The following is a 143,195-nucleotide window of genomic DNA, read 5'->3' as shown; positions in this document are numbered from 1 at the left end:
GCGCACTAGAGCACAGAAGTCAACGGGAGAGCTCTCGGGGGGGGGAGTGTCAATTTATCACGTCTAGACTAGACACAATAAATTGATCCCCACTGGATCGATCGCTGCCTGCCGAGCTGATGGGTAGTGTAGACATAGGCAGCATAAACCCATGCATCTGCACCAACAAGCCAGCTCTCATTGTAAAGTACATTCCAAATTGCCAAGGAGACACAGCTTGTTCTCCGTTCCGTGGGTCTGAATGCAAAATAACTCTGCCGGTTTTGATGGGAATCTCTGTGGATTTGCACTACTGTAAGTGAGAGAAGAATTTGTTTCCACATCGGGGAAGGGCATGGTTCAGTTGCTATATACGTAATATAAGCGGCCGGTATTGCCTCTGCTCTTGTTTTAGAACAGTTAATTTTGAGCTACTTTAAATAAAATACGGCATGGGATTGAATGGCAAAGCTGTGTAGCCCCTTAGCAGAAAGTGCTGCCCGTATGTTTATTTTAAGAGAGAGCAATCCGAGAAGAACTTTCAAGAGAATTCCCAAGAGGCATCAGCGGCTCCATTGGAGCATCCAGTTCCTCTGAACCAGGTCTCAGATTCCATGAATCCTGCTGCCTCCATATGTCTGTCTCCAGCCCAGCGAACAGGGCTCTGCAGTCTGCCATTGTGACAAACTGTAACTTCTTGAGACTCAAAGACTGGAAGTGCTGTTCTAGGCATAAGGAAACAGTGTTTCACAGAAGCCAGTTTCCAGGGCCTTCTCCCCACAAACTCTGTGATTATGTCATGTCTCCAGTGAGGTCAGTGTACATTTATCTAAAGGGAGTTTAAATCATGCTAGGGCTTCTTTCTCTTTTTCTCTCAGTACATTTCAAGGTCACCACCAGAAGCATACACTGAGGTTGCTTCACACCAGTGTTCCTTTCTTTGAGGGCCAGATCTCTCCCCCACCCTTCACACACCCACCCACCCCCATCTCTGGAAAGAAAGGAGCTTTTGTTCCATGCCTATAGCAAGTAGAGAGCTTTAGGAGTGTAAACAGAAATGGCAAATTGACTGAAATCTGAAGCCTCTCGTGCTTCTGAGGGGGCCAAAAGTAAACGACTGACTTCCAGACAGTCTTGAGAAGCCCTTGTTTTTTTTTAAAGAAGTCAACTGTTTGGCAACATTCTGTTAAAAATGTATATTTTCCCTCTAGAAACAATAAACTATGTTAGTAATGGGCAAAGCTGAGGTCTAGGTTGGCCGCACACTGAGAAATTTGGCTGATTTTCCACACCGCAACCCCATTATCTGAGTTGAGCTTTCTTGAATCTGCAAAGCTGGGCTGGAAATCTCACTTCCTGGTGAGATTTCTGGTGATTCCTGCTTCTGTTGGGACCAGAAGTACAGATGGAATAAGCATTCTTTGGGTATTTTGGCACTTCCTCCCTAGTTCCATCCAGAACTTGGAGAGTGCAAAAGGTGTAAGAAAGGCGGGGCAATGCCCTTTGCCACATTGCGTCAGTGCCTCTGCTCTCCCACTGCTGACCTGCAGAAGTAAGGGACTCATCTGGAGTTCCAAACTCGATTCCCCATTTGGCAAAGCATGACTGACCTGACCCAGCTTTAACCAATCTCATTAGAATTAAAAATCAACATCCTGAAGAGCGATTTGGCTGGAGATCTGGGCAGAAATAGCAATGCCCTTTCCTCTGCTGGAGAAATGAGCATGGGCCGTGCTTGTGTTTGAATCCTGCCTGGTCATGATTTGGGTTAACTCAGCTCCATCCTAATCTCCTGTTGGAAGAGGGAGGTTTCTCAAGCAGGTTATAATGAGAGGTGATTAAGGAGGGGGGCAGTGTTCAGCTCAGGACTAGGTTTAAATTAGGGATCAAAGAATGGCTTGGAGATACTAAATTCTCACCAGCAGTCCTTGCAATATGTGGCCAGCTTTGGCCATAACCAGTAAACACTAATAACAGGATATGGACTCATAGACTTTAAGGTCACAAGAGACCATCATGATCGTCTAATAGCATGAGAAGATGTCAGAAAATAAAGACAAAGGGCAAATAAATAGCATCCAGCTTCACCTCACAAAACCAAGCTACCAAAATCTAGAGTTAGCTGATTTCAAAGAAAGCAGAGGGAAAGAAAGCAGAAATCAGTCCAGCCCATTGACCTCCCCCACGCATCTGATACCAAACGACTCCATTGATTTATATTTCCTCCCATTTCCTTTCCAGCTCACAGACAGCAATTCCTCTGCACACATTCCTCTGCCCATCCTCATCCCCCTACCCCCAGACCTGCTGCAGGCGGTGTCCTGGCAGCAGTTATGCAGACTTTGCTGATTCATATGTCATCACCCTAAACATGCCTCTCCCGGAATGTTCAGTCCTTTGGGTCTTGGCACATTGCTGGCTATCTGCAGGGCCAAGTGCTTGTGCTGGCATGAAGTAGGGTACTGGGGCAAATGCTGTGGGAATGAGAATGGAAGACATCCCCCAACCTGACACACAACACCCACCCCCTCTTTTCTTGTATCGGCTGTCAGTGAATGTGATGAGGAGCGGGGAGGATAGCGAGACTAGAGGAGAGGTGAGGTGCAAAGTAGGAGCTCTTTAGCCCTTTAGGATGAATGCTGCGCAGATCCCACCAGTCTTGAGGGCCAGACTGAATGGAATCCTTTCACATCCACCTGACGGCAGAGGGATTGAATAGGCCCCGAAGCAGCACACAGTGACAGCCCTCTTACAGTGCACTTCTCACATGGCTCAGGAAACAAAATAAATATGTTCTTGCAAAGACATGGCAAAGAGGCTTTTAGTGATTAAACACCCCTACCCGGGCTCGGGTGGGGGAGTGGAGGTCTGGGAGCAGGATGCTGCTTTCTCTTTGGTTTCCACATCACACTGCTTTTTCACTGAACCCAACCTTGGGAGGGGAACATTTCCAGATATGCATTTCCCCAAGGGTAAATAGAGCAGATGCATCTCCTAGGTTTGTTCTGAAGCAAGAGGCAATTGAAGGATCTGGCAAAAAAGCAACCAGAGAGATGAGATTAAAGGAAACAAAAAGGGGTCAAGAGGGATGCAGTGAGCCTGTTTGGGTGGACCAGAGATGATGGCCTTTTCCCTTGGCTACAGTTGCTTAGGTTCAGTAAAGAGGGAGAAGGATTCTTGCCAAACTGGTTTGGTAGCAATTGCAACAGCAGAAAACACAGTTATAAGGACTTGTCATTTCACATTCATTGACATTCATTGACTCATTGACGGTTTGGAGTCACTGTCCTTGCACAGTTCCACGGATCTTCCCCTGAAGCACCCAGCATTCCTTAGAGATGGGGCTTCCTACTAAGCAGCTGATTGGTGTGCCCCAGTCTAGTAACTCCTTTCTCCTTGAATTCTTTTGGGGCTTTCCCACTGTACTCCAGCAGAATACTCTGCATTTACTACATAACAGAGCAGAGTTGTCCTATGTACTCTATATGGCAGTGTTTTACTGTGCTTATTGGTGTGATAGTCTGGTTGATGAAAATGGCATTGCACTGTGTGGAAATGGTTCTGCATAAATAGAAGTAACTCTGTTAATTTGTTTACTACCATTAAGGTTTGTGTTCCCACATGAAGATTATCATTGTTCTAGGGAGCAAGGAGATTCTAAAATTTCTGCCAGGCATTTGTGCAGGGAATACTGCAAAACTTAGCCTTTCTGCTGAACTCTCTCTTAGGAATGGGTTCCAGGGAGAGGAACCACAGAACATTTGTTCCTATCTAGCTTCACAGTACATAAGAACATAAGAACGGCTGTACTGGGTCAGACCAAAGGTCCATCCAGCCCAGTATCCTGTCTTGTGACAGTGTCCAACGCCAGGTGCACCAGAGGGAGTGAACCTAACAGGTAATGATCAAGTGATCTCACTCCTGCCATCCATCTCCACCCTCTGACAAACAGAGGCTAGGGACACCATTCCATACCCATCCTGGCTAATAGTCATTAATGGACTTAACCTCCATGAATTTATCGAGTTCTCTTTTAAACAGTGTTATAGTCCTGGCCTTCACAACCTCCTCAGGCAAGGAGTTCCACAGGTTGACTGTGTGCTGTGTGAAGAACAACTTCCTTTTATTTGTTTTAAACCTGCTGCCTATTAATTTCATTTGGTGGCCCCTAGTTCTTATATTATGGGAGAAAGTAAATAACTTTTCCTTATTCACTTTCTCCACACAGCTCATGATTTTACATACCTCAGTCATATCCCCCCTTTAGTCTCCTCTTTTCCAAGCTGAAAAATCCTAATCTCTTTAATCTCTCCTCATATGGGACCCATTCCAAACCCCTAACACTAGGGGTTGAAAGCACGAGCATCACTTCAGGTATCTGGTTAATAATATAAGCATTGCTGAAACCCCAAGAGACATTTCAGCAATGAAAAATGAACAGAACTGAAAGAAGAAGAGTGGTAGATTTGGGGGCAAATATGTAGAAGGCCACATCCAGGTTTTATGGAGTCACTGAAGAAAAAAAGATGTAATTGAATGAGTAAAGAATTATTAAACTGTTAAAGATCATGTCCGTCTGGCAAGCGATCCCTGATATTCTAAACCAGTAAGAAGAGTTGAAGTGAGAACTCCAGACTGGATGGAGCGAGTCTGTCTTTGGAAAGTAGAATAATGTGAAAACAGTGATGAGGCTTTGTGTGTCCTTCCATTAAAAATGCGGACTCCCTTCAAGATGGAGGAGGACAGGCAAACAAGCCCATGAACAAAGGAGAAAAGCAAGGAGAATAATGTCTTCATCTGAAGACTGTAAAGAGGCTAATGACAGCAAGACAGGTTGTGCCACAATAAAAGAATGTGGGGGTAGGACATTACCTAGAATGGAGACTAGTATGCCTAGCAAGGGAAATCAGTCATGTGGACTACTTCTCCTCTTCCTGGGAGCCTGTATATTATTTTGCTCCATATGTAATGGATACCAAAAGGCAATATAAAGATGTCAACCCCCACCCCTTTTTTTTTTTGCATCCAACTGATCCAAAACATTAAGACATGAGAGGAGAGCTTCAAAGAGTCACAGATTTTAAGACCAGAAGGAACAACTATGACCATCTAGTCTGACCTCCTGCGTAACACAGATTATAGAATGTCACCCAGTGATTCCTACAGTGGAAGGAATTGTTCTTCCCAACTAGGTAAGTAAAGATTATCAAGCCCACATTTTATGGTTGAACTAGAGCATATCTTCTAGAGCTAGGACCAGATTTTCAAAAGACCTCAGCACCCAATGTGAGACTTACGACCACATTTTCAAGAGCTCAGCTCCCACTGTGCTAAGCTCTTCTGAAAATATGGCTATGTATTTTGTTGCCTAAAATGGGACCTGAACTCTTTTGAAGACCTAGCCCTGATTATGGGTGCTGAAAATCAGGCCCCTTTTGTTTGCTTACCTTATAAAACCGGGCGGCATATTCCAAAGTCTGTTGGAAATCTGGGTGAAACCTCCATTCCACTCCTGTCTCCTTCTGCACTCGCTTTGCATGAGAATTTTCCATTTTTGGAGCCAGGCCTGGAGGAATAAGGCAACTGGTTAGTTCTGATAATAAGGGCTCTCTGATGCATTGGTTTGACAATGTCCCCAAAGTGCTTGAATTTGCTGAACAACGTATGAGTCACTGCTCACATTTTCGACCAGTTAATGAAACACAAATCCTCCAACTCTGGCAAAATATTGGCCTGGCTGTTTTTTCTTCCTTCTCAGCAGCCTTGCCTAGTATTTTTAGCAGCTCCAACCAATCTGGCATTTCATCCCCAGTGGCTCACATCCCAAGCCTCTGGTTCTAATTTCCTACCAGCGGAGCTGCTGAGACAGTGGAGGAAGTGGCAAGGCTACTTCATCCCACCGCCTGGCTGCCGAACAGTAAGGGGATGCATTTCAAACAACATCGTGCTTCCTTCGTTGCATTCAGGAATGGTTGCATCTTTTTCTGTTTTAGCATAAAATGAGCTCAATTATCTAGAAGAAAGAGAAATCCCTCCCAGCCTTCCAAGAAACGAGGAAAGACATAAGGAGAAAAGCTCAATTGTAAAATCAGAGGAGACAAATAGATTCAATTGATCTGATTTTTTGCCAGCTTATGACAAGAATAAGCTGGCAAAGTTGGGAGCAGTTAGTGCAAATCGGCTCTCCCTCAATAGGTCTGTCTCCAAGCTAGCCAGCCCAATGGGTTTGTGGTTTATTTGGCAAAGATCTGTGTCCCATTTATCACAGGCTGTCCATCTTCCATACAGCCCTTCCTAACAGGGATTAATTAGGCTTGATGTCAAAGAACTGGCTAATAACAGACTGTTCTCTCAAAGTAGGTGACTATATTAATCTATGTGGCTAAAATCCCCAATAATAATTTGCATGCGCAGTATATATAGCTGCCTGTTAAATACAGCAGTATTGTCAAGAGCTTGTTTACTCCCAGACCATTTGGGCTCAGATGTCTCTATGCTCTCAGCCTAAATGTGGTATAAAGTGAGAGACAAGGATCCAAAGAGCAGGGCAGAAGACAAATAATCGTGCTGGGCAGTTTTCATGAAAATAAAATCTAGGGCCACCTCAATTTAACAGCTCTGCATTTCTGATTTTGAACCCGGGCAATAAGAAAAGGAGGATGACCTCAGATTTCTATGGGAAATCTGGCTTAGGAGCACATTTAAGACTAAAATGACTAGGGAGGTGTTGTTCCTGGGGACAGATGAGAGATTTGATTGTAGGAATTCCTCCTTATTGGAAAAGACCCAGAGTCTGATGTATATAGAGTTTTCCAGTCCCGTGAAGCATGGAAAATTTAGTTGAGTAATGTTAGTAGGGGGATTAGCTTCTTTCTCAGTTTGTCTCTGAGCAGATCCTAATTTTATAGTTTCATTATTTGTAAACATTTCCCTAAGAACTTGGCTGAACAATTCTCAGACTGTGGATTTGTTTGCAAACTCTTTGTATTTATTAATTGTTATTCGCAGTTTGTTAATTGCATTGTGTCATTGGTCAGCTGAGTCACATGATATTTTTTTCTGACCCCTGATTGGATTACTGGAGAGAATAACAAATAACAATGGATAGCAAATAAAACCTTCCAGGTATAAGATTGCTAGGGCTAAAACTAGTGAGAATTTGGGGATTATCACTCATGAAAAATAGAACCCCACACCTCCAATGGATAGTATCAAATCAAACATGGAAGTCAGATTCACAAATAAATTCACTAATCTTTTTTTCATTCTTCAATAGCTCAGCTATTTGGTATCTTGGAAAAAGCAGATTTCCGGTGATCCGTCTTTTAGTTGGGACTGGGAAAGCTAATTTGCCTGAAAGTCTAAATTCTCCTTTAGTGCAGAGAAAAGCATACATCTCCTGCTAGAACAGCTCGTTTTTCATCCTACATTGTTTGCATTAGAGCTGTACAGAGAGAAGTAATTCCATTTCATAGAGGATTTTGATATCTTGAAATTTGGTTTTCTTTCAATTAGACAGGCTGCTGAGGAGCTGGGCAGGTGACTTGCTGGGAAACCAGGCAGATTTTGAAAGCTGCCTGGCAAGCAGGGTTCTGGAGGAACTTCATCAAAATTGAACCTTCTCTGTGGAACATTCTGAATTCATCACACTGGTAAATTCCAACAAACTGTTTTGTTGAAATTTTTCTGACCAGCTGTAATTCAGATTCATGAAATAAAAAAATGGATTCTGTGATGGTTTGAACCCCAGCCAAAGGTATCATATGTGTTTGATGTATTCATAAGATAATGTTTGTAGTGTCATTTCTGTGAAAGGAAGAATGGCCTAGTGGTCTGGAGCTCAAAAGAGCTGGATTTTGTTCCCAGTTCTGCTGCAGACTTTATTGTGTGACTTAGGCCAAGACTGTCAAAAATAGAGCCTAGAGTTAGGCTTCTAGATCTGCATTTAGTTTAGTAAACAAGTGGCCTGATTTTAATCCAGCAGCTCCCACTGAAATCAGCTGGTTGGATGACACTGGAATCACATGAAAAAGGGGTGGGTGGAAAGTGGGGGCACCAGATATCACTCAAGATCAGGGGAAGTGCATTGTGTATTGGAAATAATAACATGATAATGCAATTTGTGCATGTTTCAGACAGCCATCTAGAAAGAGGGTGGCTGTTGGACTGTTCCACTGTTGCTGCTGAAGAGGGAAGTGTTAAAAAAAACCTTTTTAAAATTAGAGGAGATTTTAATTATGATTTAATTATTTTTTTAACAAGAGAAGCCCTGAAACATTTGAGGATATACTGAACCCGTCTTTCCCATCTCAGACAGCGGCTCTCTAACCTCTCCACTCTATGGAACCCGGATAATCGCTTTCCACAGACATATATCATTAATGCTGTGTGTTTCTGTGTGCGTGCATGTGTGTGTGTGTTAACATTTTCTTCTTCCATGAACCAGGCCGTTGTTCCATACGGTATGTGGGACACATAGAGAGATTAAATGCTTTATATAAATACTGCTGGGAGGATGAAAAGGTGACAGAAGTGAATTCTCATCCTGAGAGTTCCTCAACTTCAGTCCCAGCGGCATCCTAAAGTGAATCTTTACCTGGTTTTCGTGTGCTCCCATCAGGGTTGTCAGCTCTCAATTACCTTAGTAACAGCCCATACTTTTTTATGCAGCTGGGAGTGCGTGTGTGTCCTGAAACACAGTATTGGTTGATACCAGGCCTAGGATATTGTTCAAAACTGGTTCACTGAACTGTTGTGACTTCTTCCTCGACATCGGCGGCTTTATAATATGTAGCATCTTTGTTGGCAGCAAAGAGCAAAAGATTTCCTCCACATTTTTGCAAATACTTCCCAGCCAATCACACAGGGATAATTTGTTTCACTTAAATTAAAAGGCCATTGACTTATTTTACAGGAAGCTGGGAGAGAAATGAAAATATTCATCTCTGAGAGTTTTATTTGAAAAATATTATCAAATTCACGCACTAAATTTCCTCAGAAAGATTATTTGACCAGCTCTACATGGAATAAATATGCAGGTAACAACATTGCAATTGCATGTGTAATTCATGCCAGGAATGGGGTCCTTTGTCTCCCTATAAAGTAGACCATGGGTAACTGGTTTATTATGAGTCTTCTGCTTCTCTGGGCTGCTCTAACTTGCACCATTGTGGCAGAAGGGGTTATTGAAGTGCTGTTGCACATGGAGAAGCTATGGATAACCAGCTAAGCTGGTTTTGCAGATGCTTTCCAACCTTGAACCAGCCCAAAACAGAGTCAGTCAGGATCCGGCCTTATATTTTCAAGCAACGATCATGCAAAGGTTCAGACACTGTGATACAAACATGGGATTCTGCGTCATGAATGAAGCATTGTGCTTGAGTGTCTCTAAGAAAATACCCCAATTCCATACATTTTCCTTTAGTTCCTCAAGGTGCAGATGGTTGCAGCTCAGGGAGACTACAAATCCCAGCTCCATCCTGATCTGAATGGCCTTGAGGCAAAATTGAATGATCCTGGATTACGGCTCTGTGGTTTACTAATAAAATTCCAGACCAGTACAGATGTTTCTTTGGTTTTATCCTAGCCCCATTTACTTGGCTTTTGGAGCCAGCACTTCTCATCGTGACACACTAATGCTTTTTGCATTAATGGCTGGAGTGTGTCAGACCCTGCCCACTCCAGGAGGTTAAACAGATTGTTTGTCTCAGCCAACATTACTGCAATGTGAAAGCATGAAAGAGAGAGAACAATCCTGAATGGTTCCCATTCTGCTTCTGTTAGCAGCCTATCCTGAGTCTGTAAAATTCAGGTTCCTCAGTGGGAAACCAGCTTGTTAATTAATTGAGTCAAATGATCGCATGATAGTGAGGTAGATCTCACTACAGAGCAGTCATGTTGTTTTGCTACATGGCCGCAGAATACAGTTTGAGAAGATGTGCTATTGTCAGCTCTCATAAGCTGAGCTGGGTTGGGGCTTGGCTGGGAGACCATTAAGGTCTACTTAGGAGCTGCCGGAAGTGGTACTTAAGATGAAGTATGGGATATTCTTTCACCCTGATTGAGTCACAAAGATGTGCTGGGAGGTGCTACATTCTGGAAAGTTTTGTCTTTCAGAGGAGATGGAAAAAGCTAAAATCCTGCCCATTTCCAAGTGAGCGATTAATTACAGTGCACCTACCTAAAATCCTACTGCAGTTTCATGTGGAGTAAGGGATTTATACTTGCCAGGGGCCAGCTATCTTGTGGGACAGTCACACTCAGAATTTTAATTTGTGTCTGAGAGTGAGAGACAGTGAGGGACAATGTGAGCTACTGTGGCACCTGGAGGACTTCTGTGATGAAGAGGACTCAATTAGGCAGAACAATAAGAAGCTTTCTTCTATCCCAGTGATTCCCAAACTTGGGACTCCGCTTGTTTAGGGAAAGCCCCTGGCGGGCCAGGCTGGTTTGTTTACCTGCTGCATCCACAGGTTCAGCCGATCGCGGCTCCCACTGGCTGCAGTTTGCTGCTCCAGGCCAATGGGAGCTGCTGGAAGCGGTGCGGGCCAAGGGACATACTGGCTGCTGCTTCCAGCGGCTCCCATTGGCCTGGAGCAGCGAACCGCGACCAGTGGGAGCCGCAATTGGCCGGACCTGTGGATGTGGCAGGTAAACAAACCAACCCGGCCCACCAGGGGCTTTCCCTACACAAGCGGCGTCCCAAGTTTGGGAAACACTGCTCTATCCTGTAGCTACTGCCTTGATCGTCTTCACTGCTGTTCCCATACTCCCTTCAGTGCTATCTATCTATCTATCTATCTATCTATCTATCTATCTATGCCTCCTGTCCTCTCTTCCCACCTGCTGATAAGTATTTGTTTGCTCTATCCCCACACTGGTTTCTTCCCAGCTCTCCTCCCAGTCAGTGTTTCCTTCCCTTTCTCCCCACTCTTTCTCCCTGGTGAGTACCTCTGTCTCATTTTCCTCCCATCCACAAGGGCCAAAGTGCCCAGAGCTGGGATTGGGGAGCTGGAGCCAAACTGGAGTTGCCAACCCTCCAGGATGGTCCTAGAGTCTCCAGGAATTAAACATTAATCTTTAATTAAAATGATGTTGTGATGAAACCTCCAGAAATACATCCAACCAAAATTGGCACCCCTAAGCGAAACACACAATGTTTATTCACATCATTTGTAATACATGTTGCTCCGGGGGATGCTGTACAAAAAAGCTCTGACTTTTAGAGCGGGTTAGGAAATGCCTTTTCCGCCTGCAAAAAAAAAAAATGTTGACGGAAAACAAAAAAAGTTTAATTTCTTTGAAAATTTTTGTTAAAAATAAACCCCAAAACCAAACCATTTTCAGCTTCACCTGAACTTTTTCAGTTTTGTGTTCCTGCTTTTAGCTTTCCAGTTTTTTGATGGCCTTCCCACACACACAATGAAAATGGACATTTCCTGTGCAAATCTCCATTTTGATAAAAAAAGCCATTGTTGGTTGAAAAATTGTTTTGAAGGAAAGTTTATGACCAGCTCTACTGACTTTTCCAGTTCATTTCCTGTCCTAAACTGCTGTGGTGTGTTGCAATGCATTCTCAAACAGGTCTTCTCATTCCCCCCAGAGATGACTGCATGAAGAGATTCCACTGTATATGGTATGAACAACAGGAACCTGTGGTATCCTTTGGAATGAAAGATGCTAGAGAGAAATAGCACAGCCTGGGTTCGCAGCTCTGCCACATACAAAACTCTCACTAAGTTATTCACACCCAGAGTTGTGAGGCAGCAGTTGCAGAGTGCATGATGGCTACTGTGTTTCCTAGTCCCTGTACTGCTGTCTGTATCGTGGATTACTAAGCTTGAGTATGAAAATCCTCGTGCAAAAATGCATTGTATTATTTTCTAATTGAAATCTCTAGTCAAAACAGTTTTCTACCCAGAAATGCCTGGAGGGCAACCAGGGATGTAGAGGAAGAGGCCTACCTGTCTGTCATTTATATTGCTTCTCTGTCTATCTACCATGTCTGTGTGCTGGTTTAGCTATCTGCGTCTCCCTGTTTACACGTACATTATATATCTCTAAATGACTGATGCTGTGGATTTCAGATGTTCCTTAAGGCACTGTGGGATGCCACCATAAGCCATGGCAATGCAATCACGCTCAGCCACATAGCATGTGTGTCCGTGAGTATCAGCTATGTTTGCAGGTTCCCTTCCTAACAAATGCATCAGTTCCTAATTGATGATTTCACTAATAACTCCTTGGCAGCCTTACAAATGGAAAGTATGGAGTGTGTATGACATGTTTGCCAAGCCTCGGGAAGGAAAAAAAGACAACCCAGCCTAAACCTTTCAGCACCCAGACCTGTTTACAGAATTTCCAAACCTTTTCAAACTTCCGGCTGTGCAGTTTGAGAGTGGCTTTCCATGCCTGCAAGATAACCAAATAACACAGCACACATCATTTGTTGATGGGCTGGGTCATCCCAATCTGGATTCAAGTTATCCAAGGTGAATCTCAGCTAAATGGGCTGGATCCCAAAGAGAGAACATCATCACTTACAGGTAGTATTTATATATTCCTAGTCCCTGTGGGTTTTTTTTTTTCCTCTCTGCACAGACTGCTCTTTCAAAAGGCCATTCAAGGGAACATTTACCAATGTGAATAGCAGGTCCAACTGGAGAGTTCTTTGCCAGCACCACACTTAAGGGCAAACAGAACAGAAATTTTCAGTAGAAGAAAGTCATTCTTGGCTCCTGTTAATATCTTCACTTCTTACACTTAGGAAAAATAAGTTCCACTGAGCTTGCTTTCTTTTTCTCTCTCTTTTTTTTTTTTTATACTGTTGTAATAAAATAGTCACAGTAGTAACTACTGACTAGATCCTCAGCTGGTGTAAACTGGCATAGCTCCTGTGAAATCTGTATACATGATAATTGCGGGGGAGAGCATGTGCTTCCTACAATCCCACTTACAGGCAAATGTGAAACTAACATACAGAGCCCTGGGTTTCTCTTCCTGAACTCCGGGCATGCCAGCTCTCATTATCTAGATGGGCACGCACGAGAACATGTGTTTATGCGGCTATCCATACGCTGAGATAAACCCAACTTCACTTCCTTCAGTGATTAGATAGGAAAACAAACACGTGCTTGTGCATTTATTTGAACATGAGCTGATGCCATTAGATGCATAAACTGTTACTGGAAACTCTCAGGCAGTAGCTGATCATGTGATCATTTGATTCTCATACCACACGGCAACCCAGGTGCAGGCTGTGCGTTTGTTTGAATGTGCCATCAGTTACAATGTCCTTTGTTTTTTCAATTATTTTTTAAGGCAGTGTTTCCCAAATTTGGGATTCTGCTTGTGTAGGGAAAGCCCCTGGTGGGCCGGGCTGGTTTGTTTACCTACCGCCTCCGCAAGACTGGGGATCGCGGCTCCCACTGGCCACGGTTCACTGCTCCAGGCCAATGGGAGCTGCAGGAAGCAGCTGTCAGTTCGTCTCTTGGCCCGTGCCGCTTCCAGCAGCTCCCATTGGCCTGGTGCAGCGAACCCGCGGCCACTGGGAGCTGCGATTGGCCGGACCTGCGGATGCAGCAGGTAAATAAACCAGCCCGGCCCGCCAAGGGCTTTCCCTACACAAGCAGTGTCCCAAGTTTGGGAAACACTGTTTTAAGGTATGAAAATTAATTGCAAATTGTTGGCTGGCTTGTAACCTTCGAGGGTCACAGTTGAGTTCCTTGCTCCAAGGGAAGTAGTCCTTTAGCTATTTCCCTCTATTTCTGTCTCTGCGCCAGCTCCTTTGCACTGGCCAGTGCATTGCAGGGGCATTGTAGAGGCAGAGTCTTGGCTCCGTCTACTCTCCAGGAGAAGAGTAGCAGCTCAATGGTGGTTGATCTGTCCAGCACACTGGCTCCAGTGATGGGGAGAGCCTCTGCGGGGGGTCAGGGAGCTCCTAAATGGGCACACACCGTTTGAGACCATATGAAAATGGGCCTATGGTGAGATTTTAATGATAAATAATAAGGAGGGTTATTGTAATCTTGGATTTTCTTACCTTTATGCATATCAAATCTCAGCCACAGCTCCATACATCTTTTGCATTGAATCTCTCTCCCTCGCTTTTCATTGGATATGTTTATACAGACAGACCATGACAGGTTGAGTTAGGAACATAGGAGAAGAGGAAAGAGAAGCTCCAGGGAACAAAACGTTAGCGTCAAGCTTCTGTAAGAGGAACACACATTCTGGAAAGTGAAATGAAAATTAAAACTCTTTAACAAAGCTGTGACAGCATCTGTTGATGCAGTGAAGTCAGGGATTTATCACAGGATAATGGTCTCCTGCTGCTACAGAAATGCCACAGGAAAGCCAAGATATTTAATTTCAGTGCAGGCGAGCTGAACCTTGTGCTGATGTTTTATCCCAATTACCTTATTTCCTTTTGCGTGAACGGCTGGTGGAGATTGCAGCTTTTTACCTGATGGATATTGGAGCAGGAGAGTGAGCATTGCCTATGGCCTCATGATGGAAAAATTGCCTTCTGTTTGGCTTGATGGAATAGACTTGCTGTGGATTTCAGCTTATCCAGCCATCTGTATTTCTGCAACATATAGTAATTATCCTTTTATATGTGCCTTACAGGTTAGATCCTGCACTGGAGTAAAGTAGCATAGCTCCTTTGGAATCCACAGCGATTCAACAACTTACACCGACTGAAGATCTGATCATTAATATGTAATTAAACACATTTAGGAATTGGAAGCATCTTCCCAGCTTCCTCATGATGCTAAGGTTTGCATTTCTCCTTAAAACACAAAGGAGTCAGAAGTTCCTGCCTCATTACCTGAATTGTAAATGAATAAGTCTGTATTTCTTTAAGTAAATTTCATGTTGGTGGAAGGTACTGGATTGACAGGCCTGGAGACAGGCCTTCATTGATCCACAGGCTGGTACAGCTTGGGCAGCAGCAGGGATGGTTTCCCCTACATTGACATCTGCCTCAAACCTGATCTGAAGAGACTACAACTAGTTCAAAGAAGAGTGGTCAGTGTCCTTGATCCATTCAGCCCTGGGACTTTCTTCTGAGTGAGCCAACAAGGGGGCCAATCAGTGCCGGTTGCTTTGGTGGTTCCAGCTCTGTAAACATTTCTTCACTAGGAACAGAACTGAGACTCCCCACAACTTATTTTAAATGAATACCATTATATGACCACCAAAATGGTAAAGACTTGTGGATGCTTCCAACCTGGTCCCATATCCTCCTAAGAAGGGAAAGTCCCCCTATCCTATTACTAGTGTTGGTCAAATAAGTAAAAACTGGTTCTAAAAGCACTGAGTCCTGTTCACTGTGAGTCAGGGCCATATTATTTTGTATTCACAACACTCCAACTGGGAACTTATGGAAATATCTGTGAATTCCGACAGTTTTGTACATTCTATCCCAAAGATTTATTTGGAAGGAAATCTGCACCAAAAGCATGTTACTCATGGGATTCTTACCAACAAGTTGGAAAATCATGATCAATTCATGGACAGTGCACCAACCAAAAAAACAACCAAAAAACAAAACAAAACAGAAGCTCGGTTCATAACAATTATTACTTGCAATGAATAGCTGGCCCAGCCCTGCCCTTCAGCAATGCCCCTAAGTACTTGTATTCTCCACTCTTTTTAAGAGGGCCCTTTTCATGAGTTCTCAGTGATTCATAAGAAAAAAGAAACACGAGATTCCTTCCACCCCTGCCTGATACAATGTCAATTTGTTTATTGAAATAAGAAAAAGTGACCAATGGGGACAAATGACGTGGAGGTGGGAAAGCTGAATAGAGAAGAGGAGTGAGTGTTATTTCCTAGCTTGACATTGCAAGTGAATGATGATCTTTGTGCCAAAGGTTCATTTCAGAGCTAAACTGAGCCCAGAAGTGGGGCCTGCTTTCTTGGCAATTTCCACTCTGATCTCTGTTTAGTTCTCAAATACATCTTTCAAGCAAAGAGCCACCAAGTATTTGCAAACCATTCTGCATGTCCCCCCAAAAACTTGTCCTGCATATGTTGGCAGATTGCAGCTGTCAGCACTCCATCCCTTGCACACACTCCCCCAGGAACAGAGACGGATAACTCTCCTCTTCTCCTCAGAGAGCTGCCCAATTTGGGGATCTTACAACTTTCTTCTTCCCTGCATTTGCTATGTGTATTTGCTTTGGCTGCCTGGTTCTGACCTGCTTTCCATTTCTAATTTTTGTATTCAGTTGCTTTACATACACTGATCAGCCCTGGCTAGGAGTGCACACAGCTACTCACTTGTTTCCCTAGCTGTAGTTACAGAACATATAGTGTTTGGAACCTGCAAAGGGGGGGGGGGGGGGGGAAATAGAAGAAAAGGTGGTTTATAGACCTAGGTAGAGAAGAAGATATGGCTAGTGAAGGATCTGAGTGATGGGAACACAGACCTTAGAGGCACTTGGAGTTGGGCTGGATTTCTTTTAAACAAACAGAAAGTTTTCCAATCAAAAGAACATCACATTAACAAAATGATTGCAGAAGCTGGCTGGGATGCACAACTACATGCTTTGGGGAGGGAGGGAGAGGAGGGTGGTTCTTTTTTTTAATCTGTGAGCCCTTTTTCCTTGTGTCTTGCCTTCGGCAAAATATCCTGTGGCCTGGACTTTGTCCACCCCAGTTTATTTCTACCGGTGATGTGCAGGTGAAATGGTGTTAGCATGCTCTGGGGAAATCAATCCGGGGCATGTTGGCTTTTTGCTGCTTGAAAGAGAATATGGACCCTCTTGTCGTGGCAGACAGTCACAGTTTGGTTCTAACTCTCCAAGGCTGGTTTGGCGCTTCGGCTGTTTCTCTTTCCCCAGGATCTCACGCTGGAGAATCTTTCATTTCATTTTTGTAACTCTGATTCAGTGCGTTGCTAAGCATCTGCGCCACACTTTGAACAAAGGGCTAGATTGGTTCTCGCAGGGCAGTAAGGGACCTGTTGCACCCCTTATTCCTGTTTACTTGTACAGCTGTACAAGAACTGTGATCAGGGCTCTGCTGACCTAGGCTTCCTGGAAGAGTTTACAATCTAAATGGGCATGACAGATAAAGATAGGGGGATCACAAAGGAGGAACCGAGGCTCAGAGACTTGCCCACACTCACACTGGGAATCTGGGGCAGCACAAGGAATTGAACCCAGAACTCCTGAGCTCTTGGTCAGCGTCTCAGCCACAAAGTCATCCTTCCTCTCATCTCTCCCTGGGGTACCTGCAGCAGCCTTAGCAGCTTTCCACTCTGGGCATGTGGGGAGTGTCAGGGCAATCTGCCTGATTCTCCCCTTCATGGGCAAGTGGGCTGGGAGGGGATGTAGTGAGGCTGGGTGAATGCAGAGACCAGGTTTTGTCCCAGAGTTGGCCTGGCACAATAAGGGGAATAAGCTGCACCCCAAAAAGGGTGAAATAACTTATTCATCTCCGGAGAAGAGGGGAGCCCAGGAGGAGGTGGGCCTCCCTGAAGTGGTGACGCTCATGCATCAGGTCTAATGGCTCAACCCTCTCAACTAACCAATTGGGTCAGTGCTAGTTAAAGGACTAAATAGGACCCCGCCTCTTCTTCCACAAAAGGCCCTGGGACCTGTCTCCATCACCCCTTCGGCACAAGCCTGTCAGACCAAGTGAGTTCCAGCTTCTCTGGAAACATCTCTAGCTCCTCAGACACTGAAACATCATCAGGGCAATGAGCCCCACAATCCAGGAGCATGCCCAGTTCCCATTATGGACAGTCATCTTGGATTATTACATTTTCCAGATAGTGACACTTTGATGCTGCCTCACAAATGCCCCATGCACATAGTAAGTCCCTAAGCTCTATAGAAGAGCTAGGTATTTTTATTATGATGATTCATTATTTATTACCGAAAGGCCTTTTGGAAATGGAACCAGAACCATCAGAGATGAGAAAACTCTATGATGTCCCATCTACTCCATGCTGCTGGGGAACTGCATGAGATTATTCTCTATACCCCACTTGCTGGTGCTTTGCTCACTCTCATTTAAAATATAGATGTATGTTATGTCACTGACATGGGACAGTGTCACAGTTGCCTTTGACAATTTAAAGAACTCTGCCATGTTTTGTGACTGCAGAGAAGCTGTGGCAAGGTCCAGCACTTAAGAGGTTAAGCTACAGCAAGAGGTTTGAAAGGCCTCAGTGGAATCCACAAACTTCTTCGGTCCCTCTGAAGCACTGGGTTTGTCCTGGAGCTGCTAAATTCCTTCCCTTGTCCATGGGGCTGTCAGCCATTGACATTTTTTTTTTTTATGAGCATGTTGGGCTCATTCCGCACTGCCCAGCCAGAAGAGAAAAATAAACATGAAATAAGCATGAGAGATCCTGACAGCTGGGGGTCCGCTAGGTTACAGGACGTGTGGGTATGTCTACACTGCAATTAAAAAGCTACGGCTGGCCTGTGCCAGCTGACTCGGGCTCACAGAGATCAGGCTAAGGGGCTGTTTAATTGTGGTGTAGACTTGGGTTTGGGCTGGACCCTGCAAGTTAGGAGGGTCCCAGAGCTTGGGCTGCAGCCTGATCCCAAACGTCTACACCACAATTAAACTGCCCCTTAGCGGGAGCCCAAGTCAGCTGGCATGGGCCAGCCGTGGGTGTCTAATTGCAGTGTGGACATATCTCAGGACATTCTTGGCTTTAGGTTAACTAACAGCGCTCACCTCATCAGGACTACAGCCTGTAGATGCTCCAAGGGGAACGGAAAAGTACTAGGGTTAGCTTAGCTAGGGTGACCAAATGTCCCAATTTTATAGGGACAGTCCCAATTTTGGGGTCTTTTTCTTTTATAGGCTTCTATTTCCCTCCACCCCCTGTCCCAATTTTTCACATTTGCTGTCTGGTCACCCTAGGGTTAGCTGTCCATTCTAGGCACCTCAGAGAAGGCTAGTGCTGTACATGGGTTCTCCATTGTGCCTATCCGCTGCCAGCCAGGGGTTTTTGCATAGGGTCCCACCCCAAACTTGCACTTCATTATTTAGAGAGGCCATGGGATGTGAATGGTGTTTACAGACATTTAGGAGAGCCAGGTGCCTGCCACAAAGGGGATTACAATAGGCACAGTATGAACCATTAAGGCTTACGTGTGAGCCCTTGGCATGCGGCTGTAGCTTTCTGTTCATATCGTGGTGTTATAACCTGAGTCCCAGATTTGGACCTTAGCATCCAAAATATGGGGGTTAGCATGAAAACCTCCAAGCTTAGTTACCAGCTTGGACTTGGTACTTGCTGCCACCACCCAAAAAATTAGAGTGTTTTGGGGCACTCTGGTCCCCCTGAAAAACCTTCCCTGGGGACCCCAAGACCCAAATCCCTTGAGTCTCAAAACAGAGGGAAATAATCCTTTTTCCCTTCCCCCCTCCAGGTGCTCCTGGAGAGATACACAGACACAAGCTCTGTGAATCCAAACAGAGTGATTCCCCCTCTCTGTTCCCAATCCTGGAAACAAAAAGTACTTTCCTATTCCCCCAGAGGGAATGCAAAATCAGGCTAGCAATCCAACACACAGATCTCCCTTTGATTTCTTCCTCCCACCAATTCCCTGGTGAGTACAGACTCAATTTCCCTGAAGTAAAGAAAAACTTCAACAGGTCTTAAAAGAAAGCTTTATATAAAAAGAAAGAAAAATACATACAAATGTTCTCTCTGTATTAAGATGATACAATACAGGGTCGATTGCTTAAAAGAATATTGAATAAACAGCCTTATTCAAAAAGAATACAAATTAAAGCACTCCAGCACTTATATTCATGCAAATACCAAAGAAAAGAAACCATAGAACTTACTATCTGATCTCTTTGTCCTTACACTTAGAAACAGAAGACTAGAAAGTAGAAACTACTTCTCCAAAGCTCAGAGAAAGCAGGAAGACAGACAAAAGACTCAGACACAAACTCCCTCCACCCAGAGTTGAAAAAATCCGGTTTCCTGATTGGTCCTCTGGTCAGGTGCTTCAGGTGGAAGAGACATTAACCCTTAGCTATCCGTTTATGACACGCCCCCCAAATTGCAGACAGTGGGGAAGCTCACTGGCGGCGATTTCCTTCTAGAACTTTAAAATAAACAGATTAATACAACACATGCACCTTTACATACCCCTAAGTATATAACTAACAGACTTCTACATTTTAAGAACACTTTTTAACTACTGAATTCTGGGAAACTCTGACGGGAGAGTGCATCAGCTACTTTGTTAGAAGCTCCTGTGATGTGCTGAATTTCAAAATCAAAATCTTGGAGAGCTAAACTCCAACGAAGAAGTTTCTTGTTGTTCCCCTTGGCAGTATGAAGCCACTTTAGTGCAGCATGGTCAGTTTGTAGTTGGAACCGCCGTCCCCAAACATATGGGCGTAGCTTTTCCAGGGCGTACACAATGGCATAGCATTCCTTTTCACTGACTGACCAGTGACTTTCCCTCTCAGACAGTTTCTTGCTGAGAAACACGACAGGATGGAAGTTGTGATCTGTTGCTTCCTGCATGAGCACTGCTCCTATACCACGCTCAGATGCATCCGTGGTTACTAGGAATGGCTTGTCAAAGTCCGGGGCTCTGAGCACAGGGTCAGACGTGAGCATCGCCTTAAGCTGGGTAAAGGCCTTTTGACACTCATCAGTCCACTTAACTGCATTTGGCTGGGTCTTTTTGGTCAGGTCGGTCAGTGGGGCAGCGATTTGGCTGTAGTGTGGTACAAATCGCCTGTAGTATCCGGCCAAGCCTAAGAAGGATTGGACCTGCTTCTTTGACTTTGGGACAGGCCACTTTTGGATAGCATCCACCTTGGCCTGTAGGGGGTTTATGGTTCCTCGACCCACCTGGTGCCCCAGGTAAGTCACTCTGTTTTGGCCTATTTGACACTTTTTGGCCTTAACAGTTAGTCCGGCCTGCCTGATGCGCTCAAAGACCTTTTCCAGGTGTAGTAGGTGTTCGGGCCAGGAGTCTGAAAAAATGGCCACATCATCGAGGTAGGCAACTGCAAATTATCCCAGTCCAGCTAGTAGACCATCTACCAGCCTCTGGAAGGTGGCGGGTGCATTTCGAAGGCCGAAAGGAAGGACATTGAATTCATACACCCCCGCATGGGTGACGAATGCTGACCTCTCCTTGGCAGGTTCATCTAGCGGTACTTGCCAGTACCCCTTGGTTAAGTCTATTGTAGAGATGAACTGGGCACGTCCCAACTTTTCCAATAGCTCATCGGTACGTGGCATTGGATAGTTGTCCGGACGAGTTACAGCATTTAGCTTACGGTAGTCCACGCAAAAGCGTATTTCCCCATCTGGTTTGGGTACCAGAACCACTGGAGATGCCCATGCACTGGTAGATGAGCGGATTATACCCATCTGTAGCATGTTCTGGATCTCCCGTTCTATAGCAGCTTGGGCATGAGGAGACACTCGGTAGGGTGGGGTTCTGATTGGGTGAGTATTACCTGTATCAATGGAGTGGTATGCCCGTTCAGTCCGTCCTGGGGTGGCTGAGAACAATGGGGCGAAGCTAGTGCACAGCTCCTTGATTTGTTGCCGCTGCAGACGTTCCAGGGTGGTTGAGAGGTTCACCTCTTCCACGCCACCGTCTTTTTTCCCTTCGTAGTAGACACCGTCAGGCCACTCAGCATCATCTCCCTGGACTGTAAACTGACAAACCTGTAAGTCTCTGGAATAGAAAGGCTTGAGAGAATTAACATGGTACACTTTAGGCTTTAGTGAGGAATTGGGAAATGCTATGAGGTAGTTTACAGCTCCCAGGCGCTCTTGGACCGTGAATGGCCCTTCCCATGATGCTTCCATCTTATGGGCCTGTTGCGCCTTCAAGACCATAACCTGGTTTCCTACCTTGAAGGAACGTTCTCTGGCATGTCTGTCATACCAGGCCTTTTGCTCTTTTTGAGCATCCTTTAGGTTCTCTCTAGCAAGGGCTAAAGAGTGTCGGAGGGTGCAATACAGGGTCGATTGCTTAAAAGAATATTGAATAAACAGCCTTATTCAAAAAGAATACAAATTAAAGCACTCCAGCACTTATATTCATGCAAATACCAAAGAAAAGAAACCATAGAACTTACTATCTGATCTCTTTGTCCTTACACTTAGAAACAGAAGACTAGAAAGTAGAAACTACTTCTCCAAAGCTCAGAGAAAGCAGGAAGACAGACAAAAGACTCAGACACAAACTCCCTCCACCCAGAGTTGAAAAAATCTTGTTTCCTGATTGGTCCTCTGGTCAGGTGCTTCAGGTGGAAGAGACATTAACCCTTAGCTATCTGTTTATGACACATGGGTATAGCAGGACTCTGGAATTGCCCAAGAGCTGTGCAGAGGAGCCAAGTGTCTCAGAAGAATAGGCCTGTGACCTTCTGAATAAGCAGAAATAACAGCCTCCTTGTAACCCTCCCTGTGCCATAGACAGGAGCTAGAGTGGAAATGAAACTAATCTAGGCCTATCAATGACTGCAACTGAAATGGGCCACTGACTGGCCCTGCCTCCCAGAGCTGCTCAAACTGGGAACCACAGAGCACCTAAAAGGTGTCAGCCTAGACCGTGGTCCCAGCTTTCTCAAACTGTAAACTTAGGCAGTCCCCGCCCCCCTGCAGTCCCATACCCCAGGCAGCTTCAGACCCTATCAACTCTACAGCCCAGCTGGCCCACAGACTTCCCCAACTTTTCTGTCCAGCCTGCCCCTGTAGTGATATATGCCTTGCCACATTTCCACCTAATAGCAGAGCTGTATTAAAGGGACAGGGGGGTACAGCTGGCTGAGTGAGCTGAAAGCTGCCAGTGCATGTTCCCACTGTGATTTATCAGTTGGATGGGATGATTCCGTGCCTCACAGGGACCCTGGGCGAATAATTTATGGCTGTCTCCAGCTGACTTACCTGAAGCACTTCCTCTCTGTCAATAGGCAAAGGAGTGAATCCAGGCAATGATATAAAACCCAAATGTTGTTTTTCTTGATTTATAAAAGGTATCCCTGGATCAGCAGCTCAGAGCAGCTCAGGGATGAGGAAAGGAGAGATCTTGGCCTTTCAGAGTATTTTCCCTTGTGAAAAAATGTGTGTATCAAACAGCTGAGTTTGAACATTTCAATAGAGTTTGTCACAGAATCATAGGACTGGAAGGGACCTGGAGAGGTCTCCTAGTCCAATCCCCTGCACTCAAGACAGGACCAAGCATTATCTAGACGAGGGGGTCTCAAACTGGAGGTTGTGACCCCTTAGGGAGTTGTGAGGTTGTTATGTGGGGGTCGTGAGCTGTCAGCCTCCACCCCCAAGCCCCACTTCAGCTCCAGCATTTATAATAGTGTTAAATATTTAAAAATGTGTTTTTAATTTATAAGGGAAGTCACACTCAGAGGCTTGCTGTGTGAAAGGGGTCACCAGTAAAAAAAAGTCTGAGAACTGTTGATCTAGACCATCCCTGACAGGTATCTGGGCAACCTACTCTTAAAAATCTCCAATGACAGAGATTCCACAACCTCCCTAAGCAATTGATTCTAGTGCTTAACCACCCTGACAATTAGGAAGTTTTTCCTAATGTCCAACCTAAACCTCCCGTGCTGCAATTTAAGCCCATTGCCTCTTGTCCTAGCCTCACAAGCTAAGAACAATTTTAATCCCTCCTCCTTGTAACAACCTTTTATGTACTTGAAAACTGTTAGCATGTCCCCGCTCAGTCTTCTCTTCTCCAGACTAAACAAACCCAGGTTTTTCAATCTTCCATCATAGGTCATGTTTTCTAGACCTTTTAATCATTTTTGTTGCTCTTCTCTGGACTTTCTCCAATTTGTCTGCTTGATGTTTGTTTTTTTTGCAACAGTGTTACACTGTTGACTCATATTTACCTTGTGATCCACTGTGACCCCTAGATCCCATTCCACAGTACTCTTTCCTAGGCAGGAAGCAGGGTCGGCTCCAGGCCACAGCGCGCCAAGCGCGTGCTTGGGGCGGCATGCCACGGGGGGCGCTCTGCCGGTTGCTGGGAGGGCGGCAGGTGGCTCCGGTGGAGCTGCCGCAGGCGTGGCTGCGGATGGTCCGCTGGTCCGCGGCTCCGGTGGACCTCCCGCAGACATGCCTGCGGGAGGTCCACCGGAGCCGCGGGACCAGCGAGCGGCAGAGCGCCCCCTGCGGCGTGCCACCGTGCTTGGGGCAGCGAAATTGCTACAGCCGGCCCTGGCAGGAAGGATTTTTACTATGGAGAGTTAGCAGTGGTCTCCAGAACTAATGCAAACTCCTGACCCTGGGTCTTTCAAACAGGCTGGAGAATAACGTTCCATGGAACAGACATCTCCCAGAGCCTGTTGAATTCTACCTATCCCTCAGCATAGGCCTTGCAAGAGAACTCAACTTTTTCACTGGACTGTGGAGGGGAGGGCCTAGAGGACTCCTTACCTGAAAACTACTGCTACTATCGCCATTGGTACAAGCCTAAGCAACCAGACCTGCCTAGTTCCCACTGGAATTAGTTATAATACACTCTAGTTCTGATCCTGCAAGCCCTCCACATGCAACTGCAGGCCCATACAGGGATGATTTATAGAAACATTGCACCGCTCCAAGAGCTAGTTGATTCTGATTGGCTGAAGCAGCGGCATGAGACTTCCAACAGTTCTGTGTGATTGCCTGGAACAGATGGGCAGTGGGTCATTGCACTTGCTGAGACACCTCCTGGTGTCAGGCAAACAAGATGACCAACACAGCACACACGCCCCAGAGCCACACAGATGCATGTATTTTCTCAAACCATTGATGTGTAAAGATAGGACAGTCCAGGTCATCTGGCTGTGAGCTCAATACAAATACACAGACGCAGAGAAGTTGCCTTGCTCAGACTCTGTAACCTTCCTATCCTTTGAACAATCTCTCCCAGCTCCTGCTGTCCAGCCCAATAACTAACTGTGAACACAAGTCTCTTTATAATTCTCCATAAACACAGGAGTCAGAGCTGCAGCTCCCATTTTCAGATAATCAGAATAGCCAGTGTGTCTGCACTAGCTCTTTGCCTTTTAACTCCATTTTAAAATATGCTCTGGATCTAGATCAACTTTCTCCGCTCAGGAGTTATGACCAGTTCACCTGCCTTGAAATGGGGTCTGCAGGTCCTTTGATAAAGGCATTGGGAGGTTGTCCAGTTCCAATGGAGTTTCTAGAAGTGCCTCTTTACTCTAATGAAACAATACTGCTTTGGAACATTTAGGTTTGTGAGTCTCTTGTGAATCAACATCACAGATATCCCTACAGCTTCCTTTATATGGGATATGCCATATCCCTTCTAACTGCCCTGCTCTGTGATGACAAGAGGGTATTGGGGACTATTTCTTCTTTCTCTATCAGTGTTATTATCATAGAATATCAGGGTTGGAAGGACGCTCTTTTCTAAATCAACCTCACCGTCCCTTTCTACAGAGTTAGCAATACAACCTGCACTTCAATAGCAAGCCTAATAATGAGAGGTTACTTAAAAGATGTAATAGTTAGCACATGGGGAAGTTGGAGGAAGGGAGGGGATTGATTGTTTAGAAGCTTGTCTCTGGCTTTTTCTATTGTTGTTGTCTGCAGCAGTACTGTAATTGAGGCTTCATTTCAAGCCAGATCACTTTCCAATAGAAATGGTCCCAGCTCAGGGATGGGGTTCAAGAGCGAAATGTTCATGTTATTTACCTTCAGATTTGCACATCGTGGGTGCTGCTAACTTCTTCCTGCATCAAGTCCCTCATACACTTAACACCCACTAGAAGCCAGAGGGCCAAACTTCATCTCCAGGGGTGTTACAATAAGACCTCAACACTTTTTAAAAAAATAGAAGTGCTAGGAGAAGATCATATCGTGATGGGTGTTCTGAGCCTGGTGAATCATTCCTGAGCCTGAGTGTTCTGAGTGCTCGGATGAGTCATTTGAGGTAATTCCCTGTGAGTCTTAAGGGTCCGGTGGCATCCAGTCCACAAGCAAGGGTCTAACCGGGCGATCACAAAGCAACTATATAGACTCATAATGAAAGCAGCCACTCCAGTCTGCTCAATGTTGCAACCTTGTTTGGGATGCTCCCTGGCCATTCTGACAGGCTATTCCTACACCAGCTCCAGGTCAAGCCATGGTCAGTTGCTCCACTGTCCTGACAAACATGCAGTGGGCTCTGGGGGGGGTCACATCCTTTATATGTGAGGTCACAACCTTAGGAGAGGAGCATCATGTTCACGTAGAGCTAGACTGTGACTTAAGTTATGATGAGTGGTGGGCAGGTTGCATTAGGGACAGAGCAGGAGGAAGAGTAGATTGTTGCTGGTCTATATTACTGGTAAATTACTATAGCCATGCTAGCCAGTGAGTAGAGTCATGTCTTCACCATTCCTCTATCTTAGGTACTTGTGTACTTGTGTGGGCCCCAACACCATGATACCTACATGTCTCACAAACTTTCATGGGTTTATCTCCACAATACCTGGAATAGATGGGAACCTGGGGCACAGAGAGATTAAATGATTTGGCCAAGGTCACATAGGGCATCTGTGGCAGAGGCAAGAATTGAAGATGGGTCCCATGTCAGCCCCTTAAAGACTGGGCCACCCTCCTTCACAGTTGCTTCTGGGAGGCAGTAATCCTCCTTCGCATTCAGAGCTAAGGTCCAGGTAGCCCATGTAGGTGGGATTTATCCTACCTGCACCAGAAGCACAGTGCAAGTTGCTATTTAGCCCATATTAACACCTTAGGTTTCACACAGGACTTTCCATTTGAAAGCCTGGACAGACAATAATCAACTCTTGACTCCTGCTGAAAGGCAGCAGGTGAGTCAGTGTTGTTATCCCTATTTTAGGGCTTGGGACACACTAGGGAGAGGTCACTTGGCCAGAGCTGGTGGCCAAACTGGGATTAGAACTCAAGAATTTCTAGTTCTCAGGCCTGTGCATGGAAACACTTTCCACTCATCAAACCTCTTCAGTCAGCTCCCAGAAGGCTACCTTGTCTCTGCACATCCTTCAGCTTAGTAATGGCTTGCTTAACATATTCAGGAGATGGAACGGGAAGGGGACCAGCAGGCAGTGGCCCTTCGCCTCCAGCCATATCCCAGAGCCATTGGTTTCACCCACTTGGGCTGTTCTGCCTGTGCCTTTTTCTGACTCTGTGGATGGTTATCCCTATAGCCTTCATTTGGACAAGCTTATAGCCCAACCCTGTGCATTGGCCAAACATGGGGCTGTTCTCAGGCCGGGCAATTTTTACAGCTTAATAACCACTCACTACAGCCCAGGATCTTTTGCTAGAGATCTGTAAAGGTTTCTTAAAAGCTGCAGGCAAAGGAGCCTAGCTAGTTTGGGGAAGGTGCTCGGCAGAAAATGGCTGCCCTGCCAGGTTGGTGAGCATGCAGCAAAGTGCAGGGGACGTGTCCGAGGGTTTCTAAACAAGAACCGATTGTGCGCAGAGAGCTGCAGGACTTCCAGTTCTTCCCCTAAAGTCAGTGTCCCGGAGTCACTGCTCCCTGCCAGATTCCTGTGGTCATCAGCTTCTTGGCACAGGCAGCCGAGACAAGATGTCCAGAGCTGTCTTTCCTCTCCTGAATCACAGAGTTAAGCAGATTGCTCACCAGTTTAACAAATTGCTTTAATTTAAACACAAGCATGTTTTTCATTTGGAGCCTGCAGCATAATCAGTACCACCACTGAACACGGGGCATACATTACCTCCCCTCCTCCTTGTTGAAAGAAGTCAGAGGCTAAATGCACCTCAGTGCTTGTCCACAGCATCTCCGCTCATCCCATACTATGCCTTTCCACCCAGCCTCACCAATACACCTCAGTTCTGACCTACAATACCCTGTTAATCCAGTCCTGGGTTCCCCCACACAACTCTGTAACACATCTTAGCCCTGATCTGGGACCACCCCCTGCTGTTGCAGCCCTGTGCACTGGGCCTCTTTTGGTTTTGTGATGTGTTTAAATGCTTATTGGTGACTTCAGCAGGGTCCCCCTGCTGTCTTTACCCCCTCTGGCTTGCAGGAGATGAGAATGAAAGTTGGCTGGAAAACCTTTCCAGGGAAGGAATGAAAGGCTCCGTGGCTGGAGTGTCATAATCCGTTTGCAACAGGCCCTTCATTGCCCCATTGGTCAAAAGTCACTGGGACGGTTGTATGTTCATGCAGTGTGTGACTGTGGGCCAAGACTAGCTCAGCACGGCTCCACTACGGGAGAGTGACTCCTTGACTGCAACTAGTGTGGCTGATGGAGGTGATAACTGTTTGAGACTGGCCCTATGTAGTCCCTAGAGAGGCAGATCCCAGATATGACCAACTAAGTGAGATTCCTTAGGAGGCATCTCTGGAGCTCACGACCAATAAAGCTGCAGCACATGGATCCTGAGGATCCAGGTGGAAGTCTTGGCTGCAATGGCATGTACGGTGTCTGCAGCAAATCCAGCTACTAGAGTGGGTTATGCTATTTGGTTAGTAGAGTTCTAGTGTCTTGACTCTGCTACTGTCACAGCCTGTACTGACACCTGGGCTGAGCAGCTGTTGGGGGCTCACAACCCATTGCAATACCAACACTTACTATTGCTGCTGCCACTGCCCCCACCACACAGACACAATCTGGGGGACTTATCGCAGGGCTGCTATCAAGCTCCCTCAAATAGAATTGTGTGCTGCTATCCCCTTTTCTTGTGAAGATGCAATAGCCTCAATGTGTAAGCCATCACTGATTTTTCCTAAAGTTTGTGGAGTATTGCTTGACTGCTCTCATAGACATAGACTCATAGACTTTAAGGCCAGAAGGCACCATCATGATCATGTAGTCTGACCTCCTCCACATTGCCTCTCCAGCCAGCCAAGCCTTTTGGGGTATGTCTACACTGCCATAAAACATCTGTGTGTGGCATGTGTCAGCTGACTCGGGCCTGCAGGGCTAGAAAATTACAGTGTAGACATTCAGTCTCAGGTCTGTGAATGTCTACACAGCAGTTCTATGGCCCCGCAGCCTGAGTCTCACAAGCCGAGTCAGCTGATATGGGCCAGACATGGGGATTTTATTGCAGTGTAGAGATACTCTTGGAGCCCTGGATACCCATGGCAGAAAGTCTCTAGATCCTTGGGAGATGCCCAGCCCAATTCCAGCTGCTGGAGCAGGGCTCATGGCACTAGGGCTGCCATAGGCTCCCTCCCACCCCCTGATTACAGTGAGGAAGCGCCTCGCTCAGCAACTAAAGTGGTTTCTGGCCTCAAGGAGGGGTAGCTCAACAGCATGAGAGGTAACCTGGGCTAGCAGACTAAGCACTGGACTGAATGAGAGAGAAGGCCGGGTAACACTGTTTACCTGGGTATTCGCTATTTTCTATACCTCTCTCATGCCCCTTCTTCATCTCCTGGGCTGCACTAAACAGTCCCATGATCAGTCTCTCGTGAGTTAACTTTTTGCCATGTTGAAAACTCACCATGTGATCCTACTCGGTGTGTTCAGTCACAGCTGCTTTCTAATCCTGTTTTTTAGACAGTGAGCTCTTTGGGTCATGGACTGTCATTTATTATATATCTGTATAGCACAAGGGGATCATCGGTTAATGCCTTCTATCACAACATAAATGTTAAATAATTATACTAACAATCCACATACTACTTCACCTCTCATTCCATGGTTACTTAGGCTACTTTGCCTCTTGTGAAAGCCTTTGCCAAAGGCTTTTTGAGAGCCCAAATACATATAACTGTCTTCCTTTATCCACTATTTTGTTGACACAAGCCAAGAATTCTAATAGATTAGAACCACACTTTACAGAATCCGTGCTGGTGTGCTCCCATCACACCATGTTCATTAAGATGTTTGATAATTCTAGCACTAATTGTCTTCTCAACCAATATACTTTTCCATCCATCTGTAGTTCTCAGGATCCATCTTTTCAAAGATAAGCCCATCATTTCCTGTTCTTCAGCGCTCTGGTGTAGTAACTGGTTTTCGGGATAGATTACATGCTTTTGTTGCAGTCCAGTCATTTCATTGTTAAGTTCCTCCAGCACTCTTGGGTGTAAACAATCCTGAGCTGGGGACTGGTCACTATTTAATTTACCAGTTTGATCCAGCACAACTTCTTTTGACACCTAAATCTGTGAGGCTGACATCTCTTTATTACTTGAAAAGATTAGGGCTGTGGTCAGTGTCTCCCCAACATCCTCTGAGGGGAAGACAGACGTCAAAGAAACCATTTAGCTTCTCTGCAGTGTCTTTCTCCTTCTTATTTGCCCCCTTTACCACCTGGTGGGGGTCCAGTGGATCCACCAATTCTCTCACGGGCTTCCTGCATCTGATGTACTGGAAAGAGTTTCATTTGGTACCTTTGGCTATTTGCTCTTCAAATTCCCTCTTAGCCCTACTGATTTCCATCTCGCATGTTTCTGGCTATAGTTTCTGTTCATTCACTTGTGCTGGATTTCTTTCTGAATAACTCTTGAACCTTGCCATTTAGCCACACTTATGGCATTTTTCCTTGCTTCCTTTTTCATTTAGGATTATGCATGGGAGACCCAGTTACAATGGCTGACTCAGATGGCATGTGCTGAGATCACGTTTAAGACGGGGCTTTTGCACTTGCAGGTGTCAATGGCCGAGGGTGATGCTCCCAGTCTCTAGTTGTGTAAGAAGGCTTGCTCCCAAGACATCCTGAATTTGGTCTCATTGTGGCTAGGGATCGCAGCACATACAGCCTTCTGCTGGGTGGGATGACCCAGCACTTGCTCCAGGTGCACACAGACACATGGATGGTAATTGAGATCAATATTCCAGCTGCATGATGTGTTTGGAAAGGATCCCCATGGAGCTGAGTGTTCAGGGTGGGAGTAGGGTATGTTTCGGGCCACCTTCTTTTAAAATCTCCCTTTCCCCCACTTGCTTGTGCCTTCTATTTCCTCTTGTGTGCTCTCTCCTGTTGCTGTGAGCTGCATAGATGCAGGCAAAAGCTTGCTGGATCTTTGGCTTTTTAAACCAGAGATATCCCAGTAGCTCATTCACTCACCTCAGCAGGGAAAGGATTAATGTCACAGACCAGCCACAATGCTAAGAGACGTGGAAAATTGGCTGGGAAGAGAGCAGTGTAATTCCAGCAGCTGTGGAAGCAGCAGAACGGAACTGCCCAGAGACAGACACGGGAAAGGAAAATCTCTGTAGTTCTGGCTGGCTGTGGTATCGGTCTCCCCCTTCCCTTCCCCATCTTTTGTTTCATACCTTTGGACAGCAGAAAGCCAGAGCGCTGCTGCTGCCAACTCCGCACCTTCTCCTCCAGACTTGAAAGCAAACAATGTGGCTTTAAGTCAGGAGAAGTGGGAATGGAGAGATGGCAGCTTCCTAAGTATGTGATGGTCTCACAGGGACACATGCAGTCCCTCTCTGCACTTCACCTCCATTGCCGCAGGCAGGATGAGATAGACTCCCGATTGTTTGGATATAATCATAGCAGTGGCATTTCCCAGACCTTATCACAAAGCACTGAGACGTGTCTATAGTAAAACCAAACCAAAGTGTTTTTAATGGGGCTTGAGATAGAGATTCAAATAAAAGCAACTATAAGGGTTTGGAAACATAAATTTACAGGTAAGAGAAAAACATAAAGCGCAATCAATGGCCTGTACATATTAACAGGTTACGTTCCTGTCTAATAAGATATTCCTCACCCAATGGTCAATCCTTGCAGTGCTTGTCCAGGTCAAAGAGCTTTCATGAGACACCCCTACTGGCAGAGTCTCCTCTGTAATGGGTAACAACTTGGACCATTTCTTCTGCTCTTACACAGTTACAGGCTATTAGCCTATTAGGCTATCATAGTCTCTTAGCTCAGAGGATCCCCTGTTCAGAGACCTTTCCTGGGGTTGGCTTGTCTTTGTAAATGCAAAGTCTCCACCTGGTCCAGACAGTAAACAAAGTGATGTCTCCACAGATGTCCATTGTTCTCAACCTCAAGGTTGACTGCGTTAGCCCCGAGACCCTGCCTCGCCTCAGGTGACACTTCAACTGTTTTGCCTAATATTCTACCTTTTACACATTGCTTAAACTGGTTCCCACACAAACATCTCTCAATAGCCATAACAATCAGCTAGTGCTTGGCTTTCGGCAGAAACCATGCACAACCCCCTTTGGTCAGCTTCAGCCACTTGTGTGGAAACTGGGAGCGCTTGGCAAGAGGGGTGGATGGAGGCTTTCGTCACTAGGAGGGATGAGTCACACCCCTAGTCTTGCCATCTCTTCCCGCTCTGGGAATGGTCTGTTCACCATGTGCTCCACATGTGACTGCCCTGGATGGAATTGCACAGCACTCCTGAGAGTCTGGGTGCAAGAAGCCAAATGATCCTCTCCAGCTCGGCTTAATCCAGGCACCTGATGTGGCTGCTGCTGTCCTGAACAGTTTCTTTCTTGCAGTTTGAATACTCTGAATTGTCTTCACCTATCATTCTGCAAGCAAGGTCCTTCTCCCAGTGACTAGTGTTAACACAGGTTTCCCCTGTTCTTTCCCTGAACATTTCCAGTCAAAGGCCTTTAATACAATCTCTCTGTGGCTGCTCTAATTACGTGTGAAATATTTTTCCCCCATAAACCAAAGAAAACAAATCAACACAGTAAGATCTTTTCTCTTGGGCTATTTGGCAGGCCTCGCAGTCTTCAAAAGGAGTTACCCAAGGTCCACACAACCCGGACTGTCTCTTTATAATTGTACTTTCAGGCTCCTGTAGAAAAACCCAACAAAGGAAGGAGCAAAACAGAGCACAAAGCCCTGAAAGGATATTTTATTTCTATTTTTCCACCTGGATATTGGCCAGCTACAGGACATGCTGTTTGCAGGGCAACAGAATATACACGCTGCTAGTCAGAGCTGTGCTGAGGGAGTGGGAGATTTATTTCTGGGTGGCAGGGGGTGGGAGTGCACCATTAATCAGATGGATTTAAAACATGGCTGACTGAATGCAGAGATTTTGCTCTGTTCTCAGGAGGGCTAGGATACATTTGCTTTGCATATCTTGTCTGGGGGAGAGGAGTTCTGAATATTTTGCTCATACAAGTAAAGGGCTATTCCTCTCTGTTAGTGCACCTCAGCAGCCTCCCATTCCAATCCTGTGAAACACACGGTCTTCAGCTGCAGCCCCACGCTCCCCACTATTCCAGTCCTGCTGCCCCGCCTCCTCCCAGGCACACATAGCTCTGCCAATAACCTTAGTTCCTCCCAGCATACAGTCCCAATCCTTTTCCAGTGTTGTCCCCTCCCTCTGACACAAAGCTCCGCTGATGCATCTTAGTCCTGATTTGCGGCAGCCCATTATGTCATCCAGCTCTCCCAATCCTGTCCCCCATACATTCCTCTGCCAGTGCCCTCTGTCCTGCAACAGCCCTTGCTAATTAAGTTCTGGGATTCCCCTGACATTGATAGTCATTCTTAAGTTTACAACTCCCCATCTTTAAAACGGTCAGTTGAACTTCAGTCTGGTCTCTCTTGCAGCCACTGCTGCTCCTACTCTGTGCCATGTTCCTGTCCCTTTCCATTGGTAACTTGAGAGAAGATAAGCTGGCCAGAGAAGGGGATTTAGAACTATTCTGTCATTCCCTCCATGCAGAGAGGGCATTTTCCATCTTGTATGGGCACCTAGCTCCAATACTAAACACCACTGGTTAATTTGCTAACATCACCTACCTAGCAGGCCTCTAATTATTTTTTAAACATATGGCAAATGATTCAGCAAATTCACATAAAGCATAAAACAAGCCAGCTGTATGCTATTCATGGCTCACTAGGGTATGATGCAATGTACTGCAGTCCAGATCTGTTCTAGCCTCGGTCTGCTTTAGGCAGGAGATGGATACTGCTAACAAAGAGATGTTCTATGTGCTACAGGGAGATCTGGCCTCTGCTAAAGCCCTGGTTAGGGCTGAGGCTGTGATGTTACTAGAACAAACCAGGCCTGTTATCCACCCCTCTGAGGCTGTAATGTCACTGTACCAAAGACCTAGCCTCTTACCCTCGCCCTCGCCCTAGCAGTAACATCACTGTCCCAAGGCCACGTCGCTTACTCAGCTCTCTGAGGCATGCATGAAATTTTTTTATTCCTGTCTGAGGAAGATCAAGGAGTGGTCATTTCCCGCCTTGGTACAGTGGGAGGCTGCACCAGCAGCCACACAGGGTGGGTCTGGGATGGGCCGTGCCGGTTGTAAGTGCAGCTCCCAGTGCCAAGCCCTGTCCTGAAGCAGCTGCCCCGGGCTCTGCACAAAGGTGCTTGTTTCTGAAAGTGCTGCAGCTGCCTGAGGCCCTTCCTACTTCACAAATATTGACACTGTGATCTCCGAGTCTCAGTCTAGAAACAACATTTTCAGGAAGCCATGGATCTGCAGAGGTTTTTTATTTAATTTAGTGGAGATAATCTGGATTTCAGGCCCTCCTCTCTCTGCTACGGAAGTTGCTTACATAGACCTGCTGAATCTGTGTGAAACTCCACCTCTGCCTCAGGGAATCCATAGAGGGCCCGCAGAAATGTCTTCCTAGCGGCAGGCTGCCCAAAGGCTATTCTGCACAGGCTGTATGAGGGCATTTCACAAGAAATACCAAGGCTGGGAGGGGTGGCCTGCTCTGGGGAGTTTTAAATGCAACTGGCACCATCTTCTTTTTATGGAGGAACACCAGTCAATGCGCCATCTTTGCTCAAGCTGAGGGGGGCATTGCATGCTGGAAGCATGCAAATTAGCCACCGTGCTCCTCAAAAGCTTTTCCAATGATATTTGTGTGTCTGACTCTAGTGGTAGTCAGAGGTGCAAGACCAAGGGCTTTTGGCAAGACAGGTACAGCCCAGCCAGGGACAGGGTAGCTTACCTCACCCTGCCTAACTGATATGCCTTAGCCCAGCCCTAGATGCACAGCTCTCCCTATAACCACCCTGAATGAGACTGCTACTTTTGTGGCATTATCTTTCCTGGGCCCAGCAGAGGATGCAGGGTGGAGCTAGGGGAGACACACACTGTCCCAATGCCAACAACAGTCCCCACAGGGCCAAAAAAACAGAAACCATCCATTGGAGTTCCTTCTCTCTGGGCAATGGTGGATGGAGAAACCCTTGTGAAGCATGCCATGAAGTTATGCTGTAAGGAATCAGAAGAAGACAGATGGTGTGGTGTGGTGGCACAGGGCCTCCACACAGACAGCCTTGTGACCCTGGCAGATCCCCAGAGAGCTACTCTTTCTGGGGACAGAATCTCCCGCTGATTCCATGTAGGAGGGAGACAGGGAGATTTCTCCTTCCCTGTTCTGCTGTGAGTTTTTCATTGAGGGCGGGGAGGTGTTAATCTGGCTCTCAGAATGTCCAGAGCTATGAGGCAAGGCAGATTACACCTTCCATCAGTTGGAGGAGGATGAAGGGATGTTATTATTAGTACCTTGAAGGACATTTCTTGACTTTTTGCATTAACGCCCCTGCTCCACCCGGCCCCACAATCCAAACACACACAAAAATCCTCTCCCTCTGCAAACAAAAACAACACATTCCATATGTTGTTTAAAAGCCTCTGGAAAACAAGGGGAAATCACTTAAGCCAGAGGATGAGGTTTCCTGGCAAATAAACTAAGAAGCAAGGGAAATACTAATAATAATTCCAACTGAGGGGGAAGCAACAAACTTTGCTAACTCACCTGCTAACCCTGGGGCTGTCTGGTCCATCAGCCACACTCATCAAAGGCCTTCGTGCAGCTTGTCTGGAAGTACCCTGCACCTCCCTCCCTCACTTTCAATCCATGAGCGCTGCAGCAGAGGAAAGGTTAATGGCTGAGAGTAGTGAGTCCACCAGTAAGTGCAGTTTTCATGGCCTCCAAAGCTGTAAGGACAAAGACTGTGACCTTGACGGTAGGAGACCAACTGGAGGGGTGTTCCTTCAAGCTCTGATGGGAACATGGAAAAGCCTTTGCCCTCCCTATTTCAGAACAGAATGTCTCTGTGCAGGAGTCACTCGTACCCACATCTTTAATGATTTAATTTAACTTTGTGAGTTAAAATGATGCTCGCATGAGAACTAGCTAAAAACGAACACAGCACAGGCAGGCAGTATGCAAACTCCCCCCTTTTGTCTCCTTCTCTACTCCCCTCCCCATCCCCAGACATGAGGAAAATGGGCCTTGGTGAGTAAGACCTAATCTATAACCTTCAAATTACTTTAGGTTCTGTAAACATTAATTTTTCTTTAGCTTTAGCTACTTTTTATGAGTAGAATTATGAATGACAAGAATTTAAGACAGCTCAGTTAAGAGGTGACCATTTCCTGGTTGAGCCAAAATTGTTAGTTCCCCTCAAAAAAACATTATTTTCAGAAATGCTGCGAGGATGAAATCTGGACGACTGTGCGTATGCATGAAGTAAGGAACAATAATTGTCATTAGAACTTGACCATCTGCACCCTTCCCAAAGAAGAGGAGCCAAAACCCCATCCATGGAGTCATCTCCTGTTGATCCCACGGTTTTCATATTTTTGGAGCACGACTGTTGCGGTCTGGTGACATATATTGTTACAGAACCGCCAGTAAGAGATGGGGCTTTCCAGACTGACCAAAGGTCAAGCTCACTCACCCTAAACCCAGATTGGATCATGTTATTGGCGTAGAAAACCTCTAACCCCCTGTTCACTTGAAAGATCTCTGAGAAGGTGCCATGGAGTGGAGCAAGCTAGAAGGGAAACCTACAATGTCCAGGTAAACTCAGAAGAAGATGTGATCCTCCCAGGCCACCAAAGCATCAAGAGCTTCATCTAGGAACAGGGCCAGCTCCAGGCACCAGCTCAGCAAGCAGATGCTTGGAGCAGCCAAGGGGAAGGGGCAGCAAGTCGGGCTTTTCGGCGGCAATTCGGTGGCGAGTCCCTCGGTCCCTCTTGGAGGGAAGGACCTGCCACTGAAATGCTGCCGAAGAAGAAAGCGGCAGTGGAGCTGCAGCCGATCACGATTGCGGCTCTTTTTTCCTTTTTCCTGCTGCTTGGGGTGGCAAAAACCCTGGAGCCGGCCCTGTCTAGGAAGGTGGAGACCAAGCCTACTGTAGGGAATGTCAGGCAACTGCCTGGGAAAGCCTGCCAGCCAGTCTTCGTTACTGCCTGGAGCTGACATCATTTGATCCCTGAGCTGCAGTCCTGGCTCTGCTGCTCTGCAAGATCATGCGAGCGGAAGAGTTAACTTTTTTCTTTTCAAATAACTTTTTCGCTTTTCCCCTTTTTGTGTTGTGGCAGGGACACCTACCACTCCTCACTTAAAGTCATCCCAGTTAACGTTGTTTTGTTGTTACATTGCTGATCAATTAGAGAACATGCTCTTTTAAAGTTGTGCAATGCTCCCTTACAACGTTGTTTGGCAGCTGCCTGCTTTGTCCACTGCTTGCAGGAAGAGGAGCCCATTGCAACTAGCTGGTAGGGGCTTGGAACCGGGGTAGATCGGCAGCCCCCCATCAGCTCCCCGCTCCCTTAAGTTCTCTGTGCTGCAGCTGCCCAGCAGGCTATCAATTGCCGGCAGTTTGGCTGTCCCTCTCCCCACTGCCATGTGCTACTCCTGCCCTCTGCCTTGGACCTCCTCACCCAGGAGCCTCCTGCTTACTGTACAAGTGGGGGTCAAGAGCGGGACTAATGTCAGGGGTCCCCCTCCCCCCTGCTCCTGCCCCCCATTTCTCCCTATTCTATGGAGATGGGATGAGACACGACAGGGCTCAGCATGGAAGGAGCTTGCTGCCCGCAGGGGCTGTCTCAACTTGCAGATCTACTTTAAAAGGCAATGTACTTAGAGTGGGGTCAGTGTACTTAAAGGGGCAATGCACACCTCTGTCTCACACACACACAGGTTGCGAGTCTCTGTCTCTATCTGCCATGCTGTCTCCCCTCCCTCCAGTTGTGCTGCCTTGTAGAGTGTGAGGCTATATTAACAATGTGTTAACTCTTGAGGGGTCAGCTCTTCTAGTTCATCATTTAGCAGCAAGTCATTCCCTGGGAAATATTCCTCCCTCTTCCACCCTCTGCCTTCATCATCTCAACCAAGCTTCACAATCATCATAGCTGTGAACACTATTAAATTGTGTGTTTAAAACTTATACTGTGTATATATACACAGGTGAAAAAAAATTCCCTGGAACCTTCCCCGTTTACATTAATTCTTATGGGGAAATTGGACTCGCTTAACATCATTGCACTTAAAGTCACATTTTTCAGGAACATAACTACAATGTTAAGCGAGGAGTTACTGTACTCCTGATTTTTTTCTCTAACACTTTTTAAAATGTGCGTGTATATGAAAGAAATAGGGTGATCCGATGTCCTGATTTTATAGGGACATTCCCGATATTTGGGGCTTTTTCTTATATAGGTGCCTGTTACCCCCCACTCCCATCCCAATTTTTCACACTTTCTATCTGGTCACCTTAGAAAGAAATAGTATGTGCATTTCCAAATTCTAAGTAGAGCCTATCTTACGTCACTTCATGTTACCTCAGGCTGTAAAAATGTGCCTGCACAAACATCTCTGCCCCAAAGGGGAAATTATGGATTGTTGTTCATCACGCTACAGCACAGTAGAGATAAATCAGTCAGGAAAAGAGTTGATCTAGAAGTCACCTAGTAAACGGCAACCTTGAAGGAGTCTGGGAATTGTTTCACAAGTCTGAGAAATAGACTACGCCTCCTTAGGTTTCCAGGGATAGTATGTGTAAGATTTGATCATGTGTTATGTTAACTTTAAGACTGAAGTCTTCATTGCGTTCATCCAACAACTAAGTTAATTGCTGATTTCATTCCATATTATGGTCAATTTGTCGATTTAGTGACTCAGTTCGAATTGTGATTTTGATCATTGTGCTGCTCCAGTCTTATTTAGTTTAATAAAAGGTATAATTAGCAAGAAATGTGTTTAACTTTGCCTTTTTGTTAATTTGTAAAAAATAAAAAATCCATAAAAACCACATACAGCTGGTATTTCTTTCAAAATTGCAACAAGGGTCACGGCACTCTCCCCAAGAGCAAAGGTCATTTAATAAAGTATCTAAGAGCTACTTAGCTCTGTCCCTAAATTAATACATATGTCCCTTTCACAGGCTTACAAATGCACCCTAATCCTGATCTACAGCACCTACTGCTATCCCAGATCTCGTCTTCCCCCACAGATATATCAATGCCCCTGGATCCTGACTTACAGCCCCCTCTGCTATTCCAGTCCTGGGCTCACACACAGCTCTGCCAATGCACCCCAATCCTGAGCTGCTGCCACCCCACCCCTGCTGTTCCAAATCTTTGTCCCCCACACAGTTCTGCTGATGAAGCTTTTTCCTGATCTGCCTTCTGCTATCCCAGTTCCGAGCCCTACCAGCATCCTCTAGTGCTGACCTGTAGCCCCCAGAGCTATACAAGTGTGGGGGCTAGCTGCGCAGCCTGGTAATCAGCACTTGTTACAAGGATTCCTCATACTGGACAAAGGAATCTGAGAAAGACCGTCAGACATATTTGGTTTTGTGACTATACAGGTTTTGAACCCAGCCTTCCCGAGGTGAAATGCTAAGGCGCTCTGTCATTTAGTCCTCCCCTCACTTCCCTGGTCACAAAGGGCACATACAATCCATGACTACACAGGAGCTGTAGAAAGCCCTGGACGTGACTGAACCCGGTTCCCATCTTAGGGGATTCTGTGCAGTGGTCCCCATGTGAAAGAAGTTGTTGGGTCTCAGTGCAGCTTGCCCCAGAAACCTCGTCACCGTGGCAGTAACTGGCCCCTTCACTGGTAATAATAGTAGAAAGGCCAAAGATTGGCTGAGCTACAGAGCAGGCGCACCCCCTTATCTCCAGAGAGGCTCACTCTAGGATAGGCAGTTTCGAGCTTCCCCAGGGTCAGGCCATTGGTGTTTCTATGGTGAGACCTCCTGGGGGCTTGACCCCATGTCACAGGCTCAGATAAGCTGACCCTTTCCCTCAGGACAGAGTTCACTAGTGAGAGAAACCCCTGGAGCAAAACCAACATGAATCAGAAGGTAAATCTCTCTGAAAAAAATCCCCTTGACAAACAGATTTCCCTGGAGTCAGCAAGTTCCCTTCACCTCTCTCTGCTGTACCTCTCCAGCGAGGGGGTGTGTGGCATGGTGACTGACCCTGTCTCAGAAATCCAGCACTGCACTTAGCCCTGAGTGCTTGTTGTAGGTAACCTCTGCAGCCAAGGGGAAAAGGTGCGAGGCCATAAATATCAAACCTGCCTCCCCTGACGTAATCTCTCGTCAGCTTCCAAGGTCAATAGCAAGCTGTTTGCACTGTGTTGGACTAGGAAGGGAATTCTGGGAGAAAAGCAAACAGAGGAGATGTCCTGTGTCCATACAAAAGGTGCTGTATTCCCCACACACTCCACCTTGGGCTGGGAGGAACATAAAATTAGCACTGTGTTCATTTGTTCATTGTATCAATACTGTGCTTTGTGCCGGCCCCTTTGCTTTCTTGCTGAGCTTTCAGGTTTCCATAGGAGAGACTGAAAGGAAGACTGAGGTGGGTTCTCAGCAGCAGCCTGCTGACAGGTTGAGACCAGGGCAAGCATGCAAAAAAGGAGGTCGCGCCAAACTGAAATGGGGCGTGAGAGAGAAATGCATACAAACAGAGGGATGTAGAGCTGACACCAGCCTAGGGAGAGACTTTGCCTGGCTATAGGGAGTGAGTCAGCCAGCCTTTCCAGAGGAAATGTCACTTCACCCTACACTCTCCAGAGAACAATTATCAGACTGTTTGAATGATACTGGTGGCATGAGTGAGCCATGCCACAGCGGCATAGTAATGCCAAGGGAGTCGTACCATGGCGGCATGCTAATGTCGTGGGTGGATACTCTCTGCTTGTTGCTTTGTAACATGGCTTCAGCTTTTATTAGGGATGAATTAAAACTGTATTGGGCCTGGATCCATCAGAACAACACACACCTTAACCAGATGCCCAAAGATCCAGTCACTGCCACCCTGACTCCTTCCCAGGAAGGCCTGAAATTGAGACACTGAGACAGACTAGGGGTGTATATGACAATGAGCTGTTTTCACTGTGCCTGCATCAGACAGGCAGCTGCCCTGCACTCGCTAAACCCCCAAAGTCCTGACCCAGCAAGCACTGGCCTGAGTATGTAACCTGGGACAGAGTCCCTGGGGAATGGTTCTCCAGGAGATTCTCTGGTTGTCCCAAAGGCTGGTCAGGAAGATGGAGGGAGATTATCATCAGAATATTATGGGCCTGGTCCACCTCCTATCTGGCCCCTGCCACAGAAACAGATGTTCAGCCAGCAGACACCATCTGGATATCTTATTCAATGCTCATTCAGGGACACACTGACCACAGGTCCCAGACCTCAGAGACTCATGGCTCCTGCGTTAATCTGCCGTGATGGAAAACAGCTCAGTCCAGGCTGGTGAGAAGCAAAATGAGCCTCTTTCAGTTTGACTCTTTGAGGCTGTCTGGAAAATGAAATGATGGGGGAGGTAGCAGACCCCAGCACCGCAGAGGCATTGAGTTTCCAATGTCTGGAGGTGTAAACTGCCATCCCTTTTCCCAGGACAGTATATTAACCCTATAAAGGAGGCCAATAGGGCCTTAGGAGAGCCCAAAGTCAGAGACATTGGGTTTGTTCTCAGATAACGAGATAATGGAAAGAAGAAGATGAAAGAGTCCCCTGCATGCAAATAATGGCACTAGTCGAGCAGCTCGTGCTGCCCAGTGCTGGATCCAGGACTGGAGGTGTCCTGTTCCAGATCCCTCTGGACAGACCTATTGAGCAATTGGAAGGACACTGACAAGATATGGAAAATGAAAAAATAGCTGCTGAACAAACCCCACTCTGTGAGCGTCGGCCCGCCAGGAGGCCTTGGCTTCTATTTTTATCGGCTGATGAATAAACCACCATATTGGGGCTGGGGGAGCAGAGGGGGCAGGGAAGCGAGCGCTGCTGTTTATGTCTGAAAGCGTAAGAGATGCCCAGTGTGAGCAGAGAGAAGGCAACTCATTCAGAGGCATCCAGGGGAGAGTTCCAGTGCTGCAGGTTGAATGGGTGCATTGTCCTGGAGCCGGAGGCTCTGGAAAGGCACCGTTTCCAACCAGGGGACCCAACGGGGCTGGGGGCGGATCACTTCCCAAAGGTGGGGGTGTGTTTCCCATTCATACAACCAGGGGAGCAAAGGCAGTTTGGGGGCATGGGAACTGGGGCTTCACCATCTACTTGTTTAAGCCCTAGGGGCAGCCCCATTTTCTTTGTTTATCTTCCATGCTTTCCAGGCTCCCTGTCGCGGTAATGTAGCTGCTGAGGGCTAGATTTGACTCTCTTGGGACCTGTTAAGGCCCCTCCTAAATGTTAACTCGAGGTATTTCTGCAGCTTCTCCCTCTAGCTCTCCATGGCCTGCATGGCAATCCTCTACTATCCAGAGCAAGCCATGAGACATACCCTCAGTTCCTGTCTCCAGGGACGTAGCCTGCTACTCTGCCCAGCCCCTGCTGCTCCCTGAGCCCTCCGCCTGGACGAGCAAGGCACTCCCAGATGAGTAGTCAAACCTGGCAATGAGCAGTGAGAGCCACAGCAGTACTGGGTAGGCCCCCAGATAAACCCTTTCTGTCTTGCTCGGCTGCCCCTATGTGGAACAGGGCAATAGACGTGTGAGCTGCGCTTTGTGAAATAGCTGAGGCAAAGTTTGAACAATGCCCCAGGCTCGCTACTGTTTGCCCCAAAGTGATTCTGTCTGGCAAGGCCTGTACCATGGCTGCCGTCATCGCGAGGTGCCAGTGCTGTACATGTGGTAAATTAGAGGATGCTGTGCCCATGCTGCCCATGTAGTGAGGGATGTGTTCACTGTGCAGCGAGAGGCGAGTGCCGCGACTGCCCACTTGAGAATGCACCAACGGGGCACTGGCAAGGAGTGAGGTTTAGTCCATTGTTTTACTAAAATGAGTGAAATGCCATTTACCAGTTTGACTTGGCATCCAGCAGACACTGGTCTCTGAATTACAAGGGCCTCAGCAACTAGAGGGACCCCAAAACCCATTGTATCCCGAGCCCCCCAAACTGCAAACAAAGAACGTGAGACTGCCTGTAAAGAGAGGCACTTTAAGGTGTCTTGTGTATTTGCTATGCAGCCCCTGTCACACACACATCTCAAAGCCCTTCACAAACATTCATTGGGAGATGGAGTGGAATGATTATTTCCATTTTACAGAGGGGGAAAACTGAGGCACAGGGAGGGGGCATGGGCTTTCAGTGAGATAGTAATACAAACAGAACTCAAGAGGCCTGATTCCCAGTCCTGCGCTCTGTCAACTAGGCAGCATGTGATTCATAATGTTAATTGCGCTCAGGATGTTGCCCATGAGTGTTGTGCAGATGTGACTTCACGAAACATTTAGCATCCTTACCCATGTGCCTTTATCCACGCCACCTTGTGCAGCCACACAGACTTAAAGCCATGTACCTGCTGATAAATAAGCCAATGCCACTAGTGAAATATTCCCAACTATGGAACTGATTCAAAAATACACCTTATCCCAGCCCTGGGAGTACATCCCATTTCCTCTCCTCCTCCAGCCTCTACCCCTTCCTCTCCCCCAGATAACAGTGGAGAAATGTGAATTACTCAATGGCCACATTTGTCAGGAACACCCATACACCTGTCTGGGGCTTGTGCTGGGGTCTAGTGTTTTCATGCTGGGAGTCACATTTGGGTTTTTTCAGAGTTCTTAGCTTGGTGTAATTTGAATCAATTTTTTAACGACAAACAAAAACCAAGAAGTTTGCAAAATGTTGAGAAACTGAGCAGGAAATACACAAAATCCCCAATACACCCCATATTAGTGACTCATTTCTATATGCAGTCAATGAGGTGACAGCCTTTAGCATGCAAAAGGATCATGGAATGTTCTGTTTTGGTGGCACTTGTTGTCTTCATGCTGCCGTAGGAGCTAAGGAGCTTTTCGCCTTTCCTTTCTAAATGATCTGCAGTATCATCTCCCCATGAACTATGGCTAGATGCTCAGATTCTCAGCTTTCAAGCAATGTTGCTGTGAACTGAGTTCAGAACTGGCAGTCAGACTGGACTTTTATTTCCTATCTGTATAAAAAGATGGCAGAGCTTTTTGTGTGACTACTACATTGTCCCTAAGCACCGGTGTCTGTCTCTGATTCGGAAAAATATACCACTTCTCCACTGCTAATGTGCCATTCTCATAAAGTGGCAATGGTTCCTGAGCCATTTTAGCAGGTCAAGGGGTTTTGTCTGCTTCTTCATGAGAAAGTTCTGGACCCACTGCTGGTCATATCCCAGGCCTGCATGATGATGTGATCCCAGCAATCTGTGCTTGTGGCCCAGCTCCAGAAACACCAGTCTATGCAGGTGGAATCTGTAGCTAAGACAACAACAGGCAAGAGCAGCATCAGAGGGGTCGCAGATGGCATGTCAGTGTCCTCCTCTGAGATGGGCATTCAGCAGTACAAAAGCTACAAATGAAATGTCCACTAGCATGTCCCAGATGCTCCACCTACATCCCAAAACAGGACTGACAGCATGAGGTAGAGATGCCGGACCGAGTCAAGATCCTTGTTGATGGCTGTGGCTGCTGGGAGCATTCAAACAAAAAATGGCTCAGCTGGATGTGTTTGAGGGCTAAAACCACCCTAAATACTTCTGGTCAGCTCCCACGTCACAAACAGACACGTTCTCCCACAACCCACTACAGCAGCTTCAGCTGGCAAGGATGCTAGGAACTGGTGTATACAATAGTACCCACCCAAAGAAGCTGAAGTTTTGACTCAGATGTGCACACTGCAGTATGGGTGCACCAACACAGTTGTGAAGCCCGGGTTCCCCTTGCAGTGTGGATGCTCAAGCATGGGCTTGGAAACATGAATCCACAAGCCCACAGACGGGGGCTTAGTGTTCTGTGTAGACATACCTAAATTGCTTAGAGAAGAGGGTGGGACTGGGAATCAGGATTCCTAGATTCCTTTCCTGGCTCTTCCACAGACTTCCTGTGTAACTTAGGGCAAGTCACTTCACCTCTGTGTGCCCATGGTTGGCCATTGGCACAATGGATATTATTTATATAGCATTCTCAGCACTTCGCAATTGGTGCCCAATAACTGTGTAGTAGTTGTTGGTTATTGATGAGATTCTATAAGATGTAATTAACGACTGTTTGCAGAGTACTTTGGGATCAGATGACAGACACTATAAAAGTACTTAGTAGGAGTTAAGTGAATAGCTAAAGCCTCAAACTCCTGGGTTTCCCAGGGCCTTTCAATGGTTTCTTGCTATGACCTGCTACAGAATCTTAAATACAGGAGTCCTCCATTCAGTCCCCTTCATACTGCGTAACCAATACACTCCATCCTCTGGTTAGCTTCCTTATTCAGCTACACTACAGTAAGTCTTTTAAAACTACTAATTAGTGTTTACCATGCAATAATTGTCCTACAAAAGGTAAATGAAGTGCACACTGGGGACTTTAAACAACGGGGCAACTGATTCTTCCAATAATTCGTCTGTTCTGACAAAAGGTGATGTTCTTAATGAGAAAGGTCAAAGCCGCCCCATGGCACAGGGACAGAATCCACCTCTGCCAACTGGCACAAGCCCAGAAGGGATGGAGTCCCTGGGATCCTCCTGTGTATTGGAGTAATAAAGGATGCAAGCAACAGGAGATACTAAGGATGCTCTCAAAAGAGCTGCCCCTTACTAACCCGGGGAGGACTGCGGGTGACAGTTTATAGGCCAGCTGGGATGTCTGTATGACTGACTTCCTGCTGAGAGATAAGACAGCAGCAGCACAAGGGGGCGTGTATGTAAGGAGGAGGATAGGGATTCCCTATAACAGCATGCAAGGTAGTCATTTCAGGACGGAAGGGCTTGTGTCTTGGCTGCACTAGGGTATACATTACAACTGTTGACTCTGGAGCTGGACAAATGTCACCATTTTTGTTGCATTGAATTCCAAGCAGAAATTTGCAGTTTCACACTGTTTGTTCTATCCTCCCACCCCACCCAATGTGATCCACCAGGGAGCAGCTCCCTCATTAAAAGAGAGAAGAGGGGGACTGGGGATAGGGCATTTTCAGGAGGAGCCTTTTACTCTGAAACTCCAATCCCTCCAACTTGGTCTGCCACTGCTCAGAGTAATTAGTCCTCTGGCTCCAGGGATGCTACAAAGGCCTGCTCCCCCTCTACCCCGTCTTCCCCCACGCCCAGATTAAGATAAAGGTGGGGGGAGGTTTATATGGGGTTGTTGTGGGAGCTATAATTACTATGAGTGAGGATTGGTTCAATGTAGCTCATTTTGGTCAGACAATTTGTTAAGTATCTTGAAGATTTTATTCCTTGTGTCTTGCATATTTTATGTTTTATAAAATTACCCAGAGTTCTGCCTCGAGGTGCTTTTGAGAAAGTGAAATTAATTCACATAACACAGGCACCAGGAGTCACCCAATGAAATTAATAGGCAGCAGGTTTAAAACAACAAAAGGAAGTACTACTTCACACAAGGCACAGTCAATCTGTGGAACTCATTGCCAGGGTGGGTTATGAAGGCCAAAACTATAACTGGGTTCAAGAAAGAATGAGATAATTTCATGGAGTATAATAGGTCCATCAATGGTATTAGTTAGGATGGTCGGGGATGCTCTGACTGCCAGATGCTGGGGCTGGATGACAGAGGATGAACCACTTGATAATTGCTTTGTTCTGTTCATTCCCTCTGAATCATTTGGCATTGGCCACTGTCAGAAGACAGGATCTTGGGCTAGATGGATCATTGGTCTGACCCAGTATGGCTGTTTTTACTCTATATGCATTTTTATTGTGTTCATTATTATTGTCGCAATCTTTTTTTCAATATGTACATTTTTCCACAGCAGTGGCTGTTTTGAGAAAGGTGACCGATCACCAGCTTTTACTTCAAAGCCATCTTCACTCCAAAATGGACTTTTTTTTTTTATTTTGGAACTGCAGTCCATTTGCAATCAAAATATCTGCACTCCCACTCCCAAGCAGAATTTTTCATGCAGATGGGCTCTTTTAAAAATTAATGATGGGGCTGTAAAAAAAAAAGTACTACCTATTTGAAATTGAAATACTTTGGCAATTTGTTACAAATATTTCACAAGCCTCTACATTGCTGCTTCCCCTGTTTAAAAAAACAACAACAGTCAGATGACCTTTCTTCCAGCTCCTCCTGAAGGAACATGGGGAGAGAATTGGTCATTTTTTTTTAAATGCCCCCAAAGTAGCTATTTTGCAATCACAGATTCTATGAAAATATGTTGCTGTTTTTCCACTAGTTTTTCCCATAGACAAGAAATTGGGATAGTTAGCAGATACTGACCAGTTTCTGTTCTTTTTCTGAAATTGCTAATGAAGCAAAGAGAAGAAGAAGAGAATTCCACTTTCCTAGCTGCTCAGTTCTAAAGTGGAATTTTCTTAACTCCTTTGGCTTCAGCCCACAAAACGATTAAATGGGCTTCCAAACCACAGGTGGCGCTAGAGGACAATCCAGGGTTCACAGCATTTTCATGGTAAAACCAAAAAATGCTGGTTAATTTCCCAGAAGATTATTTCTGTTATGGTGAGAAAGGGTTGAACTTTGTGCTGGGGTATGTGTGGAGTAGCGAGGAGGCCAAGGCTCAGATGTTTGAAATACACGAAGTCCTGGAGATCCAAAGCAGACTTTATGATCATTACTAGAGGGATCTAGCTTTATAGGATTCTGATTCCTGCTTTTTCATTCCATTTTTGAAATATTGAACGCTACCCATAACTGCTCACGTGAGTGTCACTCATAGGGCAAAGCATACACATTCAGTCTGAACTGACGGTTATCTTAGGTCAAGAAAGCTGAACAGTAGTGTGTCCATGAGAGACCAGCACATGTGTGTGCATGTATGTCTTTCCCTTGTTACAGGCTGTAGCAACTTGGAGAGTAATATGGTTGCCATCTCTGGGCTCGGTCCAATGCCCATTAGGTCAGTGGAAAGGCTCTCATCCTCCTGTCCATGGATGGTGGATCAGAGCCCTCGCAGACAGGCTGAGTTCTTAGGCATGTAAAGGCATAAGAGACAGAAAACAAAGGTGTAAGAAGTTTCAAGGTATGTCTCTGGAGCAGTGTTTCACAAACTTGTTCTGCCGCTTGTGTAGGGAAAGCCCCTGGCGGGCCGAGCCTGTTTGTTTACCTGCCGCGTCCGCAGGTTTGGCCGATTGCGGCTCCCACTGGCCACAATTCGCTGCTCCAGGCCAATGGGAGCTGCTGGAAGCAGCTCGGGCCTAGGGATGTACTGGCCACTGCTTTCTACAGCTCCCATTGGCCTGGAGCAGTGAACTGTGGCCAGTGGGAGCTGCAATCGGCCGAACTTGCAGACACGGCAGGTAAACAAACCGGTCCAGCCCGCCAGGGGCTTTCCCTACACGAGCAGTGTACCAAGTTTGGGAAACACTGCTCTAGAGCCATGCCATTTATACTGACTTCAGAGAGATCTCCTCCATTGCCCATTTGACCTCTAACATATTGGAACCTGGGAAAGAGTTTCTCTTTAAATTAAAATCTCGCTCTGACCTGATGAAGGAGATGGGGGAATGATTTAGCTCTATGCCCAGATGTGCCTCTGAGATATGATAAGTTTCTTCTGAGTAGGCAGATCGCCTACACAAGTGTGCCTCCCTGCTGTGTGGTCGGCAAACATTAGCTGTTAGGATGATGGATGCAAAGCCGTCAAGAAAAGGTGCGGATTCTGTGAAGTGATCTGTAAAGGCACCTGCACAACTACTAATGTGATATATGTCGTCATGTGCCAGCAATGACCCTCTGCCATGTACATTGGCCGAACTGGACAGTCTCTACATAAAAGAATAAATGGACACAAATCTGACATCAGGAATGGTAACATACAAAAGCCAGTAGGAGAACACTTCAATCTCTCAGGACATTCAATAACAGATTTAAAAGTCACCATCCTTCAACAACAAAATCTTCAGAAACAGACTTCAAAGAGAAACTGCAGAGTTACAATTCATTTGCAAACTTAACACCATTAATTTGGGCTTGAATAGGGACTGGAAGTGTCTGGCTCACTACAAAAGCAATTTTCCCTCTCTTGGTATTGAGACCTCCTCATCACTTATTGGGAGTGGACCACAACCACCCTGGCTAAATTGGCCTTGTCAACACTGGTTCTCTACTTGTAAGGTAACTCCCTTCACTTCATGTGCCACTTTATGCCTGTATCATGTGCCACTTTATGCCTGTATCTGTAATTTTCACTCCAGGCATCTGAAGAAGTGGATGTTTTACCCATGAAAGCTTATGCCCAAATAAATCTGTTAGTCTTTAAGGTGCCACTGAGCTTATGCCCAAATAAATCTGTTAGTCTTTAAGGTGCCACTGGACTCCACATTGTTTTTGTGAGGTGACTGTAGCCATAAGGTTTAAAAGTGAGATAGAAAGGAGGCAGATATGAAATGAAGGATGGGGTTAAAAAAAATTCAGGGAGAGAGGAAAAATGATTATAATCATAAACAGGAAGGCAAGGGAGAGAGTTGGGAAACAGAGAAGGAAATAGATATTAAACACCGTGTCAAAAGAGAGAGATAGAGAGAGAGAGACTGAGTGTGGAGGTGTGTGGCTTAGATACAAGGGAGTAAGTTGTCCATGGAACATGCCTAGGATATAAAACTTCACCAGTGGTCACAGTCAGGGCCAAGCTACTAAAAGCCACTGAGGAACTTTGGGGCTTCGGAGCCAGCAGGGAAAGAAGTTCCAAACAGATATAGTGGTAGAAGGTCGGCATTCTTTCTGGACATCTCCTCATTGAGGGTCTGGGTCATTCAAAGGCAGCTGGTAATGTAGTGCTGAGGAAGTGCAATCCACTAAACCGCCATGTAGGGGAGCAGTTTGAGAGCAACTTTGAGGATCTCATCCAGGGCCAGGGAAAGGTAACATCTTTGGCTAGAAGAGGGTGCACGAGACCTACCGACAAAGCATTGTTGATAGTAAGCTTGGAGAAGGATGTATGCCCTGTCCTTACAGCCAGGAGGGAAAGTGTGTGCCAACAGCTGTCACAAACAGAGCAAGGTGATTTCTTTTTCAGGGAATAGTAAATTTACCAAAAATTGTGGTTTGGGGGAGGCACTAAAACTCTTCATAAATTTGGATTGAATTTGCCAAATAGTTTCAGCTGAAAAAAAAAACCCTGAAAATAAAAATTTTTTGAAAAGTCCAAATGGTTTGTTTTGAAAATGTTGTTTCAAGTCGATATTTAACACATTTCACTGGCCCCGATGAAATTTTTTCAGTTATTCATTTCATCAAGAAAAATTTAAAAATTTAAAAAATCAGAATTGGTTTGAAACAAACAGAATTTTTTTCCTGATTTTCTGGGTCAGCTTCTGAACCAAAACATCAATTATTTGCTCAGCTGTAATCACGAGAGAGAAGGAAGATCGGTGGTTAAGGAAGGACTTTGGAATGAAGGGACTCAGAAGCTCCTTGACAGACAGGATGATTTCCATTGGTCTTGCACATGTGCCTGTTCTTATCACCCTGGCGATTCCTAGTCACACAGCCAGTCCTAAGGAGCTTTCTCTTGGGTTTGACTGACTGACTTTCACTCCTATGAGGTATGGCAGTGGGGAGATAGCTGCCTTTTACATGCATCTGATGAAGTGGGTATTGACCCACAAAAGCTCATGCTCCAAAACTTCTGGTAGTCTATAAGGTGCCACAGGACTCTTTGCTGCTTTTAAGAAAGGCAGCATCTGTTTGCTGAAGTCCTGTGTTTTTTCCACAGAGCAGGTGCTGCACAAGCCGTGGCATTAAACTGCAGTTCTTTGCTGTACAGATGACATTGTAGGGCTTCTTGTTTATCCTCGCAGAGTTTCCAGATGAAATGTGGACAGTGTAAAAGTGAAAAGATGTGTTTTTAAAGGTGCTATTCCAAATGGACAATATGGTGGTGGGACAATGAGAACCTTACAAATGATGGATAAACACTCCACCCAACCTTGAGGGCCCTCTGTTGGTGTGAGAAAGGTCAGGCTCCATAGCACAGTCAGTCCTTGGTTTTTCTGTTGAGGCTGCCACTAAGGTGTGTCGGTTGGGAGGTTTTCAGGTGGACACCCATCAACTAGATTGAATCCAGCTACTCTTTGCATATAGGCCACCCACAGCCATCCTAGAGTAACAGCTTTTGATCACTATTGGCCTACGCTGGATTGGATATGGTAACCTGGAGATGAAATCCTCTGCAATGTCCCACCAGCCATCCCCTCTGCCATCCAGTCTTTCTACCAGCCAAGGTTTAAATCTGCAAAAGCAAATGTATTCTAGCGGTTAAGAGACCAGCTTTGCTGCTACTGGAACTTGCCCACGGCCAGTAGAGTGAACACCCGGTGAAATGTTTCAAATCGCTGTGCCCTCAGCACTTCCCCATGTCATCAGACTAACTCAGGACTAAGGCTGCATTCATTTATTGGAACCTAGCTGAGGTTTTTTGGTCATTGCTTCATTCCCCACCATTTCCAAGCTCTTCCTGGCTTGGCGTTTTCTCCCACCTCATCTTCTATTCCACCCAGCCTTTAAACAGGCTTTTTTCGTTGACAGTATCTCGTTACCTCATCACTTTTAAGTGCTCATTGGTTGCTGAGGTTTTGGGGCCCTTTCTGTTCCTTAGTGCTGGAAATCCTCACCAGCTTTCCATCTCTAAATTCTTCCTTCCACTGCCTGTCCCCCTCTTCTTCCTACTTTCATCCACTCCCCTCACTAAGTCACACAGTCAAAGCCACACCAGAGTGCTCTAAACCTGTGGTTCTCAACCTATGGTCCGCAGACCCCTGGGGGTCTGCAGACTATGTCTAAGGGGTCTGTGGATAGTTTTTGTAACCATAGAACTGTGGTTTTCAACCTGAAGTCTGCAGACTATGTCTAAGATTTCCAAAGGAGTCCGTGTCTCCATTTGAAATTTTTTAGGAGTCCGCAAATGAGAAAAGATTGAGAACCACTGCTCTAAACTTTTTAACATTTTCTGCTAGTTCCGGGCTCTCCCCAATCTATGTTACTCCGAATAAATCTGTTAATTCCCAGTCAGACTGCAGTGATATCGACTGCATTGCAGGCATACTCGAACACTCTTTAATTAGCCGTCTCTTGTTTTATTTAGCATAAACTCCGCATATCTCTCTCTCTTCTCATTACCTATCCTATTCCTTCCTATCAACTTGTGGTCCCCAGTCTAGCTGGTTCCAAACTGGAGAGCTATATTTAATCTCTATCCCCTCCTCCCCATTTAGTTTTCTCCCTTTGCAGTTCTTTAAGTCATCTTTTCTTTTCTTTTTCTGCTTTTTTTCCTCTTTCCAAGAGGCTGGGCTTCCTTTCTGTCCTAGAGCCCTCCTATTTCCCCCTCTCCATGTGTTATTTCCCCTGGATGCCTGCCTACCTTTACTCTGAGAGTTTGAGGAGGATCCAATACACTTAGTAATCTGCCAGCTATTCCAGGAGGTATCTAAGGAGGCTGACAGGAGGAGTCTGAAGGTCTCTCTTACAGCCAGTGGCAGCTATGGTCTGATGTTGCAAACCGTCTCTCTTTTTTCATACTCACACATAGTACTCTTCAACCGTGCTGCTGCTCCTGCTGCCACTGTCTGAAAGAAACCTGACATACCACATAGGGAATTTTGATTTCTTCTGGGGGGACAAAAAAAAAAGGCTGGAAAACCCATCTGGAGGCTGTGAAGAAGACATACAGTAATAGCAAGAAGTGGCAAGCCCTTTCCTTATTAAACACAAAAAAGGAGAAAACCTAACTTCTCTGCCAGGTGTATGGGACTTAGATTCTTGAAACACTGCACTGAACTGTTAAAGGTAACGTATAGCACTTTCATCCATCATCTCTGCTTTGGTATTTTTTAACCTTTCTTTTTCTTTCCTCGGTGCCCTAAGGAAGCAGGGTACCGATATGTGGATTGGTTGTTTCCCTGGTGGGCAGGGGTTGGAGGATGTGAGGGCATTTGCTAACAGATCGATTCCAAACTTCTCTAATAAGTTCCACTCACGCACACGCACAGCTTCAGCAAGAGAAAAGTTTGCTTAGAACGTAAATGTTGTTCAAGGTTGCCAGGAGCACTTTCTGGATTTCAAACCTACAGCCAGAAGCAGCAATTATGTATTGAGTTTGTTGGTTCCCTTAGCAAAAAAAAAAAAAAAAAAGCTTAGTGTCTGGTTTTAAAGAAAGCTCTGCCAAGATCAACAGGTGGGAGTGGAGGAGGGGGTTAGTTCCCCCCCCCCAGCAACCCCCTAAACCCTGAATGTCTCTTTAAGACTGATTTCAGCTGACAGCCAAGCACCGAGGACAGTTCTCACACTGATGATGAGCAATGTGGGAAGGAGCTGCTGCTTCTTCTTTTCTTTAGAAATGTCCTGACCTGGGTTTGTGGTGGTGATGGTGATGGTGGTGGTGATGATGATGATGATGATGTTCTGTAGCGGGTAATGGGAATAACTTAGTTAAAGGACTCTTGAACCCTCCATAGGGGATGACTGGTACATCAGTTCATCTCAGTGATGGGAATAAAATGGGACTGGATCCTGAAGGTGTGACAGTGCACACTGCTCATGTTAGAGTCATGGCAGCTGGAACCTGTCGTGAAAGAGGCAGCAGAGATGCTAAGAGCCTCTCTAAGGACCTGCCTCTCTTTCTGAATGAATGCACAGAGTATGTTCTGAGCAATAGTCTGCAGGAAGTGCAGGCTTCGTGTATTCATTTCTCCCAAACAGCATCAGAATTTTTCTCCTTAAATCAGTTAATTGCTTTTAAAAGTTTTCATTTAAATCAGATGCCAAATAAAAATCTTTCTGCCAAGTGCTGCGGAAAGCCTACCCTGGTTTAACCCTTTCCTTCTGAGCTTTCTGGCCAAGCACTAAAAGTTTTAGTTTGTAAACTTTAATGTTCACCAAATGTCATTGGTTTTAGTCTGCAAAAAGGAAAAAGAATTCCCAAAGGACAATAGCAAGGGAGGTTGATGAGCCTTCCTTGCTGCTTTGGGTTTTTTTATTTGTTTGGGTTTTTTTCAAACTACAGATCAGGTAAAGAACTTTGGTTCAGAGGGAGGAAACAGTCATTTGGAAACTGACCTTAGTAGATTTTTCAGACTCTTCACCCACCCAATGGCATCACACAAATTTGGAAGTTAAGCTACTGCCCTAATTCCAGTAGGAGTTTCTTATTTACAACTTTAACATCTGGGGAAGCAAACTTTGATCAGTAGAAAGCTTGGGTAGCTCTGAACTAATCCTCTCTTCTTGGCATTGCTGGTTGCTGTGGATGAGTTACGCCACACATAATATGATTTTTTTTTTTACATTAAATTCCCATGCTTGTTATAAGTAGCTAGCTCGGCTGATTCTGTCTCTAGAATGACAGATCAAAGTGGTTATTTCTCCCCTCACTGAGACATTTCAAGCTGGTGTCAGAGTGCTGGAGGGGGAGGGAGACATACTGTAGAAGCAAAGGTGTTGCTTGCTCACATGCCTTTCAGGTTAGCTTTGGAGGCTGGATTCAGGCAGCTGGAAAAGTCTGAAGATTTGCATACACAGGCTGTTCTCAGTAACATGCATGGCCTTTGGGGGGGACTTCCATCTGTTCCACCTGAACTACTATTTAACGTTCCCTGTAATCAACTCCACCTACAGCAGCAGTTACTTGGCAGCAGCACAGTGTCTTGGACAATCAGTGGGGAAAGAAAGCTGAGAAGATAGGAAAGTGAGGGAGTGGGGAAAGGGATCATGAGAGAGACAGACTAACTGAAAAGAGCGTTAAATATCATTTAGCAGGCACCTGTGCTTTACATCTTCAGAACAAATAGGAATTCATCACTGCTACACTCTTATGTAATTAGAATGGGAAGGTAAAGTGTCGGGGCGGGGGAGAATGGCTAATACCAAATAAACCAATGTAAGAAAAGATCAATACATATTTAAGTGACAGGAGAACCCAAGTTATTCATGGCTTGTTCAGTGCTCTGATGTCTAACCAGGGATTCGCACAGCAGCCTGAAGTCTGGGGGGAACTTGTTATAGTATTTAAAGAGTGAAAGAGAGAGAGATCAGCACTTGATCTTAGCTCATAGATCGCTTCTCGGCTCTATGAACTAAGATCAAGTATGGATTTTTCCTTTCCTGTCTCTGGTTCAGCTCCTCAGCCAGTGTAAATTGGCATAGCTCCATTGGCTTCAATTGACTTCATTGGAGCTACTGTGATTTACACCAACGGAGGATCTAAGCATGTCTGCATTCAGCTGTGTGCTACAGGAATTGTGGCCAGCTGGTCAGTTGCACCGTCCCATTTTAAAAATCAACAGGATCCTTCTAAACATAATGAGGCATCTTTCCCCCTTACGCCCTCCTGCCCCGCCTGCCCCCTTCCCTTTGCAGCGTTAGAGCAGGGTGTTCTGCTACCACAAGATGATGCCAGTCTTGCCTGGTCTCCCTCCACACACTCCAATTTCCATGTGCTGAACAAACCGGCCTGTGTGTGCAGTTCACAGCCAGCTTCCCAGCAGCAGCAACAACAAAAGCCGTGTTCATGGCAGGGTCTGGACCACATACGGTGCCAGAGCTCAGCTGCTGCAGAGCCGCTCAGAACATTCAGGGCCATTTAAAGAGTGACGGAGAGAGAAAGAAGGAAAAGAGAGGGAGCCGTTATATAAAAAAATGCTTGAGCCCAGTGCAACAACGGAAACCTTAGAGTTTACTTTTAAAAACTCAGTGCCTCCTTGTGAAAGAGCAGAACAGCTCAGCCTGTGTGTGCGGAGCTGATCTGCGGGCTCCGGCTGTATGGACAAGGGCAGAGTGTGTGTGTGAGTGGCTCCCTCTCCATTGCTTTCAATGGACTTACAGTATAAACCAAAAGAAGCTTTTTGTTGGGCTTATGAATAGATGGGGGGGAGGTGTTTGTAACGGTCACCATTCAGCTTTTTAGATTCTCTTCACGTTGAGGCTTTGCTTGGATTTTTAATTTGTTTGTTTGTTTTTAAATAAAAATTTCCACTTCTTCCCTGTAAGATGCTCCCATCTCCTTCAGGATCAGTTTGCCCTTTGCACTCATTGCTCAAAGCTGGTCCAGACTAGAGAGGGCACAGGGTGTGTATGTGGGTGTGAGAACAGTAGGACATTTGGCTTCAATCCCAAATGATGCCCAAAAGCCTCCGTGGGCCTTGGCTTGGAAACCCCCAGGCTGTTGACTGGCAGGCGTGCAGGCAGCTTCTCTCCAGCTGCTAGAGTTTCCTCCTCTACTTTACAAACCCATCCCTGCTTGAACTTGTTGGCTTTAATGAACTTACATTAGAAATGGAGTTAGTCCATTACCTGATTAATCTTCATGAGTCTCCATGAGACAGGTGGATATGTTATTGTCCCCATTTAGCAGATGGGTAAATCTGAGGTAGAATGAGGTGAAGTAACATGCCCAAGACGGGAGAGGAGAGTCAGAGTCAGGGCATGGAACAAACCTTTGGTGTTGCTGGCTCTCAAACCCATGCCTGCTGTCCTCAGCTGAAGCCACTTGTTAGTAGAGTTTGCATATTTTCCATGGTGCTGCATTTCACTGTCTCACTAGAGAGACCCTTGCGAGGGGAGGATCTAGTGTGTGTTTGGGAATCAATTGGTGATAACTAAGCGAAGAGGACAGAGCAATGTCACTTCGAGAGGGAGAGGTGACAGTGGAGAGGAATGGGAGGCAGTGGCATGTGCTCTAGATTTGGACTTTCTGCTTTGCAATCGTTAGTTTCACCAGCCAAGACACCACTGCATGGAAGTTCACTAAGGCCGGCGTTCTGGACTCCGATGTAAGCTAGATAAAAGCTAGGTGTCTTGCACTAAGAGGAACCTTAGGGGAGGAGTAAAATTCGGAGATAAGCTATATGTGGGCTCCTCCCTTTCTCCCTTCCTTGCCCCCAGATTAACAAAGCTGGTCAAGTAACCAGTGTGAAGAAGATATAATCAACACTGCTAACCCTGGAGCTGGTTAGCAGGAAAGTTTACACAATGAGGAGGTGTGGTTATTATTGTAAGGGATTTTGGTGAGGAGGTGTCTTGAGAAAGGGAGGTCTGTGCTATAGGGCCTGGGAGGTGTGTTTGTTATTATTATAGATCAGAGCCCCATTGCGCTAGGTGCTGTACAAATAGAACAATAAGATGGTCCCGGTTATCATAGTGTTACCAGACAAATGATACTGGAGTGAAGGTTGTTCACAAGGACTTTGGAGTAATATGTGTCAGGGAGAAATGACAAGGTACAGAACCTTTTCCTAGAGCTTCGTGTGCTTATACAGAAAGCTCAGTGGAAGGGCACTTTATGTTAGCAGAGGCAGTTCAGGGGGACAAATGAAGGCACATTTATGAAGTGAAGGGCGACACAGAAAACCTCCTTGTCTTTTAGGTAGAAAATGTGTGTGACAGGAAACTATTTGGTGGGGCAGGGAGGGGCTATCGTTAGGCTGGAGAGGGTTGAAACTGTCTGTTGAACCATGGCCAATAAACTAGCTTACATTAGGAAAAAAATATGGAACATAAAACCGTCATGCTCCAAGGCATAAGCCAACCACTAACTGCCTAGTGTTGGAAGAAACTTCCTCCTCAGCAGTTTATTTCATATTTTTCCATGATGGGAGCTTTACACTCCAAAGCTTTTCATGCTGACCACTGTCAGAGACAGGATATTGGCTTAGACAGGCCATTTGTTTGAGCTGAGATCAGGGCTGGCTCTAGCCATTTCGCCGCCCCAAGCACGGCGGCACGCCGCGAGGGGCGCTCTGCTGCTGGCCGGTCCCGTGGCTCCAGTGGACCTCACGCAGGGGTGCCTGCGGATGCTCCACCGGAGCCGCGGGACCAGCGGACCCTCCGCAGGGACGCCCGTGGGACGTCCACCAGAGCCACCTGCCACCCTCCCGGCAACAGGCAGAGCGCTCCCCGCAGCATGCCACCCCAAGCATGCGCTTGGCGCACTGGGGCCTGGAGCCGGCCCTGTCTGATATGGCAATTCCTATGTGCCTATGGCTTCTGGAATGACATTGGTTAGCATTAGTCAGAGGTCTCAGAGACTTTGTCTTCAATAATGTAGGCAAAAACAGAAGGAAGGGAGGATTGGGAGACAGCCCAATGAGTAACAGCCTTAAATTAATTAAGAGGGACTTTAGATTAGATAAGAAGTTTAATTTGAGAATGGAACAGCCTCCAAGAGAAGGCACTTGGGGACAACAAAGGGAAACATCCAATGTGAGATTAGACAGCAAACTGAGAAGGGCGAAGAGTCAGAAGATACCTGGCGGGAACAAGCACCTTATGAAACAGGTGGAATTGAACTGTGAGTCCCCTCCAGCTGGAGTCCTTATACTTCATCAGCATCTGCTCCTGGAGCCTCTGTTCAGAAGGTGGAGTAATCTGTAACTCTTCCCTGCATGGAACTTGCATTTATTTACTCAATAAATGCCCTGTAACAGCATAAGAAATACTGACCACTGCAGGTCATTACACACGGTGGGCCATTGATTTCAATGGATTTACAGCACTGTAACAGAGCCGCAGTAGGTCCAAAATTAATAACCATTGCACGATCTGAAACGTAGTTCCAAGATCAGCAATAACTAAGTAGTTCTGTTATTAGAAATTATAGGATAGTTTCCATGTAAATGATAACCTGCCGTTGTTAGTTAGCTTGTAAATAATACCTAGGTCTGTATAGTATTTGGTGTGTCAATAACACGCTGCTGCTCTATAGGATTTAGCCTGTAGCTAATACTTGATGCTGTATAGTAGTGATTACCCTTGCGTTCTATACTAACTGGCTTGGAAATAATATCCTTTCCCTCTACTGGAAATTATACCCTGCTGCTGCTGCATAGAATCTGGCCCGTAAATAATACCCTTCCCTAGTATAGTATTTGGTGTTTAAATATTACCCTGCCTCAGTATAGAACTTGGCATGTCAATGTCACCCTGTCCCTGTATAATACTTGGTGAGTAAATAATACCACTGCTGTATAGTAAATGATACCATTCCACTCTATACTGCTTGCCCTATACATAATACCCTGCTGCTTCATGTAGCATTTACTGTATAAATAATACCCTGCTGCTTTATAATAATTGATATGTATCTAATACCCCGTGGCTGTGTAGTGCTTGATCTGCAGTTAAGAATACTACCTGTCATCAGATAGTTTGTGGGCTACAAATAATCATCGAATCGTAGGACTGGAAGGGACTTCAGGAGGTCATTTAATCCAGTCCCCTACACTAATGGCAGCACTAAGTATTATCTTGACCATCCTTACTCGAGGCAGTACAGTATTTGGACTGCAGATATGTAGTGAAGGGCTCCCATCCAAGCACTGAGAACGTAGGCCACTGAGTATTATTTGCACTCTGTATCTATTCTAAATGCATCCTGGAGGGTCACGAAAGGCACTCAGAACCTATGGTCACAGCACCATAGAAATGCCTAAAATATATATAAATGACCAATAGAGGAGGATATCGTCTGGGCTTGAGCTCAACAGCCAAGTCAGTGCAGCAGCCTGGCTCTGCCTTCAGCTGGAAGGGTCATTACTGTCCCTGGTGACACGGATGAGCCAAAGTAGTAGGGAGCAAGACAAGTTATAACAATGCTGCCGGGTCCCCAATGGAAGTGATAGCTTCTATCAGGCTTTTCATATCCCTTGCTGTATGTTTGCAGATATGGTGTGATTGTGTGGGATACTGCAGGGACAAGATGAGGTCACAGGATATTTCTTCACCTTGGACCTTTTCCAGCTGGTCCTTTTCCATTGCTGCTTTTGGAATCGGATTGCCACTGGCAAAAGAGCGTTGGCCCTGATCAGTACTTGGATGGGAGACACCTCTGCTCTCCCTCCCACTGCAACTCCAGAGTGCTACAGTGAATGGTTTGGTAAGAGGCACTCTTCTCTGAACCAGCGCTAAATGCAATGCCTCAGCGCAGTGCTCATGGGGCTGAGCTGCTGGACCTTCCATCCCTCAGATGAGACATAAAACAGGGGTCTTGACCATTCAGGGTCCTTAAAGAGACCTTGCTACTTTACCAAAGAGTCGGGACATTAACGGTTGTGTCAGCAAATTCCAGCTTGGGTAATTACTTTTTGCCTTCCTAAAGCGATTCTTTACATTTCAACTGAACATAGCCTTCTTCGTCCTATCCTGAATGGATGAGTTGTGTGGCTGTTCAACAACAGCAGTGTTCCACGCCAGAGATAGCTGCATTTCACTGGGAGAGTGAAGTGATCCCTGTAACATTTAGAAGGCTCTTGGGCACCTGGTTTGCTACAGGAGAGAAGGCATTCCACTTTAACTAGCACTCAGCTCAGTTTCATCTCCTCAGGCTTCTGGAAATATCTGGTTCACACTGGGTATGCTCAGAAGCTCACTGAAGAGATGCTCCCCATCTCATCTGCACAGTTATTCCCATACTAGTAATTTGATACCTACCCTTCATTCCCCCATCCCCTTTAAAATTATTTTAATTCATCAGTCTGGAACTCTAAGGCAATACTACAACTTTGAAAGAACATAGCAGAAAGAGGCTTGGTGGATTTGAAATACTTGTTGGAATCAGTGATTGTTTATTTCTGTCCCCATATGTGTCCGGATGGTTTTCTCAGGACGCTGCCACTAAGAAGATTCACTCCAGGTGGATTATGTTGTGGCATCAACCCAGTGCTACTTGCGCTTGTGATGGCAATGCCTGCAATTATTCTGCATGAGGTGACCTCAGAGATGCACTGCCTGTTATGGTTCTGCTGGCTTTGGTACAGTTTCTTATTCCCTTGCCTATTCCAAGCACATTCACATCTGCACCTGTAATTTTTTTAAATTTGTAGTTAACATCATCATGTAGGTAACTGGAATGGGTTACCTAGGGAGGTGGTGGAATCTCTTTCCTTAGAGGTTTGTAATGTCAGGCTTGACAAAGCCCTGGCTGGGATGATTTAGCTGAGAATTGGTCCTGCTTTGAGCAGGGGGTTGCACTAGATGACTTCCTGAGGTCCCTTCCAACCCTGATAATCTATGATTCTATGATCAGATATCTGGGATAGCCTGATGGTTTCCTCTTTTTCCACAGCATATGACTGTGGCTGTGGTCTGATTTATGCTTCCAGCTGTTGTCCATCTGTTCTCAGGTAGAATGGTTGCTCAGCTGTCAGGATGAACAGTGGTTGTGCATAGTGTTATAGGAACAGTTTTGTTTCTTTTGCCTTTCTTCTGGCTGTATCTGTAAGACTTGTATTTGCTTTGGTTGGAGTAATCATGTCAGCTATCTGAGCTCTCATCCCAGCACAGAACTCTTTCTCATGTACACCCCATCTGGCAATGTAAATCACCAGAGGGGTATAAAGGGGTCTTAATGTAACTGAGAATCCAGCCCAATGCCTTTTGCCTTTTATTTACATTCTCCAGTACCTAGATGAGAGAGATGTATTTAAATGAGCAGTTATTAAAATTAATTTCTTTGGGGCTTGGGTGCCTAACTCCCTTAGTCTCCTTTAAAATCTCAGCCATAATAATTTCTCACTTAAATATAGCCTTTTAGTATAGTGGTAACTCCCATATGCCTCAATCAGGATGTCATTGGGCCGGGTGTTATTGTGTTGACCACTGTACAAACATACAGGGAGATAAGATCCCTGCCTCAAAATGTTTCTAATCTTCCTTCCCCCGTCATTCCCCTTTTAGTAAGACATGGTCCACCTCAATTTTGCTCTTTTTTAAGCCACCTATGTAAAATGGTTAATTTCAGTTTGTTTAAACTGGAGTTGAGTGAATAATTGACTTTTTTGGTTCAGTGGCCAACATGAAAAACTGGAAAAAAATTGTTTCAAGCCAAACAAAATATTTTTTTAATAATAAATAAGCTTCGGGATGTTTTTTACCCCTTTTTTTGTTTGTTCTTTTAAATAAATCTAGCTGAATTTTTAAATGAAATGTCATTTCAAAATGAAAAGTTGAAATGTTTCATTTTGAAAATGTCAAAATGAAACTTTGACTTTTTTTAAATATTTTGCTTTTTCATTTTTTTTCCAGCCAGAATTGTTTTGCTGAATTTAACCCACAACTGCATTTTTCAGCTGACAAAATATTTGTCCTAAAAATTATCGCGGGTTCGGTTTAAAACTGGCCTCTTCGAGTTTCAATTTGAAATCTAATTTTGAAGTAGTTATGGGCATGTGCTTCACTGCATTAATTTCATATTCATCAGTTTCTTTTATTGGTGGCCTTGATCTGGTTACTTCCCTGCTAAGGGAATTTTCAATGTGTAGTTCCTCATCTTATCTATATTCTTCCTGAGAAATCAGATCTTTGCAGTCTCAATGCCATATTTTGAATTCTAACGGGTGCCAAAGATGAAGGATTTTTTAAACAAAATTTCAAGCACTTTGTGATTTGTTTCTTTTCTTTCTCATATGCAAAACTTAGCAGAAACTTTAGGGTCTATTGGTGCCTCTATACAGTATATATTGCCAGAATTGAAGATAACCAAATACAATTGTCATCGTTTCCCCTTCAATTTAGACACAGTTTATTGCTGTCACTTTCTATTCTGGAACCTTCAGGCTAATGCAATTGTTTACTCTTCCGGCATTAACTATGCACTTCTTTTGGCAGATACCTCTACTGACAGTGCAACAGGCTTAGTTAAATACTACTAATTTAAACCTGGCAGACTGGTGAGTTGTGATTTTAGTTGCTCAAATGTCTCTTATATCTGACTCCTCAATGCAAGGTTATGCCATTTTCCAGCAGGTACTTTAAAGGATTGGGGCCAGATTTACAAATGGGTTTAGGCACCTATAGATGCAGATAGGTGCCTAGTGGGATTTTCAAAATTGTTTGGGTGCCCAACTTCCCTATCTGCCTCTTCAGGTGCCTAAATCCCTTTGAAAACCTGGCCACTATTGACCAGATTGGAAATTAATTTTGCTAAATGCTTTAACATCCCCATAAATCTCCGTGGATCTATTTTATCCTGTACTGTGTGCATTTTAGCTATTGCTGTTGTTATCTGACTCAGTCATCAGTCTCTAATTTATGTCATGTAGGGGTGAGTTCCGTTAGACCAATTGTTGTGGTTGCTTAATGTTCAGTGTCTTTCACTTGCTCTGCCCAAAAAAGAAAGGAACAGGCTGAACCAGGGATGGAGAATTAGTCTTGGGATAAAGTGATTGAAAAAGATGGAATGGGTGCAGCTGAGCAGTGTCTCAGTCTGACCAGGTTGCTGAATGCCTCAGAGGGAGAATAATCTCAGAGGGACAGAGAATCTCATCCCTAAAGTCCGTTTCTATATATGGTAGCCCTGAACGCTAAAATATCCTTGAAGTGACTGGTGACATGGCAACTTGCTAAGGCAGATAGATTCACTTTAGGGCACCTCATTCCCTGGAAGATGTGGACCAAATGAAGGGAATTAAAACAAATGGAAGGATGAGTTATGGGGAAGGCTAAATTAACTAAATATGCACCATACATCTTAGCTGAGAGAAGAGGGTACGGTATGGGAGAGCTATCTACTAGTATGTGAAGGGTGTAACTATAGAAGAGGGAGAAGAATTGTATAAGGTAGTGTGCAGAGGTGTAATTAGGAATCATAAGACAACATTGACCACAGGAATAAATCAGCATGAATATAAAGAAAAATGTCCCAAGAGTAGTTTGTGCTGGACTCTGGAAGAGCCTCTCAAGAGAAGAGCTGGAAGCCCCGTTGATAGAGCTGGTCAAAAATGGGCAACGTACTGGATCATACACTGAAAGGCACAGTCCTAAGGTGGATGACTTAGTAGGTCTTTTGCACAAATCTCTGATTCTGTGATGTGACAAAAGAATGAGGCCTCGGACTGCTGCTGCCTTTGTACCGGAGACAGATTGTATGAAATGTATACGCTAGAAATTTGGTGATGCTAAATTCCGCAAACAAACGTGAATTTCCATATACTGGGGCCAGCTGAGGCAGGAAACTCTTCCCAACTCTCAACACACTTCTCTTTAAAGATCAGTTGGAGTGCTGGGAAAATGTGCTCCGGAGACCGAAGTCCTGTGCTTACCTACAGAGCAGGTAGTGGTACAGCACAGGCAGTTGTAACACCAATCATGTTGTCTTGGCCTTGGAGGGAAAAGGGAAATGCACTCTTCATGGCCTATTTAATCCTTGGCATCTCTGCTAAAACTGCCACGAGCAGGGTTAAGCATGGTGCTTTCTGGGATGTGAACTGAAATGGCCAACTACCTTCTCACACTGTAGACCACAAAATAGTTTAAGTGTGATAGCGACATCCAGTCACTGTTGAACTGGACCTGACTGGGCCCAGCAGCATAAAAGTGGAAGACTTTGTTTCCCAGAACTGATCATCTACGCAGCATACAATTCCCCAGACTAGAGCCAGATTGGCACATCTGATTTAGCAGTGAAAGGCTGTCTTCCATCTCTGATCCATGAGCCATTCAGTCACACCTTTCCTGGAGAAGCAGGACGTTTCTGAGGCACAAGTTCCCATCTGAGAAAGCTCAACCTTACGCTTAAAGGGGCATGTGCTTCCTATATCAGCGTCTCCTTCTCAGATTATATTTGGAAGGTCACATTAGTGGCCTCAGTTGGCACCGTGCGCTGACCCATGAAACTAGATTGCAAATGTAACACAAAGACGCCTGCTCCGCGTGAGATCCTTAGATACCAAGGTGTACCTTTACAAATACCATAGACACACAGGCAGCCCTAAAGAGAAACATAGTCAAATGCTTTGACACAAGTCCTTTTTCAGACACAGGGAGGGACAGGTTCCTTTGTCATGAGTAGCAAAGTTCGCACATGCTTTTATACAAGGTGCCGCTCTAGCAAGACATCTGAACTGCTTGGTGAATGCTGGTGCCTAGCTGAACATGAATGAAAGAGCATCTTTCACAATACGGATCTCCCTGCCTTGTGAAATGAGCCGCTTGCCAGTTTGAAGGGACCACACTGGTGTCAGTGCTTATTGCACATTTGTGCAGCTGGGTTTCCACAGGCAATTGATTGCTTTGTTTGAGCACTGGGAAAAGAGGGAGCGAGTAAAGGATGATTGCCAACGGTATCTGGTGGCACCAGCATTAATGCCACCAATATCTGCCACCAGTATCAATGATCTCAGTAAAATAAAGAGCATTCATCCTGTATGAGGAAATTCCAGAGTTGTGAAGAGAGTGAGTGTCACACCCTAACCTCAAATCTTCTACAATATTTACGGCAAGCCAGTGGCATGTGGCTGGCCCATTGGCGCTGCCTAGTGAATATCACAAGAGAACATCTTTCCGTTTCCCAACTGCTTACCAGAAATGCACAGGACTCCTCCCATGCAAAGATGCTTTCATTTGCCCTATTGTCTTCCAGCGGCCAAGAAGTTTATAAGGGATGGAGGTTTCACCTTATAGATGAAGCTAAATTGTTCATTCCCTGAACTTATAAGACAGGAAACAATTTGGTAGGAAAGTTTGGACTGAAACAGCCTCGTTTAAGAGAATCCAAGCCCAGTGTTTACATAATGTATGGAATTAATACAGAGAAAACTTTCAGGTACCAGCACTGGAAAGGAAAAACGGGGACCAAAAAGGGGCAGATACTGGACCTGTAACAAAGCTGAAGGCTCGTTACCCAAATGGAGGGGATGGTTGGAAAGTTGCGTGTCCCACTCTATGCAACAGAGAGACCTGGTTTTTCATCTCATACGCCATGAGCACCAGCCAGGTGGGCAGTACCATGCCATGTCCTTAGAGTCAGCTTGGGGTGTGGTCACATGAGAAGGCATGTGATTAATAACAGCTGTATATGCAATCACATGATAGAGTATGTCATTAACAACATCAGTGCATGCAGTCACATGCTATGTTATAAATACCAATAGGTGTGCAGTTATATTTTGTGTCTTTAATAGAAGCCAAGTTTGTAGGCTGTATGTGTAACCCCACACATGCACTAACATGACACTGAGTCACTAATGCTAGGTGTGAACTCACATGAGATGCAGACCTTAGTAGTAACTGACAAAGTCAATGAATGGACCCAGGCACAGGTCTCTGAAATCTCTATTTGCCTTTGGATACTATCTACTGTGACGTGCAGACCATGGGTAACAAACTCCTCCACAGTAATGGTGTTACACTGGCAGGTTCACCAGTCACCCTTGTTCTCTTTGCTACTGACATCTTGCCCTGTATTAGATTTTGGTGGATTTCAGTGCATTGCCCTCTGGCTGATCTAAGCTTAGACAATAGGGGTCTGTGATGTATCTAAGCAAACAACTTTAATATTTCCCTAGGGCACTTTCTAAAAAGCCAAGGTGTTTAATTAGGAATGGTTTGATTAGAGCTCTTTAAAAGCCCATTTTGAACTTCCCTGGCTCACAGCCCAAACTGCTGTCTCCACACTTGGCACCCACAGACAGATCACTTTCTAAACTGACTTTTTTTTGGCTCTGTTTGACGTTTTGCCTCCAACCTAGGGTCGGAAGGCTGCAGAAGGCCGGCAGTGGAACTGGAAACCAATTGTTACTAAAATCTTGTTTGGTGTATGCAGAGCTCTATGGTAGCAAGAGGCAGCTAAGGGATAATATTACAGTTCAATGTCCATTCTGCTCCCACTGACAAAAATTCTGCCTCTGATAATGACCAAGCGGACTTGGGTCAGAAACTTTGGGATCCATGAAGATACCCAGTCCCTTAAGTCCTGCATTTAGACTCCACAGCAACCACAAAACACCTGCTCAGCTGCCACCTAACCCTTTAGGTGCCTAAACTCACTTGGCTCTGAAGTTTTTACTTAGGTATGTATACTGAAGCCTCACTCTAGGCTCCCTGGTGCCTGTGTCCTGCCTGAGCCCCAGACCTGTTCACAAGCAGAAAGATGAGCCGTCAGCTGTCGAAGTTATGTGCAGGGGCACCGTCTGGCAGGTGCCTTCTGAGCATGCCTACTAGATCAGACACCCTTAGGTGAGTTCACACAAAACAGCCAGGGGCAAGAGGAGCCACTCCCTTATAACTTTTACCCCAGTGTACTCACCTGGTATGTGGAAGACCCCCAGTTTGAGGTCCGCCTTGAGGGGGAGAAGAGGTGTGAATAGAGATTTGCCACCTCTCAAGGGAGTGCCCAAACCACCGGGCCATACCGTCATTCTAAATGCTGTTTCTGGTTCAAGTAGTATTTAAATAGTCCATTGTTTAATTAAAGTGAAACAGCTTCAAGAGCAGAGTTTGAGGGAACTCACATCAGAATATTCCATAGCTCGGTGGTTTGGACATGCACCTGGGAGATGCTCAATCCCTGTTCAAATCCCTTCTGCCACTCAGAAGGTGGAGGGTGCTGACCCAGGGGTCTCTCACATCCTGGGTGAGTACACTAGGCGAAAGGTAATAAGGGAGCTTCCCTTTGTCCCCTGCCAGCTGTCCTGCTTCAGGTCCCACATTCCACTTAGGCAGCCGGGCATCTATCTTCCCTGTTTGGGGATCACTAGCAGAGCTAGGCACTTCGCCGCAGCCTGGGCTTAGGTGCTTACCTCTGAGGAGGGGCAGGGCTAAGCACACACCACACCCACTGGAGGAGGGATGGTCTTAAGCATGCACCACTCCCACTGGCGGCTATTAATGATAGTTAATTAATGTTAGTGAATTGCTTACTAAAAGTAAAAAAAAAATTAACACAAAAGGCTTTTTGGTCAAAAGACCACTTTTTTTAAACAAAAAATGTCACACAAAAACCTGTCATCACTGTCCAAAATGTTTTCCACAAAAAAGTTGTGCTTTATATATTTTTGCTAAATTTTTATTAAAAAAAATATAGAAAACACTATAAAATAGTTATACATTTTTCAGTTACAGAAAACCCAGGTTTTGGTAAATGAAACATTGCTTTAGCCATTAGCTATTTGTTTTATTACTTTAAATGAAATTTTTTAATTGTTTTGACAGTTTTGATTCAGTTTCCAAATTTTTTTAAACATATTGGAAATAAAATGTGCTTAAAATATTTTTTAAAAAGGAAAATTGGATCTGTTTCCAACTCTTTCAAATTTCAAACATTTTCATTAACCTAATAGTTCATGTCTAATGAAAAGTACTAATCATTCTTATTAGAATATAAAGTAATTAATCTATATCATTCAGGTGTATGAGGTAGCTGATTCACTGCCTGCTGAGGACTCTCATCCTTCAGTGGTTCATTTTCCAAGCACAGAGTCCTTTTTACGCCTATGGGTTAGTGGCTGTAGCTTCTGCATGTGCATGTTTGAGAAATTTGTGCTGGGAACAATGGAGTCAGAGAGAGAAGGCTGGGTTGGCTTTCTTACGCGGCTTACGTCTTACACAGAGAGCACTGCCAGCATTGGTTTGTGGCATAAGAAGGAAAACCTGTCTGGGTCTGAGCTTGCGAAGGTAACTCAGGTCTGGTCTTCACTACAGAGTTTGGTCGACGCAAGGCAGCTTATGTCAACCTAACTATGGAAATGTCTCCACTTAAATTTCACTCCTGCTGACATTAATTGACCTGCTACGCCGACTTGATAGCACCACCTCCACGAGCGGCGTAGAGTGAAGGTCGATGTAGTTATATCAATGCAGCCTCAGTGTAGACATTGTGTTGCTTATGTCAGGAGCTGTCCCACATTGCCCTACTCTGACAATACAATCGATACAATCACTCCTGGTGAGGACATGCATTGCTGATATAAAGAGCAAAGTGTAGACATGGACAAGCAATGTATTTAGTGTGGGGGCTGTATGCAGATGTAAGTTAGGTTGACTTAATTCTGTACTGTAGACATGGCCTCAGTGATACAAAGACGGGTGCAAGATCTCTACACAGGCTCCCATCCTGCAGACAAGGATGCTTCCACGTGGGAAAAAAAGGAGAGATTCTATTCCCTAGAGTTGTTAGACTTTGTATCATAAAGTGCTGGGCAAACAGCGGTAATATAGACTAAAATGGCCATTTTTCTAAGAGCTCTTTTGTATTTAGGCCCATGCACTTCAGTGTCCACCAGACTTGCACCATGTATGTGCATGCAAACTGGGCAGGGACAAATGAAGATCTGGGCCTTCGTTTTTTCTGGTTTCCTTTCAAGAGTGTAGGGAGGGGAAGGAGGGCATCTCGATGTGATTTATCCACACCCACAGAAATATATAGGGCCAGACTTGGCACAAGAGGGTGTCAAGGGGCCAGGTACGGTTTCCTGTCCTAACTCTGAGAGACTTAGAGTGGCTGTCAGGCTGCTTTATGATACACGACTGGTATAGGGTTCTTAGATGGATTCTACGCCAGTGGAGGATCGAAGCCATAGTGTTTCCTTTGCTGCCTCCCCTCTCGGCCCCTGACATGACCTGTGTCCATCCCGACATATCCCCTACACTGGGGATGAGGGTGGCTGTCACAAGAACCTTGTGCCAGGGGAACGCTTTCCTGACCATTTGCGGCCAGGTACCAGGCCCTTTTGCTGCATGACAAGTGCAGAGGGGACAGAGCTGATTAGCAAATCTGGCCAGTTTTGTTTCCCAGGGAAAATGTCACTTTCTATTTACCAGTAAATTGGAAACTAGAAACTGCTCTTTTTTAGTAACAGGAAGAGTGATTTAAAAAATAAAATGCCCATGTTTAGTTCATGGGCTGCAATTTCTAACAGAAAAGCGCAGTTTAGATGGAATTTGATTGTTGTTCTGGGAGGTAGCCTATTCCGCGGAACAGAGATTTCAGAATATCACTTATTTTTTATGGGTTAAACTCCCCTAAGGCCTGTGCACCATTTAAGTCCCCCTTAAGCCCTCAAAACAGTATTTAAGTAGGGCTTAAATGGTGCATAGGCCATTGGCCAATCCTCCTCACTGGGATGAATTTCACTCTCTCTATATAGATCTTTAAGGCAGCTGTCAGGTGAGCAAACGTAACAGGCTGAATTTGCTGTAGCTGATGTACCCACAGAAATGGCACTGCTGGAATTAATGCATTCAGGGGTGGAACAGGTAAAATTGAAGATGATTCTACCCATAACTCTGACCTGACCTGGTCGTAGCACAACCCAGTTTGATGAACCTCTGATTAGGCAATTCTCTTTGTGAGAGGCTTTGTACCCAGTGTTTAAAGCATTCTCATCTATATCTATCTAGGCATAGATATAGGTATAAATATACAACAAGTGGTGGGCGAGGAAGATTAAGTTGACGAGAGGGAGGATGAGAGCCATGGAAGCTGGAGAGGGGAAAGTTCATCATCCTAGACAGAGAGCAGTGATGTGAACTGGGATTAGGCAGAGGTGACAGAGAGGAATGGGTGGATTTTACAAATACAGAAAGAGAAGAGATGAGAATGGATGACAGCCTGGATGTGAGGAGAGGAGGAAAGGGAGGGGTCAAAAATCTATGAGGAAAGGTTAAAAATACTGGTCATGTTTAGTCCTGAGAAAAGAAGACTGTAGAGCAGGGGTCGGAAACCTTTCAGAAGTGGTGTACCAAGTCTTCATTTATTCTCTCTAATTTAAGGTTTTGCGTGCTGGTAATACATTTTAACCTTTTTAGAAGGTCTCTTTCTATAAGTCTATAATATGTAACTAAACTTTTGTTGTATGTAAAGTAAATGAGGTTTATAAAATGTTTAAGAAGCTTCATTTAAAATTAAATTAAAACGCAGAGCCCCCCCCCCCGAACAGTGGCCAGGACCTGGGCACTGTGAGTGCCACTAATGATCAGCTTGCGTGCTGCCTTCGGCACGCGTGCCATAGGTTGCCTACCCCTGCTGTAGAGGGACCTGATAACAGTTTTCAACTATGGTAAGGGCTGCTACAATAAGGAGGTGATCAATTGTTGTCCATATGCACTGAAGGTAGGACAAAAAGTAATGGGCTTAATCTGCAGCAAGGGAGATTGAGGTTAGATATTAGGAAAAACTTTCTAACTATAAGGATAGTTAAGCCCTAGAACAGGCTTCCAAGGGAGATTGTGGACTCCTCATCATTGGAGAACAGGTTAGACAAACACCTGTCCAGGTTGGACTGTGTATATTTAGTTCTGTCTCAGTGCCGGTGCCTCTCGAGGTCCTTGCCAGCCCTACATTTCTATGATTCTGTAACTCCAAGGCTGCAAGCTTGAGTGACAGGAAGAATAGCAGAATTCTCAACGGTGACAATGAAAGCAGGGTGGGGAGTGGGATGGAAGATCCAGAGACCAGCTGTGTCCAGGTTCGTCTCTATTTAGTTAAACAGGTGAGACTGGAAGAGATGCAAGCTTGGATGCGGGTGGCAAAGAGCAGGTAAGCTGTGCAGGCCAAATAGATACAGTTCAAGGAATTTAAAAGATCCACTGGCAAAGCCTACAGAGTTTGTACAATGAACAAGCTACATAGTGATGGATTTTTCCTATGTCCTCCCTTTTTTTCATTACAAAAATCCAAGGAAATGAAAACAAACAAATAAACAAATTAAGCAAACAAACAAACAAGGGATTAACGCAACTTGCAGAATGAGAAATCAACTGCTCAAATACCAGCCAGGCCCCAGTTTCTCCCTGACATGCTAATTCAGGCATGTTGCACATATGTAGTGTTGTCTTCCTGGGCACAAAGTCCAGTCTTCACCTCTCCCTCGTGCACACTGTCCTCCTTTCTCCTCAGTGCTCCCTTCTCTCCGTGAGCTCCCATCTCTAATCTCCACTTGGATGCTCTCTACTGTAGTCTGATTACGAATCAGTGTGTAAGACCCATTTGATTCAGTCTGTAAGCAATTTGGGGTAGGTACCTCGTTCTCCTACAAGTTTGTAAAACACTGTGCCCACCTGGGACGCTAAATAATAATGATAGGTGAGGGCTGTTGTCTGTCACATCCACCTCACTAATGGACAGAGCAATGAGTGGAATCATTGTGAATGTGACCACAGTTACGATTTCAACCAGGACCTTTGAGGTTTGTAGGCAGCTAGTCTGCTAGACAATGTGGGTGAGGTAATATCTTTTATTGGACCAACTTCTGTTGGTGAGAGAGACAAGCTTTCAAGTCATACAGAGCTCTTCAGGTCTGGGAAAGGTCCCCTGAGTGTCACAGCTACGTGCAAGGTGGAAGAGAGAGTTTAGCATAAGCAGTTAGCACATATTGTAAAGGACCTTTCAAGGTAGAGTCACCCGTTAACACCTCTGAAGTCATAGGACAAAAAGATGGAGTTAATAGATCACAGATTGTTGTAATAAACCATAAATCCAATGTCTCTGTTCAGTCTATGACTTTTAATGTCTAGCAAAATTATCTTTTCAAAGTGTTGTGCAGGTTTCCTTTGCAGATGAGGACTGATAGATCAGATGTAGAGTGATCGCTTTGTGAAAAGTGTTCACCTACAGCTGATGTGGTGTTTTCGTCTTTTATCATTTTCCTGTGTGAGTTCATTGGAGAGCGTAGTGATTGTCTGGTTTCACCCGCATAGTTGTTATTGGGACATTTAGTGCACTGGATGAGGTACATCAAATGTTGTGATAGGCATGTGTAGGATCCATGGATCATATAAGGTGTGTTGTGGGCGGTATGGATCAATGTAACAGTGGAGCTACGTCTGCAGGTTTTGCATCGGTTGTTCTGGCAGAGGCTGGTGCTGCTTTGAGTTGGTGTGATATGGTTTGTGGGAAGCTTGCTTCTGATGATGAGCTTGGAGAGGTTGGGGGTTATTTTAAGGCCAAAAGAAGGAGGTCAGGAAACAATTCTTTCAGGATGGGGTACCCATTGAGTTTGGATTGTAGTTGTTTGATGATACCCCATACGGATTCCAGTGTGGGATGGTAGGTGACAACTAGAGTATGCGGTCAGAGGGAACATTATTTCTGTATTGAAACAGGTTCTCTTGGGGTATTTGGGTGGCCCATTCCATGATGCAATGTACTTCTCAGGTGGAGTGTCCTTGTTTGGTGAAGGCTGTTCTGAGTGTGTTGAGGTGTGTATCCTAGACGTTCTTCTCGGAGCATATTCTCCATGATATCTGAGTGTCTGGCTGTAGATAACAGATTTCTTGGTGTGTTTGAGGTGGCTACTGGATCTACAAAAGCAGGTATGGTGATCTGTGGGTTTCTGGTATATGGTTGTCCGTAGGATTCCATTGTTGAAGCTGATTGTGGGTCCAGGAGGCTGATGCAAGTGTGGGAATGTTAGAGTTTAATGGACGAGTGCTGCAGGCAAGCTGAACATAAGCAGTCACTGGGAGAGGGTAGGAGATGTGCTGAGCTGATCTCAGATAGGAATCATTCCTCTGAGCAAGCCATAGAAGTCATGCTGCTGTATGATGTTTTAATGGAAGATACACTAAGAACAAAATTCAAGAGCAAATGAGCAGGTGCCAAGTTCCTGGCCTTGCCTGCTAATGACACTACATGCCAGTAATGATTCAGGGCCAACTTCACACAGAATGAAGGGAACATGATGTGCCCCGTGTTTCTGTAGTTCCATGGGGAGTGCACTGCACATGTGAGCACTATGGCGGAAGCAGGTGTTATGTACCAGGCAGGAGACTAGGATATTTGGAGACTGTTTGCAAGATTCTCGCTTAACATTAGTTCACTTACGTTAGGTACACAGTGAAACCAGTACAAGAGATCAGTCCTATTAAGCAACCTCCTGTTTTCAGAGTCTGCCCCCAAAGTATCCCCATTTGCACAGAGTGCAGTCCTAGAACACCTCTATTAGCAGAGCCAGCACTATTATACAGCCACTCTCTGTTGGTTTCTTTAATGGTAGTTTATCACACTGTATCCAGCCATCCCTTTATCTCTCTCGCTATTCACACTACAACTAATGCATCACCTTTAGAGCTAGAGTTCAGCAGATACATGGGTCAGTTAATTAGTGTTTAAAGCACTATTTCCCACTGTTCATTTATTTATCGAACCATGCTTCTCCAGAGAATATGTTTCCCTGATGTAGACTCTGCCATTGCCTGATGGTTTGAAACAGTAGGTCGTTCCTAGGAGATTGGCCCTTTGGAGGGGAATACACTGATTTCTCTATATGAAGATTTTTCTGAAATGTTAGAAGTATGTGATAAGGTTCTTTAGCAGACTGTGTCTAGTAATAAGCAAAGGAGTTTACATAAGAAAGAAGCCACCAAACTTTCACTGAGAGTTCTAACAAAAGCAGAACTTTTGTTAGAACTCTCAGCTTATGTAAACTCCTTTGCTTATTTTTAGGGTTTCAAAAAAGCCGGCTATATCAGAAACAATTTCCCTCACCAAAGCACTACAGCAAAGATTGTTCTCCCGATACTTCTCCGAAGTGTTTTTGTCTTTTAACATTTTCCTGTGTGAGTTCACTGGAAATCTCATGGCAGAACCTATTGTGGTGTCATTTCTAGCTTGGTTTATAGACCAGAAAGGTTCAAAAAAGCATCCAGACTTCTAGGTGAGAAATCAAATTTCTCAGCAGTTTTTTGAACACGCTGTTTATCCTCAGTCCATATCACGGTGCCTCATCAGAGTCATAGTTTGGACATCTTATGCCCCTGTTCTGGATTGTATCTCCCATGAACAAAACTTCCATTCAGCCGCAATCGTCTTTCTACTTCACAGGGCTGAGCTAAATTCCCAAAGGAGTTCAAAGGCTGTGTAGGTGGTTTGTCAACTGCTTATTCCACTGTACAGGTCACCTAAAGCAGTTGAAAATCAGAATTTTCACCCTGTGGGAAATTCCAGTATTTCAAAATTTGTTTTTGTCCTTGTACAGGATCAGGGCCTATCTTATAGCCCTCTTTTCCTGTTTAGGTTCGAGTTTACACTTGCTAAGCCAGTTTCCTCTCTGGGGAAGTCTGTCTGGAGCCGTCTCACAGAATCCAGTGAACCAGTTTCCAGCAGTCAGTTGTTTTGTTTTTTATTTCAAGCCTTCTTAACAAAACAAGATCAAAGCTTCACAGACTCTTCCCTCAAAAGTCTGTGCAGCCCAAGTGGTCCCTTCCCCAAATCTGTCCCTCACCCCCATAAGTTCATCAGTCCAAGCTTCCTGGCTCTCACTTCAGAACCTCAGCGGCAACAGGACTTCATAGAGTCACCGATTATGTATTCGGTTCTTGGAACAGTTCCTCTCTGCAGTTGCTCCAGCCACAGTCCATCTGGCGCACAGCCACTAGCCCCTCAGCTTTCTGGCAGGTATTGCAGTCCCTCCCCTCCATGTCCTCTGCCTTCTTTTATGAGGATCGGCCAATTAAGTTGAAGGTCTTTTACCCAGGTGCAGTGGGAGGAGCTAATCAGCCAGCCAGCCAGCCAGCTGCAGGCCTCTGACCCAAGAGCAATGGTGTCCCCTTATACCTTCAGAAGTCCTGAATTAAGATAGAAAGCTGAAACATTAAAACTTTTCATGGAATAGAAAATTTCAATGCAGAAATATCAAAATGCTTCATTTTGGGTCAGTTCAGCATTAATCTATGTCCCTCTGCATGGTCATGGTGCATCAGAATTATAGTTTGGATATCTTATGTCCCTGTGTGTATCTCCTATGATGTGTATCTGGAGTGTGTCTCCTATGATGCGCCACGGTAGTTCAACAAAAGAAGAGACTGTCATGCATCAGAGGAGGTATAGTCCATCAGGAAACCTGGCCCACAGAGGATAATGGAGGCATGAAGAGTTCCAGCAACTCAGATTGGAGTTGACCAGACCCAAAACAAAAAAAATCATTCTGATTTTTCCAACAGAAAATAAAAAATTTTAGACAACATCAAGAGATGACATTTTCTATAGAAAAAACTTTTCAACCGAAAATCTCCAACCAGTTTTAGTCTGAAGTCATGGATCTGAGAGCCAGAGGATGCTGGTTTCATGTCAGAGAAAGGAGAATTTTGTGGTATAAGTGACTGCTATCTATCCTGGCTCTAGAGAGAGACAGGGTGGCTCATGGTTAGTTGAGTGGACTGGAATATGGACTCCTCGGTGCTGTTCCCATTTCTGTCACTGCCTTGCTGTACAAGTCAGTTCTCTGCTCCATATCTTAGTCTTTCCCAAGAATACAATGGAGATGGTGATCCTTGCCGCAGCCCTCATTGGCCCAGAGCAGCGATTCGAGACCTGTGGAAGCCATGATCAGCCAGACCTGTGGACAGGGCAGGTAAACACACCAGCCCAGCCCACCAGGGGCTTTCCCTACACAAACGGTGACCTCTGTTTGAGAAACCCTGAGCTACATGAATAATATAGCTAAAGTCAACGTACTCAGATCTACTTACTGTGGTGTCTTCACTGTGGTGTGTCGACGGGAGACACTCTCCTGTCGATTCCCGTTGCGCTTCTCCTTGAGGTGGAGTACCGGAGTCGATGCTAGACAATCGGTGGTCGATTTATTGTGTTTACACTAGAAACAATAAATTGACCCCCAATGGATCGATCGCTGCCCATCAATCTGGCCGATAGTGTAGACAAGCCCTCAGTTAACTAACTTTTGTGAAGAGTTTTGTAATCCTCAGATGACACATGCTAGAGACGAGCAAAGGACAATTATAGTTGCTTGTATTTGGCACCCACAGATGTCCTAGGCTTTGATGGATAAACTAACGCGTAGAGAGGACCAGGAGCCAGATAACTGGAGACATTTGCCCCAGCCCAATCATTTGCCAATAAGAATTAGATATATGAAGAACATGCTATCTCTTCAGTTTACAGGGAGAATGATATCCTAATCCTCTGTAATAGCTGGTGGAACAGATAACAGACACTCCCATCATAGGCACACAGGCAGCACAAGGAATTTGAGACCTGGAACCCATGCCAAGAATTGAGCACCTCCTGGGGAAAATTAATAGTGAATCAGAGTTTTCCTTTATTTACCCCTCAAAATGTTGTAAATGTATTGTGGGACTCAGCAGGGAAGCCAGGCAGATAGGATTTCCTAAGCATTCATTTAGCTGACTGTCTAAGAAATGTGCATATACAACACAATTAGAAACAGACATGGGTGATCCTTCTTTCCTGAATCACTGAGCGAGATTTTGAGATAATGACTTGGTCTCTATACATGACCTGCATTGGCAACCGCAACACTTCAGGAGTAATTCAGTGCTGATGTTGTATCAAGTGTGAAGAGTGCAACTTGTTTCCCACTCATTCCCAGATATATTACACCTTGTTCTTAAATGTTTGAATGGTGGAAACGTTGATGGTGTCCATTGCAGGTGGCAGGGTGTTCTGCTCTCTGCTACTAGTTTCGCTAGTGATTTGTTGGAAAATTAATGTTAGTGGTTGAGTGGGAGATGTGACTGTGCTGTTGGGGGCCAGAAGGACAGTCCAACCTAATTCTGCTCTCACTCACGCCACTGTGACTCTGGAGTAACTCTGTTAACGTCAATGGAGTTACATTGGTGTGAGATGCGTAAATGAGAGGAGAAGAAGTTGGCCCATTGTGCGGTGGTTTCGGCACATAGTCGTTTATATGGTGTTAATATGCATTCAAAAGGAAATCTGCTCCATGCAAATTGTGGGGTGTGAATCTCCACTGCCTGAAACTTAGCAGTATTAGTGGTTCAGGGTTGTGACTGGAATCTCATCCTGGCATCTCACTCCTCAGAAAGTGGGAGCTTGTCAGCCTGGTAAATGGAATGTGAAATCACTGTATCAGTTGCCCTTGACACCCTTTGTTAGTTTGGTGTAAGTCTGTGTGTGGATACGCTTATTTTGGTATAAGATTGCCTTTGGGTTGATTGAATTAAGCTGGTAGTTATAGTTATGTCATATGGAAACAGGGCTCTTATATTGAAATGAGAGTGTGCAGACAGGGACTTAAACTGAAATAACCCAGGGTGTGAATTAGAACTGGTTAGTTATTTCGGTTCCATTTACTGTATAGACAGATGAAAAGAGAAGGGCTAAACCATGTGTTCTTGAGGTGCACAACATTCCTGCCAGTCAGGAGGGAGGGGCCAAGTCCTGCCAGTCTACCGAGCTGTGTATAAGAGAGACCATGACCACAACAGCAAGGGGTACTCCAGGACAAGAGTGAGATAAGTTGGCTGAAGTGTATGATGAAATCTGCTGCTTTTCCTGAGTCCTAAGCAACCCCTCTTTTTCTTGCTACCCTCACTCTAATAAAGTCTCTTTCTGTGCCTCCAACTTGCTGTCTGACGCAGGAGGCTGATGTGGGGAATGTCAGCCCCCATCAAGCTGTGGGCAACACACCGCAGTGACACAATATCACAGTAACCGCTGCCACATTTCATTCTTGGTTCAAAAAAGACTTTCTTGTCCCAGGAATCAAATCAAAAACGGCCTTGGCAGGAGCAACATCCGAGCAGCCCACTGCGTAAAAGGCTTAGTCTCAGAATGGTTTGGAAGTCAGACAGAATGGAATAGTTTTCCTATTTTCTTTACAGCTGAGAACACAAAAAGTCACAGAAGCATATTTATTATGATACTTCTATTCCAAAACTTGCTTTATTTAAAAAAAAAAGAAATAAAATTGTTTCTCCCCTCCCTTCCCCTCCTTTTTTTCTTCCTCCCCTCCCATTTCCTGGAGCAGGGTGGGGTTTGAACAGAAAAGCTCTCAGTCCTGGACAAGAGCTTGTAGCATGGGGAGACAATGGGGAATTTGTTTGTGGAGGTGATGAGGGAGCACTCCGTATTCTCACTGAAACAAAAAGCCACTGACAGTTCTGAAGACTGAAGGAACCTGGGACATCCCATAGATATGTACATGAGGGATCAAAGACCTGACATCCTCCTCTGTCAAGAGGAGGTACATTTTCTTAATTCTCCTTAAGCTTTCATCCAAAGTTTTGCCATCATCATTAAGTCTTGAAAGCAGCTGAACTGTGAGAGTTAGTTGAAATAAACAAGATTAGATGGAGGCAGTTGGTGTTCCCTGGAGAAACTGAGGTACATTCCCTGGAGGGAAAAAAAGGGAGACTAAATCTTTGAGGGAAGAGAGTGCCAAGGCTAAAGTATCACTGGTTTGGTCTCTTATTAGATACCTCTTTATATCCAAATTTTAAGAACTATGTTCTCCTGGAAAATGCCGTTATGCCAAAGGCACAAGCTCCTGCCCATAAATGCTGTTTTATTACCAGTCTGAAACCCTACTAAGATTTCTCAGAAGTTTTCCATATCTTGTAATGTGCCTGGGTCAAATCAAAGTATGGGAGCTGTGTGAAGTATAGTAGCATCAGGTGAGTTTTGCTCTGATGTTTTACAATGAGATGACATTTGTATTGTCATGAAGATGGTGTGTTGCAATGCTGTAACATCAAGATGTGTAATTGTGTCCATTTTGTCCCAGATTTCAAAAGTTGCAGATCTCTGAGTGGGTAACAGGCTCAGAAACAAGAAGGCATGAAATGATTCCAAGAAAAGAGGGCATTAAGGATGATTAAAGTAAACTTACTTACTGCAAGGGTGATTAATGTGGAGTGGACAACCAAAAGCAGAAGGAGAAACTACAAATGGGTATAGATTCAAAAGCAAGCTAGAAAAAGACTGGAAAATGCATGCCAAAAAGCAAATACATTGGATAGACAGACTGAGTTCTAAATGGGCCACATCTGCCTGCCTTCCTGGGATGTTACTATGTAAATACATTGTTGGATCTACAACTTTCCTTTCCTCTAAAATGCAATTTTTACTCTCACAAGGTTTTCTAGTTCTGTGAAAATCTGGGGAAGGGGGTAGAAAGAGAGAGGGCTTTAAAAAATCTGAAATGCTCAGATTTTTCAAATATGCACTTTTACTTGTAGTCCTCTTGTGACTGTTTGCATACAATCCCTGGTACATGAGCAGAAACCAAAGGTTGTACACATGTATAAGTCCATCTTTGAAAAAAATGGGCTTAATATAAAATGGCAATAAACCCAAGTTAAAGTGACAATTGTTCTCCAGGGCGGAAATATCCTGTGCTATCCAATCCTTCTCAGTTCTGGATGGTTTGGAAACTCTGGGTCTTTTTATCAATTACCTCCAGACCTGGCTGAATTAGGACATGTGGATACATAAATAAATCCAGTGTACAATGCTAACCAAGCCTCATACCATTCTCAGTTAGTGCTTAGAAGAGGAAGAATGGCTGGAATTTTGGGTGACTGGTAAGTCGGAATGTTGTTCATCCAGACTGATTGACCTAGCATGTGCTCCGAGACTCCATGTGGGTAGCAGTGATCCTGTATAACACCTCCTACCTCCTCCTAGCCCTCTTTTCCACAAAAGCCAGAAGAAATTGTCTTGCAAACTCCATCTTCCCAGTTTCAATGGATCTGCAGTCTTGCTAAGCACAAACACAGCCTTTAAAGCACTTTGGGGGCTGGAAGATGTTGTTTCCCCATAACACAAACTCTTCTGAGATGCTCAGTACCATCCTGACTCTCCATTTGTGGCACTGGCTGCCATCAGAAACAATTCTCACCCTTTGCTGGTGCTTGGTAGTTCCTGTCTTCTCAGTATAACCTATTCAGACACCCACCCCCCAAAGTACCCATTCTCAGAATCTCTTTGCCTAGGGGTAAGGTTTTCTACTGGAGGATAATGACACCCACAGGTAATTTAGGTTTACCTCTAGTGACTAGTGTTAGTTAACAAACTAATTTTCTAGCAGTACAGTACAGGAGCATTCAAACTGAGGCATTTTTAGAACTTCTGTGTTGCATATTTTACTTCTTATGCATTCTGTGGTTGGCAGCTTAATTGTATCTCTAACCCTATGCTAAAATTCAACTTTGTAACACTAACCTTAACCATAATCCTAACTACTAACATTAACCCTGTCTATGACCATCAGAGTGACTGACCCGAACCACAACTTTAACTGTAACCCCCACATTAGCCCTAACCCTCAAATGATGTTTTGTGTACTCAGAGAGGGTAAGAGCCCTGGCAGACTCAGGCAGGGGGGAGCTTTGTAACAGCCTTGTAAAGAGGCTTCCAGTTTTCATTTAAAGCATTTTATTTTTGTTTTCAGTCTCTATCTCTTTTCTTTGTGAAAAGCCTTGAAAATGCAACTGATGCAGGGGAGAACTGCCCCCCTCCCCACATCCCAGCCAATGGGAATCCATTTCCTAACTGTCCACCCAACCTATGGCTAGACTCAGTCCCCATATGACCAGTCACCACACAACCAGAGGCCACAGAGTCACTTTCCTGCTACAACTGAGGAGGGCCACCTAGTGGAACCTTATTGAGGTCCTGGGGAGGGGCCATTCCCTTCTTTCCTTAACCCCCTCCAGACTCCAGGGCTTTTGCACTTGGAACAGTCACACAATTAATGGCCACCAAGTGCCTTCCTTTCCTTGAAAGCCCATGATGTATCCCAGCCATAACAACCACACACCACTGCAGGTTTGCTCAGAATTGTCCTGGACTGTACCGTCACACACTGAGGTCTTTAGACAAGGGCCTGTTGGTTACAGAAGCGCTCTCTAAAACAGAGATGTTCACCCACTGTCGAGTGCCAGGCACGCTGACATCCCTACAGAAACAAAACAGAATCATAGAATAGTAGAATATAAAATCATCACTGCTAATGATAGCAAATTATCCAGGCAGCACAGAGCAGGGCTTTGTATGAGCTGCAGGATAAGATTTCCCTGCGGTAGTTAGAATAGTGCAAAATGGAGAACATGTTGCAAACATGACCGTGAGGAATAGGCACCTGATTGAATTTCACACTGGCAGGGAGTCAGGGCTATGAAGCTGGCAGAATGCACTCCACACACTATTATTCTCATTTGTTTGAACTGCCACTGAGAGAAAGAATTCACTGTCTGAGGGATACTGCGGGGCGTTTCTTTTTCATGAATAAACCAAACTTGGAAATGTTCCTGTCTTCCCTGCCCTTACGGTATGATGAAATAGCCCCCTGTGCGAAAGACCAGCACAAGGCAAAGTGTAGGGTGACCATATGCTCCATTTTGGCTGGGACAGTCCCATTTTTAAGCTCTGCCCCGGGCGTCCTGACTTTTTTGACAAAAATGGGCATTTGTCCCATTTGCTCTTCCCCAACTGATCAGTTGGAAAGAGCAAACGAACAAATGCCCGGTTTACCAAAAAAGTAGAGGAACATTGGGAGGAGGGTCAGCAACATGAGGTGCTGGGCTGAGGGCTCAGGAGTCAGCCCCAGCCCCAGCTGGCACTGGAATCAGCCCAAGCTACAGCTGCATGTGGCATGGATCTTAGGAGAAAGTCACCCCCAGCACCAGCTGGTGTGGAGGTTGGAAGTGGAGGGCGCGTCAGCCTCAGCCATGGGCAGCACAGGGTTCTGGTGCTCAGCTCCAGCTGCAGGGTGGCACAGAGCTCGGGGGAGTGGGGGTCAGCCTCAGTCCCAGGCAGTGCTGAGCTTGGGTGGGAAGATCAGCCATGGGTGGCACACAGCTCAGGCACACCACCTGCGGGTGACACGGGGTGCAGAGCTAGGGGAATGGGGGGGTCATCCCCAGTACCAGGCAGTGCTGAGCTGAGGGGGAGGGGATCAGCCATGGGTGGCACACAGCTCAGGCACTCAGCCCCTTGGAGTTTTGGGGCGGGGGTCATCCCCAGCTGCGGGTGTCATGGGGTGCAGAGCTGGGAGGATGGGAGGTCAGCCCCAGACCCAAGCAGTGCTGAACTGGGTGGGGCGGTCAGCCATGGGTGGCACACAGCTCAGGCACTTAGCCCCTTGGAGCTTTGGGGAGGGGGTCATCCCCAGCTGCGGGTGGCAAGGGGTGCAGAGCTCAGGGGGATGAGGGGTCAGCACCAGTACTAGGCAGTGCTGAGCTGGGGGGGGGTCAGCCATGGGTGGCAAACCTTGGAGCTTGTGGGGGGAGGTCAGCCCCAGCTACAGGTGGCGCAGAGCTCAGGGGGGAGGGTCTTCCACAGGCAGCACAGAGCTTGGGGGGGGGGCAGCCACGGTTGGAACAGGGCTCGAGTGCTCAGCCTCAGTTGCGGGTCGCACAGAGCTCAGAGCTGGAGGGGGTCAGCCCCAGCCATGGGCAGTTTGCAGCCTCGAGGCAGGGGGTCAGCCGCAACCATGGATGGTGGGGGTGGCTCTGGTAAGTCCTGCAGGTGGGGTAGCAGGATGGCTTGGGCTCAGGCAATCCCCGTCCATCCTGTTTTTACTTTAGGAAATATGGTCACCCTAGCAAAGCGGGACTCCAGGGGTGCATGGGGCTTGTGCTGGCTTTCCATACAGGAGTGAATTTCACCCATTCAGAATAATCAGACTCTGCAAATTCCAGCCAGTGCTAGCATCAACCTGCTTTCCTGCTTCATGTCTCACTGACAATGAATGCTGACAGAAACAACTTTTTTGCTACAACTTTTTAGTGCTTGGTGACAATACCAGCCTATAATAGGTAAAAGCCCTGGAGGCCCATCATATTTGATTTCTCTGTTTCAATGCTCTAAGATGCTTCAATTCCAGGTTTCTTCTGCAGAAAAACTCAGACAAAAGGATGTCTGTCTCTTTGCTAATCCAAGGCTATTTATTTTAAATCGTTTTTAGCATAATGCTGGCGCTGCTGAAAGGTACCAGATTTGCTGACTCTGGAGAAGTGACAGCTTGTCTTTAAAGCTAGAACAGGTACAACACAAGCTGCGACAGTACGAGTTTCCGAAAGGCTGACCCCACCAATGTGCCTTCTGCCTTGGAGGCCTCCCCCACCATAACACCTGGGGGTGATAGGAGAATTCCATCTCCTTGGCCCATCCAATCCTTGGCCTCTCTATTGATTCTGTCATCAAGACATCCAATTAGTCCCCAAGGCTGCTTATTGTAATTTCATATTTCACACAATGTGCTCACCTATCACATTAGAAACTGGATTGAGCCCCCTTCTCCATGCTCCCAATTCATTTAATGTACAGTAGATCACCAGAGGGTAATAGCTGTATAGGGTTCACTTTGAGTTGGAAGGTGTCATTTCCAGTCTGAGGAAACATCACTCACACTAGCTCTGATCAAGTTAGCACACTAAAAATAGAAGTACAGCCATAGTGAGGGGCTAGACACCTGAGTACAAGCCCGTCTGAGACACTCGGATGTCAAGCCCCTCCCATCATTCGCTCTGCCTCAGCTAGTCTCCATATCGAGTGCACTAACTTGATCGGAGCTAGTGCGGGTATGTTTCCTGGAGCTAGAATTTACACCTCCAGCTCTCAGTGTGACATAGCCTAAGTCACCGATGACCTGGGCCTTATTACAACTAGTGACCTATTGGTGAAAGGCTCCCTATTACATAAACAATCTCCTGAGTCATGCTGTCTCCAAGGATTTGTTCTTTCTAACAAACCGGGGATACATTGCCGACATTTGGCTTGAGTTTTTTCCCAGTGCTAAAGTCCTTACCTAGAGACTAGAACTGAGTCTGTCTGCTTTTACGGCTTTGGGTCTAAAGTGGGACTCCAAGCCTCTCAGCGTACAAATAAATAAATAGCAGCCAGCACTGATCTTAAAATGTAACAGTGATGGCTACGTAATTTCAGCAGCCAGAGAGAAACTGGAGTGTTTCCCCATGATACAAATTAATATCTTACTCCCTGTCTCTTGCTGGTTAACTTTCTACTCAGCCTCTGCATTGCTGTTTGGCAGAAGGCCATGGGGTACTGTGCAGACTGAGCAATGGAAGTCTGATTCTGGTTTGTTTTTTTACTGTATTTATTTTACAGGGAGCTTTTGGTCATGAATGCTACAAGATAGTTAAAAAATGTGTATGAAGTAGTTATTCGTAAAAATGACTTTTTGTACTGCCTAGAGCCAGACATAATAAATAATACAAGAGGAAAGATTGAGACGTCTCATACATATTTCAGTCCTACCCTGCAGCACCCACTGCTGTTCCAGTCCTAGACACTCATATGACTCTGCTACTTCTCCTCAGTGTTGTCTGGTAGCCCCTTCCCCACCCCACTCCCCCTGCACATCAGTCCTGTCCTCCAACAACCCAAATATTCCAAATGTGGGCCCACACACATCTCTGCCAATGCACCTCAGCCCTGACCTTCAGCAGCCCCTGCTAGTTCAATGTTTAGCCTCTCTTTAGTAGAGATTTCCAAAGGGTTTAATATTTGGTTATGGAGATAAAGTACCAGGTTGTGACTTATCAACACATTTTATCTTTTGGCTTAAGTAGGATTTGAACCCAGTTCTTCAGAAGAGAAAGCCTTTTCAGGGGAGGGATAGCTCAGTGGTTTGAGCATTGGCCTGCTAAACCCAGCATTGTGAGTTCAATCCTTGAAGGGGGCCACTTAGGGATCAGGGCAAAAATCAGTACTTGGTCCTGTTAGTGAAAGCAGGGGGCTGGACTCAATGACCTTTCAAGGTCCCTTCTAGTTCTAGGAGATAGGGATATCTCCTATTATTAATGGCCTGACTTTATAAGATGTAATTTACATTTTCTCGAGTCCTGTGCCAAGCTTTCAAGTATGCTAGTTAATAAACTTTACTACTGAGCCAACAGACATGTACACTGTCCCTCATAATGTTCGCTGACTGCAGCCACAGGAACACTAGCTGGGATCCTTCTAGTTCTCAGAAGACAAACTGCCAGTATTTGGATAGGTGACCGCCAGGGAAAACCTAAATGATTCAGTAGATGAGGTTCTTCCTTTTGGCTCGGTTCTGAGTCAGTGCTGCAGTGCAGAGTTAGTGGGTGCTGTGCCATCTTGTGAATGAAACATAAAACACTAGTAGTTATTTAAAATCCCATGGCATTATACACAAGACTAAGGGCATTAACCTTGCTCTCCTGGCCAAATTCCAGTTTGGATGATTCCATTCTGCCTCCCTTCATTCCTTCTGCCATTTCTGGATACAGGACAGTCCTCCACAGTCTGTCTGAAACTGTTCTGAAGTGGTGAGTTCCCCTGACGAACGGGATCCCTACACAATGTATATGTCATGTAGTCCTTACAGTGAAGTTGCTAAGAGGTGTGGAATCCATTTGTATTTCAAGAGGTATAGACTATAAATGCAGGATTATTTGTTGTGTTGTGACCTTTAGCCTTTTCACCCTGAAGGGGCCAGACTTCTGCTAGAATAGTTGTACAAATTACATCCAAGCAGCTGGCCAAGGATTCCATGTTGGCTTAGTAGAGGAAGGATACTGGTAATGTGAAGATGCTTCTATTTCGGGTGTTCCAGGCAACGGTGTAGGGTTAGGTAGACAGGGCATCAGACCCAGTGGTTGTTCCTGGAATAGATGTAAAACAAATGAGAAACTCCATGGCAAAATTGTCTTTCTGTCCAGAAGTGAAGATCACAAGAAAGAGTGCGAGAATAGAATAATAATGCTACTGACATAATGGGTACCCTTGTTTGGAGCAAGATGCCTTGGGCCTCCCTCTATTAGACAAGGTGTTGCCCTGAAAACTCTCTTTTGTTGCTGGTCGTATGTAAAAAAACCCTGTTGGGGTGTGTTTAGGTACTGTAGGTTAATGGGCTTGTTCTCTCTTAAGAGTCCTTGAAGGGTATCGTTCCCTTATGATCATCCAGCAGTAATTAACCCCTGCCTCCCTGTGTTGTTTGTTGCAGGTAAACTATGACCACTTTACTATTAGTGTTTGTGTGTTTGCAAGTCATCACTGCAGCCATCTCTGTGGAAGTTTCAGGTATGTACAGGCAGTGGGACCACTGTTCAGTGCAGTGGACCATACATGTAACAAGCCGACATGCCCCTCACACAGCAGACACGAGCAACTTAACAGGTCTGCCTATGAGCTCACTAATTTCACCCATCATTGCCAAGGGCCTCCTCTCTGGGCTGCTGCAACATCATGACTACATGGTGCCATTGCTGTGCTTGGTAGGGTGGAAGATAGTCACAGCTTGTAACCTAGCGCCAAGTTCCCCAACCTGCCTTCAGTGTAATAGCATTATATTCCACCAGGGCTGTTACCAATGCTCAGGGGCTGCTTTAGGAACATCAATTACTTCAAATTATATTTACTAGAATATACCTAAATATATATATTTCCTAATATTGTGGGTGCAGATTTATAAGCTAGATTGAGACTACTTTGAAAATGTTGGTAGTTATGACTGATGTGTGTTATTGATTAATCCTCACTTTGTCTCTCTCCATGCTGGGACTGGGCAGATCATGGTAACACACTGAGTGTCAGCATACCTGAACGGTCTCCCTTGCGTGTCGTCCTGGGAAACTCTCTGACCATCCCCTGCTACTTCATCAACTCATTGGATCATGTCACCACAGCCCCCTATACACCTCCTCTGACCCCAAGAATCAAATGGAGCAGACTCTCCAATGGGAAGGAAGTCGTCTTGCTAGTGGCCACAGAGGGGCAAGTTCGAATCAACACTGAGTACAAGGAGGTGATCTCTCTGCCCAACTACCCTGCCATCCCCACCGATGCCACCTTGGAAATCAAAGCGCTGAGGTCCAATGACACTGGGATCTATCGTTGCGAGGTGATGCACGGTATTGAGGACAGCCAGGATACGATAGAGGTCATAGTGAAAGGTGAGGCCATTATGTCAATGTTTCCTCTTGGTGATAGTGTTGATGTTTACATTGGTTTGACTGGGGAGAAAGAGGGAGGAAGAAATCTGACCAGGTACAGTATGAAAAGAAGTAGAGGCATTTTACCCTTTCCATGAGCATATGGTATCACTCGCTGTCATAGACAGGATGCCAGACTTGATAGATCATTGGTCTGATCTTGTATGTGAGCAGCAGCCAAACAAGATAGACCATTGATTTATTCTAATGTGGGCAGGCTCTGGAATGCCATATTAAACAGCCCAACAGTATCACCCAGTGTTGTAAAAGCTGGCACCAGTCTGTTCTGATATGGGCAGGAGATGGAACACTGGATGAGATGGACGGGTGGTGTGATGTGGTGTAGCAGGAAACAGGATATTGGACCTATGAGATATTTGGCCTCACTTAGTATGTTAGGAGATGGGATATTTTCCAGATGGCCCGTTGGCCTGTTTTGGGAGAGCCATTCTTATGTTCTTTCAAGAAATGTAAAAGTGGTTCAGTTAGCTAATATGTAGACAATATTACACACAATTAAATTTCCCCCAGTTAACATTGTTACTCTCATCAATAAAATTGTGAGTGAGAAGAAGAGGGGCCAAGAAAGAAAGTATGCAAGAGGTTTAAACCTTCTTGTGCCATGCTTAAGTATGCATACAGCCCCCTACTCCTTTTAAAGGTCACTCTATATGGAACAGTATGGCTTAACTGCATTTGCAATACATATAACTCTTCAAAACACATTTGCTGTAGTATAAAATGTGTGTACCATCAGGGCTAGGACCATGCCTTCCTGTGTGTTTGAACAATGCTTGGTGCACTGGAGCCTCAATCCTGACTGGGGCCATTGGATATTACCGCATTCAAGTCTATAATAAAATAGTACAACTTTGTACTGATAACCCACAATTAGCCAATTTCCATAGACGGTTTTTACAATGCTGTGCAGTGTCATGCCAGCCACTTTAAATATCTTGAAAGTTTTGGATCCTTCTGACAGTGATATATTTGTTGCATTCTGGGATGTTGGTTTACGCTGAAGCTGTCAACATTAAAACACCGGATTTAGATGTAGCATTAGTGTGCTCCAGCGTCACAGGAGAAAAGAACCTGGACTGGACAGCAGGTCTGTTCCTGTAGATTTTTCTGTTCACCAAAGGGAGTACATCTAATTCCCCTTAAATTGAAGCCTGGCGGCCTTGGGGTGGTGGAACATAGCATGGGGAAAAACAGAGTGTCTTCAGAGCACTGTAGACTACCCATGCAATATGAATGATCTGTGGCAAACACATGATTTTCTACATGAGATAGAATTCCTTTTCTCTGACTTGCTAACTCTTTTGAAAGGGAAACTGGTGAGGGGCTGGTTCTTCACTGACTGATGTGTGTGTGTGTGTGTGTGTGTGTGTGTGTGTGCTGGTGGATGTGTTTTCCAGGAATCGTGTTCCATTACAGAGCCATCTCCACCAGGTACACTTTGGACTTTGAAAAGGCAAAGCAGGCATGTATCCAGAACAGTGCTGTCATTGCTACCCCTGAACAGCTGCAGGCTGCCTATGACGATGGGTTTGATCAGTGTGATGCTGGCTGGCTGGCTGATCAGACTGTCAGGTAATCAGCTGAAAAAGGGGAAGCAAGGTTGCCAAGAGGGAAGAAAAGAGGGCTATCCAGGCAACAAGGGGCTGGGAATGGGATACAGCCTTTCACATCTAGGTAATTGGTTTAAATCCCATTCCAGGTAAATAATGACTAGCACTTATCATCTGATAGTCATTTGTTGTGGAATGAGCTGGTGGATCTCAGCCCAATTCCTGGTAGATAGGTGTTCACATCACAAAACCACTCTCACAATTGGCCCCCTTGTTTGGCAGTCACAGCTGAGAAGCTAAGGACTGAAAGGCCCAGAGACTTGAGAGTGGTGATTTAATCCCGGTCTCCATGCTCTCTACTTTTGCCCATGCGAACTGCTGAGATGATATGCCAAGCTCAACAGATGTGACTGTATTTTGCACATGTCACTTAGTCATCTAGCAGAGCTCAGAGGAGTCTGAAAACCAGCAACTCCCCGTTTATCAGTATCTTTGAGGGACACCTGAAGGATCTTCTCCCCTCACTTCCAGTGTCAGGAATGGAAGGGAGTAAGTCCGCTTCTCCCTTGTCTTCTGTCCAGGAAAAGTTCTGGGGGTTTGGCCTCCCTCCACTTCCTCCCTCCCCCCAGAATGTCAGATCCCAGTTCTGATTCTCCACCACCTGTTCAGTTGTCCTGATGCCTCCCGCACCACAGAGCCATGTGACACTTATCTTTCTAATGAAGCTTCTTTCTGCTCACTAGACATTTCCTGTGCATGCTCCCTCTCTCACTCTCAGGTACCCAATGCACCATCCTCGGGAGGGTTGCTACGGTGACAAGGATGAGTTTCCTGGAGTGAGGACCTATGGCATTCGGGAGATAGACGAAACATACGATGTTTATTGTTATGCAGAGGAAATGCAAGGTGATCTTGGGTTTCTCCTATGTAATTCTCTAGGGAATGAGCTGGCAGTATCATGAGCATCCTCACTGCAGACAAGGATAAAACAAGAGACAAGGGAGCTAGAAGTCAGAAACATTAGAGATTCAAAAGCCATGTGAAATCCCATCTAGTCCCACCCCTGCCAAGGCTGGATTATTCCCTAAAGCCCATTTTTCTGGGCTTTGTCCACTCTGCTTTTAATTGATTAAAGCAATGGAGCTCCCATTATTTACATCAGGGGACGATTCCACATTCTGGAAATGATTTTCACAGATGCTGACCGCCCATGGCTACAACTGAAGTCAATGGGAGCAGTGGGGCCATTGAAAACCAGGCCTCAAAATATTCCTTATCTTAACGTCATTGCATGACTCCAAGTAGAACATACACCCCCTTGTTCCACCCTAGAAAATTCCTCTCCCTCTTTGAGGTTTGCACCTTCCTAACGTTTGTAGACAGTGATCATGGTATGTCCCCACCCTGAGTTGTCACTCATCCAAGCTGTACTTATCTAGTGTTTTTAACCTTTCCTTCATCCCACCAGCCCATAGGGAAGGAAAGCGAAGGGAAGAGAGAGGTAGATGGAAGAGGAATTAAACACTACAATCAGTCCTTGAGTCAATGGTTGTGTGATTGCAGGTGAAGTCTTCTATGCCACCTCCCCAGAGAAGTTCACCTTCCAGGAAGCTGCAGAGAAATGCCTGAGTCTCGGGACCCGTCTGGCCACCACGGGACAGCTGTACCTGGCATGGAAGGGTGGCATGGATGTGTGCAGTGCAGGATGGCTGGCAGACGGCAGTGTTCGGTATCCCATCTCCAAGGCACGTCCCAATTGTGGCGGGAACCTGGTGGGGGTGCGAACGGTGTACCTCCATGTCAATCAGACAGGGTACCCTCACCCCCATTCACGCTACGATGCAATCTGCTACACAGGTGAGTTGCACTGGTTTTATTGAATTAAGTACAGTGCCTCTGTCGGTACTCGTAAGCAGCAGATTCCAGGAGCTGGGTATGGTGCTTCCCAGTCAGAACTGAATTATCCCACAACCATGGACATTAAAGATGAAAAACTCCTGTTAAGTCCCATCTTGTCCAATGTCTGTTTGTTTGTCATGCTCTGTTTCCCAGTGTTGTGTCTGCTCCTGGTTTTAGTGAGTTAAGAGACAGAACTTCCATAATTTCTCTTGGGAGACCATTCCAGTCTATTCTATAAAAAATAATTAAATTAATAATAATAATAATAATAAAAATAGTTAGAACCACAGGGATCACACTAAACTTCCCTCCAATTTTAGTACTTCCTTCAAATACTTGCAGATGGCTATGAGATCCCCTCTTAGTCATGGCAGTGCAAGATTAACTCAAATATTATGGTGATGGCCACCAACATAAGAATCAGATACATCACTTGTCATCTTTCCCCACTGATCATTTCTGTTGTCTGTCTCTGAATGCCTTTGACTCTGTTGCTAGCCCCACCTCAGAATTAAACACAGAAAAGCTTCTTACTGTTTCACTTAAATAAGAAAAGCAGATGTAAATTTATAGGCATCCAGTACCCAGCAGGCCAGTGCCCCTCCTTTCTTGTCCAAGCAGAGAAAGAAGAGTTCGCAGGGTATGTTAGCATTGCAGTACAACTGAGTGTTCTCAATGGGAGGTGAGTGTAATATGCCTTTATCCACTTCAGATTGTCAAACACCTTCCAAGTTTGATGGCTCTCCAGGAACCAGGCAGCAGAGATCAAGTGCTTGCATATTAAGTAATTTAATATTATACATAGGAGAACAGAAAGAAGACAGTAGGTCATCTGCTGAGCAGCAGTGCTTTGATAGTGCCTATGGTAGGGGTCGGTGTCCAAGGACTCCATTTTGCATTTCCTTGGTCCTGGTGTAGCCATTGTGCAAGGCTGGCCGACGTGCACTAATATTGGAGGGTTGCCTAGGCTGCAAATTTTCATAAGGGGCCTAAATTGCAGCTAAGGATCTGCTCGCCATGCCCCTGTCCTGCTATGCCAATTGCCAGCAGCAGGCAAGGAGGGTTGTGTGTGTCAACACCAGGTGTTGGGAGTTCAAATTCAAAATGAGTGGGGTTATCTTCCCAGGGCCAGTGAAGCTCACTTTAGGATCAGATTATGCCAGCCATATAGCACAAAGTGGCCTGACCACACCAGCAAATCAGTCCCAACATGTCAGTGCCCCGCAGTCTCTCTCAGGTGCTACTTCTTAAACCACCTAATATGACAGGTAAGTGTTTGAGCTTTGATGCCTGATTCTTGGAAGTCTCTCGGATCTGTGAGGTACTGGCTACCATGAACTAGCCAGGTAAAGAAAATGGAATTTGAAATAAACCAGCTGGGGAAGCAAAGCAGCATTAGGGTGGAGGTCTGATCGATTTGTTCTGCAGTGTTCAAGCCTGTGTTCCCAGCTTCCCACGTGCACTGCTCCCCAGCTCAGTCCTGCCTCGAAATAGGACAGGGACAGCACCCCCTTTCCTCTCCCCATTTTGAGCTTTGTATTTTAAGTTCCCTGCTGCTGGCACAAGAGATCACGCAAAACTAGATGAGTGTGTGGTGTGCTAGCGGATTAGAGTCAGGAATATAAGGTGAGGGTTGGGGGAGAAGGGAGCTCTGACTCCCTAACTCATATGAAATCTATAGAACATATGGGAAGAAAAACAAGAGACTCCCCTTTTAATTCAATTAAATTCCACTGTAGAGTGTTTTAGAGAGACGAGGAGTAGCGGGAGGGGAAATGGTCAATATTTTACTTTTTAAAAGGTTGAGTTTCACCCTCCAAACAGGGGCACCCAGTACCCAGCAGGCCAATGCCCCACAGGCTCGCTGAGTCCATTTGCAAGATGGAATAGCTCCTAGACTATCCACATGCTGTCACTGATCATAGCACCTACTCACATGGTCTATATCTCCCAACATACACATCTTGTGCAATAGCATCTCCTCTCAGAACACCTGTACAACTACCTCATTATCTACCCTAGTTCAGATCACATCACCTGCCCCATCTCCCATCACACCCACCCTATCGCCTACCCAGGTTCCCATCACAGCCCCCCCAACCATCCGATCGCCCTCCCCGTCTCCCTTCAGAGCATCCGCACACCCAACCCCTTTGAGTGTCCATTCATTGATTTGTTTCCAAAGCCTGGGCCTGTGTCCCTTGGAGACACCAATAAAGGAAACGTGCCTCTTGTTGTAGATGAAGACTTTTTAGTCCCTGAGAACTTCACCATCCAGACCATCACCCAGACCGAAGTGGAGATACCTCTTCCATACAATGTCACAGAGGAGGAAGCCCGAGGCAGCATTGCAACTCTTGAGCCAATCGACTTCACACCCACTGCCTCAGAGCTAGAGGAAGGGTTCACAGTGACTCCAGATCTCTTTGCCACTGGTATCACTGCCGAGACAGCTTTCCCAGAGGCAGAGAATGTGACTGAAGAGGGAGCCACAGCTGTATGGATGACTCCTGCAGAGGTCGTCACCTCGGTCCTGGACACACTTTTCACCAGTTTGGCACCGGAGGTGAGCTCAGCGAAGGAGGACTTGGAGGTGACTGCCACACCAGAACTAGAGTCTGCCTCAGTGGAAGAGATGATTGTGCAGGTGACAGCCACTCCTGCAAGCGGCCTCATTCCCGAGCAGCCCATTTCTCCCACTGGTAAGTCATAGGGACAACAAGAAACCTCACAATCCATTTCCTCCAGGGCCAGCCATACCACTGCTTCAGCTGACAAAATTGGAAAACTGTCCATCTACCAATGGATTTGGCTCTACTGGGGAAAGTCTTGTTTGGGCAACCCCCGCCTTTCCCCTGTCCCTAGAAATTCATGCAGGAATAGCTATCTGCTTACTGCCAGCAGCTCTCCTTCTGTGCATGGCACAGGAATGGGCAGGGGAGCCTGGAGGGCATCTCCTGAGGTTGTAGAATGACCTCCTCTGTCTGAGGATGAAAGCTGCATTGGCCAACATCAGATTCCAATGTTCTGTGAGCACCTCTCTGCAGCTGAAGGGGAGGTCACTGTATTGTGATCATTGAGGGGAGGAATGGGAGACCCCCAGGATAACCCCTCCTTTTATAGCCTCTTTAATAACTGCAGAGACCAGTAAACAAGGGATTTGGCTCAATGTGGCTCCAGAAGGTACTGCTCTTACAGGTTGGTTTTGAAGGCCCTTCCTGAATATCCATCCAGAGTGCCTGGAGGTCTCCATGTCCATATGTCACTGCTCTCTCCCTTTCCCCACCAGGCGTCGTGTTTCATTACCGACCAGCCACCAGCAGGTATTCCCTCACCTTCACCAAAGCCCAGCAGGCCTGCTTGGATAACAACGCTGTCATTGCCACACCCGAACAACTGCAGGCCGCTTACCAGACTGGCTTTCATCAATGTGACGCTGGCTGGCTGCGGGATCAGACTGTCAGGTAAGAGGAGGCCAGGTCAGGTCAAGATTACCTGAAAGAAACATTCAGACATCAAATGGAGTCACTTGGATTACAGCCAATTTGCCGCACAGCCCCACATGAACGCAGGAACCAGTGACAGCACAGTAGCACCTGACACGGATAAAACACAGTTCGGACTATAGTGTAATGTGCTGCTGAATTGTGAACATGTTCCCCACATGTGCCACATTTTCCCATCTTGCGTGTCCATGACATATTTCTAAATTATTCTGATGAAAAGGCCAATACAAGAGTTAGGTATTACCACCATTATTATTATGATTAAGGACGTTGGGCACCTCTAAATGCTAAGTATTGTCATTATTCAATGGAGAGCTTATGTCCCTTCCACAGGAACACCCACCGAGAGTCTTCAATCACAGGGTATGCAGGACCCTCACTGGGGAGGCCCCTTTCTTTCTGTTTTGACAGATACCCCATTGTGACCCCACGGACTCAATGTGTAGGAGACAAGGACAGCTCCCCAGGCGTGCGGACATATGGCATGCGCCCAGCTTCTGAGATGTATGATGTGTACTGCTACATTGACCGACTGAAGGGTATGTTCTCCACATGTCTGTGAGCACGGCTGTTATGGAGTGTGTGAGTGTGTGTGTGTGTGCAATGTACAGTGGAGGGGCAGAAATATCCATAGTTCTATGTGCCAGTGACTCATACTTGATTTTTATCTCCAGGTGAAGTGTTCTTTGCAACCCAAGCAGATCAGTTCACCCTCCTAGAAGCCCAGGAATACTGTGAGAGCCAGAATGCCACCCTGGCCTCTGTTGGGCAACTCCATGCCGCCTGGAAGCTGGGCCTGGATAGATGCCGTGCTGGCTGGCTTGCTGATGGCAGCATCCGATATCCCATTGTGACCCCACGTCCTGCTTGTGGGGGAGACAAACCTGGTGTGAGAACCATCTACTTGCACCCCAACCAGACAGGATTCCCTGACCCACTGTCAAGGCACCACGCCTTCTGTTTTAGAGGTACTGACCCACTCTTCAGAGCCATCTACCATAGCACATAATGCTGATAGCACAGGGAAAATTCTGCATTCTGTGGGGAAAGGATTTCAAGAGGGAGATGATTACACAAGGGTTCCACTGTATGTTTACCAAAAGGAGCTGTTCCTTCCAAGGACACACAGGGACACCACATGGCTCATTCTTTTGCATTCATTTTACTTTCACAGAATCAGAAAATCTGAGATGGAAACAAGATATGAAGTCTCCTCTGCCCCTACTTTCTCCAGTCTAATTTAGTCTGTTTATCTCCTATTAAGAGAAATGCCATGTATATAGACCATTCTATGTTGCTTTTCATCCTGGTATCGGGATAGTTAATGAAGCATCGTCAGGTTTCTGAGAGAGCCAATTCTGCCTTAGAAATTCTCTTCAATATCTTTCTGTTCCAGCCCTGCCATCTCTGGACAAGGATGAATTTGTTGAGGAGCAGATAGTAACCCAGGTGATCCCTGGCTTGGAGGAAGTACCCTCTGGGGAGGAGCCAACTGTGGAAACGGAGTTTGCCACTGAACCTGAAAATCAGACAGCGTGGGGAACAGAAGTCTTTCCAACTGACATTTCCTTGCTATCAGGTGGGTCAGGCTGTTCTCTGAACCCAGAAGGGCACTAGACTGGCAGAGGAAACGTTTAGGGCAAGGGCAATCCAGAAACAAAAATTCTGTGCCCTTACCAAGGAGAATCCCTGTCTGAATCCAGCTGGGAAGTAGCCTGATGAGGGAGGAAGCTTTGAACTGCAGCTCTCTCTTCAGAGAGAGTTGGTTCTCTGGCTCAGTAACCCAGATTCACCTCACATGCCCTTTAGCTAAGCAGAGCTCTGAGGCCTCGAGCTCAAGCCATCACACCCCCTGGATCACACTGAGTGAAACATGGTATTCCTCATGGACACTACATTATCCACAGGCAGCCCAGGGCAAATGGGGATTAATGTAGATGGAGAAAGGCTATTCTGTGACAAGAAAGTGTGGGCTCTGAGTTACTTAGAGCAAATAACACCTGGGACTCCCAGCTGTTCCAGCTCTGCTTGTGACAAGCTTTTTGGTAAGGGGGCCCGGAGAGGTCAGATGACCCAATGTTTGAGGCATCTTTGTTTTTTTTAAGCTGTTAGCAAAATCCAGGTGGTTCATTATGGCCCAGATTTTCGAAACTGCACGTACAGAATATGTGCAAATAGTTACCACAAATGCAGGTGTCAATTTTGTACATGCCTTTTCACTCACACAGGTCTGGAAAACTGAGTTCAGACATTTTTTTGTTTTTTAAAACAGATAATTCAGTGCTTCTTTTTAAAATAAAAATAGTTAAAGTCAGCATATTGGACTCATTAGCCAACCCTACACTGATAAACTAGTGCCAACAGCCCCGCATTCCTGAGCTATCCTCCAAAAATGCATCGATGTGCATGTAAAGAGGGAAAATCAGTCAGGAAACAGATTTCAATTTCTGGCTTTCAAGGGGAGGTGCCACTTTACTGGAAGCAACACTGAGACAAAAACTGCAGGATAGGTTTGGATTTTTTCTTCTTCTATGTATTATCAGCAGAAACAGCAGCAGTTTCCATCCACTAATGGTTGCTGGAATGCTGGCTTTGTTCTGATGATTATCCTTTGGGAATTTGTGTTGCAATTGTACTGTCACAGGAGGTGATAAATTGAACTACTTTTCCAGAGTTATTTGAGATAATCCTCATTAACAGGGTTTAGGGGAGGGAGAGCGATCTGGAAAGTGTATAGGATTTGCTGCCCTCATCCTCAGAGTCTGTCACTATTTTATTTGATGTCCATTTTTATGCACAGTCAAACAGGAAATTTTCAATAGCTCCTTGAAACTGATTTGTTAAATCTTTCTTCCTCGCTCTCTCCCCCACCCCACTTCCCCTGCTTCTTTTCCAGTGAGTCCATCAGCTTTCCCCCCTGTTGCTGCAATACCAGATGAGCCCAGTGTAGAGACTTCTCTCAGTGGAGTGCCTTCAGGGGAGATATCTGCATCTGGAGTACTTGAAACCAGTGGTCAACCATCAGCTTCTGGGTGGATACCTGGAGAATTAGCTTCTGGAACATTTGAACCTAGTGGAGAGCCCTCAGGGATCGAAGAAAGCGGAGTGCCATCTGTAGACCTGGATTTCAGTGGATTTCCTTCTGGACTGCCATCAGGGGATGAAAGTGGGCTGCCCTCAGGCATTATTGAAGGCAGTGGGTTACCTTCTGGCGAGGAAGACTTATTAGTATCTGCTTCTGGAATCCCAGACCTTAGTGGGGTACCATCTGGACTGCAAGAAATCAGTGGAATTCCAGAAATCAGTGGGCTGCCTTCTGGAGAAGTCTCTGGTGTTGAGCTTACTAGTGGCCTGCCATCTGGAGAGTATGATGAAAGTGGACTCCCATCTGGTTTTCCAACTGTCTCTCTTGTGGACACTACTTTGGTGGAAGTTGTAACAACAGTAGCAGAAAGTCAACTAGAAGGAAAAGGAACAATTGGGGTCAGTGGAGAAGGAGACCTATCAGGGTTACCCTCTGCTGAATGGGACATTAGTGGAAAAGTCAGTGGGTTGCCCTCAGGAGTTGATATCAGTGGAGCACCATCCGGGATACCCGAAATCAGTGGAGCACCCTCTGGGATACCTGATATCAGTGGGTTACCCTCAGGAATCGATTTCAGTGGTGCACCATCCGGGATACCTGATATCAGTGGAGCACCATCTGGAATACCTGATATCAGCGGCTTTCCCTCAGGAATTGATTTCAGTGGAGAACCATCTGGGATACCTGACATAAGTGGCCTTGTAGACCTAAGTGGCCTTGTTTCTGTTGTTGATAGAAGTGGAGAGCCCTCAGGCATTACCTTTTTAAATATCAGTTTGGTTGAAGTGACAACCCCATCAGTTACGGAAGCTGAAGCAAAAAAGTTTTTGGAAATCAGTGGATTGCCCTCTGGGGATGAAGATATATCAGGCACAGTGTCTGGAATTTTAGATGTTAGTGGTCAGCCTTCTGGGCAAATAGACTTCAGTGGAGGGGTTTCTGGAGCTCCTGAAATGAGTGGATTTCCAAGTGGAGTAATTGACATCAGCGGAGATACTTCTGGTGTGGAAGTTGTTAGCGGCCTGCCATCTGGAGTTTATGATTATAGTGGACTCCCGTCTGGCTTTCCCACTATCTCTCTTGTGGATACAACTTTAGTGGAAGTTGTAACACAGACATCTGTTGCACAAGAGGTAGGAGAAGGGCCATCTGGGATATTAGAAATTAGTGGACTTCCTTCAGGGGAAAGAGAAACATCTGGAGAAGTGTCTGGAGTTATGGATATTAATGGGTTACCATCAGGGACAATAGACATCAGTGGAGAGACATCAGGCATTTCATATTTTAGTGGAGAAATTTCTGGACTCACAGACTTAAGTGGAGAGTCCTTAGCAGTGACTGGAGTTAGTGGAGAGGCCTCCGGACTTCCAGAAGTCACCTTGGTCACTTCTGATTTGGTGGAAGTTGTGACAAAACCAACAGTTTCACAGGAGCTAGGTGGAGAAACGGCTGTGACACTCCCCCATATTTTTGAGTCAAGTGGAGATGGGGAAATTGGTAGAGAGGCCTCTGTATTTCCTAAAATTAATGTAGAAACATCTGGATTTCATGAAATTAGCATAGAAACATCTACAGCTCCTGAAACTAATGGTGAAACATCTGCATTGCCTGAAATTACCATAGAAATTTCTACAGTTCATGAAACCAGTGGTGAAACATCTGCAATATCTGAAATTAGCATAGAGACTTCTACAGTACATAAAACCAGTGACAAAATATCTGCATTGCCAGAAATTAGCATAGAAACTTCTACAGTTTACAAAACCAGCAGTGAAACATCTGTATTGCCTGAAGTTAACTTAGAAACATCTGGCATAGCTGTGGTCAGTGGTGAAACTTCTGGAGCACCAGAAGAGAGGAGGGAAGATTTTTCAGGAACGCTCGTAACCCCACTCCCATTTGTTTCAGGGGAAACCTCTGCACCAGAAGTTGTAATTAGTACCAGTATGCCAGACATTGAATTAACACAAGAGCCCATGGGTCCTGAAGAGGCCTGGCTTGAAATACAGTCCTCTGCTCCCATGCTTTCAGAACAAGAGACCAAAATAGCTATTGTTCAAGAAACTTTAGAGATATCACCCACTGCCACTGCTATCTTGCCTCAAGTTTCACCAGAAGCCACCAATGTGCCAGAACCCACTGCAGAAGGTATTGTTAAAAATATGTATTGCTTTTCCAGACCATCTTCTTTTATAGAAAGGAGGTGGGGCTTCCCTTCTGTATATGGCAAAGGGATGTAGGATTTGCCTATAGGGCTGTAGGATGTAGTATTTGCCACACCATATGAGACCATTAATCCCTCAAGTCTAATATTCTGCCTCTCACAGTGGCTGATAAATGATGGAACAATCATAATGCTCCTGGCCAATTGTGCAGCTCTGCACACTGTGGGAATGTGAGGGGGGTTGCTCTTTTCTCACACCTGCAGCAATCAGGTTATGCCCTGAAACACAAAATAACCAACTGCTTTTATCTTAACAAGCACAACTATCGGTGCTATTATTGGCCATACAATTATCCCGCCCTCCTCCTTCCCCATTGTTTGACTCTGACCTTCTATGACAGTGGAGATAAACTAAAGTAGCCTTAAACCAAAGATAAGTGCAGAGTAACATGGCAAGTAGAGAGTGAAGCAGCACTGAGACATGGATGGCAGGCACCTCCCCTCCTTGTGCAGCAGCTGTAGGCACATTATATAACAGCAAAAGGCATCGGTATAATTTGGCTGATATCCTTCTCTCTTGGGAGTTACAGTCATACCCAAGACATGTGATGAGAAGCCCTGTGGAGCTGGAACCTGCCAGGAAAGAGATGGAAACATCACCTGCGTGTGCCCGCCTGGGTACATGGGTGACCACTGTGATATAGGTAAGCTCTGTCCTCTGCTTTGATGGGGGATGTGCAGCAAGGGGAGAATATTTGTATTACCTAAAATGAGTGCTGCTGTGGACATGTCCATGAGCACAGCATATCTGGGGGAAACCAGGAGTTTACTTTCCTGTCACCGTCATTGCTGAATGTTGCTCCAGCCTAGAGAAATCAAGGAAGCTCTGTTCTCCTGAAGCCCTAGAGAAGGCAGCTGCTCCTTCCTCTCTGGATCAATAGGAGAATTTCATCCTGGCAATTGAGGGGGTGAGAGGAAGAGGCAGAGAAGCACTGTGGAATGGGATAGTCACCACTGTCCTATTTCCTTATCACCTATCCTGACCTATATATATATATACACACACACATACCCCCTATATCCAGAACATTAGGATCTATTTGTACTTATGGGTGGATGCCTTGTGTTTCATGATGTTTGTTATGGTGCACTAGGTCTGCTGTTGTGGACCTCCTGGCTTCTTCTGCAGCATTCAAGGGTCAAAAACAAGCCAGCAAGAAAATCAGAAGTTTTTGCTCTCTGAACTGCACCTGCTGGAGGCAGTATGTGCTCATCCAAACCATCTTCCTACCCTTCACATTGTCCCTTGGCAACTGTTGGCAGACAATACCTCACCACCCTTAACTTAGCCTGGGTGCCCTTCTGCCATCAGAATCCTACTGTCACTTCACTATCTATGGCAGCTAGGACCTTTTGGTGGACTTTCATCCCCATCCAAGTTTCAAGGCACTTTGCATCAGTTTTTCAGGCCCAACTATGCATTGGGAATGAAAGAAAATATATTTCTTCAAAGCTTTAAAGGAAGAGAAGTGAACTGAGGTTCTGCTTGATAGTATTGGGTCTTGTGCCTCTGTTTGCTGGAACTGGCTACAAAGGATGATGCACATGAAATGGAGTCTAAAGCAAATTAACTTGTGTTTTTTATTGGCTCTTTTGGCACATGTCTGTTTCACTACACTCTTTCAACCTGTGGATTGGTGGGCTCATTCACTGGTGTACGTATAAATTGCTACGGTACTTAAGGTTGTGAAAACATCATGTGTCTTTCATGGTAGACAACCAGCTCAATATAATTCATACAGTGAGTGTGTAAGCTGCCTAACCTGATGCTACTGGGAAAAAGTCATCCCTTAGCAATTAGCCAGGAATTTTCTTCCACAGCAATCACTTCCCTGGCTGTTGCTGCCTGTCAGGGTGAGGAGAACTAAGTCAAGGATAACACGAAATTCCTTGGCACTTCTCGTTCCTGGTTCAGTTTCACTTTGATACCAAGACAGAATGTATTCTGTGCTAGCCCAAGTCAAGGTTGCAATATGCAAGGATGGACATGCACTCTGTATAAAATATAGGCCTCTTTTTAAGAAACCTTAGGTCTGCACTCGTGTGTATGTTTTATGTGCATAATTGTGCCTCTAGAGTTTTTGAAATTTTGCCTTCGTATATATTTGCTTATACATGATACAATCTGTGAATGCAACCGGACTTGCTCAGTCATTTCTGGTGAAAAAAAAAATCCATTATTACAGCCCCCAGAACTATTTTCTCAGTTTAACCACTAATGCATACTGCTTTGGGTTAGTTAGGGGCTTTTTTGGAAGCAGCGCTTCTAGTAGTTGGAGTGGAGGGCTGGATTCTAATTCCATACCTGCCACTGAATCACGGCGCACCCTTGGGCATATCACTTTACAACTCTGTGCTTCACTTTTCTCATCTAAAAATAGAGAAATTAATAATTATCTACCTCAGAGGTAGGTTGTGAGGTTTAATTCATTTCCATTCATAATGCATTTGATACCCTCAGGTGGATGATGCTATAGTGATATAAAGTATTATTATGTCTATGAGATCTCAATTGGTCATCAAGCTTGTTGTATTTCTGATACGTCAGTGCTCTCTTGCTCTCTCCCCACCTCTTTCTCTTTTGTCTTACTAATAAAAGTTTTACTTTGTCTGATACTTTCTTTGATGGTGTATCCCTTGCATATGATCATTACTTCAAACCCTGCCCATACCTTCAGTAGCCAATCAAACTGCAGTCTTTCCGTGTTTGCAAGGTTACCAGCGTGACTCAAGATATAGTTCAGATATGAAGGACCAAGCCCTGAAATCAGAGCCTTGTCGCTTCTTAATACCCAAAGATGGAGAACAGGTGACAGGAGCCAGCCTCTATCTTCATGAAGCTTCAGTACTGTGGAGCCTACATGACTCACTGGAGTCTCCATCTCATTTGAGTTGTAGTCTCTCCCCTTTGCTCATGAAAAAGTGAAATCAAAGGATTCTAATATCCCACTTGCACTTGTCTCTCCACTGTCACTGCGGTAACTATTCAGAACTGACCTAAATACCCCAACATGGTAGCAGGGGACATGTGCAGCAAGGAGCAGTGTGGGTGACTCTGCAGGGGGCACTCCTCCCTATGACTAAGTATTGACCGTGATACCCCAGTACAGTTCTAGGTGCACTGTGCTGCAGGGAATGGTGTGGGTGACTCGGTAGAAGGCACTTTCCTTTCTGAGTCAATACTTGCCCCCGTATGTTGGTGTAGGTGACTCAACAGGGACATTACTGAACCACTGCATTTATGTGACACCAGGCATGGGGCTTGGCACTGTACTAATGGAGTTATTGTCCTGGTCATTAAATATTCCGCAGCACTTTTTGCAAGAGTAATAGGTAGTGTCATTGGCCCACCACTGTTGCCACGTTTCACCCCAGAGGTGGCGACGTAGCAGTGAAGGAGGAAGTGACTATATGGCTGTACATTAGAACTCAGCAAATAAGTTGTAAGAAATAATTTGTCTCATAGTTTTGCTTCTTTTTCTATCTGTAAATTGCCAACAAAAATTGCAAACGTCTTATGTTAACTTGTTCAAAATTCTTGGCAACTCTCTTCAGTGATCTGCATCTAGAGCTCATTGCACATGTTCAAACTCTCAAATGTGCTTTGTAGTGGCAAGTTACAAAAATCACAATGTATTGTTTCTGTTTGTTAATTGGACAATTTATGTAAGTAACCAACAGTATAAAGTTCAAATGAATATATATGACAGTTTATTATGGGGTTTAGAATTTGTGTTCAGTGACTATTCCAGCATTCAAGCTGAAAATGTGCCTTTTAGGCTAGTAAAGCTCATTTGGGAACATATTCATGGAGAATGAAATTCACCCATGGGCAAAAAGCCCACACAAGGCCTATTTCAGAGCAGAACTTAAGGGAGGCCTAGTCCTTGAACCAGCCTTCCACAAAAGGGTGAATTTCATCTAGAAGTAACACCTAAATGTGTAAACAAAGTGTTTTTTTTTTAAGATGGAACAAATATTCACAAAGATTGTTTTGCAATGTTAGCTCAATTCTACTATAAAGATAGTCTTCAAAGTGCTTTGAGATGAGAGATGCTAGAGAAATGAAAGAGAGAATCCGCATATTGAGAATACTAGTATATAATAATAGACCTATGCTGCCTCCTTCTTCTGGTTCTTCTGGTGTGTCTTGTCTTCCTAATCTATAAAGTTAGCTCTTTGGGACAGGCACTGTCTTGATAGCTGTGTCTGGTGCTGTGCTGAACATTGGTGGGACCAGAAGAATGATCAAAAAAGATAATTAATAATAAAGTAGAACAGAATCTAGTTCATCTTGCAAGAAGGAGCCCAAAGCAAAGACCCAGCTGAAGTGGGGCTTTAGTGCTAGTTTTTCATATACATTCCTACTAAGCCTACTTTGATAAGGTTTTCAAGTGGATTCAGTGATCACAGTTTTTTTTTTAAATGAAAATTTCTCTACTCTACCCTACCCTATGATTCCCCCAAGATACCAATGCCAGAAGCCAAAGTGGGAGTTGTCAGCCAGTGGATTGAACGTTAACCCTTGGATGCTGGCATTTTCCAGGCTTCTAGCCAAGGAATGCTAAGGTCCATGTGATCAGTTGTCAGCATTCTATTATTGCCCTCAGAATTAGGGTCCCACAAGAGCCTCAAATTTGAAGTGTTGTTCACTTAACTGATCTCTTCATCCAGACTTTTGCCAAATGTGTGCAGAAGCCTGTTACAATTGGCAAAATTTGAGGGCACACAAGTATTAGCAAAAATACTGTGCTGGCATTTCAGTGAAAAAGCTGTGGTTTACACTAGCTGATGGTTTTAAAGACTTCAGTCAGGTCAAGGGAAAAAATGACATTTGCTGAATTGTCAGCAGTTTACCAAAAGGTTTGCATCTCTCTGGATCTGCTGCCCATCCAGCCAAAACAGCTGAAGTGTATTAGGTGATTTTGAAGGAGTCTTGATGGGTGCAATGCTTTTCTATGGCCTGAAGGATATTTTCTGTTGATTAAAAGAAAGCAGTAGAAGAAAAACCTTTTTTAAAAAATCACACAAGTGATTCATACAATTCTATTTAATGTGAGAGTCGGGCTAGGAAGGAGGGTAAGGTAGCTCTAACCAGTTCCAGCTGAGATCTAGGCACTGGCAGATGTCTTTACTGGCCAATTCAGTTATTTGGTGTCTCTTGGCTGTTTCATGACATTAAGCCAAAGGATTACAGTATTTGCTTATGGAAAACCTGCTCTGAGGATACAACCTAACATAATGGCCTGTTGTATAGATAAAGTGAGTTTTCTTTTACAAATAATATTGTGGAACCTAGGTTTCCTGAGATTTCTGAGGTCTCAGTGCTTGTAATCAAGTCATCACTTGTAAACATAAAACTGAGGGGGAGTACCACAAGATAAACATGTTTCCTGATAAGTGTCTGAGTTTCGTAGTTTAATAGAATATTTTCTATGTTGTGGCAGATTATTTTCTCCTCCACTGTATCCTGAGGCTTAAATTTCATTTTTTTAATTTATTTTTCTATGGCTTAAGTCAGAGAAATTAGACTCTTTCCATCTGCTGTCAAGCCACTCCTTGGCGGTACTATTGCCGAGAAGCTATGATTTCTGGCAAGATTTTCTTGGCTCTCTAAAAAAGTATTGTTTAGTCAGTCTTTCAAGTCCCTATTTAGCAGTTCATACACATCAGTAAACCCTATAAAAACAGGTCAGTGTGGGGGTTGTACACCTGAAAATCTCTTGCTTTTCAAGCTGCAGAATGGAGTCAGGATTTTGGATGCCAAATTGTATTTCCAAACAGATTACTCTCAATCCCAAGAAAACTGTAGGAATTTTTCAGTGTTCAAGTGGTGTTTCATATCCTTCCTGCTTGCAAGCTGTTCCTCCTTAGTGACTGTTTTAAACACAAAACTAAACTCGTTTAATCAGTCTTAAAATCTATCAGTGACCTAGGTTGCCTTTTTAATAAAATACAGGGATTGTATCTTTAAATAGTCCGCGCCACTGTTACTGCCAATAACATCTTAGATAATTAAAAGGGAAACAGTTCTGAAATGCTAATGTAGTTTCCATCGCTGATGCTGCTTGTTCATGTTTGCAATTATAGTAAAATGGTCAGTTTCACTTTTGTTTATAAATGTTTTCTCTTGCTGTTTCTTGCATTCTAGTATAGTGTTATTGTGTTTAAGTTGTATACTACTTGAATGGAGTAGGAGTGAGTAAATGCAATACATACCTGGGAACATTAAAGCCTAGGAAGGGAATAACAAGCTGGTGAGGCTATTTTGTGTTTGCCTAAATGAAGCATCCAGAGTAATCCTGCTACCTCCCTGCTTTTGTCAATCGACAGTTGACATCTATTAAATACGAAACCCTGTTTTCATTTTTTTTAAATCACGAAAACGTTTTTTTTTAAAGTGAGGCCTAAAATGTTAGTTCCTTTAAGAATACATCAGCTAGAAAACCCATGTTGTGACAAGACATTTGAATGGTCTTTTTCAATGTTCTGATGATAGCACGGTAAGTATAAATCGTCTTCTAAAGACCCTTTATTTTTGTGATGCCCTCCAGAAGTGAGTTAATGTTTTAAATGCGCTCCCTGTTCTCGGCTCCCCATTGCATTCTGTCTTCCATGTCTTTCTCTTAGACTGGAAGCTCTTCAAAGCAGGGGCTGTCTCATTCTGTCTTGTACTGCCCCACGTACATTGTTAGCACTTAAATAATAGTAATAATCTTTTCTTCCTGTCCTAGTAGAGAAGCTATTTGAGGAGGACCAGCAAGGGAGTCGTGAGAAGACAAAAATGCATTTTTAGGAAAATTTACCATAAAATAACAAATATCTAATAACAGTGGCTTTGTAAATTCCTTCAGTATTAAGATACATGACAGCTGCCAGCCGCTGAAGGGTCCCTGCACCCTCATGTCACCTCTGAGAGTCTCCTTTGTGTAGGGTTGAATGGTGAGCAAGGCTATGGATGTGTAATATATGCTTGTGGCAACTAAAAGGATAACAAAAAATGCCAAGCATTAAGTAATTGGGTGATTTAACATTTCTTTTACCAAAGTTTCCTTCTCATATCAAACCTGGAGTCCGCAGCTTACGTGCAATATCATAGTTCCATTCTCTAGTCTATCTAGGGCCTATATCGTGGCTGCAGCAAAGACTCCTGTGGCAACTTATAGACTAACTATATCATGACTGATGCTAGCAGGTGATATTATTTATTGTTTTGAAAAATCTCTAAGACCAAGTACTACAGGGTGAATGGCAAATCAGCCACACCAACGCCATACGTGTTGACATGTGCAAGACTCTAAATGTACCAGAAACTGCCGGGACCAGGTGCTTTCTAAGTACAGAGGAAGGCACAGTCCCTACCCCAAAGAGTTAACATGCCAAATGGCTAGTTTGAAATTTATTATCCTCATGTGTTTTAAATGTCATCTTTCAAAATATTTACAGCATGCCTTAAAAAATATTTCTGTATTTCCTTGCTTTATTTTTACAACACTGTTTAAATGTACTCTGTGTGTCTAGAGAGAGAGAGAGAGTATCCATATAGTATGTATAATATGTACACTGCATATTATATACAAGCACAAAAGCAAGTTCCATTCTAATGTTATTTCCTGATATGAGATTTGATGCAGTGCACTAGCCTGCATGTGTATCTGCTGCCCTTCTTCTTCCAGGACTTGCGTAGGTGGGACCACTGCAGATCATCTGTATCTGAGAGAGACCTTGGGCACATAAAATGTTAGTCCTTGTCACTGAAGACAAATGAAGAGCCCATTATTCCCTGCTAAACATTCTGCTTTAGCTCCTGTACATGCCTTATTTCCATTTCTACAGCGTGCTTTCCACTTAATAGAAGCTAATAGACAAAGGAGAACCCTTCCTTACTTGTTCAGGTGGAGACCACTGTGATTGGCATCAACTTCTGCTGCTACTGTTGCTGGGGAACCTGGTGTGTACTGGGATTTTAATCTTCTCTCAACACATTTCAGTTTCCCTTTTGTGTTGTAAATCTTCTAAGATCCAAAGACGTGAGCAGATAAATAGTGAACAACCTGACTCATCCATTCTTTTCTACTAGGTCAATAATTCCTTTTTTGTTCTGGGAAGTCCCAAAGTGCTTATTAGCGTTGATGAAATCTGGGCATTTCACTTCCCTCCCATTACACTAAAAATAATAGCTCTGAAAATATTAATTACTATTTGAATGTAGAAGCAGACTCTGAAGAGCCAAGTGCAAAACTGGTTTAAGTGGTTCATAAGCCATTTGGGAAATATTTGCAATATCTTCAGGGACACAAATTAGGATATAAATAACAAGGGCTTTCAATCCTCGTGCTTCAAAGTGCAAGGTGACTACCAGCTGATGCCAGGAAGACTTTCCCCCATCATTTAATACTTTACAATTTAATGTGCTTTAGGAGTTTACACTTTTCACTGAAGCATCTGGCATTGACCCCTATGGGTGACTAGACTCATACAGAAGGTAAAACACTTGTCTGTTTTCTTATGCCGAATCACTGTTTTGCTCTGGTATAGCAGGAGAGAGGATACCAGACTAGACAGACCATTAGTCTGATCCAATGTGGCAGAAGACAGAATATTGAACTTAATGGATTGTTGTTCTGCTCCATGATGGCCATGTCCACATCCTTCTGTGATTCATCTTCTCTGAGTCTGCTTTCCCACTAACCCCTCTAGCACTGAAGTGTAGAGTGAGGTGTCAGCCAGATGACTTCTGTTAAAGTCAGCATCTTTAAGACTTCCCAGTACTTCAGAGTCTGAGAAGCAAGACTTTGAAAGAAAGAAGAATAGTCTCACTTAAAGGAGATAACCAGCAGCTACTATTTTTAGTCTACAATCCTTTCTGTATGTATTTGGACACAAGTACATTCTTACTCTTTGGAGCTTCTCTATGGTTTCTTGAGCTGACTTCATCTCTGCCATCTTTTCATTCTAATTAACTTATTTCTTCCTTCTGATTTCAAGACTAACTGAGGAGTAGGATTAAGTTTCAGACTGGAGACATGTTAAGAAAAAAATGTAGAAGGATGGATTTGGGGGCATATTAAATACAAACTGTCCATTTTGGTCTCATTCTGGGCATGATACTCAATTAATCCAAGCTTTTTCCCTTCCCTTCCTGAACTGGCGAGGCTAGACATGCCATTACAGTACTAACATGTACTGTCCATGTTGGGATAACTGACAGACTGTGAGACAGAGACTTGGGACTAATCCGGCCCACCCAAAGAGCTCTTTGTACCAATGGAGCAGTAGAAAGAGTCCATGAAACTGTCCTAAATGGGCAGCCAGCAGTTCCCACAGTGTGGGGAAATCCTTGATTGATGTAAAGCTGGCACAGCTGGCTTTATGCTAGCCCTGTCACGAGCAGCTGTGCTCTGGAACAGGTGAGGATTTAGCCCTGGGAGTTCAGGATCAAGGATGACATCTGGACTCTGGTTAGAAAGAGTCAAAAATGAGGAGTCAAGGAGGGAGAGGGAAGAGATTACACTGTGTGTGAGGATGTTGCTCTTACTTAAGAGAAGCCCAACATCTGTCTTTTAGACTTTAGCTGATGGAGGCTGAGACACAGCCACAAGTTTGCACATTTGATCAAGTTAGGCAGAAAAGATGGACAAGGAAGAGACACAACAGATGTCAAAAGATACTGAGCAGACTATACTGAAAGTCATCCCTCCGACCTTGGCTGATGTTGCCCTGACATCACCATAGTGTTGTTCAGGCATCAAGTGACAGAAATTTGAGTGGAAAATGATGTCAGTCTCCTCGGGTGGGTTGGGCTTTTTGCTTCCATTTCTTCAGCAGCAGCAGCAATAGTAGTTTTTAAAATGAACCCGTAACCCACTCTTGAGCTCTCCCAAAACCATTGACGGTCCCTGCTGAACAAGCAAAGAAACAAGTTCTCCCGTTGGTGGAGTTCCCTGCCCGGAGTCCTAATGGCAGCCCTTGATTTCTTGCAGACATTGATGAGTGCCACTCAAGCCCCTGTCTGAATGGAGCTACCTGCGCTGATGGCATCGACTCTTTCAAATGCTTATGCCTTCCCAGCTACGGAGGGGACCTGTGTGAGATCGGTACGGCCTACCTGGCTTCAGCTAATTTTACTAACAGCTGCACCCTGCAAAAAACCTTATTCCCACCAATCCTGCCCTCATCTCAATAAGCTAACTCCTAACAGCAGATAAAATGCATCTTACTGGGGAAAAGATTAAGCTGTTTGCTTACAAGTAATTATTATTATTTTTCCATCACAGCATCTTGTTTCTCTGGGAAATTTCTCTTAACTTCTAGGAGACAGTGACAGCTTTAGGGCTCCTAGGGAACCTGGTGTCTCCTTGGCTTCTTAGAAAGGGAAATTATTCTCTTTGCTGTAGTTTTCTCTTGTAAAATTTCATAAAGGACATGATAGTGTGATACTGTTTGCCATAAGCAAAACATGCTTTTGGGTCAAAGAAAATCCTTCCAATCCACCTGTAATAATCGGGCAATGTCCCAGGCACATCTTCATGGCATGTGAACCTTCTCTGCTCCTCTGAGATTTCAGTGAAAGATGCATGAATTGAGCCATGTGAGGATTCACTTTGTGAGGATTCACCCGTGAAGGGCTTTCATTCACTCCTGTGAATCTTCTCCGCTTCCACCTGACCTTTGTGTCGTTTCCTCAGGCGAATGCAATTTTCATGGCGACAATGGCGAGCAGTGTGAATCACAGAAGGGAAAAATGAGATATCTTTTTTCATCAGAATAACACTTTCCTGTGTGCACAAATGCTGTTTGTTTTGGGGGAGAAAACAAAAGAATATTTTATTTTACTGCAAGTCCATGAAAGCCTAATTTTCTGACAGTTTCTCAAGGAGGAAAAATGTTCCTGCATTGCTCAACAAGGCCAGGGAGAAGTGGGTTCAAAAGTACTAGCTATTCACCTTCGAATGGGTAATAGGAAAGCACATTTGATCTTCCACCTCTCTTTCTCTGCATCTCTCTTTCTCTTTTTAATATGAGTGCGTGGTAGAGCTCGAAAGGAGAGGAACTGATAGAAATGGCTAGAGCTTGTGAGCAGGCACTTCCTTCACTTATCTCTTCCAGCGTACCTCAATCCTGACCTTTAGCACCTCCTGCTACTCTGCCACAGGAGCCTCTCCTGAGATGAGGAAAAAGACCTCCTATAATATGGAGTATTCCTCCTAGCAGCTATATTGAAACACTACTCCGATGTTTGACCCAAACCTAGTCTAATCTCTTCTCTTCATAACGGTTGATCTATTAATGGGATCTTGCCATCAAGAGGTACCTTTACCCTGGATTACCCTGGGACATATGAAAGCAGACTATTGCCCTAAATATCAGTGAAAAAGTCCCCTTTAATACCCCACATTGCCCCCAAGGTAGAATATATGATCTACTTTCCCTTCTCTAACTTTTTTGATTCCATAAGAACATCTATGAGCTCTAGTATTTTAGATGAGCTCTTCTGTGCCATACACACAAGTCAGTCGTTCTTAAATGCCTCTAAAGCCTGGAGAAAGTGCCACTTCATGGGATTAGATTTTACCTACAACTGCATAGGTTTTTGCACAGGTAACTGCTATATAGGAAAGCCTCGCGTTTTCTGTTAGAATGTCCTAGTGAGGCTGTACATTGTGTTCCATCCCAATTCAGTGGTTGTGATACTTTACAAAGGGGGTATGACATAAGCCACCAGAAAAAGAGACTTAGAAAGGCACATTACGTACTCCCTCCCCTGCTCTCGGAGATGTGGAGGAGAAGATCTAGGTTTGTGAGCACTCTCACAGCTCCTGCTCCCCAAGGTTGGCCCAGCGGAGATGGTCTGCTTGGTCTGTAGAGGAAGAAGGCAGAAAGAGAGAATTCAAAGGCCCCACCAACCAGCCAGTCTTTGGAGGGTCAGCCATTGAAGTCTGCATGGGGTCTGTGTTGAAGAGCTTCACAGGAGTGGAGTAAGAGGAATTGATGAGTTGAAGGGAAATGGGGTACTCTGGAATGCAGAGGTGGACATTAGCCAAGGTGAGAGTTTTTTTCATGAAAGTGGAATATAGAACATTTGTCCTGCATGAGGTTAGAGGGACATTTGCTGAGGGGCCAAAAGGAATAATGAAATCCCACTACCCTAGGGCAACAAGGAGCTGAGAAAGGATGATGGATGAACTCTCTCTGCAACTGAAAGGCTGCTAGTAAATAAATCTCCATCTTGTCACCACTAGATCTTCCTTCCACACCAGTGCTCCTCTTTCTCATCTATTGGATGTTCTGATTCTGGGTGCTAGTCAGTGGAGGAGGTGATAAGAGATGATGGGACATAGTAAATTCAAGGCCCAAAAGACATGGCAATTCCATGGTTTGAGTGCAACTGCTTGCAATGCAAGTGACTATTTGGAGGAGATGGTTTTATCATCATAATTGCATCTGCCCCAACTGTTGTCGTTTCCGCATCTGTTCCTGTTTCTTCTTGGTTTACAGAAGGTATTTGTATGATTTTGTTGATGGCAGAGAACAAAGGATTTCAAAGTTCCATCTTTTGTTTATTCCTTTGCATCTGCTCTACCTTTTTCCATTTTTTAAAAAGACTGGGTTCTACTTCTCTGTATTTCCTGTCTTACACCCTCACCTACCTTTTCTCCTATGTCCCTGCACAGCTAGTCTCATAGTCCCTGGGGCCTGTTAGTCAGTTGCCAGAGTTTCTGTGGCCCCAAGTATTCATTTCCAGTGCCCACACTTCCTAACGTAGGACTCATATACCAACTGATGCTCTTTCCTGAGTGTCTATTCCATGTATGACCCCAAAAGAATCTCCCACACACATCCTTGCCACACTGGAACTAGAGCTTCAGTTCAAAAGAAACAATCCCCTTTGTTCAAATAAATTAAGCTGGTTAATTTCTCTGCAGGGAAGAGGATAGGCGCAAACTTCCCTTTTAAAGTAATATAGAGACAGTCAAATATTTTGTGCCTTTAATTTGCTTTGATGGCATTTCTTAATAATCACCAGCAATAACCACTTAAAGGAGGTGACAGATTTTTCCTTTTTTTTAACTCCTTTTAAAAAATATTTTCTTTAGGGTTGTTGTTTTTTCTGTCTCCCAGTGCTCCCATATGGTAAGTCCTGCACTGACTCCCTTTTGTGTGATCTCACTGGGCTGCTTATTCCATTTGTGAAGGCTCAGAATAGTGATGTAGCCAACTGAATCTAAACTCTGACCTCTCCTGCCCTTCTCTCCCATCTCTGATGCATGTGTGCTGATTTGAGGGAGTAAAATGCAGGTTTCAAAGGTGAAAGCTGCTCTCCAAGCGAGAAAAATCAGCAGGACAGCTCTGGGGGGAAAGTGGTGTTGTTTGGGGCTATTTCTCAAAGCAAGAGTCCCAGAACCTGACTGGGAGTTTGAAATGTTCAGAAATCTATCTGTTCGATTTTTCAAAAATGCCTATCACGACATCAATTGCAGAGCCTTTAACCTACTCCCCCTCCATAAACTATTCCTTGTTTAGCTTCTGATCATTTTCCTGTGGATGTGACATACAAAAATATCAGGGTTTATATTTTAGTGGGTGTGACAACGTGTTGTATTTTTGTTCCCTGAAAGCTTGGGCAGTGGAGAGGTGAGTTGAATGGCACTTTGCCCTGAGGCATGCAGTTCCCTTTCATTCCTTTCTTGTGTGTTTCAGACCTGGAGGACTGTGATGAGGGCTGGACCAAGTTCCAGGGCCATTGTTACAAACACTTTGAACAGAGAGAGACGTGGGTGGAAGCTGAGACCCGATGCCGGGAACATCAGTCCCACCTGAGCAGTATCATCACTCCGGAAGAACAAGAGTTTGTGAACAGTGAGTGCGGAGGGTAATGGCCAGGAGCTGAGGGTGGTTGGGCACAGATCAAGCTGTCCATTTTGGCCTTAAAAAATCCACCTTCCCTGCTGGGTGAATTCCACTAACTCTCACAGATCCTGTCAATCAAGACCCTCTTGTCCTGTAGAGGAGGAGGAATTCTCATTTTCATATAGGGAAACGCAAACCCAGCTCATTTCATAGATCCGTGGCTCATACAGATTTGCCTTGCTATCCCACTGCCACATTAGCTGCTTCCCAAGGCATGAGCACCTGTTGGCTTGTTGGTTCGTGCCAACACAGAGATTTGTGGGGAGCAGGATATTGGAGGATGTGAGTGTTGCTGTGGGGCAGGTGCCTAGTGGCTTGTGTAGGAGGAGGGGATAGGATGAGAGAGTAGAACCTAGCTGGGAAGGAGGTGTCTGGGGAGTGGGAAGGTGTGAAGTAGGTGAGAGAGGAAAAGGAGGTTGTTAAGGAGTGGGAGTGTGATGTGGGAGAGGGGAGCTGGCAGGAGGGCGAGGCAGCAGAAGTAGGGGGCCTGAGGCAGGGGAGGGGATTCTTGGTAGGAACAGGGCATGTGGAAAGTGGGATCCCAAGGCAGGAGAGTGGGGCTTGATGGTGTGTTTGGGGGTTGGGAGCCTGAGGCAATGGAGGGGGCCATTTGGGGGCCTGAGGTGGGATTGGGGGGGGCCTGAGGTGGGGCCGGAGAGAGTGGGAGGCAGGAGAGGGGGGCTTGGTGGGGACAGGGTGTGTGGGGGCCTGAAGTGGGGTGGGGAGAGTGGGGGAAAGGGGAGGGGGGCTTGGTGGGGTGGGGGGGGCCTGAGATGGGGCGGGGAAGAGTGAGAAGCAGGAGAGGGGGGCTTGGTGCAGGTGGGGAGTGTGGGGGCCTGAGGTGGGGTCGGGGAGAGTGGGGGAAAGGGTAGGGGGGCTTGGTGGGGAGGGCTGGGGGGGGTCTGATGGGGGGCAGGGGAGAGTGGTAGAAAGGGGAGGGGGCTTGGTAGGGGCGGGGTGTGTGGGGACCTGAGATGGGGTGGGGGAGAGCAGGGGAAAGGGGAGGGTCTTGGTGGAGGTGGGGAGTGTGGGGGCCCGAGGCAGGGCAGAGGAGAGTGGGGAAAAGGGGAGGGGACTTGGTGGGGGTGGGGAATGTGGGAGTCTGAGGTGGGGGAGACTGGGGGAAAGGGGAGGGGGCTGGGTGGGGAGTGTGGGGGTCTGAGATGGGGAGAGTGGGGGAAAGGGGAGGAGGGCTTGGTGGGGGTGGGAAGTGTAGGGGTCTGAGGTGAGGGAGAGTGGGGGGAAGGGGAGGGGGCTTGGTGGGGGTGGGGAGTGTAGGGGTCTGAGGTGGGGGAGAGAGGGGGGAAGGGGAGGGGGCTTGGTGGGGGTGGGGAATGTGGGAGTCTGAGGTGGGGGAGAGTGGGGGAAAGGGGAGGGGGCTGGGTGGGGAGTGTGGGGGTCTGAGATGGGGAGAGTGGGGGAAAGGGGAGGGGGGCTTGATGGGGGTGGGAAGTGTAGGGGTCTGAGGTGGGGGAGTGGGGGAAGGGGAGGGGGCTTGGTGGGGTGGGGAGTGTGGGGGTCTGAGGTGGGGGAGAGTGGAGGAAAGGGGAGGGGGCTTGGTGGGGGTAGGGAGTGTGGGGGTCTGAGGTGGGGGAGAATGGGGGAAAGGGGAGGGGGGCTTGGTGGGGGTGCGGAGTGTGGGGGTCTGAGGTGGGGGGAATGGGAGAAAGGGGAGGGGGGCTTGGTGGGGGTAGGGAGTGTGGGGGTCTGAGGTGAGGGAGAGTGGGGAAAAGGGGAGGGGGCTTGGTGGGGGTGAGGAGTGTGGGGGTCTGAGGTGGGGGAGAGTGGGGGAAAGGGGAGGGGGCTTGGTGGGGGTGGGGAGTGTGGGGGTCTGAGGTGAGGGAGAGTGGGGGAAAGGGGAGGGGGCTTGGTGGGGGTGAGGAGTGTGGGGGTCTGAGGTGGGGGAGAGAGGGGGGAAGGGGAGGGGGGCTTGGTGGGGGTGAGGGGTGTGGGGGTCTGAGGTGGGGGAGAGTGGGGGAAAGGGGAGGGGGCTTTTGGGGGTGGGGGAGAGCAGGAGAAAGGGGAGGGGCTTGGTGTGGGTGGGGAGTGTGGGGGTCTGAGGTGCGGGAGAGTGGGGGAAAGGGGAGGGGGGCTTGGTAGGGGTGAGGAGTGTAGGGGTCTGAGGTGGGGGAGAGTGCGGGAAAGGGGAGGGGGCTTTGTGGGGGTGGGGAGTGTGGGGATCTGAGGTGGGGGAGAGTGCGGGAAAGGGGAGGGGGCTTTGTGGGGGTGGGGAGTGTGGGGATCTGAGGTGGGAGAGAGTGGAGGAAAGGGGAGAGGGGCTTGGTGCAGGTGGGGAGTGTGGGGGCCTGAGGTGGGGGAGAGTGGGGGAAAGGGGAGGGGGGCTTGGTGGGGGTGGGGAGTGTGGGATCCTGAGGCAGGGCAGGGGAGAGTGGAGGAAGGGGGATAGGGGCTTGGTGAGGGTGGGGAGTGTGGGGGTCTGAGGTGGGGGAGAGAGGGGGGAAGGGGAGGGGGGCTTGGTGGGGGTGGGGAGTGTAGGGGTCTGAGGTGGGGGAGAGAGGGGGGAAGGGGAGGGGGCTTGGTGGGGGTGGGGAATGTGGGAGTCTGAGGTGGGGAAGACTGGGGGAAAGGGGAGGGGGCTGGGTGGGGAGTGTGGGGGTCTGAGATGGGGAGAGTGGGGGAAAGGGGAGGGGGGCTTGGTGGGGGTGGGAAGTGTAGGGGTCTGAGGTGGGGGAGAGTGGGGGAAGGGGAGGGGGCTTGGTGGGGGTGGGGAGTGTGGGGGTCTGAGATGGGGAGAGTGGGGGAAAGGGGAGGGGGTTTGATGGGGGTGGGGAGTGTTGGGGTCTGAGGTGGGGGAGAGTGGGAGAAAGGGGAGGGGGCTTAGTGGGGATGGGGTGAGGGGGCCTGAGGCAGGGCAGATGTGTGGGGAGCAGTCCACACCAGCCAGTAGAAGTAGCCAAAGGGAGCCAGTCTCCCCCTGCCCTCAGCACTGTGCCCTTGGCGGCCAAGAGGAGGAAAGGCAGGGAAAAGCCCTGCTGGCTGTGGGAGATTCTGCAGGGCTGGTCCACAGTGCTGTCCAGAGCAGGATGCGCAGCAGCCCTGACTGTTCTGCCTCCCACCTCTGCAGTCCAGGTAGAAATAGCAAGGCCTGGGACAGAGCTGGGGTGGGAGCAGCATCTTCCTTACACTGGAGCCAGTAAGACGCCTCCCAGGTTGGGCAGCAGCTCCAAATAGCTCCAACCCAGAGCAGGAGTTGGTCTCACTGCAGCAGCTAGGAGGAGAAGACGCTGGAGGAGTCTGGTCTGGTCACTTCAGGAGAGGAGGAAGTACCTTTTGCGTTTTTCCAGGGGAGAGGGAGCTGTGTTCCCTGTCCCCTGTGCACAGAGACGAGAGCACACACCATGGATCTGGTTAGAGTGGGATCCTCAGGCAGCTGGGGTTGGGTTGCAGGACACTGTTCGACCAAGAGTCTAAGGGAATTAGCACTGATGAAGCTTGTGCTGTGGTGCACAACCTTGTCTGGGACTCCTGGGAACATGCCTTCTGCCGACACCATTCATTTGTCCCTTTAAATGAATCTGAATGCCAGTGTGCAATTCCCTCACCCACCATTAGTGAGTCAGGAGACCTACGGGCCTGCAGGTATGTGGAAAAAGTGGCCCAATTTGGGCCCAACTGGAGTTTTCCTTTGAGACATCAAGATTAAACAGTTCCCTTCATGTTGTGGCCTCCCTCTCTGTGGCTTCGCTCTGAAGGGGTGATGGACCACAAAGTAAGAATGGCCCTCTGCCCACTAGGACTAATACCTCCAACAATAGTAGCCACATGGCTGCCCCTGGCACAGGAACAGCAGACCATCATGGGACAAATATGGCAAACTGGAGCCACCTTTGCAGTGACACTCCAGAGCATTGCCAGCTCAGACGCTCTTAGTTCCTAACTGAAGGAGATTTATCCACCTTACATTTAACCAGTCTGGCTTCATCAATCAGAACTGCCCCTTTGTCAAGCAACCCTTGATGTGGTCCAGATATAGACCATATAGCTGTGTGTTCAGATCCTTGGCAGAGCCCTTTTGCGTCGCCTAGGATTAGCGTGGGAGAAGTGAGTGGTGGAGGGACTCCCTTTTCCATTTCTTACCCTTCTCTCCCTGTCTTTCTTTTTCAGACTATGCCCGGGATTACCAGTGGCTTGGACTCAGTGACAGGGCTATCGAACACGACTTCCGCTGGTCCGATGGAAACTCCCTTGTGAGTTGTGTGGAGGGGTAGGGATGGTATTTCTTCATTCAGAGTCATTTCAGGAAAGAACCACCCGCTTCCATGCAAGCTTTGACTTTTTGTGCTGTATCAGAACATGAAGCTGCTATCTGGGGACAGAACCTTAGAGCCATTGGAGTGAACAGCTGGGACAAGTGCTGAATGGAGTCAGCCATAAGCTATTTTGGGGTCAGGAGGGACCATCATTTTGTTCTGAGTTTGTATAGTGTCTAATACAATGGGATCCTAGGTGCTACCACAATACAAATAATAACAATACATGATTTCCATTGATGAGAGAGACAGACCCACGAGGAAGAGAGAGAACCAATCAGAGAAACAGAAGCGAGGGAGAGTGAATGAACAAAAGCACAAGGAAAAGAGCGAAAGGGGAGAGAGAAGAAGCAAAGGGAAAGGGAAAGCTGAAGAGAACAAAGGAAGTGTCTCCGTAACTTAGAGGAAGGGCTTCTTGTCTCTTCACAGCAATACGAGAACTGGCGGCCGAACCAGCCCGACAACTTCTTTGCCGCAGAAGAGGATTGTGTGGTGATGATCTGGCATGAGCAAGGCGAGTGGAATGATGTCCCATGCAACTATCACCTCCCTTTCACGTGCAAGAAGGGAACAGGTGAGTCCTGGTGCTACTCATTTCTGGATTGGGGTGTATGTCGAGGGTTAGGCTATGGCTCTTAAACCTATAGCACAAGAGAAGCCAAATTTTGCCCTACCAACGGTCCCACTGGCAACATGCTAGGGTTCTAAAGGTTGTACATTATGTGGATCAAATAGGGCATTTTGCAGATCCCTTCCTCCTTAATATGCAATGGCAGCCTGCAAGATGACTAGTCTCAGAAGGCAATGTGGGAGCGGTGCAGGCTGAGATGGAGATGGAGCGTTGCAGGCTGAGATACGTACCCTCCACAGAGTTCACCAAGGCAACTGCAGGACTCAGTGGTCCACATTTTAGTCACTCCTTGACTCTAATAGGAATAAACACTGGCTGTAAACCCGGGAAACTTCACTCATTCCTTGTGAACCTTAACTTTTGCACGTGTAATCTCTGTGTAAGAGATTAGTACAGGAAATGAAGACAAATCCTATGTGGATTTGAAACGGCAAAGGGGATTTATGGAGGCAGAGTTAGAATTTGGCCAGGACCCCAGTATGAACACACTTCGAGTCTTGGGAAAAAGTGCCCTAAAATCTTTAACACTCATGGTCAGGACCTTGGCTTTATGTGTCATCCCAAGGATGGTACTTCCAGCAGCATCACACCCCCTGGCATTGTGCTGGGCCCTAGAGACCATCCCCCCTACTGAGACACCCACCCATCTCTTCAGCACAGCGCTGTCTAGAGCTGCCTGCAGCATAGTACTCCCTAGCACTGCACTGGGGAGAGGTCAGTGCTGACTCAGAGCACCCACTGCTGGGTCACTCTCACTGCTCTTTGCCACACCTGGGTCCTCCTTGGAGGTCTTCTATCCAAGCATTGATCCCATCCAGCCCTGGATCAAGTTGAAGAGGCGGTGTGACTGCAGAGGGAGTGGATTAGCAGGAAGCTTATGGAGAATGGGAAGTGCCCTTCCATAACTCACAATCTTCCTATGAAATAACCCCCAAATATTCCCCCTTCCAGGCTCCAGGGGGATGTACTACTCCCATTTCCCCTATCAGCCCCCACATCCCCCATTTGGACCCAATTTGTGCCCCTCTTCCAAGCCAGCCAGTCAAGTCCCATTTCCCCCAAGCCATCTGCTCCCATCCACCAGGACCCCTAATGGCACAGAAACAACAAAAGCCTTCCTGACAGCAACTTTCTTGTGCCGGACACTCATTGTGGTCCTGCCTCTCCGGAGGGGAGGGACGGAACCCTTTGGAATGTTGTTGCTAAGTTTCCCAGCCAGCCGCAGAATTTCAATATCCCTCGTGACTAAATTTCCAAGCCAGTGGTAACCACAGCAGAATCTCAAAAGCAGTTTGGGTTGTTATTAACTGCCTTTTATTTAGTGCCTCCATCTATAGCCCCCCAAATAAAGGAAACGATCCCTCCTTTGTTAGCTGCTTCCGTAGCCCACAAATCCGGCTGACGGACGTGGCACTACAGCAAGTCAGGCCCGGGTGATGGCAGGCACTTAGCAACACTGGCATCAAGTGCTGGCATGTCATAGATGCCAAACAAAGCTCCAGTGCAGAATCCCCTTCTCTGTCTGGATCCAAGGCATCCGCAGGGAGATGGCCATGCTGTCTGCATTGCAGACAGGTGTGCTCGGCCCTCAGTGACTCAGACAGGCTGATGCTTTATCTGTGTTTCAGAGGTAACGTACATTCAGAGTCCCAGCCACTCAGGCTCAGCACAGAGCAGCTCATTCTTCACCCCGTGCAGCGCAATAGCAGTGAGCAACACACTAGCCATTCAGCCAATTTCTGGTGGGGTGGGAAATGATCCCTGTATATGCAGCTGCCCCTTTCCACCACAAAAGTGGCTGCATTTCAGTGGTAGATGACGCAGTCCTTGTCTGTACAGCCTGTAAAGCACTTTGGGATCCTTTGGTACAAACTGCACAAGGGAAACATAGTCTATTGGTTATTATTCTAGGGAATATATGTGAATGTGGCCAGCTCCTTTTGAGCAGCACGGTTAGACCCAAATTGCTTGGTTTGTGGCACACATTGAGCTGCCAGTTCCTCATTGTCTGGCTTGTCTTGGTCAGTTGCCTGTGGGGACCCTCCTGTGGTAGAGAACGCCAGGACCTTTGGAAGGAAGAAGGACCGATATGAAATAAACTCCATGGTGCGGTACCAGTGCAACCAGGGCTACATACAACGCCATGTGCCCACAATTCGGTGCCAGCCCAATGGCCACTGGGAGGAACCACGGATAGCCTGCTTAGATCGTACGTATTGTTCCTCATTCCTACTCTATGCACCAGGGCCCCTGCAGGCCTCTGAGACTCTAGCCTGGCACTCAGCTCAGGGCCAAGCTCTAGGAGTTCATAGGCTGATGCCTGGAAACAATCCACACGATACAGTGCAGGGGAAGGACTTGAATTCAAGAGCACAGCCCCCAGAGGGGACTAGAGAGCTGTAGAGGTAACCCAACCAGGGAGAGCAGCGACTTTGCCTGACACACACCTCTGCCTCCCTGCCTGTTCCAGGTGTAGGCCTGATGGCTTCTGGAGGGAGCTGCCTCCATTTCTTTTTAGCTGGAGCAACTTGAGGGACATGGAGCAGGTGGGTGAGATGGGTGAGAGCCAAAGTACAGGAGGAAGGGAGATACTTATGGCTCCCAGACAAGGGTGTCCTTCATCCACTACCTCATCCACAGAAGAAACTGATTTGCTGCCATTCAGGCCAGTAGGAAGGGATGCTTTCCCTCCCTGTGCCAGAGAGTCAGGTTGTTCTTTGCCTCAGGTAAAGCTCCTGTGTTACCAGGATTATTGGATCTGACATCTCCCAAGTGGGTCTGGACCATGGGGACCAGCTGGAGAGACAACCTGGACTCTTCTGAGTCAATGCAGCTGCCAATAGCTGAAAAAGCTTCTGCCCAGTCAAAACACCCCACTCCCTGATGCGCTGGCTCCTCTGAGCCCAGAGCTCCTCACAGTTGTTGAGGAAAATGGTGGACAGCTCATGGGGAGGGCAGGAGAAGCAGCTAAAATGGATCTACCTGGGCTTCCAGGGAGGGAGAAATTTGCACTTTGGGCTGGGGAAGAAGCTTAAATGGTTTATTTTGGCAATATCTGCAACTGAGCTAGATGCACTGAGCGAAGGAGTGAGGAATGAGTGATGGTGGGGGCTCCCCTTAAAGAGCACCCTGAGAGCTCCTTGAGACTCAGCTTAGGCCTGTCTACCCAGCCCTTGTTCTGTGCGTCTCTCTCCTCCAGTGATGCTCTGAACAGAAGCAGGACACATAAAATATCAAGGAAGGGTTAGCCCAAGAGCCACGCAACCATGGATTAAACTGGAATTATCCCCCTTTTACAGATGGGAAGACTGAGGCACAGACAGGGGAAGGGAGTTGCCCAGTGCCACAAAGTGCAGCAGTGCTATAGCTGTGGACAGACCCCAGGGCTCCTGCCTCCCTAAGCAAAATATATGGGTGCATTATGGGTGCTTGGGAGGGGCGGGCTCCTTCCTTGCTGGGCCATTGGTCTGAGCTGATCTGGCTGCCTCTGTGCGTGTCTGCCCACAAGGAGAGGGAAGAAATACAGAACATGTCGGATGGACAGGAGCGGCGTTGTCTCTGAACAGGATGCTTTTGAATAGGCTCCCAGGAGGCACCTGACTCTTTAAATTCAGTGTTTGCGGGGGGACAGGGGCTGTCACAAAGTGCACTGAAAATGCCCCACTGATTCACCAAGTCCCGGAGCACCAGAGGCGAGAGAAGGCCTGATTGTCTGGTGGCGAGCAGGCTGGCGCCGTGGCCTGTGCTGCCCGGATGGCCAGAGGCAAAGCTTGCACAGCAGCCCCTGCAGTGTTTTTCCAGGGAATGCCAGGCCTGGGGTGAGCCAGCTAAGGACAAGCAAGGGCTCTGTAACGTTCTTCCAGTAACAAGGTGCCTTTTCTTCTCCTCCTCCTCCCACAGCCTCCATCTACAAACGCAGACTACACAAGAGGAGCCCAAGGAATCGGTCGAGAACCAATGGCAGAGCCGCACAGGCACCCACCCATTAGAGAGGGGAGCGAGAGATTTTACGAAAATTATATTAGCAGAGGCAGTTTCTTCTTCTTGATGTTGTTGTTGCTTTTTGTCATATAAGGAAAAAAATATATTAAAGAAAAAACCCCACCTTTGTGTATATATATAAAAAACAAACCAACCTCAGCGCACCAAAGCAAAGGGAATTAGATTCCAGCATTTTGACTAGCTGTCCGGTTCCAAATACCTTTGTGCCTTTGGGAAAGGGGTGGGAGGGTTGCAGAGGGCAGAGGGGTTAAGTTAAATAATAAAGAAGATTATTTTTTCCTGATTTTATCCACGAACAATGTAATTATTTCTGTTATTTAATGGCTGGGGCGGACGCCATCCTTGTTTTATTTTAAAGAATCCTTCCGTTGCTGCAGTACGGCGGGGGTGGGGGAGACAGTCAATAGATGGGAAGTGTCGCTGAATGTATGAGAGGGGCATGTAAGGTGGGGGAATGGAAGGGAGAGAGTGAGATGGAGGGACGAGGGGGGAGGAAGAGATGGAAACTAAAAATCTGGGCCCAGATGCCTCTTGGATTTCGGCCTCTCCCCTCTCTCCCACTGCTGGTTCCTGGACGCCGAGTCTCCCCATCCCCAGGCCGCATGGCGAAGCAGCTCCCATCCTGTGATGGCGCGCTCTTTCCGGGGGACCGTGCAGGGCACCAGGGTTCCCTGCACCTATTTATATTTTTGAAATATGATGATGATGATGCTAATGATGAGAAATGATAATAAAGAGAGAAAAATTGGAATAGTCTTTTTTTGGGGTGGGATGGGTAATTTAAATGGCTTAGCCAAAGTCTCCAGGATGCTGGTAGGAGCCTGTGTTGTGCATGTCCTGAATTGCGCTTTTGTTCATGACGAGGGGCAGGGAGACCCAGCCTGGGAGGGGAGCTTTGGGGTTTTGTTCTTGTAAAAAGAAAAAAAAAAAACTTTTTATTATAAGTCTTGTGCCTAAAATGAGAACCTGACACACGGCAGTGCCTGCTGCTGTCAGTGCTATTGTGAAACCTGGACAATAAAACTGGTTGTATTTTATTCTTCCTGTTACCTGGTGGACTGCGTGTAGGCAGCTGTGTGGTTGTGTGCCACTGCGCGTTTGTGCATGTGCTTGTGAAATGTCTGTGGTGTGAGTCGAGCAGCCCCGCTGTGCCCTACCCACAGAGGCTGGGAGTCAACTGCAGCCCCCAGCTTCAGACCCTGGCTCTTTACCTCACACTGTAGAGGCTGGTGCTTTTATCTCTAAAGTCCCCCTGGTTCAGTACCCTGATGTTGGCCATGATGGCATCCATCACACAAACACCCAGGTATCTGTCTGTGTGAACACTCCGTGTGCATGTGGATGCATGTTATCCGTGGGGAGCAGTGTGCACACACAGCTGGGTGGGCGGGGGTCTCCTCCCCAGGTGAATGTGTATATAAGTGGAAGCAACAAATATGCCTTAAAAACTCGAGCAAAAGGTGCCTTCCTGAACAGGCCAGGTAGTGTGCTTCTAAGGGAGAATGCAAATAGGCCTCCCATGAGCCTCTGAGCCCAAACTGACTGTGATTGGTTTCCTGCTGTTGCTGCTTCTCCAAACCTCTCTGGAAGTCTGTGGTCTCCCAAGGGGCAGGAGAATTTATAACGCTTAGGGCAGTGAGGTCTAGGATGCAGCACAGCAGGAAGAGGGTTTCTCCCTTTCAGAAGCCCTCCCATGAATGTCCCATCCCAGCTTTGGACACCCATCTGCTGCTGTAGCTCATTATAGCCGTGGGGTCTCTTGCTTGGAAAGGGAGTTCAGTGCAGGGGAAAGGTGCTCCATGGACAGGTGTGGAGAGTGGGGCCTCTCGTTATCCAGCCAACAAGCAATGGCAAATCACACTAGTCCTCCAGACACGTGCTGCTCCTTGCACTCGGGGAGCTCTTGGAGATACTAACTCCTCTCTCTGTTAGAGAACTGTGTGGGGATCAGCTTTCTTGTTAGGGGCAGCAGCAGAAGTCTGGGTATTCCGTCTTCATCCAGACTCACCACAGCAGGTAGGAATCTGGGGGCCAGGGGGAACCTACATCCTCAGAGCACAGCAGCTGCAGCAGCTGAGTTAAAGAGGCACCACCCCAGCTCCATGGCATAGCCAGTCACAGCTATCGCTTCCCTCTCCCCAACACAACACAGCCTGTCTCTAGTGGAGGTCACTCCTTCCCACGTGCCATTGCATAGACCCCACTTTTCCTCCCATATACAGTCAGCCAGCCTCTCTTCTTCCCTCTCTTCCCATTCATGATCCTGCAGGCCCCCCTCTCCACTCACTTGGATTACCCATGGGGTACATACTTAATACCCTGCTACCACAGAAAATTAACAGCAGCAGAGTATTCAATGAACTTTTAGCTTCTTTTACTACAGGGAGGAGACACATGCCCAGCCAGCTCTCTGCCAGCCACCAGCACAACGTCAGTAGGCCATTGTTTGAGAGCTCCCCAACTGCAGTGTCTGAGACCTGCCCAGCCAGACCAATTTCCTATCAAAGTGTTTCTCAAACTGGGGTCGCTGCTTATGTAGTGAAAGCCCCTGGCGGGCCGGGCCAGTTTGTTTACCTGCCGCGTCCGCAGGTTCAGCAGATCGCAGCTGCCAGTGGCTGCCGTTCGCCACTGCAGGCCAACGGGGGCTGCTGGAAGCAGCAGCCAGTAAGTGCCTCAGTCCATGCCGCTCCCAGCAGCTCCCACTGGCTTGGAGCAGCGAACTGCAGCCAGGTGCTTTCCCTACACAAGCAGCAATCACAGTTTGAGAAACACTGTCCTGTCATGAAGAAGTTCCCCCACTAACCTTTAAAGAAGATTCAGCAGCCTGTCCAGCTCAACAACACTCAGCATTTCCTATCTGGCCTGGGCAATTCATTAGCCCTAATTAGAGAAACAACTGACGAGACTGCAACTACTGAGAAGCCCAGTTCCTAGGCCTGTGTTGCTGATCTCATACCCAGAGTGCTAGCACCTTTGGGAGCTCACAGCTGAGACAAACTCTGACACATTTCAGCAGGAGACAGAGGAGACTGAGAGGATTGCTTGGGTAAGTCCAGGGAGCTGCTGCCCATAATAGAAATGGTATTTTAAGGGCATGGGAAAGCACCTAATTTACCAATATAGGGAGGCACCAGCACCATGTTGGGTAATTTGTTTGGAAAATCTCCTGGTTGTTTAAAAATTCCAAACCATCAGGGGAAAGGGGACACTGATCTGCTGCCAGGAGAGTTATGGGCCACTGCAGTTAGGAGATGAGCAGGCTTCCAACTTCCCCCTACACACACTTCATCCCCTGGGAACACCCTTCAGTCCTGCCCTCACAGCTACTTCAGTCCAGGGCTCCCCATATACAATTGCTGATGTGCCTCCACCTGGACCTGCAGCCTTCCACCCTGCTCTTCTGCTCCTGCCTTCCCTTCCCCATAACCTGCCAAGGCACCTTAATTCTGCCTTCCCCTAGCTCCAGTCCTGCTACCCCTCCCCTCAGTTCTGCCCTAACCTCTAGCCTACCCCCTGGGCCTGCTATGGCATATGGCTTTGTTCACACATAGCTCTGCTGATGCCCTTCGGTTCTTATCTCCAACACTTCCTGCTCTTCCAAGTCCTGGGTGCCCCACTTTGAGCCTAGTACCCTGAGTACATTCCCTTTCTAAAATCCTTCACAGAGTGGTGCCCCCAGAGCTGCTGCCGGGAAGAACACAGCAGAATTTGTCCTACCACCCAGGACACAGTTGCACACCTCTGGGGCTTTCTCCAATGCTTTATTTGAAGAGGTCCAGGAGAATACATCTTTTCACTACAAAACGCACAAAGACCGAGCCCCTGGGATTCAAGTGGTGCCTGGGAGAGAGGCCCATGGAGAACAAGGCAGGCAAACTGAAGAGTTCCACCTAGTACACACATAGTAGCACCTTTCAGTGCCCTTGGAAACCGCCAACCTCAGATTGGAGTCTCAGAGAGTCGAAACACATCCAGATCCTCTGGGCTGGCTCTAGGGTTTTTGCCGCCCCAAGCAAAAAAAAAAACAAAACAAAAAACCATCCAAGAGCGCAACTGCCAAAACAAAAAAAACCCATCCAGAATGCTACCTCCAGAATTGTGCCACTCCATGCTTGGTTTGCTGGGGTGCCTAGAGCCAGTCCTGCAGATCCGGCAAGGAGGGGAAGGGAGAGAAAGAAGGGACTGGAGGGGGGTGGGCGGTGGAGAGAGGAAGTCTCCCGAGACGCACAAGGCCTAAGCTATGTTAGCTCTGGGCCTCTATGCTTAGAATGATGCCTAATATCTCTGACCTCATCTGTGCTTCATTGGGAGGGGAAGGGGAAGGACTTTCAGGGCAGGGGAAGGACTTTGATGAGCTGTGAGTCACTTGTGTGTGGTTGATCATTCGCTCATATTAACTGGGGGATAGGGAGAGAGTGACCCGCCTTACTCTAAATTCCGGCTTGCAGTTGATTAGATGCCTTCCATGCTGGCTGGGATGGGATTGGCTGGGATGGGATGGCAGAGCAGTCTGTGCATTAGAAACAGCTGTTCCCCTTTGGAGCCAGTGAAACTGGAGCACATCCAGGGGGCATCTGCCTTTGCCGTCAACCAGTCGTGCGCTCTGTGCTTCTCCGATGCCTGGATGTATGACTGTCTAGCCCAAGTGGACGAGTGTAAGCCTGTCACTTCTTATCTAGATGACCTTGTGACCAAGGGATGGAGCCACCTGGTACCAGACACCAAGCTCCCCAACCTGAGATACCATCTCAGTCTCTCTCCACTCTCTGGGTGGAAGGAGATCTGGTGCCCCATTCCCAAGGTGGCAATCAGCTGATTAGTGAGAAGCCAGGGCCCAGCCACCTGCAGAAGTTTCCCTTTAGTGAAAAAAATGTAAAATTTAAAAAAAAATTGAAATTAAAAAATATCCCAACACCCGGAAACCTGATCCTTTAAATCCAGGAAGCACCAGGCAGGGAAGTGTCCACTGGCAAAGAGGGAGACCCTCCCCATTCCTTAGTTCAGCTTGTAGCAATAAACCCCAAACTTGCCCTTATCGGGAAAGCCGAAACTCCGGACCCCCGGCTCCGGTGGGCCACAGTTGGGCCGGGGGAAGGCAATGGGATAGCGAATGCTGCCGTCTGCCAGCCAGCCAGCATCGCAGCGATCCAGGCTGAAGAACTTCCACGCCGCATACAGCTGCCCCACCTTGGCAATTTCAGCCCCGTCATCCTGGCAGGCCTGCTTGGCCTCTTCCAACGTTAGCTTCTCTGGGTGAACCAGGTAGTAAACTTTCCCTGGAGGGGACAGGCAGAGGGGATGGTCACTGGGAGGCAGAGGGACACTGAGCATGGCCAGCCCTGCACAAATACCCCTCACATGCAGGAGGTGCTAGGAATGGGGGTTCATCTCATCTCTGCCTGGATTCAACGTAGGTTAGGGAGTTCAGAAACAACAGGCCATGATCTCCCTGCCTCCCCTGTCATAAGACTGGGGAAGAGGCCAAAGGGATTTTGTACCATCTAAACCAGCGGTGGGCAAACTACGGCCTAGGGGCTGCATCCAGCCCTTCAGACATTTTAATCTGGCCCTCGAGCTTCTGCCAGGGAGCAGGGTCTGGGGCTTGCCCCACTCCGGTGCTCCAGCCAGGGAGTGGGGTTGGGAGCTTGGGCTCCGCGCTACTCCCGGAAGCAGCATCATGTCCCTACTCTGGCTCCTATGCATAGCGGTAACTAGGGGGCTCTGCATGCTGCCCTTGCCCCAAGCACCACCCCCGTAGCTCCCATTGGCCGGGAACCAAAGCCAATGAGAGCTACAGGGGTGGCACCTGCTGACGGGGCAGCACACAGAGCCACCTGGCTGTCCCTCCATGTAAGAGATAAAGGGGGGACGTGCCACTGCTTCTGGGAGCTGCTTGAGGTAAGTGTCACCCGGAGCCTACACCCCTGACCCCCTCCTGTGCCCCAATCCTCTGCCCCAACTTCGATCCGCCATGTGGAGAGTGCCATGTTATCCATTTGAATGACACAGCTTTGCCAGTCTCTCTCGCCTTGCATCCCAAACCGATTTGTAACCTAAATGGAGCAATTGCTTGACTCAATGACCTCTACTATGGGGCACGTATGCAGCAATGCTACCTATCATTTCAGTCTGGGCAATGGAGGAGAATCCCAGATCTAACTGAAAGTGCTCTGAGAATTTAGGGAGGTGGATGGAATTACCCAGGTTAGAATTTGGCTGGATCAAACATCCCAACTCTTAGAGAAGCTCTACTGGGTCTTTGCAGGCTCTCAGTTTTACATTTCAGAGGAGAAGTGTCCCTTCCAACAGGCAGCACTCCCTGCCACCACACTGTGCCCTGAGAACAGAGCGCTCCCTTACTGGTCACACCGCTTCTTTGCAGCATCAGGCCAGGCTCCTGCCTGACTATGAGCCCTGCAGATGCCAGACTCACCTTTCAGAGCAGAGGAGAAGCAGAAAACGTCAAAGTAGTGCAGGTTCTTGTGGCGCTCGCCATAGCTTCGAATGCCAGGGGCCAGCCTCTTGCCGCCACAGGGCTCCCGGGGCAGGGAGATGGGGTACTGCACTGTCCCATCCAGCAGCCAGCCGGCGTTGCACCAGTCCAGCCCCTCCTCCCAGGACTTGAAGAGCTGCTCGAAGGATGCGATCACAGCGTCCTGCTCCTCACAAGCTTTCTTGGCTTCATGGAAGTTGAGTCGATAGCGGCCGTGGTGAGGCTGGTATGGGAAAACCACCCCTAGAAGGAAAGAGAGCAGGATTGGCTGAGTCACAGAGCCAATGTGAAGGTTGGCCCACTCGGGCTATGCCCGCAACCTGACTCACGCCCCTGAGGTGCACGGTACAGATCTCCACTGACATACCCAGGATGAGGCTCCCAGCCAGCAGAGGGTATCTCAGCAGCACCCTGCCCCCTCCCAGGCTCATGCCTCCAAACTCACTGGAGCGAGGCCTAGGCACAAACTAACCCCAAACTGTGCTGGGGTTCAGAGACGCCCCAGAAGGGTCTCCAAAGCCCCTTGTGAGAACAGCCTCTCTCTGGGGTTTCATTCATGGGATTGTCCAGGAAAGAAAGTTCCCGCAGTGCCTCAAAGTTCAGGCCCAGGATCTCATCTGAGTTCAGCGCAGCCCCTGTCTGATTGGAATCAGGGGCCCAGTCCAAAGACCAAAGGGACAATGACACATGTCAATGGTGACACCTGGTGGCCAGAATGAGGCATGATCACTGCATGCTCAGAGTTAATTGGGAGAGCTTTGAAGGCTGGTGTGAGTAGCCAGCAAACTTGTCCCTCGCTCAAAGCCTCTGTCCTCCAAATGGCTGGAAGGCAGCTTGGTACAAGACCCTCTACTGCAGAGCAAGTGAGTGGCACTGCATCGGGAACAGGGCTGGCTCCAGGCACCAGCCCAGCAAGCAGCTGCTTGGGGCAGCCAATGGAGAGGGGTGGCATGTCTGGCTCTTCGGCGGCAATTTGGCAGCGGGTCCCTGAGTCCATCTCGGAGCAAAGGACCAGACGCCGAATTGCTGCTGAAGACTGAAACGGCAGCAGTTGTGCCGCAGATCGCAATCGCGGCTTTTCTTTTTTTTTTCCTGTTGCTTGGGGTGGCAAACTTGCTGGAGGATTCTCTGCAGCTTGAGGTCTTCAAACCACAATTTGAGGACTTCAATAGCTCAGACATAGGTTAGGAGTTTGTTACAGGAGTGGCTGAGTGAGATTCTGAGGCCTGCATTGTGCAGGAGGTCAAACTAGATGATCATAATGGTCCTTTCTGACCTTAAAGTCTATGAGTCTATAACCCTAGAGCTGGCCCTGGTCAGGAACACAAGGTGGCAGGAAATGTGACATTTCCCACCGTTCTGGGTGGGTGTGAGTCTGGGACCATGATGTGGAGCTGGGCTCTGAACCTATGGAGAAGGAGAACATCCTAGGGGGTGACTTTCCATCTGGATCACAGAGCCACAGGCGGGATGTTTCACCCTCGTCTTAGTCTCTTTCTTCAGCATCAGTTCCCTGTGCACTGTGCTCTGCACTGCACAGATTGAGCAGTGAGAAATTAGGCCGGGGGTTGGGGAGAGAGACACACATGTTCTGTGGTCTGATGCCCACGCCTCCCACCCTGTGAAAGCTACCACCTTAAATAAAACCACTACAGCAGTGTTTCTCAAATTGGGGTCACCGCTTGTGTAGGGAAAGCCCCTAGTGGGCCGGGCCAGTTTGTTTACCACCCCATCCGCAGGTTCAGCCGATGGTGGCTCCCACTGGCCGCAGTTCGCTGCTCCAGGCCAATGGGAGCTGCTGGAAGCAGTGGCCAGTAGGTCCCTCGGCCTGCGCCATTTCCAGCAGCTCCCATTGGCCGAGAACAGCAAACTGCCAGTGGGAGCTGCAATCGGCCGGACCTGCAGACAGGGCAGGTAAACAAACTGGCCCAGCCCGTCAGGGGCTTTTCCTGAACAAGCGGCGACGCCAGTTTGAGAAACACTGTACTACAGTGTGGCACAGCACCAGGTCCCCAGTCCTACAGCAACACAACTGGATGTCACGCCACGCCTCCGGGGTTGGAGGTCACTGTTAGCAGGACTTGACCACGGAGCCTTTGGGTCTTTAAACAGCCACCTCTTCTACTTGGGCTCAAACACCCAGCTCTGTCGGCACAAAGCCAGCAGCAGACTCCTATACTCAGCCTCCACTAGGGGGAGCCACACTGAGTGGCTGTAGGTTACCGGTGCACTTCGGTGGGCTGCACTGGATGGTGGATGAGCCACAGATGTCTAGTGCAGTGTTATTTGCGTGCTGCAGTAGTATTGCACCTAAGGGCCCCAGTCAAAGCTCAGAGCCCCACTGTGCTCAGTGCTGTACAAACAAGGAATAAGAAGACATCCCTTCTTTCGCCCTGCCCCAAGAAGCTCCTGCAAGTTTTACCTGCCAGAACGCAAGTGCAAGATGATGGCACGTGGCTATAACACTGCAGGGATGCCGATCTGTGCAGGCAGGGCCATAGGATTTGGTGGCAATTTTTACGAGGGAGGTGTTCCTTCCTTCACTCTCACTCATCCAGTGGGAGAGCGTCTGTGGGGGAGCGTCTTCCTGAACTGCTGTGTCATGGCACACGCATAACCCCAGTGCTGGCTGGGTATGGGAATGCCCCAGCAAGGGGCAGCCACAGAAGGACCCAGAACCTATGCTGATCCCACTCAGGAGCCTCAAAGGGGACAGCTTCTTGGGTGCCTGTTACAGTCCACAGGGGCTTTAACCCCATGTGTAACCTCTGTGTGAGGGGGAGTTGCCCCATCTGTTCCCCTGCCCCCTCTCCCCCACTGGACATCGGCCCACTCACCTCGCAGCTCCAGCTCCACAATGCCACTCTCGTCCTCCAGCCCGTCAATCACCTCACAGCGGTACTTGCCGTAGTCCTGCAGGCGCAGGTCGCTGATCACCAGGGACGCCTCCTGCTCGCCCCGCTGGCGCAGGTGCACGCGGCCCCGGAACTCGCCGAAGCTGCGGTGCTTCAGCCCAATGGCCACCAGCACGTCCCGCTCCTTGGTGTTGTCCTCCCGCAGCTTGGACCACTTGATGCGGATCTTGCGTGGCATCTCTAGCTTGGGCTCGTAGCGGTAGTGGCAGGGCAGCGTGATGTTGGCGCCACGGTAGGTGAAGATGGCGTCTTCCGGGGTCTCCACCACCAGCTTCACACCATTGAAATGAACTGGTGGGGGAGAGGGGCGAAAAGGGGAATGAGCACTGCCAGGGGACCCCATTCCTCCAGCTCAGGACTCTTCTGCAGCCCACGGGGGAGTGGATTCCCCACGTATGCTACAAGAAGGGGGCCACCTACCCCACAGGCATCCCCACTAAATGGTTCTAAGGCAGTTACTGTCCAGCAGAGCAAGCAAGCACCCAGCAGCGGCCGCAGGGCACCTGGGAAGAACTAGACATGTATAGGGAGGGGAGGAGGGAGCAATCTGCCCTGCTCTGAGCACAGTAACTCCTGCAACTGACACATCATTGATTGACACCAATCTGGCCCCATAAGTCCCACCTCCTGCACCCTTGTTCCCACCCCCCTTGTACTCTGCCCCTTCCCTCACACTATGTACCCCCTCCTCCTGCACTCGCTCACCACCACCCCCCGCCATTCATCATCACTTCCTCCCTCGGCGCGCACCCTCCCAGCGCGTGTAGGAGAGGAGTGGAGAGAAAGGGAGGCAGGTGGCATCAGGTGCTGCTGAGGTTAGAGGGAATCCAGTGCCCAGCAGAGGGCAACTTCTCTATGGAGCAGCAGCTATCTGAGTCCAGTACCCACCAGCTGCACAGGCATGCGAACCTGAGAACTGACAGCCAGGATCCCCTGGGAGGGAGATGAGTTGTTCAGGGTGGAACAAGGGGGTAGAACTGAGAGCCCTGAATGGGATATTTGGCCTGCATATCAGGAAGCCCTTTCGGACATCAAACCCCCGTTAGGCTGAGCCGTCATCTCCCCAGGGAAGGGGTGCAAGTCGCTGGGGCTGCTTGCAACTGGAGGAGACGAATCTCCAGGGAATGGGTTACAGGGCCCAATCCGGCCCCAGCCCTATGGGCAAGAGGGTGGACCCAACCGGATGGGAGCTCCTCAGCTGCTGCACCTCCGCTGTCTCTAATTCTGTGACTGCACAAGACAAGGGGACCCGGCAGGAGTGAGACGGAGGAATAGGGCAGAGGTCCCCATCAGACCAGATTCAAATCAGCTCCATTCTACTCCCACAGGGATCTTCCAACTGAAGCGAGAGCCAAGAGGATGCAGTCCTGGCATCCTTGCAGGGCAGAGGCAGGCAAGAGGAAATTTCCAGGTAAGGTGGTGGGGAAAACTCCCCTACATTCCACCTGGAGGAGGGGAGCTTTAGGGGAGGGGGATGATACCAGCTGGCTGCGGGGAGCAACAGCCCCAACATGCCTGGTGTGAGCCTGGCAACAGTCATCCTCTCCTGAATTGCCCACCCGAAGTCAGGAGGCAAAGACCCTCCACTCAAATCCACATCCTCTCCCCACAACTGCCCCAGCCTCCTTCTCAACAGCTCTCACCCTGATCTACGCCTATTGGCAACTCTCCAATCTTCCACGCCCATGTGCCTGCTGCCTCAGGAACTGGGGAAGGGCGATGGGTGTGCGATGTCTGCCCAGCCTGCCACAGGATTCCCCACTCATAAACACGAGCAGTAGCCTCCCTGGATCATGCACTCCTAGCGGCTGGTACTAAGGGCCAGCCTCTCCCCCACACGCACCTTCACCGTTGCCATTGCCGTTGCCCTTGTCATTCATGACATGGTCATAGTAGAAGCCATTGTAGAAGGGGAGCCCACAGCAGCCTCTGCCCAGCTGCAGCAGCATCACGACCAGGGACAGCAACAGCATTGCTCCCGGGAGGCAGACGAACACCTGCCTGTCCAAGAGAACGAGGAAGCTGTGTCAATGAATAGTGGGGTGTCTCCCCATCAGCCCAGCTCCTGCACTGTGGTTTTGCACAAGCGAGTTGCTCTGTGTGCAGTTCTCGTGTGATTGCCTGTGCATACGCACGGGTTAGAATTGACATGCACAAGTCAGTTTGCACTCACCCCTGGGCCTGGCACATGTATGTTTTGTTGCTAGCACACACACACCATACAGGCAGCTGCCTGCACATGCACTGTTAGAAAATACTCCTCTACTGTTTAAAGTATATCCTGCTGAGAGAGACTAGGCCTCGTATAGCAGGGAGCTATTTCACAGCCAGTGCTCCGAGTGCCATCTCCCACAGTGCCTGCACAAAACCGAACACCCTAGGCCTGCCCCTTTCCCGAGGCCCCGCTACCACTCACTACATTCCCATTCCCTCAGTGGCTCACACTTCCCCACCCTCACTCACTTTCACAGGGCTGGGGCAGGGGGTTGGGGTGTGGGAGGGTGTGGGCTCTGGGTGGGGCCACAAATGATGGGTTCAGGGTGCACAAGGAGGACTCTAGTACCTGTCTGGAGAATAGCCACCGAAGCAGCATTGCAAGCCCCTTATTTCCTCTCCTGTCCCGATGCCAACAGTCCCCTGCTCACCACTCACTTAGCTTTCCAGGGAAAGCATGTGAGGGCAGGATGAGACAACAGGTGTTTCCGAGAGTCCATGGACGTTCTCGCCCTCTGGGCAGCTTCTCTTGTCAGTGACCAAGTTTGCAAGGCCTTACGCTACTCTTGGTGGCATTTCTCTGTGCAGAATGTGATAAATTTTGAGTGCTGCATATGGACACCAGGGCTTGTGGGGGAGAATGGGGGACCCTAGTATGGGGGGCACACAGAACCCATGGCATGGGGTGGGGGAGGAATAAGAGAACACCCAGGGCCCATGGCATGGGGCAGGGGAATGGGAGACAGTGGTAAGGGGGAGGGGGAACATGGAGGGAGAATTGAGAACCCTGGCATGGGGGAGAGGAAGATTGGGAGCACACGGAATCCCTGGCATATAGGAGGGAAGGGGCACAGAGGGAAGGGGCCGGGACTGTCTTCTTCTTGGTATGTGTTTGTACAGCACCTTGCACAATGAATCCACGACTGGGAATCCTAAATGCTATAGTAATACACACAATAATGGGGGGGCTCACAGAGCCCTGGCATAGTGGGAAGAAGGAGGATGCTGGTATGGTGAAAAGGGGCAAACAGCATTCCTAGCATGAGGGTGAGAAGGATCGCACAGAGTCTCTGGAATAGAAAGGGATGAAAAGGTGGCAAATAGGGGACTTGTGGAGGGAATGGAGGAATCCAAAGAGCCCTGGTGTCTGCGACCCCCTAGTTGAAAATCTGAGGGAAGAACCTGGAGTTAGTGCTGGGCAAAACTCTTTGGCTGAAACGATTTTCCATCTAAAACAGCAGATTCAGCGACACTGAAACATTTGGCAAATTTGTGTCAAACCTGTGTCAGAAACACGCAAACATTCTGAAAAAGTGGAAACATTTCGATTTTTCAGATCAAAATGATTTTTTGTTTTGAAACCTCTTTCGGTGTCGTTGAGAACCGGTCACAGCCCCTTTAATATGGTTGGAACTGAACTTCCCATGTCGGCTGTCCCGGAACCATTGTTTTCATTCTTGTTTTTGGAATTGCCAAGGACCCTCCCAAAATCCATTCCTTGCCCTCCTCTCCTGGGAGCTTCCTTCATTCTCTCAGTCCTTTAACGCCGCTGGACAGAACCCTGCAGAGCACGCTCTCAGGAGCAAATCTGCCCCAGAGCTGTGCTTGACAGGGGACTCTCCCGCTCTGACATCTGAGTCTAAGCCATGTTATCACTAGGACAAGAGTTGACTGGGTTTGTCATGTTCAGCAGGTGGCTCTTTAACATATAGCAAGTGGGAGAGGTTAGAGCTGAACTAGGGAAAAGAACAATTGTTTTGAAAATCCCAGATCTCTTTAGCGGAAGCTCCTCAGACCCTCCAGCACTATGGGCAGACACTTCTTAGCGTTTCATAGGCCATAGAGAACCAAATCAAGTGGATCCAGCTCAATACCGACTAGCTGCAACTCCCAGAGATGTATAGATTCTCAGACCAGCAGGGACCACTGCAATCACGTAGTCTGCCTGCCGCATACCACAGGCCATAGCACTTTCCCCAAATAATTCCTGGTTTGAACTAGACCGTATCTTCCAGAAATGTTTGGCTGGCTGCAAGCTCCTTTAGAGCCAGCAGAGGGCGCCCTGTACTCGTCAGCTCTCCAGTCTGCCACTAGAATGGGTCCCTGGAAGGAATTTGACATCGGTGCCCCCTGTTTAGACAGGGTTTACAAGTTCCTTTGAAACCGCCACCATCCATCCGGGGGATGTGGGATGTGAGAGCAGGGGGCGTGCAGAGACAGGGCAGCCCGAAGGCAGGCGGCCCGTTCCCTTCAGAGTGACGCATGCCAGAGCCACACAGTCAGCTCCCCACTGCAGCAGCCCGGGCAACTGCTCAATGTTGCCCCAGGGTGGGACGGGGGGTCTAGTCCTCGTGTAGGAGCCGCACACCCAGCCGTATTTCTGGGAGTGAGGCGGCTTGTGGCCAAAGGTCAGGGCGGTGAGTGAGGACTCCTGGGTTCTATTTGCACCTCTGACACTATGTCCTGGGTGACACTTTCCCCCACTCTGCCTCAGTTTCCCTATCTGGAGGGAGATACTGGCCTGAGATCTTCAAAGGAGGGAGCAGGTCACAGGCAGAGCCCCACTGCTCTATAGTCCACTAGCTCCTATTGTCATTTACACGCCTCTGAAACCAGGTCAACCAGAGATCCACCAGGACAATCCTTCCAGCCTGGGACATCCCAGCACAACGCGCCGCTGCTGCCAGCTACACCCAGATACATACGCTCCCACGTGCCGATCTGCGCCTCCCAGGATTCTGCATTTGAAGCTTGGGCTCACTTTATCCGGCTCTTGTGTTTCATCTCAACTCACACCAGCCCTCGCCCCCCTCTGCCACTTCCTTCCTCTCGCCCCCAGTTATTTGTCTTTCCATTTGTAACCATTACTTTGCTCTGTAATGTGCCTGGGATTCAGTTACCCTGAAGGACACTGTTCAGAGTGCCAAAGGCTGGTACTATCAGAGCCTCACCACTGGGGCAGCAAAGCCTTCGCTAGCCCCCTGCCCTATATCCAGGGATTCACCTTACCCTGAGAGTCACCCTTCGAGACAGATCACAGATTGGTTTTAAGCCCCAGGCGATCACGCCTGTGCTATCTGTCCTGTCCCAGCAGAACCTCCAGCACCAGCCTCACTCCCAAGGGGGCATGGTTAGCACGCAGATTCCATGCAGTTAACAGGGTCCCTACAGCCCCCCACTAACTTCCAGGGGACTATTCCTTGGCAGCTCCCTACTCTTTCCAATGCTTCTTGTCCCCACCAGCAGATCCACACTCAGTCCCACTGGAAAGGGTACAGAAAGCAGGATTTCTGCTCTCCCACGCTAGCCCCTGTGAAGAAAAGCTCTAGGGTCTTCAATCATCCCCTACTTACGCGTGGGAGCCGGTTAGTGTCCTTGGGAAAGTTGAGGAGGCTCTTGGGTTTCCCCGCCTGAGTCAAGCTGGAGGGCTGGAGTGAAGTGTGTTTAGGGATCTTGCTTGGGCTAAAAGGAAACAGCAGCAGGACAATCCTCGCTGCTCCAGAGCCAGCCTCTTAAAGGGAAACACACTCCATTTCCCATCTATGCCTCAGAGAGTGGAGAGTGGGGGCAGAGGAGGGATGGAGAATGAAGGTGGCTGAGTTTTCAGTCCATTGTCCAGAATCAAAGGGGAGTTAGGACAGTGCTTCCGCAAGCGGTTGAAGAATTTCCATTAACATCTCGGCATCGCCCTAGACCAGTGGGTCTCAGACTCTGACCGGCGCCCCACAGAGCCCTTGTGCACACTGCTGCCCCTGCACTGGGGCCTGGGGAGGGAACTGGCCCAGGTGAGGATCTCATCTCTATAGAGTGGCCCCCAGAAGGCGTCAGATGGAAGCCATTGCCCAAAGGAGGAAGGGCACATCTGTGACAACCTGCCCCACAACAGAAGGGAGCTAAAGGACTGAACTGGGGATCCAAGCCCTGTGACGATGTCCTGCCTCAGGCAGGTATTTGCTGGGGTGCATCACCTCCTGTCAGTCTGACCTGTACTATCTTCTAAACTTCGGCCATAGTGTATATAGCTTGTTGTCAAGTCAAGTGGGCAGCAGCCTACGGAAGAGGTTCTTTGAGACTCCAGGAGGGAATGGCCCATGCACTGCAAGAAGGCACCATGCCAAGGAAATGATTGCAGAGCCTGGCACTGCCGGGCATGGGTTAGCGGGGCCTGTTGGCAGCCTCCCCCTTGAGCGTCTCCTGAGATCACAGTCTGGATGGACACTCTGAATCCTGCTAGTCCAAGGCATGTGCCCAGCTCAGACAAAAGTTTTTGTGGTTTAGCTTCGTGGGCAGAGGAGGCGCCGTGAAGCCAAAGAAAAAACAAGTGGCCATGAGAGGAGAACTTGGCAGGGACCAGAGCAGAAGCTGGGTGGGAGAGCTCCCTGAGTGTGCACTCTGCTCTCCCCAGCAAAGGATGCTCTGATCAGAGCTATGAGTTTCACTGGGGGGTCAGGCAGCACAACTGAATATTTCTTTGCTTGATGTCAATGAGTTTCAAGGTGCCAGGGCAGCGTGATGATGGGCACCACGTGGTCGTTAGCATCGGTAAATAAACAGCCCACACAAGCCTGTTCTTGGGTTTCATACGGGGCCCTGGCCTAGTCACTAGGTTGCTGCCAATACTTCGTGGCCTGGGAAAGGGCACCAGAGAAGGTCTGACAGGGAGGAGGGGGTTGGTCATTCTTCTCAGTGCTATGCAGGGGCAGAGGTGGGTGAGAGGAATAGCTCAGTGGTTTGAGCATTGGCCCGCTAAACCCAAAGTTATGAGTTCCATCTTTAAGGGGGCCACCCAGGGATCTGGGACAAAATCAGTACTTGCTCCTGCTAGTGAAGGCAAAGGCTGGACTCAATGACCTTTTAGGGTCCCTTCCAGCTCTATAAGAGGGAGGGATCCATTGGCACACTGCTAATAGCAACAATTTGGCCCTTTTGGGTATTAGATTGCTGCCATTCTTTGGGTTTACAAGACAGCATCCACATACATGTTAGCATCAGTGGTGAAAGTCCTCAGGCTCCGGTCCTGGGGGACAGAGAATAGATGGACTGTTTCCGCACTCAGACTCCCCTAAGCCAGGGATTCCACAGGCCCTGTTCTTAGCTCTGTGCTGCTGACAGATCTGCAGGGTGTGAATGAGAAGAGGAATTGGAGAGCTGTGTGCACAGTGACCCTTCCGACCCTTGACCTTCTCTGGGCCCGGGCTCTCCAGCCACACAGCTCAGGTTTGTTATTTTATGATGAGGAAATGAGCTGCCTTGAGTGAGGCTCTGGGGCCCGGATCCAGCTCAGCCCTCCAACCAGGAATCATTCAAACCGGAAAGAAAACAACTCTCAAAAATAAACCACCAGCTCTTCCCAGCCAGGCAGCCTTTCCCGTGACAGGTCGGGCCTCAGAGCTGGGGGCAGCCTTTCCTGGGCTGAACTGGAACTCAGAGCTGGATGCGGTGGTTCCTTATGTGCAAAAGAATCAAGGCCCTTAGGAGCTACAACTGAATACACAGATGCTGCTTTTCACCATGGTACCAGCCAAGGTGTGTCTATGGGCAGGGAGGAATGGGTTGCTGGCTACATTGCTCACCCTTTGCAGCCGCAATGAGTGTGTTCAGTGTGATCCCATTTCCCTGAAAGTTGCATCATCTCCTTTGATCTCTGTGGTGGAGACATCATCTGTGAGAGGCAAACTGCTCCCCAGTGCCTGGAAGTGGTTTTATGGGCCAGCCCCTTCACTAGCCCAGGGGGAGGGATAGCTCAGTGGTTTGAGCATTGTCCTGCTAAACCCAGGGTTGTGAGCTCAATCCTTGAAGGAACCATTTGTGGATTGGTCCTGCTTTGAGCAGGCAGTTAGACTAGATGATCTCTTGAGGTCCCTTCCAACCCTAATATTCTATGAGCCCAACTGCTCCTGTCTCTGATAGGCAGCACTGAATAGGTGCTGTGACCTCCCAGCCCAGCTACTCCTTTCCAGTGGCTCAAGAGACATGGGGATCTGGGTCTGCTAGGAAAGGCATGAGAGGATCAGTCTGTGATGGGAAGCAGAGTGCTCCAGTTTGCTTTGTCACTAGTCAGGGATAACCTCCCCCTGGATACGTTCACGGCTGAACGAAACAGCAAGTCCCTTTGCTGACTGTTCTCCCACTGTCTGCTTAGACCAGCTCAAGGTGGAGCCAGCTGTAGTGCACGGCAGGTGGACCTTGCTGTTCCGCTGCTGGGGTTATTCGCACAGTGGTAGAATTTATCTGATTTCTTGATGAGTTTATGTTTCCTGCCGGAATGCTGTAAACGAGCAGGTGGGTGCATGGCCGGTCAGGCAGACACTCTGTGCATGCACATGCCTTTCACGTGCAAACCAGTTCCTGGTCCCTCCAGTGAGGTGTGGGGAAGATGACTTGACAAGACAGAAATAGGGAAAACATTCCCTGGGCCAGCTGGATACCGGATCGCAGTGGGAAACGGAGATTGGAGCTGCTATCTAGCTGTGCTAACTTTGGTGAAATGGCATCTAACCAGGGGGCAGAAGGAAAGCCCACAGGGAAGGGGGAAGGACAGTTTGGGGGAGATGGCCTACGAAGATGGGGTGCGTAAGGCTAGTAGCAATGTCTGTGTGGGTGGCTGGGCAGAGCTCACTCCAACTTCTAGGTTTGTGGGTTTAATTCCAACAGCCAGAGGCAGGCTCAACTCTGATAGCCCAGAGCATTAACACAGGGGCTGCCTTTCTGGGGGATGTTAGACCAGAGTCACTTCTACACATCTGCTCTGAGGCCCGGCTGGAAGTTAAGAGTCCCAGAAGGCTTTGGGAGGGCCTGTGCTGTCAGAGCTAAAGCCTCTAACATTAGTGCTGTAATACAGGGCCCTGCCACAGCTTCACAGCATTAGCCTGAGCACTGGGCTTGGCTGGACCAGGTGCCTGGCATCCATGTTTGATGCAGATGCCGAGTGCTCACAGGGAGCAGGATGGCTGCTGCTTCATCCTGCCCTGGCAGCATCTACCTGGCAGCCTTTTAACGTGGCTGGTGCCTGCATGGATTTGGGGAAACCCTCATTTCTACATCACCGAATCCATTCCTTGTTAGTGGGCCCTGTATGAAGGGCTCTGGAGAGATGCCTGGTCACTGCTTGTTAATCCTCCAACAATCTGCTTGGTTTTATCTGCTGAACAGTTTGCTAGAGAGCCAACAATGAGGGCCTGATTAGATCTCCCTGGCACTCAGCAGGAGGTTGCTATGGTAGCTGGTTCCTGAGGACTCACCCTGCAAGGGGTTTTGGAGTATGACACCTTCTCCTGAAATGCTATAGGTGGCCCAGTGCAGCTCAGGACCTGCCCTTGCCTTTCATGCTGCGCTGGTCCCCTGTATACTGCCCGTCTTCATTCAAGCAGCACAGGAAGATGCTTCCTCCTTCTCTCTCTGCATGAGACACTGACTCCTCAACTAAGTCTGGGGATGAGGCTCTATGGAGCGAGTGAGAAAGGGTCCACAGCCCTCCCAGCAGCCCCAGGCAGAGCAGAAGCTGCCATCTGGATGCCCCCTGCCCATCGGCTCAAGCTCCCTGCCCCACCTGTGGCAGTTTTCTTGGCCACTTTTTGTTTCCGTGAGTTGTTTTCTTGTCCCTTTGTCTCCCCTCCGGCTCAGTGTTTCTAGGAAGCACTGTCCCTGGCAACCCTTCAAGCAGGGCACAATGCTCTTTGGCCAGACGCTGAGTTCCCTGCTCCATTGTTTCAGTGGGGAGGAAAAAGCTGCACAGTGCCCTGTGTGCCGGCAGTCCTGGCTCCGCCGAGACCCTGGAATGTGCTAGGGGGAGATGAGTTCTCTCTCCTTTCCTGGATGCTTGGCCATGGGAGACCACGTGCCGTGCCAGCCACCGAGCCAGGCTGGCCTGTGCCTAGCAGGAAACCCGCCAGGGTGAGGGAAGGAGGTGACTTTTCATGCGTCTGTTTTTGGTGGCAGCTCCTTCCCCTACTGACTTGGCTGCCCAATGCTTGTGACTCCTTCCCTGAATGGGCTGAGCAGCATCAATGAAAAGAGGGGCAGGACCTGAGTGGAGGGTGCCAGAAACAGGGGCAGGGTATGCACCGCTCTGTGCTGCGCAGACAGAAGGATGCTGGGGCATTCCCCTCTGGGCCACCCTCCCTTTTGTACCAGCCAGCTAGGCCACCTGGAGGAGTCCAAGAGATGCAGGGCCCATGCCATTCAGTGCCCAGCTCTGCCATACCCCTCCCAGAGGCACTCCTAGGGGAAGGCTGGACCCAACTGCATCGTGGAGCCTTGGGGGTTAAACCTAGGGCAAGGTTCAGCTGGGAATGTCCCTGAGCTGAGACAACAAGGTGCAGCTGAGCCTGGTTAGGTTCAGAAAAAGGGGCAGGCTGCTGTCATGGGGCTTCTCTGAGGGGGAAGAGAAGGATGGTGCTGGAGGAGGTTAGCTGAAGGAAGGAAACGTGACCAGACACTTGCTGCTTTAGACCATTTGGTTAAACAAAAGCCTTGTAAAGGAGGAGGGTCTGGCTGCAATCTGCAGTGCCTGAGCCCCGGCCCAGCTGCAGCTTCAGAGAAGCCCTGTGCTTGAGCACCAGGCAGGGTCACAGTGACCAGCACCTGTGTGTTGATGCAGGTTCCCGATCAGATAAGAGGCATTAGGCAGGATGGGGCTTTGTCTCTGCAAGGTTTACATGGATAACATACCTTGGGGCCCAGACTGACAAGGGCCCTCTAAGAATTCCTGTTTCTCTGGGCCTGCGGGGTGGGGGTTAATTAATCAGAGGAGGGGTCTCTTGTGGCAGATCCTGATTGATTTGTGCTTCAGCTGCAGGCTAGGGCAGGCCCTGCAGGGTGAGTCCTGTTGAAACTTAGGTTTTCCAGTGAATGAGCCTGTGTGTGAAGTTGCAATGGGTGCCCTGGGGAGGGGAGAGCCCAGAGGAGGGCTGTAATCTTGGCCTGGCATTTCTTTCTGTTGGTGGGGGAAAGTGGATCCTTCCCCCCTCTCCCCCCCCCCATGTTTCCTAG

At 47.1% G+C, this 143,195-nt stretch overlaps 2 protein-coding genes across 4 annotated transcripts; one reads left to right on the top strand and one right to left on the bottom strand.

Moving 5' to 3' along the window:
- Positions 1–52,609: 52,609 nt before the first annotated feature.
- Positions 52,610–122,758, top strand: ACAN (aggrecan). Of its 2 annotated transcripts, XM_050967392.1 has the most exons (19): positions 52,610–52,856; positions 86,495–86,571; positions 87,060–87,443; positions 88,901–89,075; positions 89,832–89,959; positions 90,617–90,910; positions 93,193–93,654; positions 94,242–94,416; positions 94,870–94,997; positions 95,133–95,426; positions 95,855–96,037; positions 97,355–99,691; positions 100,298–100,411; positions 109,751–109,864; positions 113,469–113,627; positions 117,804–117,886; positions 118,379–118,523; positions 120,607–120,789; positions 122,481–122,758. In XM_050967392.1, exons 2-19 carry the CDS (start codon positions 86,502–86,504, stop codon positions 122,567–122,569), a joined length of 5,517 nt encoding a protein of 1,838 aa, XP_050823349.1. In that variant the 5' UTR covers positions 52,610–52,856; positions 86,495–86,501; the 3' UTR covers positions 122,570–122,758. The 2 variants fall into 2 exon arrangements, with proteins under 2 accessions (XP_050823349.1, XP_050823350.1); XM_050967393.1 differs by lacking the exon at positions 109,751–109,864.
- A 4,161-nt stretch (positions 122,759–126,919) lies between these two features.
- HAPLN3 (hyaluronan and proteoglycan link protein 3) lies at positions 126,920–137,653 on the bottom strand. Of its 2 annotated transcripts, none has more exons than XM_050967416.1 (5): positions 137,558–137,653; positions 133,834–133,991; positions 131,913–132,281; positions 129,016–129,318; positions 126,920–127,858 (listed from the first exon to the last, which is right to left on the bottom strand). In XM_050967416.1, exons 2-5 carry the CDS (start codon positions 133,961–133,963, stop codon positions 127,578–127,580), a joined length of 1,083 nt encoding a protein of 360 aa, XP_050823373.1. In that variant the 5' UTR covers positions 133,964–133,991; positions 137,558–137,653; the 3' UTR covers positions 126,920–127,577. The 2 variants fall into 2 exon arrangements, with proteins under 2 accessions (XP_050823373.1, XP_050823372.1); XM_050967415.1 differs by lacking the exon at positions 137,558–137,653 and adding an exon at positions 136,722–136,782 and having other exon boundaries at positions 133,834–133,987.
- Positions 137,654–143,195: the final 5,542 nt, after the last annotated feature.

Source organism: Gopherus flavomarginatus, chromosome 9, assembly GCF_025201925.1.
Source record: "Gopherus flavomarginatus isolate rGopFla2 chromosome 9, rGopFla2.mat.asm, whole genome shotgun sequence".
In the NCBI taxonomy this organism is placed as follows: domain Eukaryota; kingdom Metazoa; phylum Chordata; order Testudines; family Testudinidae; genus Gopherus; species Gopherus flavomarginatus.
This window is presented reverse-complemented; position numbering and strand designations above follow the sequence as displayed.

What these genes read in the sequence shown, in the direction of transcription:
- HAPLN3 (XM_050967416.1), bottom strand. Translation starts at nt 133,963, where the DNA reads ATGCTGTTGCTGTCCCTGGTCGTGATGCTGCTGCAGCTGGGCAGAGGC. An exon ending in TGTGGAGCTGGAGCTGCGAG is followed by an intron (nt 129,319 to 131,912) that starts GTGAGTGGGCCG and finishes CTTTCCTTCTAG; the next exon opens with GGGTGGTTTTCCCATACCAG. An exon ending in CTTCTCCTCTGCTCTGAAAG is followed by an intron (nt 127,859 to 129,015) that starts GTGAGTCTGGCA and finishes TGTCCCCTCCAG; the next exon opens with GGAAAGTTTACTACCTGGTT.
- ACAN (XM_050967392.1), top strand. Translation starts at nt 86,502, where the DNA reads ATGACCACTTTACTATTAGTGTTTGTGTGTTTGCAAGTCATCACTGCA. An exon ending in CACGTGCAAGAAGGGAACAG is followed by an intron (nt 118,524 to 120,606) that starts GTGAGTCCTGGT and finishes TGTCTTGGTCAG; the next exon opens with TTGCCTGTGGGGACCCTCCT. An exon ending in ACGGATAGCCTGCTTAGATC is followed by an intron (nt 120,790 to 122,480) that starts GTACGTATTGTT and finishes CTCCTCCCACAG; the next exon opens with CCTCCATCTACAAACGCAGA.